Genomic DNA, 144,179 nt, shown 5'->3' with positions numbered 1-144,179 from the left:
CTTGTTCTACATGGGTTCCATGCGAGTCATAACCAGGATAGTGTTGAACCAAAGCTTAGAGATTGCATTGCAGATTCCAATAGAGTACCTGAGTAACTTTGGACATGTGACATAAAATTCTATTGACTGTAGGTAAGTGAGGTCTCTGTGGCATTAAGGCAAGAATCAGAGAAGCAGTACTTTCTTATTGGGAAGATCTGCCTTTTCTGTGGCACCTTGAGTAGGATCATGAAGGGGAGTGGATTGCTTAGAGCTTCATCTTCTACTACAGTGAGAAACCTAGAGGTGGCTTGATGAGAGGACATGAGTCATCTCATTGTGGTGGATTGCTATAGTGGAGGAGGTTAACTTGATGAGAGGATATAAGCTAATCACTTACGGCTGCCATTGAAAGAATCAGAAGGTTATTGAAGTACACAGTAAGAAAAGTTAATCTGGAAAGACAAAGTATCTCCGAAGCCTCAATCGTTCTCATACCATTGAATTATTTATTTATTTATTTTGTTTTATGCATTTTCCGTGACAAACTATAATTTCTAGTCGCCTAACTAAGATCTGCAAGGTAACCACTGCTTGCTCAAACCAGCAATCTTCGTAGGATAGACCTTCACTCACCTGAGGTATTACTTGGACGACCCGGTATACTTGTCGGTCTATCTGTGCAAATTCTGCGGAGCCAGTTTCGTGCACCAATTTTTAACGCCGTTGCCAGGGATTGTTCGGATTTGACAAACAACCGGATTATCTTGTTGCTTAGATTAGGTACTTTTTACTATTTTGTTTGAGTCTTTTTTTTTCTTTTCAAAAAATTTTCAAAACCTTTTGTTTTCTTTGTTGATCTTTATCTTTTGTTTGAGTTTTTTTGTTCTTATTCTTGTTAAAGTTTCGAACTTTCTTGCTTTCTTTTCAAAAAAAAAATTTCAAAAATAGTGTCTTTTGTTTGAGTCTAGTTAGGGATGGCAACACCATCCGAACCCGCGTGTACCCACCCCGCACCGGGGTGAATTTTTAGCGGGGTGGATTCTTGTGCAAGGAGGGACAGGACCGGGTTTAAGTACTACCCGCCCCTATCCCCCGGTATATATATAATATATAATTTTAACATATAATATGTGTAATATATATAAAATAATTAGTAAAATAATTGATAATATTGTATCATATTTAAAATTTTACTTTAATTTATGTTATGTATGTGATGATGGTTATATAAATTTTAAAATTTTATTTTATTTATTAGATTTTAATAATTATAGGGACGGGTAGGGGCGGGGTGGGTATCCGCGGGGGCAGATTAGGGTTCAACCATTTACTACCCACGGGTAGGAGTGGGGCGGGTTTTATGCGGGTTATTGTAAGGTGGGACAGGGTCGGATAGAGCAAAAATCCGCCCCGTTGCCACCCCTAAGTCTAGTGTCAATTCTCAAGTTTGGTGTCCCTTGTGTGTTTATCTTTTCTTTAAAATTTTCGAATTGTTCTTAGTGTTCTTTTCTTGTTTTGATCTAAAAAGTTTTAAGTTTGGTGTCTTTTGGTGTTTGTTATCTTACTTTTTGAAAATTAGTGTCTTTTGATATAAAAATTTTAAGTTTGGTATCTTTTGGTTGTTTTTCTCTTTCTTCATTAATTCAAAAAATCAAAAATATCTTTTCTTATCTTTATTCAAAAAGATTTTTCGAACATTCCAACAAAATTTTCAAATTTTAATTTCAAATCAAAATCTTATCTTATCTTAATTTCAAATTTCAAATTCCAAATCTTATTTTTTTAAAATCTTTTCAAATCTTTTCTTTTAATTTGATTCTTTCTTATCTTATCTTTCTTTTAAAATTTAAAACTTAAAACTTTTTCAAATCTTTATCTTATCTTTTGATTAAATTTCAAATCATTATCTTATCTTCTCTTAATTTTAAATTTCAAAATCAAATCTTTTCAAAAAAATTAAATCTTTTTTAAAATCTTTATCTTATCTTGTTTCGAATTCAATTTTCAAAATTCAAATTTTAAAATTCAAAATTGAAATTTCAAATTTCAAATTTCAAATTTTAAAATTAAATATTTTTCAAATCTTATCTTATTTTCAAATTTTTCTTAATTAACTACTTGTTCTCTTTCTCCTTTTTCAAAACTTCCTAACTAATTCCTCTCTCTTCTATTTTTGAAAACACCTCACCTCTTTCTCTCTTTTTTTTTTCAAAAATCATCCATTTAATTTTTAAATCTTTTTAATTAATTAGCTTTTAATCCCCTTCTTATTTTTGAATTTAATTAATAAATAAAATAAAAATAAAAATATTTTAATTCTAGTTTTCCTTTTTACTTCTTAACATCCAATCTCTCCTACCTTTTTTCACCATGAACCCAAAAAGAAATGAATAGTTCAGAAGAACTTTAGGGTCCTACATGGCCCCCACTCTTGACTTCTATGGGAGAAGTATCAGTATACCTCCCATTGTAGCAAGTAGTTTTGAGCTAAATCCTCAACTCATTATTCTGGTGCAGCAAAACTGCCAGTATTCTGGACTTTCACAGGAAGAACCTACTGAGTTTCTGGCAAACTTTTTACAAATTGTTGAAACAATACACACTGATGGAGTAGATTAGGATGTCTATAGACTGCTACTCTTTCGCTTTGCTGTAAGAGATCAAGCAAAGAGGTGGTTAGATAATCAACCCAAATCTAGCTTGAAAACATGAAAACAGCTAGTAGACAAGTTTATGAATCAATACTTTCCCCCAAGAAAGTTAACTCAGTTAAGGCCAGACATCCAAGGCTTCAAGCAAGAGAATAATAAATCTCTTCATGATGCCTGGGGGAGGTATAGGAGAATGCTCCCAAAATGCTCCACTGAAATGTTTTCAGAATGGGAGCAATTAGACATCTTCTATTATGGCCTCACAGACATGGCTAGGATGTCTTTAAACCACTCTGCTGGTGGTTCTATACATATGAGGAAAATAATTGAAGAGGCTCACGAACTTATTGAGACAGTTGCCATGAACCAGCATCTGTACTCGGTTGATGAGACTTCCCTAAAAGGAGAGGTTAAGGCAGTATCTACTGAATCTAACCCTCCAAAACAAGATGGCCCATTGACTCAGTAGCTACACGCTCTTGCACAGCAGCTGCTGGAGTTGCAAAAGGCTTTGCGAGAAACTCAGGCTTCCAACAAGAATGTAGAAGCCCAGCTGAGTCAAACCAGACAGCAATTATCTAAGCAGATAAAAGATGAATGTCAGGCGATCCAACTGAGGAGTGGGAAAACATTGAACACCCAACCTCAGAACAACAAGAGACCAGAGGAAGAAAAACTGACAGAGGATAGTCAGACTATTGTCCAAGACACCTCTGAGGACGTTGCACGGCCACAGAGGAATGTCATTGGCGTTCAACGCCAAGAAGGGGTGCTCACTCCTAGCGTTGAACGCCCAAAAAAGGGCAGCAATCTTGGCGTTGAATGCCCAAAAGAGGACAGTGTTCCTGGCGTTGAACGCCAGGAAAGGAGCAGTACTCCTGGAGTTGAACACCCAATCATGGATGGTCAGACACATGCAAGTGCTGCTAAGACCCTTCCTAAGCAAGCTACTAAACCCCCTTCCATTTCAGTAGGCATTCAACCTGCATCAACTAAAGTTGATGAATACAGGGCCAAGATTCCATATCCTCAGAAACTCCGCCAAGCGGAAAAGAATAAACAGTTTGCCCACTTTACAGATTATCTCAAGACACTTGAGATCAATATTCCTTTTGCAGAGGCTTTTGAGCAAATACCTTCTTATGCTAAGTTCATGAAAGACATCTTAAATCATAAGAAGGATTGGAGAGAGGCAGAAATAGTCTTCCTCACTGAAGAATGCAGCGCAGTAATCCAAAAGAGCTTACCAGAGAAACTCAAAGATCCTGGGAGCGTTATGATATCCTGCACCTTAGGGGATGCCTGCACAAAGACAGCCCTATGTGACCTCAGAGCAAGTATTAACCTAATACCTGCATCATTAATAAAGAGGCTCTGTTTAACTCACAAAGTTAAAATGTCCCGCATATGCCTTCAACTTGCTGATAGTTCCATTAAGCTCCCATCAGGCGTGATTGAAGATATGATTGTCAGGGTTGGACCCTTTGCTTTTCCCACAGATTTGGGTGCTGGAAATGGATGAGCACAAGAGTGTAACCCTCATTCTAGAAAAACCCTTCCTAGCTACAAGACAGATTCTCATTGACATTCAGAAAGGAAAAGTGACCCTGAGAGTCAATGAGGATGAATTCGTACTAAATGCTGTTAAAGCCATGCAGCCTCCAGACACTCCAGAGGAATGCATGAGTGTTCATATCATTGATTTCCTGGTGGAAGAAGTGAATATGGCTGAGGGACTCGAAGAAGAGCTGAATGACATCTTTTATGATGATCAGCCTGAGTTAGAGGAGCCAGAGGAAATAAAGGAACCTCTGAAAACTCCTAAGGAGGAAGACACGCTTCCTAAACTCGAGTTCAAGCCATTACCATCCTCCTTGAAATATGCATTTCTCGAAGATGGGGATACTTATCCTGTGATTATAAGCTTTTCCTTAGAGCCACAGGAAGAAAAAGCACTAATCCAAATACTAAAGACACACAAGATAGCTCTTGGGTGGACAATAAGTGACCTTAAGGGCATTAACCCAACCTGATGCATGCACAAGATCCTGCTAGACGATGACGCCAAACCTGTGGTACAACCACAAAGGCGACTGAATTCAGCCACGAAGGAAGTAGTGCAGAAGAAAGTCACAAAATTATGGGAGGTTGGGATTATTTATCCCATCTCTGACAGCCCCTGGGTGAGTCATGTCTAAGTTGTTCCCAAGAAAGGAAGCATGACAGTGGTTCATAATGAAAAGAATAAACTGATTCCTATAAGGATAGTTACAAGGTGGCGTATCTGCATTGACTATAGAAGGCTCAATAACGCCACCAGAAAGGATCATTTTTCTTTACCATTTACAGACCAAATGCTGGAGAGACTAGCAAGTTATGCATTCTACTGCTTTTTGGATGGCTATTCAGGCTATAACCAAATTGCAGCAGACCCTCAGGACGAAGAAAAGACAGCATTTACATGCCCATATGGCGTGTTTGCTTATAGGTGGATGCCATTTGGCTTGTGCAATGCACCTGCCACCTTTCAGAGATGTATGCTCTCCATCTTCTCTGACATGGTGGAAAAGTTCCTTGAGGTATTCATGGATGAATTCTCCGTCTTTGGAGACTCATTTGACTCCTGTCTTGACCATCTAGCCCTAGTTCTCAAACGATGCCAAGAGACAAACCTGGTTTTAAACTGAGAAAAATGTCACTTCATAGTGACTGACGGGATTGTTCTTGGTTATCGGATTTCGAACAAAAGAATAGAGGTGGATCATGCTAAGGTGGAGCTAATTGAGCGATTACCACCACCCGCTAATGTCAAAGGAATCAGAAGCTTCCTAGGACATGCAGGATTCTACAGGAGCTTTATTAAATATTTTTCTAAAATCGCTAAACCCCTGTGCAACTTACTGTGTGCCGACACTCCATTTGTCTTTGACCAAGAGTGTCTACAGGCCTTTGAGACTCTGAAAGCTAAGCTTATCACTGTGCCTGTCATCTCTGCACCCAACTGGGACCTGCCATTCGAACTGATGTGTGACGCTAGTGACCATGCCATTGGCGCAGTTCTGGGGCAGAGGCATGACAAACTTCTGCATGTCATTTATTATGCCAGTCGTGTTCTAAATGACGCACAGAAGAATTACACTACCACAGAGAAGGAATTACTTGCAGTGATTTATGCCATTGACAAGTTTAGATCCTATTTAACAAGATCTAAGGTCATTATCTATACTGACCATGATGCTCTCAAATATCTACTCGCCAAGCAAGATTCCAAGCCCAGGCTGATAAGATGGGTACTACTCCTGCAAGAGTTTGATATAGAAATCAGAGACAGAAAAGGGTCAGAAAATCAAGTAGCTGACCACCTATCTTGGATTGAATCAGTAGAAGGGATATCTCCCCCCTCTACTGAGGTATCTGAAACCTTCCCAGATGAGCAAATCTTTGCCATTCGGACAACACCTTAGTTTGCAGACATTGCAAATTACAAGGCTATAAGATTCATCCCCAAGGAATATAGTAGGCAGCAAGCCCGAGAGCTCATTTATGATGCAAGATACTACTTGTGGGATGAACCATATCTCTTGAAGAGATGCTCGGATGGGATAATCCGCCGCTGTGTATCTGAAGAAGAGGCACAGAAAATCCTATGGCATTGTCATGGCTCCGATTATGGAGGACACTTTGGAGGAGAGCGCACAGCCACTAAAGTCCTCCAAAGTGGTTTCTACTAGCCACACTCTTCAAGGATTTTCGAGAGATTGTCCGTCGTTGTGACAGTTGCCAAAGGGCTGGAAATCTCCCTCATGGTCATGACATGCCTCAGCAAGGAATCCTAGAGATTGAGATGTTTGATGTATGGGAAATAGAGTCCATGGGTCCTTTCCCTCCTTCATACTCAAACACCTACATCCTTGTGGCCGTAGATTATGTGTCTAAATGGGTTGAGGCAGTTGCATCACCCACAAATGATACTAGAATAGTAATGAAGTTCCTTCAAAAGAACATCTTCAGTAGGTTTGGTGTCCCTTGGACACTGATCAGTGATGGAGGAACTCATTTCTATAATAAACAGCTTGACTCCTTGCTGAGTCGATATAGAGTTCGCCATAAAGTGGCCACCCCATATCATCTACAGACAAATGGGCAAGCTGAAGTCTCAAATAGAGAACTAAAAAGAATCCTGGAAAGAACGGTGAATACCTCTAGAAAGGATTGGGCAAGAAAGCTTGATGATGCTCTCCGGGCATACAGAACAGCTTTCAAGACTCCTATAGGAACATCACCATATCAATTGGTGTATGGGAAGGCATGCCACCTGCCAGTAGAGCTGGAACACACGGCCTACTGGGCAACCAAACTCCTGAACCTTGATGCAAAGGCAGCAGGAGAGAAACGGTTGCTCCAGCTAAATAAGTTGGATGAATTCTGACTTACTACATTTGAGAATGCAAAGATTTATAAAGAAAGGGCCAAGAAGTGGCATGACAGAAAGATTTTCTCCAGATTCTTTGAACCTGGACAGAAAGTTCTGCTCTTCAATTCTAGACTAAAACTCTTCCCTGGAAAGCTTAAGTCACGTTTGACAGGACTTTTCCTAATCACTAATGTATCACCCTATGGTCATATAGAACTCCAGTGTAATTATTCTAATAAACGATTTACTGTTAATGGCCAAAGAGTGAAACATTACTTGGGTAGTGAGATTGAGCAAGACAAATCCACCCTATTGCTGACATGAGCACAGTACCGTCAAGCTAGTGACGTTAAAGAAGCGCTTGTTGGGAGGAAACCCAACCATAATTAAAGTCATTTCTGTTTTCATTAAGTATATTTTAATTATATTAGTTTCATTTTCTTATTTGTTTCCTTAGGTTTGTGATCATGTGAAGTAGGCAAAATAGAAGCAGAAGCAGTCAGAGCAGAAAACAGAGCACCTTGGGAGAAGCCTCTTGCTGGCGTTGAACGCCAGACAAGAGGGAAAGAGGGGAGTTGAACGCGCCCAAGAGGCAGCAAGACTGGCGTTCAACGCCAGCCAGGAGGTACTGGTTGGGCGTTGAACGCCCCCAAGGTGCAACAATTCTAGCATTGAACGCTAGCCAGGGAGCACTGCTAGGCGTTCAACGCCATGAAGGGAGGAAGCAAGGCTGGCGTTCAGCACTGGCTGAGCGCTCAACGCCCAGAGAAAAGTAGCAGGCTGGCGTTGAACACCATCCAGGAGGCACTGGCTGGGCGTTCAATGCCCAGAAGGAGCATCGGCATGGCATTGAACGCCAGAATCAAAGCATTCTGGGCGTTCAAACGCCCAAAACAGGTTAGGAAAGTTGTTGACTTTTTCAAAACTTATCTTTTCCAATTTTTATCTTTTTAATCATCTCTTCTAAACAAGATTCTTTTAACCATCATCTTTAATCTCAAATTCCCTTCAAATCTAAAATCTTTTCAAATCTTTTTCAATTCTTTTTCAATCTTTTTCAAAATCTCATATCTTTTTCAAATCTTTTTCAAAATTTCATATCTTTTTCAATTCCTTTTCAAATCTTTTATTTAACTTTAAAATCTTTTTTATACATTCTATCTTATCTTTTTATCTTTTTCATATCTTTTGATTTTAAAACTTATCTTTTTCTATCTTTTACTAAAGTGTGAATCATATATTATTTATCTTTTTATCTAATTGAATTTCGAATTCTTCTTCTCCTCTTCGTCTTCTTTCCTCTCTTTTGCTCGAGGACGAGCAAACCTTTTAAATTTGGTGTGGAAAGAGCCTTTCCTTCTCACTCCATTCGAATTCCATGGCTCCAAAAAGTAGAAATTCCACTTCAAGAAGCTAGAAAGAAGACAACCAAACAGTTGTTTTCAAACCTTCCAGATTCTACACAAAGAAGCATGAAGAAAATTATTACATAATAATGTGCAAGAGGATAGTGATCCCAGAAGCCAAATTTGAATTAAAGGAAGATGAGTACCTGAAGATCCAAGAGCAAATTCAAAAGAGAGGCTGGGAGATCCTGGTTGATCCTGAGATCAATGTTGGAATAACAATGATCCATGAATTCCATGCAAATCTGTGGATGACAGATAAGTGGTGCACGAATTATGAATCACACTTTTCACAACTTGTACCACTAACCAGCAAGTGCACTGGGTCGTCCAAGTAATACCTTACGTGAGTAAGGGTCGAATCCCACGGAGATTGTTGGTTTGAAGCAATCTATGGTTATCTTGTAAACCTTAGTCAGGAAGTCAATTATGTTTATCAGTTGAATTGCGAATAACCAAGAGAGCATAAATTAAAGGTTACTTGTTATGCAGTAATGGAGAATATGTTGGAGTTTTGGAGATGCTTTGTCTTCTGAATCTCTGCTTTCCTCTGTCTTCTAATTCACGCACGCACGTCCTCCTATGGCAAGCTGTATGTAGGGGATCACCGTCGTCAATGGCTACATCCCATCCTCTCAGTGAAGAATATGCTCACATGCTCTGTCACAGCACGGCTAATCATCTGTCGGTTCTCGATCATACTGGAATAGGATTCTTCATCCTTTTGCGTCTGTCACTAATGCCCAGCACTCGCGAGTTTGAAGCTCGTCACAGTCATTCGATCATTGAATCCTACTTGGAATACCACAGACAAGGTTTAGACTTTCCGGATTCTCATGAATGCCGCCATCAGTTCTAGCTTATTCCACGGAGATTCTGATTAAGGAATCTAAGAGACACTCATTCAATCGGATATAGAACGGAGGTGGTTGTCAGGCACACGTTCATGGTTTGAGGAAGGTGATGAATGTCACGGATCATCACCTTCATCACAGTTAAGCGCGAATGAACATCTTAGATAGGAACAAGCGTGTTTGAATGGAAAACAGAATTTCTTGCATTAATTCATCGAGACATAGCAGAGCTCCTCACCCCCAACAATGGAGTTTAGAGACTCATGCCGTCAAAGAGTACAAAGTTTAGATCTAAAATGTCATGAGATACAAAATAAGTCTCTAAAAGTTGTTTAAATACTAAACTCGTAGCCTAGGTTTACAACAAATGAGTAAACTATGATTGATGATGCAGAGATCCACTTCTGGGGCCCACTTGGTGTGTGCTGGGGCTGAGAATTAAGCAATCCACGTGCAGAGGCCATTTGTGGAGTTGAACGCCAGTTTTTGTGCCAGTTTGGGCGTTCAACTCCAGCTTTTGATCCTTTTCTGGCGCTGGACGCCAGAATTGGGCAGAAAATTGGCGTTGAACGCCAGTTTACGTCGTCTATCCTTGTGCAAAGTATAGATTATTATATATTTCTGGAAATCCCTGGATGTCTACTTTTCAACGCAATTGGAAGCATGCCATTTCGAGTTCTGTAGCTCCAGAAAATCCACTTTGAGTGCAGGGAGGTCAGAATCCAACAGCATCAGCAATCCTTTTTCAGCCTGAATCAGATTTTTGCTCAGTTCCTTCAATTTCAGCCAGAAAAATACCTGAAATTACAGAAAAACACACAACTCATAGTAAAGTCCAGAAATATGAATTTTTCCTAAAAACTAATGAAAATAGACTAAAAACTAACTAAAACATACTCAAAACTATATGAAATTAACCCCAAAAAGCGTATAAAATATCCGCTCATCACAACACCAAACTTAAACTGTTGCTTGTCCTCAAGCAACTAGACAAATAAAATAGAAGACTAATAGGTTGAGAAGCAATAATATTTCAGAGTTTTTTATTGAAGCTCAGATTCTAATTAGATGAGCGGGACTAGTAGCTTTTTGCTTCTGAACAGTTTTGGCATCTCACTTTATCCATTGAAGCTCAGAGTGATTGGTATCTATAGGAACCTAGAATTCAGATAGTGTTATTGATTCTCCTATTTCAGTGTGATGATTCTTGAACACAGCTATTTTATGAGTCTTGGCCGTGGCCCTAAGCACTTTGTTTTCCAGTATTACCACCGGATACATAAATGCCACAGACACATAATTGGGTGAACCTTTTCAGATTGTGGCTCAGCTTTGCTAAAGCCCCCAATTAGAGGTGTCCAGAGTTCTTAAGCACACTCTTCTTTTTGCCTTGGACCTTGACTTTAACCGCTCAGTCTCAAGTTTTCACTTGACACCTTCACGCCACAAGCACATGGTTAGGGACAACTTGGTTTAGCCGCTTAGACCAGGATTTTAGTCCTTTAGGCCCTCCTATCCACTGATGCTCAAAGCCTTGGGATCCTTTTTATTTGCCCTTGCCTTTTGGTTTTAAGAGCTTTTGGCTTTTTCTGCTTGCTTTTTCTCTCTTTTTTTTTTTCTGCAAGCTTTGTTCTTCGCTGCTTTTTCTTGCTTCAAGAATCATTTTTATGATTTTTCAGATTATCAATAACATGTCTCATGTTCATCATTCTTTCAAGAGCCAACATATTTAACAGTCTTAAACAACAAATTCAAAAGACATATGCACTGTTCAAGCATTCATTCAGAAGACAGAAAGCATTGCCACCACATTTAACTAATTAGAATTTCTCTTATTAAAACTCGAAATTTTATTGCCTCTTATTCAAAAGATCTACTACTTTATTCATGTTTGCTGATGATGAGAAAAAATAAACTATAGCTTAATTGGAGATAAAATCAAAATAGATACTAATTACTATTATATGACTCCTAAGGTAAACTTCTATAAGGACACTGTCACAGAATTAAGGCAGAAATTGGAAATTAACAACCTTTATTCTGGGGAAACGGGGGTTCCTCTGAACCTTGGGGTGCTTGGTCCTACAAGAGAAGACTTTTGGCGCTTCAATTCCCTTAAGTCACGCCCTTGCTCCTCTTGTTCTTTAAACATATAGGTCAGCATTTGACTGTGTTCCTTCTGTTCTTTTATTATTTGCTCCATAGCTTCACGAATCTTGGTAACAGACGTCTCAAGATACTCCCAGTATTCAGATTGAGGGATCTCTGGGAGGAATTCCTGTGCTCTCTTCTTGATGGGATCATCATGTGCTTGTTGTTTTTCCATTGATGCTTTGGTGATTGGCTTCTCAATTGAGATATACTCAGTTATTCCCATCCTTACTCCAGCGTCCTTGCAGAGCAGAGAAATCACACTTGGATAAGCCAACCTGGCCTCTTTAGAATTTTTGTTAGCAATTTTGTAGAGTTCAGCTGAAATCAGCTGATGAACCTCCACTTCCTTTCCCATCATGATGCAATGGATCATCACTGCTCTTTTAACTGTGACTTCAGAACGGTTGCTAGTAGGCAACAGAGAATGCCCAATGAAGTCTAGCCATCCTCTGGCGACTGGTTTGAGATTCTCTCTCTTGAGTTGATTTGGGACACCCTTTGTGTTGGTGGTCCACCTGGCTCCAGGGATACATATGTCCTCTAGAATCTTATCCAGGCCAATGTCTGCTCTCATCATCCTCCTGTTGAAGGAATCTGGATCATCCTTTAGCTGAGGTAGCTTTAAGATCTCCCTGATTCTGTCAGGGTGGGTATGAACAATCTTTCCTCTGACCACGGTCCGATAGTCATAGAAGGCAGTTCCAGATAGTTTCTGCTTGTCAGTTTGCCACATATTAGCATAGAACTCCTGAACCATGTTCCTTCCCACTTTCGTTTCAGGATTAGCTAGGACTTTCCAGTTCCTGATTCGAATTTGCTCCTGGATCTCCGGATATTCATCTTCTTTCAGATCGAATCTAACTTCCGGGATCACTGATCTCAGACCCATTATTTTAAGATAATGGTCTGAATGTTCTTTAGATAAGAACTTCCCCTGATTCCAAAGTGATTTTGGAACGCTCTCTTTCTTGCCTCTTGGAGTGGGTTGTTTTCCTTTAGGAGCCATGATCTTAGAGATCTCGGATAAACACACCAAACTTAGAGGTTTGCTTGTCTTCAAGCAAAAGAAAAGAAAGGAGAGGGATAGAAGGAGAGCTAGGTGCAATTGTTGATGGAGGAGGAGGGAGGCCGAACCCAAATTTAAAGGGATGGGGGGTGGGTTTTCGAAAAATTGGAAAAGATAAGATAAAAAGATTGAGTTGAAAAAGATAAGATAGAAGATATAGTTTAATTTTGAAGAGATATGATAGATTTTTGAAAAAGATAAATCTGAATTTTGAAAAAGATAATATGGAGATTTGAAAAAGATATGGATTAGTTGAAAAGATTTTAGAGTGAAAAAGATAGATTTGTTTTCAGAAAAGATTTGAAAAGAGTTGGATTGAATTTGGAAAGAGGGATTTTTAGAAATTAAGGATTTTAGAAATCAGGGTTCTTAACATGTTCATGTAAAAATCATGCATTGAAACATAAAATTTGAAATTAGAATGGAAATACGTGTGGAAAAATGAATTTGGCTCCTCCTTGCTATCCTGGCGTTTGAACGCCCAAACACTGCCTGTTTTGGGCGTTCAGCGCCCAAATGCTGCTCTCCTGGGCGTTCAACGCCCAGCTGCTGCCATTACTGGCGTTCAATGCCCAGTGGGTGCCCATTTCTGGCGTTGAATACCCATATTGCTACCATTACTGGCGTTTTCTTGCCAGTGAGCTCTTTTCTCTGTTTTGTGTGCCGAGGTCTTCTGTAAATGATTCCTCACCTTAGTGTCAGTGAACTTTATATAAAAAAAATAAAAATAAAAAAAATAGGGCAAAATGCTTAGAGGATTGTTGCCCCATGGCTGGGTTGCCTCCCAGCAAGCGCTTCTTTATTGTCTTTAGCTGGACCTTGCTGAGCTTTTAATCTAGCTTCAGCCTTGAGCATTCTTGCTCAATGTTGCCTTCAAGAAAATGCTTGATTCTCTGTCCATTGACAATGAACTTCTTATCAGAATCAATATCTTGAAGCTCCACATAACCATATGGTGATACACTTGTAATCACGTATGGTCCCCTCCACCGGGATTTCAGTTTCCCGGGGAATAGCCTGAGTCTAGAGTTAAACAACAGAACCTTCTGTCCTGGTTCAAAGATTCTAGATGACAGCTTTCTGTCATGCCACTTTTTTTATTTTTCTTTATAAAGCTTGGCGTTTTCGAAAGCTGTGAATCTGAATTCCTCTAGCTCATTTAGCTGGAGTAATTGTTTTTCTCCTGCTAGTTTGGCATCAAAGTTTAGGAATCTGGTTGCCCAGTAGGCCTTATGTTCCAGTTCCACGGGCAGGTGACATGCCTTACCATACACGAGTTGGTATGGAGAGGTCCCTATAGGGGTCTTGAATGCTGTCCTGTAAGCCCACAGAGCATCATCCAAGCTCCGTACCCAATCCTTTCTACGGGTATTTACTGTCCGTTCCAGGATTCTCTTTAATTCTCTATTAGAGACTTCAGCTTGCCCATTGGTTTGTGGATGATATGGAGTGGCCACCTTGTGGCGAATTCCATACCGAACCATGGCAGAGTAAAGCTGTTTATTGCATAAGTGAGTGCCCCTATCACTGATTAGTACTCTAGGGACACCAAATCTGCTAAAGATATGTTTCTGGAGGAACTTCAGCACTGTTTTAGTATCATTGTTGGGTGTGGCGATAGCCTCAACCCATTTTGATACATAGTCAACTGCCACCAGAATATAAGTGTTTGAGTATGATGGTGGGAAAGGTCCCATGAAGTCAATTCCCCATACGTCGAACAACTCAATTTCCAAGATTCCTTGTTGAGGCATGGCGTAACCATGAGGCAGATTGCCAGCTCTTTGGCAGCTGTCACAGTTACGTACAAACTCTCGGGAATCTTTATAGAGTGTGGGCCAATAGAAGCTACATTGGAGGACCTTGGTGGCTGTTCGCTCACCTCCGAAATGGCCTCCATATTGAGATCCGTGGCAATGCCACAGGATCCTCTGTGCTTCTTCTCTAGGCACACACCTACGGATAATTCTGTCTGCACATCTCTTAAAGAGATAAGGTTCATCCCACAAGTGGTACTTTGCATCAGTAATTAATTTTTTCTTCTGTATCCTGTTGTACTCCTTGGGTATGAACCTTCCAGCTTTATATTTTGCAATATCGGCAAACCATGGTGTTTCCTGAATGGCAAACAAATGCTCATCTGGAAACGTCTCAGAGATCTCAAGAGAGGGGAAGGGCATCCCTTCTACTGGCTCTATCCATGATAGATGATCAGCCACTTGGTTCTCTGTCCCTTTTTTGTCTCTTATTTCTATATCAAACTCTTGCAGAAGCAATACCATCTGATGAGCCTGGGTTTTGAATCATGCTTTGTGAGTAGATATTTAAGAGCAGCATGGTCAGTATACACAATCACTTTTGATCCTACTAAGTATGATCTGAACTTGTCAATGGCGTAAACCACTGCAAGTAATTCTTTTTCTGTGGTTGTGTAGTTTTTCTGGGCATCATTTAGAACGCGACTAGCATAATAAATGACGTGCAGAAGCTTGTCATGCCTCTGTCCCAATACTGCACCAATGGCGTGATCACTGGCATCACATATTAGCTCAAATGGTAACGTCCAGTCTGGTGCAGAAATGACTGGTGCTGTGACCAGCTTAGCTTTCAGCGTTTCAAACGCCTGCAGGCACTCTGTGTCAAACACAAATGGCGTGTCAGCAGCTAGCAGATTGCTTAGAGGTTTTGCAATTTTTGAAAAATCCTTTATAAACCTCCTATAGAATCCTGCATGCCCCAGAAAGCTTCTGATTGCCTTAACATTGGCAGGTGGTGGTAATTTTTCAATTACCTCTATTTTTGCTTGATCCACCTCTATTCCCTTGTTTGAGATTTTATGCCCAAGAACAATTCCTTCAGTCACCATGAAGTGACACTTTTCCCAATTTAAAACTAGGTTGGTCTCTTGGCATCTTTTCAGAACAAGTTTCAGGAGATCAAGGCAGGAGCTGAATGAGTCTCCATATACTGAGAAGTCATCCATGAAGACTTCCAGAAATATTTCCACCATATCAGAGAAAATAGAGAGCATGCATCTCTGGAAGGTTGCAGGCGCATTACATAGCCCAAATGGCATCCTTCTATAAGCAAACACTCCGGATGGACATGTGAATGCTGTTTTCTCTTGATCCTGGGGATCTACTGCAATCTGGTTATAGCCTGAGTAGCCATCCAAAAAGCAGTAATAATCATGACCTGCTAGTCTTTCTAGCATCTGGTCTATGAATGGTAAAGGAAAATGATCCTTTCTGGTGGCTGTATTGAGCCTTCTGTAGTCAATACACATGCGCCACCCTGTAACTGTTCTTGTAGGAACCAGTTCATTTTTTTCATTATGAATCACTGTCATGCCTCCCTTTTTTGGGACGACTTGAACAGGGCTCACCCAGGGGCTATCAGAAATAGGATAAATAATCCCAGCCTCCAGTAATTTGGTGACCTCTTTCTGCACCACTTCTTTCATGGCTGGATTTAGCCGCCTCTGTGGTTGCACCACTGGTTTGGCATTATCCTCCAATAAGATTTTGTGCATGCATCTAGCTAGGCTTATGCCCTTAAGGTCACCTATGGACCACCCAAGAGCTGTCTTGTGTGTCCTTAGCACTTGAATAAGTGCCTCCTCTTCCTGTGAATTTAAAGCAGAGCTTATGATCACTGGAAAAGTGTCACCTTCTCCTAGAAACGCATATTTCAAGGATGGTGGTAATAGCTTGAGCTCGGGTTTAGGAGGTTTTTCCTCTTTCAGAAGAAAGTTCAGAGGCTCTTTCATGTCCTCTGAATCCTCCAAATCAGGCTGAACATCTTTAAAGATGTCTTCCAACTCTGATTCCTGACTCTCAGCCATGTTGATCTCTTCTACCAAAGAGTCAATAAGATCAACTTTCATGCAGTCTGTTGATGTGTCTGGATGCTGCATGGCTTTGACAGCGTTCAACTTGAACTCATCATCATTGACTCTCAGGGTTATTTCCCCCTGTTGGACGTCAATGAGGGATCGTCCAGTTGCTAGGAAGGGTCTTCCTAGAATGAGAGTAGCACTCTTCTGCTCCTCCATTTCCAGCACAACAAAGTCAGTGGGAAAGGCGAATGGCCCAACTCTGACAATCATGTCCTCAATCACGCCTGATGGGTATTTAGTGGAACCATCAGCAAGTTGGAGACATATCCGGGTTGGTTTAACTTCTTCAGTTAAGCCAAGCTTCCTGATAGTGGATGCAGGTATTAGGTTGATGCTTGCCCCAAGATCGCATAAAGCTGTCTTGGTGCAATTACCTTCTAATATGCATGGTATCAGAAAACTCCCAGGGTCTTTAAGCTTTTCAGGAAAGCTCTTCAGAATGACTGCACTGCATTCTTCAGTGAGGAGAACTCTTTCTGTTTATCTCCAATCCTTTTTAGACTCAAGATCTCTTTCATGAACTTGGCATAAGAAGGTATTTGCTCAAGTGCTTCTGCAAATGGAATCTTTATTTCAAGAGTCCTGAGATAATCTGCAAAGCGAGCAAATTGCTTATCCTGCTCCTCTTTCCGGAGTTTTTGAGGATAAGGTATCTTGGCTTTATATTCTTCAACCTTAGTTGCTGCAGGTTTATTGCCTACAGAAGTGGTTGAAGAAGCCTTTTTAGAGGGGTTGTTATCAGCATTTGTGTGTGTCTGATCCCTCACTGGCAATTGAGTGCCAGAGTTAGAAGCTGGAGTGAAACTGGATGCCAGCTCCTTGTCTGCTCCTGGCGTCTGAACGCCAGAACTGTGCCCATTTTGGGCGTTCAGCGCCAGATCTTGCCCATTTTGGGCGTTCAACGCCAGATCCTTGCCCATTTCTGGCGTTGAACGCCAGTCCTGCCTTGTTTCTGGCGTTGAACGCCAGTCCTGAGCATGGTCTGGGCGTTCAGCGCCAGCCTTCCACCAATTTTCTGGCGTTTCAGTTCCAGAATTACTTTTTCCTGGGCTCTTACTGTCCTCAGGTGAATTTTGGTTGGTTTGCTCATTTCTTAGCTTTTTGCTGCCTTGAGGTGGGGTATTTAATGTTTTCCCACTTCTTAGTTGAACTGCTTGGCATTCTTCTGCTATTTGCCTTGACAGCTGCTGCTTTGTTTGCTTAAACTATTTGTCCATATGTATATTAGCCATCCTTGTCTCTTGTAACCGGTCTTTAAATTCGGCTAGCTGCTTTGTTAGAAAGTCCAATTGCTGATTGAATTCAGCAGCTTGTTTTACAGGACTGAGTTCAGCAGTTACTGTTTTAACCTCTTCATTCATGGAAGGGTTGCTGCTTAGGTACAGATGCTGATTCCTGGCAACTATATCAATGAGCTCTTGAGCCTCTTCAATTGTCTTTCTCATGTGGATAGATCCACCAACTGAGTAATCTAGAGACATCTGAGCTCCTTCTGCAAGCCCATAGTAGAAGATGTCTAACTGAACCCACTCTGAAAACATTTCAGAGGGACATTTTCGTAGCATCTCTCTGTATCTCTCCCAGGCATCATAAAGAGATTCATTATCTCCTTGTTTAAAGCCTTGGATGTCCAGCCTTAGCTGTGCCATCCTTTTTGGAGGGAAATATTGATTCAGGAATTTTTCTGTCAGCTGTTTCCATGTCTTTATGCTGGCCTTAGGTTGGTTATTTAACCACCTCTTAGCTTGATCTTTTACAGCAAATAGAAACAGTAATAGTCTGTAGACATCCTGATCTATTTCCTTATCATGTACTGTGTCAGCAATTTATAAAAATTGTGCCAGAAACTCTGTAGGTTCTTCCTGTGGAAGACCGAAATACTGGCAGCTTTGCTGCACCATGATAATGAGCTGAGGATTCAACTCAAAGCTACTGACTCCAATGGAGGGTATGCAGATACTACTCACATATGAAGCAGTAGAAGGGTTAGAATATGACCCCAGAGTCCTCCTGGGCTGTTCATTTCCACTTAGGTCCATGATGGAGAAAGGGGAGATGATGTAAAATAGAGAAAATATTTTTATTTATTTATTTATTAATTTATTTCGAAAATAAAATAAATCAAAATAAAATAAATAAAAATGAGTAAAAGATTTTCGAAAAAGTGAGGAGAGAGAAAGTGGTTAGGAGATTTTGAAAAAGATATGATGATTTTTGAAAAAGATTTTAAATTTTGAAATAAAAATCTGAATTTTTAAAGGAGAGAGAAAAACAATAAGACAACACAGGATTTAAAATTTTTAGATCTGAGGTTTCTTATTTTCGAAAATTTTGGGGGGGGGGGAACACCAAGAAACACCAAACTTAAAAATTTTAAGATCAAGACACAAGGAAAACTTAAGAACACTTTGAAGATTCACAAGAACACGAGAACACAAAGGAAGAACACCAAACTTAAAATTTTTAGAAAACCAAAATAAATTTTCAAAAAACACAGAAAATTCAACAAGAAAACACCAAACTTAAAGTTTGGCACAGGATTTAATAGAAAAATTATTTTTTTGAAAAAGATTTTTAAAAAGAAAATAAGGATTCTAAGATTCTAACACAACAATAAAAAGAGACTCTAAACAAAAAGAGAATTTTTTCCTAATCTAAGCAACAAAATAAACCGTTAGTTGTCCAAACTCGAACAATCCCCGGCAACGGCGCCAAAAACTTGGTGCACGAATTATGAATCACACTTTTCACAACTCGTACCACTAACCAGCAAGTGCACTGGGTCGTCCAAGTAATACCTTACGTGAGTAAGGGTCGAATCCCACGGAGATTGTTGGTTTGAAGCAATCTATGGTTATCTTGTAAACCTTAGTCAGGAAGTCAATTATGTTTATCAGTTGAATTGCGAATAACCAAGAGAGCATAAATTAAAGGTTACTTGTTATGCAGTAATGGAGAATATGTTGGAGTTTTGGAGATGCTTTGTCTTCTGAATCTCTGCTTTCCTCTGTCTTCTAATTCACGCACGCACGTCCTCCTATGGCAAGCTGTATGTAGGGGATCACCGTCGTCAATGGCTACATCCCATCCTCTCAGTGAAGAATATGCTCACATGCTCTGTCACAGCACGGCTAATCATCTGTCGGTTCTCGATCATACTGGAATAGGATTCTTCATCCTTTTGCGTCTGTCACTAACGCCCAGCACTCGCGAGTTTGAAGCTCGTCACAGTCATTCGATCATTGAATCCTACTCGGAATACCACAGACAAGGTTTAGACTTTCCGGATTCTCATGAATGCCGCCATCAGTTCTAGCTTATTCCACGGAGATTCTGATTAAGGAATCTAAGAGACACTCATTCAATCGGATATAGAATGGAGGTGGTTGTCAGGCACACGTTCATGGTTTGAGGAAGGTGATGAATGTCACGGATCATCACCTTCATCACAGTTAAGCGCGAATGAACACCTTAGATAGGAACAAGCGTGTTTGAATGGAAAACAGAATTTCTTGCATTAATTCATCGAGACATAGCAGAGCTCCTCACCCTCAACAATGGAGTTTAGAGACTCATGTCGTCAAAGAGTACAAAGTTTAGATCTAAAATGTCATGAGATACAAAATAAGTCTCTAAAATTTGTTTAAATACTAAACTCGTAGCCTAGGTTTACAACAAATGAGTAAACTATGATGGATGATGCAGAGATCCACTTCTGGGGCCCACTTGGTATGTGCTGGGGCTGAGAATTAAGCAATCCACGTGCAGAGGCTATTTGTGGAGTTGAACGCCAGTTTTTGTGCCAGTTTGGGCGTTCAACTCCAGCTTTTGATCCTTTTCTGGCGCTGGACGCCAGAATTGGACAGAGAACTGGCGTTGAACGCCAGTTTACATCATCTATCCTTGTGCAAAGTATGGACTATTATATATTTCTGGAAAGCCCTGGATATCTACTTTCCAATACAATTGGAAGCATGCCATTTTGAGTTCTGTAGCTCCAGAAAATCCACTTTGAGTGCAGGGAGGTCAGAATCCAACAGCATCAGCAATCCTTTTTCAGCCTGAATCAGATTTTTGCTCAGCTCCTTCAATTTCAGCCAGAAAAATACCTGAAATTACAGAAAAACACACAACTCATAGTAAAGTCCAAAAATATGAATTTTTCCTAAAAACTAATGAAAATAGACTAAAAACTAACTAAAACATACTCAAAACTATATGAAATTAACCCCAAAAAGCGTATAAAATATCCGCTCATCAATAAGCAAAAGAAAGATGGACAAGGATTCCATACTTTTGGCACCATAGTGTGAGGGAAGACTCTCTATTTTCATCTTGATAAGATGAGAGAGATCTTCAAGTTACCTTCCCAAAAGGGTGATCCAGAATCCTTTAATAGGAGGGTGGTGGCTAATCCAAAGTTGGATCAGATTCTAGAAAATATATGTCTGCCTAGAACTAAGTGGATTAACAACACAAAAGGTAATCCAAACCAACTGAGAAGAGTAGATCTCAAACCAGTTGCTAGGGGTTGGTTGGATTTCATTGGGCGTTCCATACTCCCTACTAGCAACCGTTCTGAAGTAACCATCAGAAGGGCTGTGATGATTCACTGCATCATGATGGGGAATGAGGTAAAAGTCCACCAACTGATTCCCTTTAGCTGTACAAGGTTGCAAACAGGATGTCAACTCAAGCCATATTGGCCTATCCAAATCTTATCTTTCGCTTGTGTAAAGAAGCTGGAGTCATGATTAATAGAGACTCATTTATCCCAGCAGAAAGCCCAGTCACCAAGCAAAGGATGGAAAGTGCCCAAGTACCAGCTGATCAACCCAAAAGGAAGGTGCCTGAGCCTCTTCAGGTGCAAGAGATCCCTCTAATTGAATATTGGACCCAGGTAGAAGCATTTGTTGCACAATTGCAAACCACCTTGGATCAGTTAAGAGAGGAGCAAAAGGATCATACTAGCATGCTTTGCAAACTGGTCAGGGAACAAGAGAAGCAGGGGCGTGAGCTAGAAGAACTGAAGCGTCAGAAATTATCCCCTGAAGAGCCTAACGCCTCCCATGATTAAGGTGGTTGAGTTCCACCTCCCTATCTCTGGACATCACTGGCTGGGGATTCTAGCAAAGCTGAATCACAATCTTAAGGGGTTCACCCAATTAAGTATCTGTGGCATTTATGTATCTGGTGGTAGTACTAGAAAATAAAGTGTTTAGGGTCACGGCCAAGACTCTAAAGAAGCTGTGTTCAAGAATAAAAAAGAACTGAACTAGGATAATCAATAGTATCATCTGGAATCTGAGTTCCTAAAGATGCCAATCATTCTGAGCTTCAATGAAAAGTGAGATGCCAAAACTATTCAAAAGCAAAAAGCTACTAGTCCCGTTCATCTAATTGAAACTGAGTTTCATTGAGAATTGAGATTTATAGTATCCTTCTCTTCCTTTTGATCCTACTCTGTTTTTGGTTTCTTGAGGACAAGCAACAGTTTAAGTTTGGTGTTCTGATGAGTAGATATTTTATACGCTTTTTGGCATCATTTTCATATAGTTTTCATTATATTTTGTTTAAGTTTTATTAAGTTTTCATAGGTTTTAGTGCAAAATTCATATTTTTGGATTCTAATTTGAGTTTTTGTGTTCTATAGTGATTTCAGGTATTTTCTGGCTGAAATTGAGGAGCTTGAGCAGAAGTCTGATTCAAAGACAGAGAAAGGACTGCAGATGCTGTCAGGATCTGATCTCTGTGAACTCAAAGGAGCTTTTCTAGATCTACAGAGGTTCAAATTGCGTGCTATCAATGGCTATGGAAAGCTAACATCCAGGGCTTTTCAGAAATATATAATATTCCATATTTTGCTTTGGAAATGAAGGCCCACAACTGGCATATTCCTGGCGTCCAGCGCCCACAGGGGAGCAGCTGGCATCCAATGCCCAGAAGAGAATCCTTAGCCAGTGTTCAATACCCCTAAGGGGTACTAGCTCGTGAGAGACACTCAAGCTCACCCCCAAACACTCACCAAGTAGGCCCCAGAAGTGGATATTTGCACTACAAGACTAGTTTATCTTATTTCTATAATTCTGAGTTAGCAGATTAGTATATATACAAGAGTTCACCCTTGTTAGAGAACTCTTTCCCACCCTTTATGTTTTCCATTGTATTTTCGAACAGCATGAGTCACTAACCTCCTAAGGTTTAGGTTAGGAGCTCTGCTGAGTTTCATGGATCAATAATATTCCTATTCTAGTTCAATATGTCTGATTCTATTCTCTTATGCGTTCTCGTTCTTCATCTCATGAATTGAGGGTGACCCGTGATAATCATCCTTGTTCTACATGGGTTCCATGTGAGTCCTAACCCGGATAGTGTTGAACCAAAGCTAGAGATTACATTGCAGATTCCAATAGAGTACCTGAGTAACTTTGGACATGTGACATAAAATTCTATTGACTGTAGGTAAGTGAGGTCTCTATGGCGTTAAGGCTAGAATCAGAGAAGCAGTACTTTCTTATTCGGAAGATCTGCCTTTTCTGTGGCACCTTGAGTAGGATCATGAAGGGGAGTGGATTGCTTAGAGCTTCATCTTCTGCTACAGTGAGAAACCTAGAGGTGGCTTGATGAGAGGACATGAGTCATCTCAACGTGGTGGATTGCTATAGTGGAGGAGGTTAACTTGATGAGAGGATATGAGTTAATCACTTACGGCTGCCATTGAAGGAATCAGAAGGTTATTGAAGTACACAGTAAGAAAAGTTAATCTGGAAAGACAAAGCATCTCCGAAGCCTTAACCGTTCTCATACCATTGATTTCTCATCTATCTAGTAACGTTTTATTTATTTATTTTGTTTTATGTGTTTTCCGTGACAAACTATAATTTCTAGCCCCCTAACTAAGATCTGCAAGGTAACCACTGCTTGCTCAAACCAACAATCTTTGTGAGATCGACCCTCACTCACCTGAGGTATTACTTGGACGACCCGGTATACTTGCCAGTCTATCTGTGCGAATTCTACAGAGTCAGTTTTGTGCACCAACTAACTGTGTAATTTAACCAATAGAGAATGAAATCAACAACTGATAACATCAATTTTTCCAAATCATATAAGCCAACAGATTTTGTCAATCAGATTAGAGAAAGATGAAGATACAATTCAATAGTTCTTTCACAGATTAAAGAAGTATGAAGTATCTACTGGGTATCGGGTAGCTTACCAATTTTTCCATCCTCTTATAGAGCTCTGCCCAAGATGCAATAATAGCTTAGAAACAATCATTCACTATTTGTTCACTTGCTCAAATGCGCAGGAAGTTTGGCACAGAACCGTCTTTTAGAGTATTCCCATAGATGAAGAAGGGGATAAGTTTTACCTAAGTTGTTTGATGAAGAAAGCTCAACTCCAACAGTTGGGTCTGAACCCAGATTTACAAGAACTTGGCATACTCCCCAACTCCTTCTTGTTATAACTTTTAGTTCTTTTTTCCAGCTTCTATGTCTCTGGTCCCAATGCTTTCCTAACTAAATAGATATAGGATGCTAGCTCCAATCGTGAATGTATTAGACTAAATCATAGTACTAGCTCAGGTTTTAACTTCACTGTATATATAAAAGGAAGCCAAGAAGGAAATAAGATTTGTTTGTAGCTTTCTAACCACACTCTTAGTAGAAGGCCCGACTTTATTAGTTAGGCTGTGATTCTTTCAGGCTTATGCCTATACTTCAAGACTTTACTTGCTTTCTGAATTTAGACTTCTAAGTACGGGCTTTGGTAACTACAACAATAAAAAGATATCTCTTCTCTGTCTAACTAAATGGAATTACTTCTCCAGACTTGATTGCAAGAATGGAATCACCAGCTTATCAATATCTGGAACGAAAGAAGACTTCTTTCTTTTGCCTTCCTTACTAGAATACTTAGATGAGACGAAGGAAATACCTAACTTACCAGTGTAGATAGCTAACTGAGTAAACGAGATTGCTGCTTAGGCTTCTTTCTTTTAGGCAGACAGGAGAAAAGGAACGGATTCCCTGGGTTTAGTAAGTTCCGAGCCCCATTTTTCTTGCATAGCATAGCCTAAAGATCAGTTAGCTTCTAAAGGTCCTATCTGTATACTTCCAACATACGGCATTTAGCCTGTGAAAGCCAAATCTGAAACAGATTCATTCTTGACTGCTTACTTGACTTTTTTCATGCAAAGATAGGATCCCGCTGGGAAAGGATAAGATTCTATTCAATCTTTGCCTACCTTTGAAGAGGAACTAGGCCTTAGCCGATATGCCTTTTTCGCACTTCCACTTTGAATCTGATATTGAATTCCTTGTACACCAAAGAAAGTAAACATCAACTAGAGCGACTGGAGAAGCCTTCCTTCCCTTCAAGTCCAAGTTTTGCATTCGAGACCCTGGCATTACTATGTGCACTAACTGCATACTCCTCTTACATCCCTATTATCATATTTAGTACGGGGCCTCGCAGCTAAGACTATCCCTCACCTCGTGCCTTCAATGTAAACCGGAACTCACTCTCTCACTACGAAAGACTCCTTTCAAGCTCTTTTTGGACCCTTTCATTTAACTAAAAGTCTCACAGATGATGAAAAGAAACTACTGGGCGCAGCGGATGATTGGAACAAAAGCCATTCTTTCACAACCAATTCTGGGCATTCTATAGAATGCAAAACCTGACTTTCTTTTTAAAGTTACTAAGTGAAGGGATCCCGATTCCTCATTTCGACAAAGAAGCTGTCGACTTAGTGCACACTGCGGCAGGAGGGGCTACGAAACGAAACCAATAAGCATTCCTTTCATCCTCTTTCTCACGACAAGTGAAATCTGGCCTATTCAAGAAGCCAAAGTCTTTTCCAAGAAAGATCAGATATTGATTAGAATTCTCTTCCGAATCTACTAAGCCTCATCCACCCCTTCTCCCCTTAGTCGAATGATCGGAAAGACAAAACTGTGGAATAAAGCTCGGAAGGAGCGATGCTTCTTTACCCAATAGATGCATATAATATAATACGGGTTACCTAAACCAATTGCCTGGAAAAGAAAAGTAGTCTAAAGTAGAGCGTGAAGCTGCTTTTTCCGCACCTTTTGGCAAGATCATATCTAGCCCCTCGAGAAAGCACTATAGGGAAGGTTTACTTTTCCTTTCCGTGAAGCCGTTTTCGGCTAGAGCAAGATCGATTGAGTACCAGTACTGCCTTGCCCGCACATGGATCCAATTAAGCCGGATTGCTTTGCTGAGAAATGGAGTGAGCACACAGAGAAGGATAAGTGCAAGTTCATTTTTCAACAGAAAATTTGTTCTCCTCAAGAAATAGTGGATCAAGCACGCAATATGCTTCAAAAATCTCCATTCTGGCACATTTTCCCCTCAAGTTCAGTTCCAATTCTAGAGATTTAATTTTCCCTTCTCTTTTTTTTTTTTTTTTGTAGCTCGTTTAGTGAGCACTGGTTTTTTACCATTTTTTTTATTTTGTCCTATTTGAACACATGTATTTGTTTCTTTTTACAATGAAATAATTATAACTTTATCTTTGGGGAGAAAAAAGTAATTTATGATAGTGCATTATAAGTATTGTATTGTACATAATTTCTTGAAGTAGAGCAACTTCAGCATGCACAACTCAAGCCACAAAACACCAAAAATAGTATATAAAGGAAGCTTTTCAGTTTCACCCACTTGCAGCAGACTCCTTCCTTCACCAACTTTTACTTCACTTACCTCTTAGCTATCTCTAGGCTCACTTACAAAAATATGTTTTGGAAAAAGAGAGAAATTTATTCTTTCCTTGAAACAACTTTTAAAACGATTTATATACTTTCAAAATAGAACATAATAGCCATGTAGATCATCAAACAATTTATCATATGTTTAGGCTACATAGAATTAATATCTCTGATGTTTCTTCAAAAAACATAAGGTTCACATTGACTCATCATCTCATTGAATCTTATCTTCATATTAGAACTCTTGTACTTAACATACCTGCTAATAGATATCTAAGGCTACATATAGTTTTGAAATAGAACAAACAAAACATGAAAATATGACATAAAAAACCCAGATACAAAAAGTAATGTTTTTGTATTTTATTTATCAATAAACTAAATATAAAATAGAACAAAGTATAAAAAATCTAATTTATTCTATTTTTTAATCTTTTTCTCTTCATACAAAATTTAAATATATATATATATATATATATATATAAAAGATTCATAAAGATAATAAACAAAAAAATAAAAGATAAACTATATCTCCTATTAGTGTCTCTATCATTTCTGTCAAGAAAAATACTATACTAATTCAAGGTCTCAAAACACAATGTTTGTGTCTACATCAAACATGATTTTTTATCTGTGTATCTTTATTTCGACGTTCCGTACTTATATAAAACTCAACCTAAAAACCATGCAAGGGAAAAAGATGTGCTTAGGTATAACAATTTATATATCATAATTAGACAAATCCACCAATTCACTACTACATATGAAAGTGATACTTGCCAACATAATATATAGTTCAATTCCATACTCCTAATTTAATTCAAACATGTCTTAAATATATTATAATACATCACAAACACAATTTAGCTAACTACTCACTAGCTCAAGGACTATACTCTCTTTCTGAAAAGCTTTGGAGCTCGCATTTTTCTAGGTTTTGAAACACTTTTGCTGTTTTCTTCAACTGGTCCACCATCCTGAACAATCCCATCTTCATTGCTTAGGCTCGCACCTTTTGGTCCGACAGGGTTATTTTTGGAAAGAACCTGTTGAGTATTGTCCGAGTTATCGATTTTATGATCAACACTTTCTTTTGACTTTTTTGTCTTGTTTCCTTGAGATTTAGGCTTCATGGCCTCCTTTGATTCTCCATTTTCAACTTGTGTTCCCCCTTTAGATTTATCTTGCACTTTCTTCCGAGTAAACCTAGTTCTATAACTTAGCTTCACCTCCTGTGGTTTAACTTCAGTATCAATGTTACGTTCTGGCAGGTTATCCTTAGAACTCTCTACTTCATTAGTTTTATCTGCAATGGCTTTTTTTGGGTTTTTTGTCTTGTCAAATTCTGATTCGGAGTTACTATTAGCTTTCAGTGCTTTCTTTGCACGTTTGTTTCCTTCTTCCTTCAAAATCTGTTTTTCATATTCTTCAGCTGAATCTGGAAATGCTTTAATTCTATAAATCTGCAGCAACAGTGTTAGGGTAGTATATTATTAAAAAAAAATCAAATATAAGCTCTTATCATATCCTGGAGTAAAATTCATTTGATTAATAATTTTTTATGCCAATAAATTAATTAGTCATTTCAACTACAAAATAAACAAAGGACTGAAAACTAGCACAAAAGACAAAGCTAGGCATGACAATATGGATAATTTTTCCATGGATGAACTACACATAAAGCCCATACATGGAAAGAGATCAAACTCCTCTAAAGTGAAAAAGTTGGTCAAACAAGAAAATAAGAGTCAAATCACTCTTAAATCAAGGTTGTGCGGCTCATACATGTCACAAGATACAAATTTAATGGTGATTAACTCCTTACTTTATCACGTTACAAATCTCCTCGCTTTAGGGGATCTTTTACCCATGGGAAGATATTTCCCATTTTTACCCGTGACCAATCCACAATTATCCATAAAAAAAAATTGAGCATATTTGAGTAAACTTGCCAGATTAATTTTATCCTTCAATGATGACAGGGAAAACCTAAAAATCATAATAGTCAAAAAGTGTTACAAGAGAATTAGTAAACACAAATTACCTTAAATCTTGTTTTTTCAGTCAATTCAAAAACAAGTGCATCACCATCATCCAACTTATGCTCCAATGCAAATCCTCTCCAGCCACCACTAAGTCCACTTCTATTGCCAATGAAAACAGCCTCAAATTCTTTACCAGTTTCATCCTCTAAAATCATGTTACATACAGTTTTTGGGAGATGTTTTGCACAAAATCTCAAAGGAAGACCCTGCCAGAGATGTTACATTCATTAATTAACTAAGATGTTTTAATAGTTTCTACTATTATTTCCCTTAAACTAAATGAATCTTCTCCTGTTGTGTATGATCCTCATCCAAATCATTATCAAAGTGAGTGTTCAAAGTGAATATAAAGAAAAACAGCATTTATATATCTAGTTCCCCAATTAATGTTTAATAATGAAAACATAGAAACTGAAAATAGAACAGAGAAAAACACCACTTGAACAAATCACAAATGACAAGCATAGTTTAAGCATGTGCAAGCCATAAATAAATCATCTTAACTGCAACTTACCAACCAAAAGCAGCTATAAACATGAGACCGGACCATTGACTTAATAAATGATGGATTCTCAGACTGCAAATTGCTTTGGAGTTTTTCCGCAGCCTCCAAAGCTCGAGCTCTTTGTTCAACTGTAGCTTCCTTGATTTCATCTAGTGGCCTTGCAATATAACTGCGAGTACCACAACCTTGTTATAAAGATTTCAGTAGTAACACGGAAAAGTTGTAACGTAGGAAATTAACCACCTTCCCCATGATGAACTTGACCTTGACCTTTTCCGAAAAGTTGGAAGTTCTATGTCACCCTGCAAGTGAAAGAAACGTATGTAGTCAACAAATTTCTTCTAGACTAAAACACTGGAAATCAAGTCAATGATACTGAATGTAATAAGATGCTAACTAGAAATAAATCAAACGAGCCAAACTTGAATTCTTCACTGTCATATCTTGTTATTAAGTTTTAGTTATACATTTCAATTGATGTAACAATACATAATTACATGTTGATATAATTTCTTTTTGCAGTATAAATCATCAAAACTAAATTTTTTAACATTAATCAGAGTAGTTAGTTAAGTAGTTACATTAACTTAAGTTTAATTACAGCCATTAACAGGAGCAAATTAGAGTAGTTTGCTTCAAGTTACTTTTTGTGTACAAACAATGTTTTATTATATGTTAGACTTCATCAATATTACATCATTACATCAGGCAACCTATTAATGTATATTTATATTTTTGAATATGCGCCTCAATATGGACCAAATAAAACACTCATTTTAACAATTTTTTCTATTATGCTAAATCCTTCTAGGTTTGGATCTTACGTTACCCACACCACATGTTCGAATCTTTCTAATGCAACAAGGGTGTTAATTCAAAATTCAATGATGTGAAAAAAAAGGTGCAAATAAACAATAAAGGGATAAGATTGAAACCGAAACAGAGGACTTATTCTACCTCTATTCAATTTCATTATGTAAGAAGTGATAAGCAACACTCAACCTTCCCTGACTCAAAGATATAGATGTTCTACATCTCATTGAACAAAAATGAGAATTTCAACTCTCCTTTTTATTAACTCATGTAAACTGGGTAGTTTGTGATGATTGCATTACTCATCATAAAATATACCCCAATTAATGTATAATGTTGCCTAATAATATAATGATTTAGTCTAAAGTATAGGCAAATCATAAAAAATTAGTTAAAATATATTTTTTTCAAGTTAAATTTTGAATCGATATCTATTATCATTTACTTTGAATAATTTCATATGTAATTCAATTTATTTTGAATGGTGGAAGATTTAGATCAATTATCTCATGAAGATTGAAGATAAAGGACTTTTATGAAACTTTGTGGAGATTCAAAATTCATTTAGAAGATAAGGTCTAAAAAAATAAGATTGGAAGTGTTAAATTCATGGAATAACTAACAACTTTGATGATGACAAACATTTGACGAGCCTATGAAATTAGTCAATATGCTTGTGTGCTCTTACTTTCTATTCTAAGTGTTGCAGGTCATAATGATATCCAAATTGGAAAGCATATACAAGACCTACAATTCAGCAGCATACACACCACATATTTGAAGAATATATCAGCATTCATTGTGGCCTATCCTACCAAAACAGAAAGGTATCAAAAAGCAAAGATTCTATGATATCAAATTATCAAGTCAAGCAAAACAAGAAAAAATTTCCATTCAATACTGTTGAGTTTAGAAAACAATAAACTTTATTTTGGTAATAACAAACATATATTTGGCTGGGTTGAGAGTCCAAAAGAATTGTTTGATGCATGTGTTAATAGTGCAGGCCCATGTTGGCTTGAGCAGCCCAATAAGAAAAATAATTTGCCTATGCTGTTGTTACTTAGACAAAAACAAATGAGGCTGGTATATGGATCAATAATGCAATCATATATCACCAACCAAGCCCAGCCCATTGGTTTAATGAAGAGACAAGCTTGCTGTTGCAGCTGGAGCTTCATCAATTCAGGTAAAACCAAAATCAAAGAAAAAGTGGTTCACTATTATTTAGCATCAAAGAGGAAAGGAGGTAAAAGTCAAAAATGAAGGCAAAGTTAAATCAAAATCTGAATTGATTCAGAAATAAAGTGTAGCAGCTGTGTTACCATTCTTGTGCATACAAAATAGCTACTTTGAAGATGATGCACAAATTCGGGAAAGAAGAAAGATAAAGGGTTCAGTTTCCTCTGATCAAAATAAAGGGTAAAGGATTAAACTTGGGGTCAAAGCTTAAAATTAAGGGTGTTGATCTTGCAAGCACTTTGAAAGCATCATGATGTTGACCCTGTTACTGCTGTCCATCTCCTCTGCACCTCGGCGCATACTCTACTCTGATTTTCTGCTCTGATTTCTTAGGAGAAGAAGAAAAGCTCAGTTGTACCAATGTTCAGAGGTTGACTCTACACAAGCTCAAGTTTTGGAGGCATTATCCTTATACAAAAGGGAGTAATTAGCCAGAATTGAAGTAAGGAGAGTGAACCAAAGTAGTTTTCATAGCATCTCTTTCATTCAAAGCTTGAAGTTTTGGAAGTAATACACCTACACCAAAAGGAGCATTCCACCAAGATGGAAGACAAATAGAGAAAGGCTTAAATCTGGTTTTTTCATAGCTTTCAAGCTATCATATTCTTCTCCTTCATGAGGTTATATTGAATATCTTACTTTCTCAGTTTATCTTTCTTTGATTTCTCATGGCAAAAAGACAATTTGTGAGAAATATGAAAGTCATTTCAGAGAAAAGACAAAGAGAGTTAACTTGGAGAGAAAAACCATTATTATGTCAAACTCTTTTGATGTATTTCTGTTTTGTGTCATGAGCCTGAGAAGTTTTTCTTGCTAAGTCGGGTGAGCACTTAGTGCTGAGAGTCTAAGGAGTGAACTTAGCCAAAACAAACTTGGTTAGAAGCTTGGGTCATCCCAAATATGATTAGGAAGAATTCTTGGGAATTGGTGTTTGTTATCTTCGATAAAGATAGTGAAAATTCTACCATAATTGTAGTAGAGACTGGATGTAGGCCACATTGCACAAGATGGTTGAACCAGGATACATGTATATGTTCTATTCTCTTCCCTGCTCTGTTTTTATTTTATTCATTATAAGACAAAAATATATTATCTCCTGCATAATCGATATCACAGATTTAGCAGAAACAAAGTTGCAGAAATTATTTTGGAGTTAAAGTTCAAAAGAAAAAAAAAACGGATCATAGATTTAACCCTCACCCTTCTCTAGACCATTAAAAACATTTAATTGGTATCAAGAGCCAACGTCTCAAACATCAAGTCTAATAACTTGGAAGAAAAATCCAAATGGCCAACATGGGAGCAAATGTGGTAGTTACACTCTTATCGAAGGACAATCCAATAACAGACCATCATTCTTCAATGATAAAAACTACACCTACTGGAGGAAAAGGATGAGGATCTTTGTACAATCCATGGACTACAACATATGGAAGATAATCATGAATGGACCGCATGTTCCAACAAAGACTAATACCGAAGGTGAAGTTGTTCCAAAAGAAGAAGTTGAATGGAATGATGACAACAAGAAAGTGGAGCTCAATGCCAAGGCTATCAACATGATGCACTGTGCTATTAGCTTTGAGGAATTTTGAAAAGTGCGAAGATACAAAACAACAAAAGAGATTTGGGATAAACTCCAAGTCACACATGAAAGAACACAACAAGTGAAAGAGACAAGGATAGATATGCTTCGAAAGGAGTATGAAATATTCTCCATGAAGGGAGGAGAAATCATTGATGAAATGTTTGAGAGATTCCCAATCATTATCAATAGCTTGAATGCTATGGGAATCACTCATACCGAATCAATTCTTGTGAGGAAAATACTTAGGAGTTTAACAAAAGAGTGGAAAACCAAAAGCACTATCATAGCCAAAAGTAACAACTTGGATAAGATGACATATGATGAGTTAAAAGGAAAATTACTAGCCTATGAAACCACACACTTCACTCGTGCTTAAAAAAAAGGAGTAGCTTTAAAATAAAAAATAGAATCATTGGAAGATGATTCAAATAACAGCTTTTCAGATGACGAATGTGTATTTTTTGCTAGGAAATTGAGCAAAGGCAAAAATAGAAGTTCAAGCTTGAAAGACTACAAGAAGAACCTTAGCAAAGTCATTTGTCATCATTGCAAGAAAGTTAGCCACTACAAATATGATTGTCCTAAACTCAAAAAGAAGGACAAGGTAAAGAGAGAAAAGAAGAAAGTATTGATGGCCTCATGGGAGGACCTTGAGAATGATTCGGATGAAGAAGAGGAATCTGAACAAGAAGCTCAAGTGTGTTTTATGATTGGACATGACCAACTAGATGAGGTAGATTACTTTGACTTGTCTAAAGAGAATTTACATATTATCATAGATGATTTAACTGCTCGTGCTAATAAACTTCTAGTTAAGTATGATAAATGCAAGCTGAAAATGTTTTTCTCAAAGAAAAATTGATGGAAACCGAAAGTGTTGTGGATTTAATTGAAGAAAATAAATTTTTAAAATCTGAAATCGAGAAATTTAAAAGAAAGCACACGGTTAATGTCTCATTGGATCTCATTGCTGAAAATAATAGGTTGCATAAAGTGATTAGAGATTTGAATCAAGATTTAGCAGAATTCGCTCAAAATGCTAGCAACTTAGACAAATTGTTAACTTGTCAAAAATCCTTGTTTGAAAACTCTGGTTTAGGTTATGTCGATAAAAGTGAAGCTGTTTTTGAAAAACAATTTGTTAAAACCGAATTTTCAACTTTAAAAACCAAAAACCACCAAATCTCGTATCACTCTCAAAAATCAACAAAGAGGAATCATTGCCAAAATTGTAAAAGAAATGGTAACACTTCTCAATATTTTGTTGATGAAAGAAAAATTAGTAACAAAGTGTACAAAGTTGTTAATGATTTCAATACTCTTGGACAACGAAAATGGATTAACATTAAAGGATCCAAATTAACTTTGATACGTAAGATTACTTAAAGTTTTGTGCAGATTTTCCTTACATCCAAAAAGAAGAAAGACATGTGGTACTTAGATAGTGGATACTCAAGGCATATGACCGAAAAATCAACTTTCTTCATCAAATTCAACAAGTATGACGGAGGATTTGTGACATTCGACAATGATGAAAAGGGCAAAATCATTGCTATTGGAAAAATTGATAAAAAAAATTTCTACGTTTATTAATAATGTATTTTTCGTTGATGGTTTGAAGCATAATCTTCCTTCACTCATCTAATATTTTCTTGGCTGATTTTTGGTTGAAGAAAAGTTCATTCCCCAGCTAAATCGTTGATAACTACTTTTTTTTTTTTTTTTTTGCATCACATTCACATTATGCTAATTTGAAAGATTATATTACTTACATCTTCACGGTATGTACGAACTGGGTTCCGTACACGAGAAGAACGCCTTGGTTCCACTACAACATCCCTCTTTGATTTCGGTTTAGGAGAACGATACTGCAAAGGACAAGGAAGAGGTTGAGGGATAAAAATTTGCTAATCCTTTTCATAAACAAATCATCAAAATATAAGCATACCGGAGACTTCTTAACAGAACTCGCAATTTCAGACAAATTCTTTGAAATTGTTGAAATTCCCAAATCCTTGCAAACACAAAGAGAAATCACATAAATCCATGAACTGAAGCAACAATAAAATTTAAAAAAAAAAGTAGAAAAAAAATAGAACATCATAACATACCAACATTTTCATAAGACAAAAACCTAAATGATTTCGTAGAACAACAAAGTCTTTATACTTGAATACATACTTGATAGACATGCAGGAACAGCAACCAAGTTTTGTTCCACTAAATGGGATCAACTAGGATTAGATGATGCAATTATTATGTTTGGTTATGATTCATGTTTATCTACATGTATAGGAAAAACAAAAATGCTTGTGCACTCAAAAAATCAGCCACTATATATTTGTGTATAAATATATTAGTAGTTTAACCCATTTGTAATATATATTTTGTATTTCAATTGGTGGCTGATTTTTTATGTACATATAGTACGGTTGCACAAAAAAATACAATCTAGCCCATTTGGTTTGCAGTTTTGGTAGCTAGATTTACTTGAGTGGCTAGAGAAATAAATTGAAAACTTATATTTACCTCAACCTCTTTACCTCAACCTACTTGGATTGGATTCAAGCACCTGCACCCAATCCGAGCTCCAGAGCCCGGGAATCCACCACCACTTCACAACCCCGTCAGACATACCCCAACCCCATGATCCTCACACAATCTCACACCTTTGCCCTTCAAAAATCTACCCCTATGGAGGTCCATTTATTTTAAATCCAGCTTGAACTAACACCGGTTGAGGACAAACTAACCGAAACATCGAAATCCAAAACCCTAAACCCTAAATACTGAAAACCTACCCCTCAGATAATACAACAAATTCTTTCAGAAACCAACTCTTCTAACTGTGAAACCAAACATATAGACTCTAAAAATAAACCAGAAACCCTAAACCCTAAATCCTAACTACTGAAACCTACCTCTCAGATACAAGGAAAATTTATTTTGAAACCAACTCTCCAAATAGTGAAACCAAACATACAGAAATCTAAAAACCATGTGATAATAGATGCTGATTACCTCAAACCGCTTCTTGTTTTCTTCTAGCCTTTGTTTCCTAGCCTCCTCATAATCGTTGTTTGTGCAACCCTTTGCCATTTGCTGGTGATACTAATGTATTCAACAAAAATATAAATCACTGGTTATTTCTCAAACACAAAAAGTTTAAATCTTTTTTCCCGGAATGAACAGGTCATTGCTGACTATGATGTTGGAACAAAACAAAGGAGGCTCTAACACTAATTACAAAAGAGAATAAAATAAGAATAAAGAATAAGAATTTTACCGGTGACAAGGAGGAGAAGGAAGAGGCGTTTGCTTTTGCTTGCAATGAAGAGTAAAGAGCTGCGTCGAGTCGTCGACTTTTCAAATCCAAGAAAAGGTGTAGGGCTGTCTGAATGAAGCAACTCTGCCACCCTCCAGTGAAAGGTGGGAACTTTTTTAGATTCAAAATAAAAAAAGGCACCTCTATATTAATATAGTATAATTTAGTATTTACTTTTTTATTATTATTATATTCCTATTTTAAATTAATACCAATTTAATTTACATTTATGTTAGTTAAAAATATGTTCGTGGAAATAGCAGCAACGGTAAAAAGTTTAGAAATAAAGGCAAAGAAATCACCCCATTTCAGGGACTAGAACTTGGCATGTCCATGTCCGGACATAAAAAACAACATCGAAATTCCAATTTCGTCCTCATGAAAATCTATAATTCCAATACTGCCCTCAAAAGATTAAAAGTTTAAAACAACATCAGGGAGGATGGCTCTATGCTAGTGTCTTTTACCTCACAACAACGACAAAAGATGGAAGGACGGTTGGGGTTGGGGTTATGAAGAGGGAAAAGAGGGAATCAAAAATGTGATGGTGTTCAGATCTGCGTCGGTGGCATTGGTAGCATTGACAGCTTCCGGTTAAAAGGGGTTTCTTAACGATCATGATTTTGGTGCTAATGGAAAAGACGACAATATTTTTGACTTTGTTTGGTTTGGCATTAGAAAGAAAAGAAGCACCATGTAAGTGCATTGAATCTTTTTTTTAATGTTTGGATTTTTTTCCTCTAAACGCCAACGTAATTTTAAATTTTTAACGTGTATTTATAGAAAGTTAAAAATTATAACTTCTGCGTTTAGAAAATCACGTTAGCATTGAATTTATTTTTTTCTTATCAATTTTATCTTTTATCTTTTTATTTGTAGTCTCCTTAGTATTTAAATATTTTAAATAAATAATGATATTTTTTAATTAAATTTTTACTTTTGATTTTGTATAAAAATTTATTTTTTATTTAGTCTATTAAAATTTGTAAGTATAATTCTTGTATATTAATTTATTATTATAATTTTGTTATAATATAAATTATTGATCGCATTAAAAAGAACAAAATAAATAAAAAACTAACTAATTATAACTAAGAATAAAGTTATAAATAATTAAAATTTATAGTTTAAAATAATATTAAATAAAAGAGTATCGAGAGTACTTAAAAAAATTATAAGTAATATAATTTAATAAAGTATATTTTGATATATTTTTCATATATTATTTTTGCTTTTGATATAAAAATATATTTTATCAATTTTTATATATTATTTTTATTTTAGTAAATAAATATTAATTTTATTATAAATTTAATTAATAATATCTATTTAAATATCTAAATTAAAATAATAGAATAATATAAAAAATTTATTTAAGTTGATGTCTATTTTAGTAATTTTTTTAATTCAAACAATATTTACTTTATTATAATCTATTTTGATATAAAAATTACTAAATATAAATCACTTTAACACAAACTTACTTTTTATCAAAATCAAATTTACAAAATTAATTTTATATAAACTTTCATTTACAAACTGAAAACATACAGCTCCGGATCTCATCATTAATGAACTTTGCCGCTTCTATCATGGATCCTAATAATCTGTGTTTCTGTTTTTTTTTTTATTTTTTAAAAAAAAATTTGTTTGATGGTGGATGATGAATTATTTTTTTGAGAAGTTTTATTATTTTCTATTATATGCAAAATTCTCATTTTAGATTGGATTACGGGATTTTTTTTATTTAAATTAAATAAATATAAAATTTATGAATTTTTATTTTAATAAATAAATTAATTATAATAATTATTGAAATAAATAATTTAAAAAATATTTATCGAAATAAATACTTCTCTTTTAACAAGATATATGTATTTATAAATAATTAAATATAAATTTTAAAAATAATAAAAAATATTAATAATTTAAAATTAGACCAAATTATTAAAAATAGAATGTTTCAAATAATAGAAAGATGTACGATTTTAAATAATAGAAAAGATAAACTGTCCATTTTAAATAATATAAATTAACACGTTTACTTGGAAAGCACATAAGTGCACTGCCCACTATGAACACAGTTATCTTTTTTTCTAAGAGAAAGTATAGGGAGCCAATGACCTAAGCGCACAATGAAGGTTTAAAAAGTATTAGAGATATGATTATTAGTGTTACATTATCCTGTCAAGTTATGTTTTTGGGATGAGTGGTTTCAGGACATGGTATTAGAGTTCTAGATCCGGAAGGTCAAGAATTCGAACCTTGGTGAACCCAAAATTAGCTTTTTATAACATGAGATGTTTATTATCTCTGGTATCCAGATGGTTATTCTGGATAGTATAGGTGATGTTCATTACCAAAGATTGTATTAGACCATTGGCTCCTTAGCACTACTCTTTTTCTAACTACCCACTCCTCTATTGGCATAAAATATATCCAGATGGTTATTCTGGATAGTATAGGTGATGTTCATTACCAAAGATTGTATTAGACCATTGGCTCCTTAGCACTACTCTTTTTCTAACTACCCACTCCTCTATTGGCATAAAATATAGAATTTTTTCTACTTAAATTATATTTTAAATTTTTACGTACTCCCATGCAACAAATAACATTTTTATGTATCCTCGTACAACAAATGAAAGAAATAAGTGAGTATGGAAGAAGCAAATGTGCTATCCATTATTAACAGGTTACTATTTTTTTTTTCCTAACTATTCATTATTTAAAAATTTTTAAAAATTTTAAATATAATTTAAATATACGTGATTTATTTGATAATCCAATTAATGCATATCACTATTCTATTGGCATAGAATATAAAATCTTTTCTACTTAAATTATATTTCAAATTTTTATGTATTCCTATACAACAAACGAAAAAAGTAAGTGAATATAGAAGAAGCAAATATATTAATAATGGATAGTTAAAAAAAAATATGCATTTCCAAATAAACGTGTTAAGGTACTTATTTTTTTTTACTATAACGTGTTTATCTTAAATGGATAAAAATTTAACATATTTTAGATACACTCGAGATACGTTTTATTGTGAAAAAATGGATATGAGATACGTTTAAAAGTTGAGTAGAGTCTCAATATCCGAGAAATGCTTAAACACAAAAATTGAGTCACAACGATATAGTTAAAATTGTATCGCAAATATTCTTAATAAGCAATAATTCTTATTTTATTTTTTTGTAAATATATTAGTTACAAAAATTATTGGTTACTGTATCATTTAATTATCTCATGTGATTAATTAAATCAAAGTTAACCAATGCTGATGAACAAAAAAAATAATTAAGTAACGTTTATTGTGAAATGAAGCACGCAAAATTGTTTATTTTTCCAGTCAAACATGATATTGACAATATTTGAATTTTTATTTTTACGCAAAGATAACTTTAGATATTTTTATATGAAGTTCATTGTATATATATATGATTCATGAATAAAATTTTTTTTCTTTAGTTGTATACCAAAATTGATGAACAAACTTGAAAGAGAAATAGTTATTAGAAGTGGTTATTAATTTTATTTTAATTCGAGGTGTCAACGGTTTAAAGTAGAATTAGATTAATACTAAACTGATTCAAATTTTAATTGTTTATTAATTGTAATATTTTTAAAATTACTATAATTTATTACGATTTAAATAGTATTTATTTAATTTTTATTTATCAATTTAATTAATTTATTTAAAAATATCAATTTAAAATTATTTTTGAATTTGGTCTAATTTAAATTTTAAGTGAAATTGTATTTGCACGTATCTCGATTGTTGTGATCATAATTTCTGTTTTTGATCTATCTCGAGTGTTGTGACACAAATTAGTTTTTGAACGCATCTCGGGTGCTCAGTATCTATTTCTCGGCCTATAACGTATCTCGAGTGCACCCTAGATACGTCAAATTCTTCATGTGTCATATCCCGGGGTTTTAGTATCCAGAATACACCCATATTTATGTTAGGCTCACAGTACCCGAAATGTGGTACATTGTTTATTTAAATAATTATTCTGCAGTTTATATATATCGGTAAATTATATAATTATTTAATTTAAATTAAAAAACCAACCATTTTTATTCCAAATAGATTACTATTTTTTCATAAATCCATTTTTAAATAATTTTTTAGTTAGTGTACTTCACAAAAATATACATCAACAAAGTCTTGTCTCATTAGGTGGGGTCGGCTACATGAATCAAACGACGTCATTGAGCTCTATCATGTATCATATCTATAGAGAGACCGTTTATATGTAGATCTCATTTAACCACATCATGGATGGTCTTCCTAGGTCTTTCTCTACCTTTCACCCCTTATCCATCTTCTATCTCATCCACCCTTCTGACTGGGTGCTCTGTTGGTTTTCTGCTCACATGTACAAACTACCTAATACGCGATTCTACTATCTTTTCCACAATAGGTGCTACTCCAACTCTCTCTTATATCTTCGTTCCTTATTCTATCCAATCGCGTATGACCAATCATCCATCTCAACATCTTCATATCTGTCACACTTAATTTATGTTCATGCTCCCCTTTGGCCACTCAACACTCTGTATTATAAAGTATAGTCGGTCTGATAGCAGTGCGATAGAATTTACCTTTAAGTTTTAAAGGCACTTTTTTGTCACATATAAAACCAAACGCACTCTGTCATGTTGACCAACCTGCTTGGATCCTATGATTTATATCCTGTTTAATCTCTCCATTATCTTGTATGATACACCCAAGATACTTAAAACTTTTAACTTTTCGTAGGATGTTTTCTCCAATCTTCACTTATATATTAGGATTTTCCCTTCGACGGCCAAACTTACATTCCATATATTCTGCCTTGTTACGACCTATGCGTAGACCATACACTTCTAGAGATTCTCTCCATAAATCCAACTTCTTATTTAGGTCTTCTCTTGACTCTCCCATAAGGACGATATCATCGGCAAAAAACATGCACCATGGCACAGGCCCTTCGATATGCTCTGTGAATATTTCCAAGACCAATGTGAAAAGGTATGAACTTAATGATGATCCATGGTGTAATCGTATATACCAATAGAAAATTTCTTTGTTATGTAAGACCCAGAACTTTTGAAAAGTCTTATTATGATCAAGTCTCAATTCATATAGTTATTTATAGCCTTAATTTCAGAGATTATTTTATTAAGGATAATTAAGGCAAGTTTTGATTTATTGAACTTGAGATAAGTTATGATTATTATTCAATTTTATAATTTTTGGAATATTTTCTATATTCAAATTATAAAGTTGGTAGTTGTGAAATAATAAGGATTTTATATGATTTGGATTAGATAAGTAATATTTTAAATATTAATACTGCTACTTTGGAAAAATAAAGGGGTTTAATTATATTATTTCTAATTATTTTGATTTGGGCATTTTATGGAAAATAATTTGTGAAATTGATGAGCAAATAATATTTTCTATATATAATTAGTGTTGGATTTAATTATGAGTTTCAATTATTATATTATTCCTAATTTTATTTGAAATTACCAAATTATCCCTAACCCTAATTTTCAAAATGAGGAAACCCTAACCCAGGGACCCGTACCCGACCCGGTTCCCTTCACCCACACACACACACACAGCCGCAGCAGCTGACCATTACCCCTTTCATCCCCTTTTCCCTAACTCAGCAGCAGCGTTTCTTTCCCGTGAAAGAAAGAAAGGAGAAACAGAAGGTGAGAGGAGAGAAGCAGGGAGGAGAGGAGAGGGGGAGGACGGCGCCGGCGGGTGTCACTGCCGCCACGCCGTCACGTTGCGCAGGGACGAGAGGAGTGAGATCCGAGACTGAGGCAAGGATCTGCGCCGGTGGCACTGGCGTTTGCCGTCGCTGCTTGATGCCGCCGAGGGGAGGAGGGTCACAACCACCACAAGGAGCCGTCGATGTCACCCTCGCGAGTCACCATCCCCGAAATGCAGTACCATGGAGCCAGTCTCTTCGCGCCGCCGCGGCTGTCTGCGCTATCGTCGTCGCTACTGGTCCATCGGGGGTCGCCGTCGAGGCTGAAACACGGAGAGAGAGGGTACGCGAGTGAGAAGGGGCTGAGAGTCTGAAACCGCCGTGCCTGGTCTCGTCTGTGAAGCCATTGCCTCCGTCACTGTCGCTGGTGAGGAGAGAGCAGTGCGGAAAGAACAGAACGTGGTGGAGGGGAAGCCGGTCTGCCATTGAGCTGCCGCGTCAGAAAAGGGGTTCATGCCGCCGGAATTCCTCTGCCGCCGCTAGAATTTCTGGTCACTGCCGTTCTGGTGAGCTTGCCCTGTTTCTGGTTCCTCCTAGTGCTGCCAATTCAATTTTACTTGAAGCTGTCACTGAAACTGTTGTGTTTAATGAAGTGGCTGTCATAAGTTACGTTGTCGCTGTCGGAGAAGCTACGTCCCTGCGTTTCCGACCGCCGGTTGTGGCGCGGGTGTAGTTGGAAATACCATCGGAGCTGTCGCCACTCGGTGTAGTTGTTCTTCCCTTGTTGCGGTAAGCATGTTCATTTCGGAAAGCCCTTTTAGTCAGTATCCTGTTATGCCTGGTTAAAGACTCTGAGGTTTGGTAACATAGGTCCGAGTTCTGATTGCTGCCATTCTGGTCATCGGGTGTAGCGCGATTGTTGCCAGAACCACCGCCGGGACTACCCTTGCTTGATTTGACCGTTCTTTCTTAGTTTCGGTAAGCGTTTTCGATTTGAAAGTCCTCTAGTTACTGTTCTATTATACGTTGAGGAGTTGTAGCATTTGTTGTTATGAGAGTTAATCTCGGTTATTATATATTGTGATTAGAGTCGTTGTGGTTGCTGAGAAAATGGTTTGGAGCTGAGGTTTTGGTAGCCGGGATTTTGATTGTTGATTTTGGGTCGAGGCGGAAAGGACTCGGTGACGCGTTTGAGTTATGGAATTTGCGTTTTGAGGTAGGGGCGCTTTCCGAAAACTACAGTTTATTATTGGAATTATTACATATGGATACTGATGTGAGATATGGTGTAATTAGTGATTGTATCTGCCTTATGTGTTATTTGATTGACTCGAGTGATTATGGATGTTGGTTTGGTTGAATGGTTGTGCGGCTTTGTGAAATGTAATGTTTTGAAGTGATTCTTTAAAGATTTGAAATCTGAGTTTAATCCGTTGAGGATTGATTTGATTTGAGTCAATTATTTGATGATGTGAAAAGTTGAATGCACTGTTGAATTCAGCCTGGTTTACTTTAATTGACTTGATCTTGGACAAATGATTTGTTACTGAACTGTTTCTTTAAAGCTTTGGAAATGAGTTAAATCGGTTGATATTGAGTTGATCTTGAAATGGTTTTCTTGAGATATGCCACTGAGGCGACTGTTGGATTTAGCTTGTTTTGAATTGATTTCTGGTTTTGAGCTGTTGAAAAGGAATGAGAAACGGTTTAGTTGGGACCCGAACCGGGTGGCAAAAGTCCAAGTTTTAGGGGAGGTGCTGCCGAAATTTCTACAAAATCCTACTCTTGTTTGTAAAGTTATTTAAAAAGGGTTGGATTTGAGAAGTTGTATTAATTGATTTATTAAGAGAATATTTATGTTTTCAAGCTTAATCTATTTAATGAACTTTATGCGTTGAGTTCAACTTATTTAGAAACGAACTATTTGTACAGTTTGAATCACTGAAGGAAAGAATGATGCTCTAATATTGATTTCAATATAAAAAGGAGCTTTTAGTGATTTCAAAGGAATTTAGACTTTTGATTGAGTAATCAAGTTTGAGGCATTTTGGAAGAGTTAGAAAAATGGGTTCCAAAAAGAAACCTGAAAGTGGTTTGATTCAAATGAACCGGTTCCGTTTCAAATGAGTTGATTTTTGGACCGAGTTGGAACTTGTGATTTTGTATGAACGGTTTCATAATAAATTCAGTTTTATTTACTTGAACCGGGAATCTATGATTTTAAAAGTTTCAATGAATTTTAAGGAATTTATATAAGTTGACCTTCCCTAAAGACTTGGGACTCTGGCAAGAAACTTTTGTTATAAAATCCCATTGTTGGATGGGTGATTTTGAATGTTCCCAAAAAGAATCTTTAACTTTCCATGGTTTTGGAAGTTTTGGAAAGAGAATGCCGAGAGTGGCTTTGCTTTAAAAAGGAAACTCACTTTGAGTAAATTTGGCTTATGAGCCTGAGATGATTTGAAAATGAGATCTTCAAAGTCAAGGCTAAAAAGAGTTGAAACTCTATTTCAAGTGAAATGATTTGGGAAAAAGTGATTTATGGCTTAAATGCCGATTTTATGAATTTATGATGTTGAATGTGGAAGTGCTGTTTTGTTGTGAGCCGGAATGGCTATGTATGATTATAAATATTGGCTGGTTCTGGATTGAACCGTGAGCCGGAATGGCTTTGTGTGATTATCAATATTGGCTGGTTCTGGACTGAACCGTAAGCCGGATGGCTGAGATGGGTGTTGATCCATGGATGAGAATGAATGCATGTATATGCTGAATTATTGATAATTGTGATTTTTGCACTTCCACTATTGGAGATGAGGGTTTCCCTGGGTAGTAGCAGTGGCTAGCCACCACGTGCTCCAGGTTGAGACTTGATACTCTGTTGACCCTATGTCGTAAGTGTGGCCGGGCACTGTGAAAGTCCCGGATGAGCTCGCCCCCATAAATATTCACCAGTGATGGTGATGGATAAATATTCACCAGTGAGGGTGATGGATATGGATCATGACTATGATCAAGTTTATGATGAGTATAACTCGAGTTGGGGATGCGCGACAGAGGGACAGTCCAATGGTTAGCTACCAGGACTTGTCGGGTTGGCTCTATAACCGACAGATGATATCATCAGCCACTAGGGACAGGCATGCATCATATGCATTTGTGTGACATTGGTTGGGTGTGCATATTATACTTGGTTTGCCTATGTGATTAATTGCTAACTGTTCTACTTGTAATAACTGTTTGTTTGTGCTTGAACTTCCTTCCTGTGTTTGCATCTGGGACTCTGTTGGATTGTGGTGATTGATTGTTGGTTGGATTGTTTGGGCCTAGGGCCGTGGTTGAATTGAGATGGACCGATGGTTGGTTTCGGTATTGTGGTTATGATTTGGAAATGCGTGAAAGGCTAATTTGGTTCAGCATAGATAAACCTTCTGAAATGCTTTTGAATATTGTTTTAAATGAACAGTTTCTTCTTTCAGAAAAAGGATTTCAGATTTCTCTTTTATTGTAAACGGTTGTTTTTGAAAAGAGGCATAAGGTGGTTATTAATCATTGGTACGGTTTATCTTCATGTATCCTATTACAGTAATTCCCAAAAACCATCTACTGAGAACCCTTTCGAGGATGATGTTCTCACCCCCCCTACATTTTTCCCCTTTCAGGATATGAGCGCAGAAGTTATGAAGAGCTTATTTAATTGTTGTTGTGATGCTCTGTATTGTTTTAGTTATGGTTTATTGTACCCTCGCCTTTATCTTGATATATATTCTGTAAGAGGGATAGGAATTGTATTGGTTAATGTTTGTAATATTATTTATATATATTTATGTATATATATGGATGTACTCTTTTCAAGTTGTTGTAAGTTGAATGGTATTTATGGATGTACGTTATCGAGCGAAAGTATCTTTGGGAGCGGTATTGCGGTTTAAAGTTTTAAACAGGCTCATATTTTAGTATTAATTAATATAAGTGTCGTCGTAATGTCCGAACTATCATAGTCGCGCAGCCGGAAGTGCGAGCTTTGGTAGTTAGGGTATTACATTATGGTATCAGAGCAGTTCTTCCTGTAGAGCCTGAGGAATGGACTGACTATGCTTCAATTGCATACTCTGAGTGTTTGTCATGTATTAGGTCTTGTCGAATGACGAGGATTAGAGCTTTATGCACATGACGGTCTATTGATTAACACTATTAGTCTTGCATTGCATAATTCCTGGTATTAAGTTTGGCCGGCTTAATACTAGTGAATTATGTATATGAAAGCACTGATGGGTTATCATAGATGAAATACGAGTTTTGAGTAAAGCGAATCGCGGGTTTTGGGAACGTTAGAAACTATTTCTCGAGGCTATTCAGTTGTGTGTCTTGAATTCTGTTCGAGTTGACCTGTTCTTTCATATCCTAATTTGAAGTTCTTGTTTGCTAATCCTTTTAAAAAGTAGTTTGATTCTTCAATTCTATTCCTCTATCCATATGCATTCTTGTTTGACCTTAGGTGCATATGCTGGTTTAAGACCCTTGTTGCATCTGTCTTCATCTGTTTGAGTTCTTCCTGATCCCTGTATTCTTTGACATGGCTTTGAATTGGTCCTAATGCACTGTGCATTTTATCTCCTGATTTTGAGTCCATTCTTTGAGAAATTGTTGATTTAGTTTTTCTCTTATTTGACAGTGAGCACAGCTAATTTTGAGATTTTATGAAGATTGCTGTTGAATAGATATATACTTATCTATACATGAAATTTTGAAGATTTCTCATACCGCTTAGCAACTATCTATTTTTAATATCTCGCCTGTATTTTTACTGGTTTGCGGAACGGCATTTACTTTAAATACAAATTGACTTTCTAGTAATTTTACTACGGTTCCAATGCACATCTTTATTTGATTATGTATTTGGATATTTTTCAAAATTTTGAAAAGAAAGGATTTATCACTTTTGTCTCGGTTGAGTTTCATTTGATAAACTTTACTTAATTTATTTTGATTTGAGCCTGATCTAGCATACTACATGGTTTATGCCATTGTGGTTCTTTTGGAAATGTTGGACTCATAACTTTCTTCTTATGAACGGACTCTTTCCTTCATAAGCTTTTCACCTCTATGAATGTCATACGTGATTCTATTATTAACTAATCTTTTACGTCTTGTGAACATTACCACTGATCTTGGTTCGTCCTCTCTTGTGAATCTCATCCTTATGTGAGTCAGTTTGATTCGTTTCAAAAATTTGTGCATTGTTTATTCTCTCATTATCTCTATAAGAGTTTAGTCAAAAATTTATCATTGAGAAATTACAAATGATTGAGTTGTCTTTTTCTATGACTTTTGTATTCTTTTGGATCAATTTAAAACTTGTTTGATGTTTTATGTCTAGTGACTCTTGTTTGAACTACTTTGATTTAAGATCCTTTCTTGCAAGGCTTGACTCCTTTTTAGTACATCTTAAACTTCTTGAATGTTCTTCTGAGATAGTGATTTCAAGAACACTCTTGGAGTCTTGTTTTGAACCTTTTAAAGAAGTTTTGAATTCTCTTTTAAGAAGTTTTAAACGGAATTTATTTTCTGTTGCTTGATTGAGATTGAAACCATTGTTCAATCTTGACGAAGTTAATTTAAAGTTGCCATGCGCTATTTTAAATAGGGTTTTGGAAAGCTTCCTTGTTTAGTGAAAATCGGTTCGTTTGTAACGCACCACTTATTTCCCTTACCAAATTGTAAGCAAATTTTTATCTCAGAGTTTCTTTTCTAAAAAGAGTTTAACTTCCTCTTTCGTACTTGCCATAAATATTATACATGCTTGTTTGAATATGAGCTTTGGGAATTTTTGAACAAGCATTTGATTTCTTTTCTGAGTTTTATGATTGCCTTTGGTTAAGCTGTGCACCTAATTATCTTTCTAAAATATTTGAGGAAATATTTTAGCTTTTAGCCAAACTTGTGTGCACCTTGTTTTTAAAACTCTACAAAATCTACTTCAACATGAACTTGTATTGAAGTAAATCCACGTTTATGCTTTTGTTACTCTCTTGAAGGATAATTGTTGCTTAACTTTTCTTTTAGACCGCGAGGTGATTTTCTTGCAAGTTTTCGATTCTTTTATGACCAATGTATTCGGAAGTGTTTTTAATCGTACTCTTGAAGTTCTGTGAGCTTTGTCTTGGGTTTGAGAGATTCTTCTCTATAAACTTCGTACTTCCTCGACTCAATTTGAATTTGTTTCGAACTAAGGCGCTGGTTCTCTTCTTATTGGTCCTATTGAATTTCTTGGATCCAAGGGTTATCTTTGAAGTTGTCAATTGATTTATTTCTAGCAAACTTCATTGCTTCAACATCCTTGTTTACTTGGAATTGGATATATTCTTTCAAATCTATGAGTATTGTCCTTGACAATTGTCTCTCCGTTCTAAATCTGGTATCCTTCTGAGTAGACTCGAGAATTGTTTTGATATCACATGCGACTTGTAGACGTAGTAGCGCGATGCGTTAGTTCTTTAATACGTGATATGTGTATACGGAAGTCGAAGCGGTAGGTGTACAACGTTATGAGTTGCGAGTGTTTTGTTCCTTGCGAACGGGTTTGCGGTTGTTAGGCTTATGATTGGCTATGAGGTTGTAAAGTGCTTGATGGAGTTGGAAAGTTGAAGTTTGGAGGTTGATATGAGATTAGTGTGCGGATGTTGAGCATGTCATTGTAACCTCATCCTGTTTTATAACCTTCAATGCCTTGCTTTACCATCACATGTTTGACCCATGCCATCTTTTGTATTGAGCCTGTCTTGTAATGTTTGCTTTGCAACCATACTCCTACCTTTGTATCCCTATGCATAAGATAATCCAAGTATTTGAAAACCGTATATATGTTTATACGTTGAGATATTTTTACTTCTTCCTTAAATGTGTTCAAGGGTGAACTGTTATGGAATTTCTTTCGTTTTGTATCAATTTTCGAGGGCGAAAATTTTTATAAGGTGGGTAGGATGTAAGACCCAGAACTTTTGAAAAGTCTTATTATGATCAAGTCTCAATTCATATAGTTATTTATAGCCTTAATTTCAGAGATTATTTTATTAAGGATAATTAAGGCAAGTTTTGATTTATTGAACTTGAGATAAGTTATGATTATTATTCAATTTTATAATTTTTGGAATATTTTCTATATTCAAATTATAAAGTTGGTAGTTGTGAAATAATAAGGATTTTATATGATTTGGATTAGATAAGTAATATTTTAAATATTAATACTGCTACTTTGGAAAAATAAAGGGGTTTAATTATATTATTTCTAATTATTTTGATTTGGGCATTTTATGGAAAATAATTTGTGAAATTGATGAGCAAATAATATTTTCTATATATAATTAGTGTTGGATTTAATTATGAGTTTCAATTATTATATTATTCCTAATTTTATTTGAAATTACCAAATTATCCCTAACCCTAATTTTCAAAATGAGGAAACCCTAACCCAGTGACCTGTACCCGACCCGGTTCCCTTCACCCACACACACACACAGCCGCAGCAGCTGACCATTACCCCTTTCATCCCCTTTTCCCTAACTCAGCAGCAGCGTTTCTTTCCCGTGAAAGAAAGAAAGGAGAAACGGAAGGTGAGAGGAGAGAAGCAGGGAGGAGAGGAGAGGGGGAGGACGGCGCCGGCGGGTGTCACTGCCGCCACGCCGTCACGTTGCGCAGGGACGAGAGGAGTGAGATCCGAGACTGAGGCAAGGATCTGCGCCGGTGGCACTGGCGTTTGCCGTCGCTGCTTGATGCCGCCGAGGGGAGGAGGGTCACAACCACCACAAGGAGCCGTCGATGTCACCCTCGCGAGTCACCATCCCCGAAATGCAGTACCATGGAGCCAGTCTCTTCGCGCCGCCGCCGCTGTCTGCGCTATCGTCGTCGCTACTGGTCCACCGGGGGTCGCCGTCGAGGCTGAAACACGGAGAGAGAGGGTACGCGAGTGAGAAGGGGCTGAGAGTCTGAAACCGCCGTGCCTGGTCTCGTCTGTGAAGCCATTGCCTCCGTCACTGTCGCTGGTGAGGAGAGAGCAGTGCGGAAAGAACAGAACGTGGTGGAGGGGAAGCCGGTCTGCCATTGAGCTGCCGCGTCAGAAAAGGGGTTCATGCCGCCGGAATTCCTCTGCCGCCGCTAGAATTTCTGGTCACTGCCGTTCTGGTGAGCTTGCCCTGTTTCTGGTTCCTCCTAGTGCTGCCAATTCAATTTTACTTGAAGCTGTCACTGAAACTGTTGTGTTTAATGAAGTGGCTGTCATAAGTTACGTTGTCGCTGTCGGAGAAGCTACGTCCCTGCGTTTCCGACCGCCGGTTGTGGCGCGGGTGTAGCTGGAAATACCATCGGAGCTGTCGCCACTCGGTGTAGTTGTTCTTCCCTTGTTGCGGTAAGCATGTTCATTTCGGAAAGCCCTTTTAGTCAGTATCCTGTTATGCCTGGTTAAAGACTCTGAGGTTTGGTAACATAGGTCCGAGTTCTGATTGCTGCCATTCTGGTCATCGGGTGTAGCGCGATTGTTGCCAGAACCACCGCCGGGACTACCCTTGCTTGATTTGACCGTTCTTTCTTAGTTTCGGTAAGTGTTTTCGATTTGAAAGTCCTCTAGTTACTGTTCTATTATACGTTGAGGAGTTGTAGCATTTGTTGTTATGAGAGTTAATCTCGGTTATTATATATTGTGATTAGAGTCGTTGTGGTTGCTGAGAAAATGGTTTGGAGCTGAGGTTTTGGTAGCCGGGATTTTGATTGTTGATTTTGGGTCGAGGCGGAAAGGACTCGGTGACGCGTTTGAGTTATGGAATTTGCGTTTTGAGGTAGGGGCGCTTTCCGAAAACTACAGTTTATTATTGGAATTATTACATATGGATACTGATGTGAGATATGGTGTAATTAGTGATTGTATCTGCCTTATGTGTTATTTGATTGACTCGAGTGATTATGGATGTTGGTTTGGTTGAATGGTTGTGCGGCTTTGTGAAATGTAATGTTTTGAAGTGATTCTTTAAAGATTTGAAATCTGAGTTTAATCCGTTGAGGATTGATTTGATTTGAGTCAATTATTTGATGATGTGAAAAGTCGAATGCACTGTTGAATTCAGCCTGGTTTACTTTAATTGACTTGATCTTGGACAAATGATTTGTTACTGAACTGTTTCTTTAAAGCTTTGGAAATGAGTTAAATCGGTTGATATTGAGTTGATCTTGAAATGGTTTTCTTGAGATATGCCACTGAGGCGACTATTGGATTTAGCTTGTTTTGAATTGATTTCTGGTTTTGAGCTGTTGAAAAGGAATGAGAAACGGTTTAGTTGGGACCCGAACCGGGTGGCAAAAGTCCAAGTTTTAGGGGAGGTGCTGCCGAAATTTCTACAAAATCCTACTCTTGTTTGTAAAGTTATTTAAAAAGGGTTGGATTTGAGAAGTTGTATTAATTGATTTATTAAGAGAATATTTATGTTTTCAAGCTTAATCTATTTAATGAACTTTATGCGTTGAGTTCAACTTATTTAGAAACGAACTATTTGTACAGTTTGAATCACTGAAGGAAAGAATGATGCTCTAATATTGATTTCAATATAAAAAGGAGCTTTTAGTGATTTCAAAGGAATTTAGACTTTTGATTGAGTAATCAAGTTTGAGGTATTTTGGAAGAGTTAGAAAAATGGGTTCCAAAAAGAAACCTGAAAGTGGTTTGATTCAAATGAACCGGTTCCGTTTCAAATGAGTTGATTTTTGGACCGAGTTGGAACTTGTGATTTTGTATGAACGGTTTCATAATAAATTCAGTTTTATTTACTTGAACCGGGAATCTATGATTTTAAAAGTTTCAATGAATTTTAAGGAATTTATATAAGTTGACCTTCCCTAAAGACTTGGGACTCTGGCAAGAAACTTTTGTTATAAAATCCCATTGTTGGATGGGTGATTTTGAATGTTCCCAAAAAGAATCTTTAACTTTTCATGGTTTTGGAAGTTTTGGAAAGAGAATGCCGAGAGTAGCTTTGCTTTAAAAAGGAAACTCACTTTGAGTAAATTTGGCTTATGAGCCTGAGATGATTTGAAAATGAGATCTTCAAAGTCAAGGCTAAAAAGAGTTGAAACTCTATTTCAAGTGAAATGATTTGGGAAAAAGTGATTTATGGCTTAAATGCCGATTTTATGAATTTATGATGTTGAATGTGGAAGTGCTGTTTTGTTGTGAGCCGGAATGGCTATGTATGATTATAAATATTGGCTGGTTCTGGATTGAACCGTGAGCCGGAATGGCTTTGTGTGATTATCAATATTGGCTGGTTCTGGACTGAACCGTAAGCCGGATGGCTGAGATTGGTGTTGATCCATGGATGAGAATGAATGCATGTATATGCTGAATTATTGATAATTGTGATTTTTGCACTTCCACTATTGGAGATGAGGGTTTCCCTGGGTAGTAGCAGTGGCTAGCCACCACGTGCTCCAGGTTGAGACTTGATACTCTGTTGACCCTATGTCGTAAGTGTGGCCGGGCACTGTGAAAGTCCCGGATGAGCTCGCCCCCATAAATATTCACCAGTGATGGTGATGGATAAATATTCACCAGTGAGGGTGATGGATATGGATCATGACTATGATCAAGTTTATGATGAGTATAACTCGAGTTGGGGATGCGCGACAGAGGGACAGTCCAATGGTTAGCTACCAGGACTTGTCGGGTTGGCTCTATAACCGACAGATGATATCATCAGCCACTAGGGACAGGCATGCATCATATGCATTTGTGTGACATTGGTTGGGTGTGCATATTATACTTGGTTTGCCTATGTGATTAATTGCTAACTGTTCTACTTGTAATAACTGTTTGTTTGTGCTTGAACTTCCTTCCTGTGTTTGCATCTGGGACTCTGTTGGATTGTGGTGATTGATTGTTGGTTGGATTGTTTGGGCCTAGGGCCGTGGTTGAATTGAGATGGACTGATGGTTGGTTTCGGTATTGTGGTTATGATTTGGAAATGCGTGAAAGGCTAATTTGGTTCAGCATAGATAAACCTTCTGAAATGCTTTTGAATATTGTTTTAAATGAACAGTTTCTTCTTTCAGAAAAAGGATTTCAGATTTCTCTTTTATTGTAAACGGTTGTTTTTGAAAAGAGGCATAAGGTGGTTATTAATCATTGGTACGGTTTATCTTCATGTATCCTATTACAGTAATTCCCAAAAACCATCTACTGAGAACCCTTTCGAGGATGATGTTCTCACCCCCCCTACATTTTTCCCCTTTCAGGATATGAGCGCAGAAGTTATGAAGAGCTTATTTAATTGTTGTTGTGATGCTCTGTATTGTTTTAGTTATGGTTTATTGTACCCTCGCCTTTATCTTGATATATATTCTGTAAGAGGGATAGGAATTGTATTGGTTAATGTTTGTAATATTATTTATATATATTTATGTATATATATGGATGTACTCTTTTCGAGTTGTTGTAAGTTGAATGGTATTTATGGATGTACGTTATCGAGCGAAAGTATCTTTGGGAGCGGTATTGCGGTTTAAAGTTTTAAACAGGCTCATATTTTAGTATTAATTAATATAAGTGTCGTCGTAATGTCCGAACTATCATAGTCGCACAGCCGGAAGTGCGAGCTTTGGTAGTTAGGGTATTACATGTTACACCACCTTGAGTCTTCACACTAGTTGTAGTCTCATCATACATGTCTTTAATATAGACACACACAAAAAAGTTTAATTACTTTGTTGATCTTCATAATTTTACTAAATTTGTAATTAGATTTCTATACTTTTTTTTATAATTATATACTTACACTATTTTTAATTTTATAATTTTATTTTTATCAGTGTAAAAAATATTATATTTAGTGAAATATTTCTCTCCAAATTAAAAGTATTTATAATTAAAAAATTAATTAAATCTTTGACTACATATTTTTTGAGAAAAATATTTTATTAATTTTAATATTTTTAACACAAAAAGAATTTAATTATAAAATTAAAAACAGTATAGAGACCTAATTGAAAAAAGAAAAGTATAAGAAGATAATTACAAATTTGGTAAAACTATAAGGACTAATAGAGTAATTAAACAAAAGAAAAAGTGACTAAAATATGTGACTAAAGTGTTTTACAAGGATATGAATTAGTATGTTTTTGCAACTTTCAAATTGCATCAAAGGAAAAAAAGGAAAAATATCATTTCCAGCCCCTGACTTTTTTTTTTGTGAGACATAATGCACCCTAGTCATTCTTAAACTTCATCCAGACCCCATCCACTAAAAAAATAAACAAAAGACCACTACAACCGGATAGCAAACAGTTACCAGTAAGTACTAGGTGTTAGTTCCTTAGGTTGGAAGGACTAAAAACCCACTCTTAACATCTTCCTCTTCTTCTTCATCCTCATCTTCTTCTCCTCCATTTTCTTCCTCTTCTCCTCTATTTTTTCCCTTTCTTGTGTGTGCTGAACAATCCTCTTTTAGTTCTCCAGATTCTACCAGTATATAGGTAACTGCTATATCGATTCACCAAAAAAGTTACCGCTTATAGAATTTCAAATGATGCAAAATTCGAATACCAAAATCCCCAACTAAACTCTATCAATGGACAACAAGAAGAAGAAGATGAGGAAGACACAAATTCCAGGGGCCAAGTTCTAATTCAAGCTCAACTCATGCTCCAAATCCAAGGACCTAAGTGCTGCAATCTCCATATACGACGACGTTGTTTCGACCAACACTCGCATCAACCACTTCAATGCCTTAATCTACCTCTGTTCCAATTCTGTCAACGACGCCTTGCTCAAAGACACCATATTGCACCATAGATTTCGATCACATAACCAGCCTCGGAATAAACCCAACAAAGTCACCCTCACCACGGTCGTCAGGCTTCCCGCTGCGAAAGGCAATGCCAACCGTCTATTTGAGCTCGCGAAGGTCGTTCAGAATTATGGCTTTGTCCTTAGGCTGAGGACTTTTGACCCTGCTTTATTTGGATTCTACGAGCTTGAAAATTCCGATAAGGCTTATGAAGTGGAGGAGCATGTGAATGTTCTAGTGTGACGCTCGAGGAACCACAACTCACGGCGCTGCTGAAGGTGAATGCGAAGAACGGGAATGCAGACAAGTTGTATGAGTATTTGTACAAGATAAGGAGCTCAGTGAGGTGTATTAGTGACATCACAGCATCTGTGATCGAAGAGTAGTTTTACAGTGAAAAGGGTTCTGAGGTTGGTTTGGAGGACTTGAGGCATATGAAAGAAGGGATTTTGTGAAATAGGAGAAGGTGGCATGGTCAAGGTGGGTTGGGAAAGGAGACTGGCATGGTCAAGGTGTGCACGTGGTTGCTATTGGATATGTTCGTGGTAGTTTTAGGGCTGATCCAATGGAAGGTAGTTTAGGGTGGTGGTGGTGGTGGTTTAGGGCAAGCAAGAGAAGAGGAGGAGGAAGAGAGAACCATGATGGTAGTGGTGAAGGTGAAGCTCAATGATGATGATGATGGAGATGGAAATGCGAAGAGAAAGGAGAAGAAGAAAAAGAGGAAGAAATGGAGGAGAAGAGGAGGAGGATGAAGAAAAAGAGTAAGATGTTAAGAGAGGGTTTTTTAGTCCCTCCAACTAAAGAAACTGACACTTGGCACTGGTAATCGTTCGTTATCCGGTTGCAATGGTCATTTTATCTATGTTTTTTAGTGGATGAGGGCTTGGATGAGGTTTAATTATGATTAGGATGCGCTATGTCTTACGGAAAAAAGGTCAAGGACCGGAAAGAGTATTTACCCGGACAAAAAGATTATTTTTATCAATATACGAAAAGCTCAAGCACGACATGTGTATTGGGTTGGCGAAATGCCTCGTGCCAATAAGAAATTTTCGCAACATATGAAATGGTGTAACCCATATTTGTGTAATATATTTTGTAGACCCATTTTGATAGATTACCAATTTTAAATCAGTATTCAAATTTTTGAGCCACTATTTTTATCAGGTTTATCTACAAAAAATTGAATTCATTCTACATTTATAAAAACATAGATTATGATTGACAAAAATATTTAAATATTAAATCTATGTTAATTTTGATTAAAAAAATGTTAAATTTACCTTAGTTTTATCACACACAAAAAATAGGAGTATTTACAGATTAAATTGAAACGAATATAACTAGAACAAATTTTCGATCCAATCCACACTTAAATCTGTGAATTCAATTAAATCGTATATTGAGATTTTTATTGTAAAATCCGATCCAACCTTATCCAACAATTTTTCATATCAGATTGGATTATCAGATTTGGCTTAAAATAAAATAAAAAAAAATGAAAAACAAATCAACAAAATTAAAAGAAAAATTGGAGTCTTAATTCAAAATTATAGTTTGGTCTCTCACTTGAATAAGGATGGTCCAAAAAGAAAAATAAGATATAAAAAAATGTAACATCATCTTTTTTTTTCTTTTACAGATTAGGACTAATCGATCCCTACCCAAAGCAAAAGTGCCTTGTGTTAGTCCTAACCGATTCGAGAATGACAAAAAGACACTTAACAGTCAGCGCACCAACTTAACATTTTATGTAGACAGATTCCAGTAGGCGTTAACAAAAATAAGATGGAAAGACTTTGTTATCACATAGTATTTAAAGATAGAAATCAATTTGATTATTTTTTATGACAAGAAATTGTTTTATAATATCCTACATGTAGACAAGGGCTCATATAAGTGTTCATTCTATTTTGAATATGGTTTGGTAAAGAGTAAATACCCTTTCTAGTCCTCTGACCTTTTCTCTGTGAGACATAGCGCACTCTAATCATCCTTAAACCTCATCCAGACCCCCATCCACTAAGAAAAATAGACAAAACGACTCCTACAATCGGATGACAAACGGTTGCCCATGCCAGATATCAGGTCCTTTAGTTAGAGGGACTAAAAATCCCCTCTCAACAACTTCCTCTTCTTCTTCATCCTCCTCCTCTTTTCCTCCATTTTCTTCCTCTTCTTCTTCTCCTTTTTCTTCGCAACTCTAGCTCCATCTTCATTACCATCATCATCGAGTTTCACTTTTACCACTACCACCGTAGTTCCCTCTTCCTCCTCCTCTTCTCCTTCTCGCCCACCACCACCACCACCACTACCCTAAACCACTTTTCACTGGATTAGCCCGAAACTGCCACGAACATTCCTAATTGTAACCACGTGCACACCCTCCTCTCCGCCATGATGTCGTGGCCAATCCAAATCGCTTCCGTTCCAAATCTCTCCTTCGTCATGGATGTAAAATCTGAATAATTAATAAATAATTAACTCATAAATTAATATTTATTCTAGAAACCAAAAAATTGAATTTTATAGTTTAATGTGATAGAACTAATTAAAACAAGAATTTTGACACTAATTTTAAAGAATTTGGCTAAAAATTAAGTTGAACGGGCCAAACCGGACAAACCAGGCCCGTATTGGGCCCAAGGCCCAATCCAACCATTAAAATAACAAAGAGCTCAGCTCTTCTCCCCTTCCCTATATGAAGAACACGCTGGGAAAGATTGGGGATGAAGGAGAAAGAACAAAACCCTCACTTGATCTTCAAATTCAAATAACTTTTGTTCCGGAACTCCGATTGTCACACCGTTTACGGCCATGCGACCGCGGCGGCAAGCTCTTCAAAGCTCAATCATTGATTAGGTATGAAAACTACTTTTTAATTTCAGTTTTCTTCTCCCTAAATTTCGAATTTGATGAATAATTATGTTAAAAATTGTTTAATTTCAGTGTTTAGGTTCGAATTAGCTTGCGAGTTTTGTTGGATTTGGCTCACTTAAGTTGTAGACAAGGTAAGAACCCTAACCCTCTTGTGGAATTGTTGAGATTTTGAGTTTATGGATTAATTATAGTGATATATGTGGTTTAGATTGGATGTTGTTGGTGAAAAATCAAATTGGAGGTCAAACTTATGAAATTGGAACTTAATTGAGGAAATTGAAGTTTGGGATAAATTTTGAAAGCTAAGATTAATAGCTTGTAGTGCGGGAAACGCTTGAGATGTTCCGAGTTTATCGGGAAATCGGACAATGTATGGTTTTGGTTTCTCATAACTAGAATATAATGTGTCGTGAAAACTTAGGCTAGATAACCGTAAGATAGGATTGAAATGTTGATGTTGTTGAGATTGATATTTGTTGGTATTCATGGGGATGTTGTTGGTAAAATAATGGTTTGTGTTTTGGGTGATTGGTGATACATGTTGATGATTGATTAGTGATATGAATGAGGATGGCGTTAGTGAAATAAAGATTGTTTGAATGATTAATGATACATGTTGATAATTATGTATGTAGTTGTTTTAGATATGAATTATTGTATAAATTGATTATAATTGTGAATTTGGAGCGTTGTGGATTGCTTCAGTATGTTGGAGGCATAGATTGGCTGGTTTGGTGTTGTTGTGGTAAGGTTGGGTAAGTTAAAAGTGTTTTGGGTTGGAAAAGTTTAGGAAAAATTGAGAAGTTATCTTTTGGTAAAAATGTGATTTTTAACAAACTTCAATGGTCCATAACTTGAGCCTCGAATTTTGGATTTGCATGAAATCTATTTCAAATTAAAGATATTTTCAATAGCTTTAAACGATATAAAATTTGAGGAAAATAAAATTTTGTAGAGGAAGTTATAGGCGCCGAAAAATAGGTGCAGAAAACTGATTTTTGTTGAGTTGCAAAATTTTGAATATACTGGTGCGTGTGCGCACACACCGGGCAGGGTGTGAGTTTCGGCTCGTGCTCATGCACGAGGGGTGTGCGCATGCACACCCTGGGAATTTGGCAAGTGTGCGCACGCACACTACGGTGCGCATGCACACACATGGGAATGCTTGTTGTTGCCTGTGTACGCATACCCTTGTGCGTACGTACACTTTTAAAAGATTGAGTGGAGTGTGCACACGCACACATGTGTACGCACGCACACTGCCCTGTTTTTCAAAATATCCTGTTTTCCACTAATTGACTTCCCGACAAGCTTGTTACCCTCCAAAACTACTATTTTGAATAAAATTCACTAATTCTACACTATTAACCATTATCCTGATTTTTTCCAAACTCCTGAAAAACTTTGTTTAGGAACCAGATAGGTGGTTATTGAGTAGTGGAGTGTGGATATGATTATGGAAAGAAGTATCTTGTTGATGAAGAAAGAGGTAAAGTAGATGATGATGAATAAGAAAGTGCTGTAATGTTATATATGCTGTGAGCGGTGGCTAAATTCATGATGTATAGTGATATGATGATTATTGAATAAATGTATGTTTGCGATACCTGGGCAGTAGCAAGGATGGTGGTTCGTCCCACTTGCTCCAGATCAAGGTTTGAGATTTGATAATAATGATGATTGTTTTAGACTGAATGAATGTATGTTTGAGATACCTGAACAGTAGCAAGGATTGTGGTTCGTTCCGCTTGCTCCAGGTCAGTGATTGTGACGCCTGGGTACTAGCAGCAGTAGTGGATTATTCCACTTGCTCTAAGTTGAGCTTTTAAATACCTGCCTAGGTAATAGCAGTAGTAGTGATTCTTCCACTCGCTATGTGTTAAGCGGGTAGTAGCAAGGGGTTGTAGCTCAAACTCACTTACTCCGCAATGAGTGTTTCTGTCCATGGTTAGCTACCAGGACGTGTCGCGTTGGCTATATAACCGACAGATGATATCATCAACCACAGGACAGGCATGCATCATATGCATTTGTGTGTCTTGTTTGGTTCTGCATTAATTGGGCTTGCCTATATGATTAATATGTCTACTTGCTAAATTTGTTACCTGCTGTAATTGTATTCTACTTGTGCTTAATTTTTCTGTATTTTGTTTGTCTGTGCTATGGAGTTCTGGAGGAACGGAGGAAGGTGAGAGGCTAAAGGATCAAGTTAGGTTGAGTTAGAATTTTGAACCTTTAGCTACGACACTTTGTTTATGGCTTATTTATGGTTGTAATGAATAGTCTTAAGTTTGAATCCGTTGTCGGAGTTCTAGGATCGCCTTCGGCTTTTCCGGAATATTATATGTTGGTTATGTAGGAATTGTTACCATGCTGAGAACCTCTGGTTCTCACCCTATACATATTCTGTGATTTTCAGATGTAGGACATGTGGCATCTCGCTGAGGCATTATGGGAGCTTCTCACAGCGGAGATCTTTTGCGTTTTGGGACTCTATTTTGGTTATGTTGTTTATAACTAGATACTTTTATCTCCACTACTTTTGTATATGATATTTTATCCCTCTTAGAGGTGATTTTGGAGAAACATGTTCTGTAAACTCTGTATTTTGGGCTTATTTTGGGTTATCTTATATATATGTATATATGTTGATGTGCTCTGGCCAGTTTCTCTTCGCGAGCCGCGCCATGAGTTTAGTTATTTGTATCTTGGAACTCTCTCTCTTATATATCTATATATACCTAGGCTTAGTTTATCTTATTCCTTCTCGATTTACGTTTTCTGCTAACGTTGACGTGAGTGTTGCGCTTTTCGATTTTACGCTTTTGCTTTAACTTTTCTTCAAAATCTCCTAGTTAACACTTCTTTTCAACTATATTATATATATATATGATCTTACTTTTAGAGGTCGTAATACCTCACCACCTTAGTTTTATGACTTAAGCATAAGACTCTGTGTGGTAGGGTGTTACAACGGACACCACCAACCCCAGGCTCAGCACCGCTATCAGGTAAATCTCTAGGAACAAGACCATGGCTAGCACGAGAAACACTAGGGCAGGGGAGGGGCGGCGAGGGCGGTAAGAACGTAAAGGAAGGGGGAGAACACGAAGAGGAGAGCGTAGACGAAAATGAAGGAGAGGAAGGGGCAGTGAAAGGAGGCAATAGCGGCAGAACAGAGATAGGAGGGAAAGGAGAAGACAAGCTTAATGCGGAGGAGAGAGCGTCTCTTGTTCGAACTCCTTGAAGACGTGATGTGCCTCGAAGCGGGTGGGTACATTCTACTTGTGAATCTTCATCATTGTTGTTGTTCCCTCTCTGATGCTTCTTTTATTGGTTACTTCTTCTTCTTTATCACAGATTCTTCTTCTAACACTGGTGGTGGCCGCTATGGAGGAGTGGTGCAATTAGAAAAAAAGTGGTACCGAATAAAGGTGTGAATTTTTTGTGAGGTTTTATGGAATTCTTTTCTGGTTTGTGGGTAGCCATTGATGATGGCTCTGAAGAAGAGAAAGAAAATAGAAGAGAAGAGAAAGAAAATGAAGAAGATGAAGATGTTAAAAGAGGTTTTTAGTCCCTCCAAGACTCCAACCAAAGGACCTGACACTTAGCACTGACATTTTGACACCTTAGTCTTAATCTGACACGTCAGACTAACAACTGTTTGTCATTTGGTTGTAGGAGTCGTTTTGTCCTATTTTTTTAGTGGATGGAGGCCTGAATGAAATTTAAAGATGATTAAGATGTACTATGTCTCACAGAAAAAAAGTTAAGAGCCGAAAAAAACATTTATCCTTTGATAAATAATGCAAAAAGATAATTCATATTGCAAGCACTTGATATTTTTGGTGTAGTGCAATAAAATAGAAAGTCAATATGAAAAAGAAAATAACACAACTATTTATCAAAAAGGAATTATTATACATCTATGTTAGAGAGAATTTCGCAAGTACCTATTGTTTGATATTGAATTTTTTTTTTTAATGTTTTTAAGGTTTTGGATTTAAGTTACCTTGATGAGTATATATAGTGTTGGCACTAAATAAAGTTCGATAGTTACTGATTTAATTTTTGTTGTCTATATTATCATACTCCACTCAAATAAGATTATTTCCAATTGAACAATACATAAAATTTATATGTAAGAAAAATTAAAAAACCTAATTACTTCTGAAGTCCTTGAAAATTGCCAAAATTGCACTTCAAAAATAGAGTGCGCCCCTATAACTCATTACTCACAAAAACTCATATGCCAATTACAATGTTCCTTGATTGGATATGTTTCATGTCGTAATATGATGTCATTGTCAAGAACAACTAAAAGAACAGTATATATAATGATAATATAAACATGAGCTCATCTCAATTATTGTGAATGAATCTAGTTATAAAGCAGATGTTAAGCTCATCATGATTATGGTGAAAATGGGGTTTGGCAATTAGGATAGGGATCTTGGTTTGCAATTGGTGACATACAATACTGGCCCCATTGTGGACAAAAGGGATCTAGAATAGTCACACTTTACACACACAATCATTAAAAAGTCAAGCCCCAAAAGATGATTATCTTGGCTAAGTAAAGTTGGGGACAAAATATTCAACATCTATGTTAACCTCTATGCCCTACCCATTAGATATTAATATGTTACATGCTACTAAAAATATAATCAATTTAAGATTGTCGAGTGTCAATTCACTCGTTCGCTTAAGTAAATGTTGGATATTCAAATCTCGCATTGTGCATGTAGGCGCAACAACCCATTGACTAACGACAAACCCTTAAATGAAGTTCAGATCCGTGATATATTAGTTCTTAGTTTGTCGATTAGAAAATACTGTGTGCAACCAAAAAAAATATACTACTAAAAATATTGCAATGATAATGAAGTTTTGCCCAATAAAGTACACATGAACCTCTTCTTTCCCATGCTATCATCCAATATAACATTTTACATGATCCCAAATTTCATATTTATTATACACATTACATATTTGAATTGTTCAAAATAGATAGTACTTAATTAAAACTATGCTAGAGTTGCAAGGCTAATGATGCAATTAACTATGACAATGAATAAAATAGACACAATTTAATTACCCATATTCTACATACACAAAATATAAATTGCAGATTCATAAAAAGCCGAGACCCATTTTCTTTTAATATATAAGTAACTAACTATGAGGTAATATAATTGTGTTCATAGGGCACCTTCTGGTTCCATCTCTAGACTTTTTCCTTTTTTCTTTTTTTTTTCTTTTTAATTTTGATCCACCAAATGAGCTTAAGCAAGGCCTTCTACACATTTTTAACATACCCTTTTACACAATTTTTTTGGCTCAAAATGCAGCAATAATTTTGCTTTTTAGATATAACCAGAAGCCATTATTGGTCAAGTTTGGCCCTTTTAATTTCATTAGAAGTGAATGGAGAAACACTACCACTCAGTTGAGGGCTATCTTCTCTAAAATTGGAATTGAGCATAGCAAGTTCTCTTAGTTGTTGCCTCTTGTACAAGTCTTGTGACTCATCCTGCATGTGAAAATAAAAGAGAATAAGCAATAATTCCAAACATCACAAGAATTCACCTCAACTGAATGTACTTGCAATAGTACTACTACATAGAATATTTTACTCAAAACAAAACTCACTTTCTAGTTACATGCAGAAAAGAATAATAAAGACATAACAGAAGAGTGCAAAGTAAAAAAGTTAAAAAGATTTTTAACTTTCCAACTTTCTTACTATTGGATTCAGTTTGGTATTTATAGACATTAGGGGTGAACGTGGATTGGATATGGCCAAAATTTGGATCTGATCTCCACTAACATCATCGGATCGGATTGGATCCAATATCCGCAGCTTTTAAGCTTGGATTCGATCCGATCTACACATTTGCGGATCGGATCGGATCGGATCGGATATCGGATATATCCGCAAAACACAAAAATATTTTTAAACATTTATTTTTATTAAAAAAATATCAATAAAATTCATTTTTTTTCTATTCTTTTAAATATGTTTACTCTTAAAATAATATTAAACATACTTTTCTTAAATAATAAATTAAAATAATACAACATATATGATAATTATTAGTTGAAATAAAATATAAAAAGAATATTTACTTATTTATTTTATTTTTTTTGAGGATACCTACACAAAATCTGTAATTTTCGGATCGGATTCGGATAAATACTGCGGATATGGGGATTGAATTCGATCCATGAACACCCCTAACAGACATCTTATTTTTAAGTGTCAAAATATCATATTTAATAAATTAAATACAAAACTAATAATTTTTTAAAGAATTTAACATCTAAATTATCATGCTATTATGTGTTTACACATACTCATTTACTTTTAGACTTTATACAACAATGCTATAATGCCAACACAGTTTATTGTTTTTGGTTGGTAGTTAGCCAACAATATTTAAAAATGTTGTCTAAAAGTATAATACTGAGCTACTAGATTAAAAGATATTAGACTGTTGACTAAAAATATTGACCAATATAAATTAAAACAACTGACACTTAAATTTTTTTTTCTTAATATAATTTGCATGCTAATACCTAAACTCTTATTTGTTATACAGTTAGATTTTCTTAAAAAGTTAATTTTTTGGCTAATCAATTGTAATAACGTTAGAACAAAGTGCCCAAAGAAAAAACATAAAAATGAAAACCCTTAGCAGAGAGGGCATGTAAATGTAGAGAATATATCAAGGTAAATAAATAAACAACAACAAAAAAAAAAAAAAAAAAGAAGAAGAGAGAGAGAGATGACATACAACAGGTTTAAGTAGCTCTTGTAAGATTTCTTGTGCTTGCCTGAGCCTTAGATCAACAATGTTGGGAGGTAGTTCTGCTTCAATCAAAACGTGTAGAGGTTCATTCAGGTGCTCATACCCTGGCCTACCCCTTAACAACTCTTCCTTCAAATTCAGTTCAAATTAACACTTACAAAATAGTACTAATAAATATTAAAACATATTTTCTTCAACAAACAAAAACAACTTTATCTCTTAACATATCATTTCTCCTAACATGAATAGTTATTACCCTGAGAGTCTTTTTCAGATTTGCGAGAATTTTGCATAAGTTTTCTTTTATTTTTTATTTGTCATATACTAGAGTTTTTTCTTTTGGAAATCAACCATGATCGAATTCTAGATTTTTTTTATCATAGAAGTTTTAGTAGCAAGATGGAATATATGGAATGTAAGTTCAATTTGAGAAGGAAAAACTCTAATATAGAGGTGAAGATTGGAAAAAACATACTACGAAAAGTTAAAAGTTTTAAGTATCTTGGGTGCATCATACGGGATAATGGAAAGATTGAACAGTATGTAAATCATAGGATCCAAGCAGGTTGGTCAAAATGGCGGAGTGCATCTGGTTTTATATGCAACAAAAAAGTGCCTTTAAAACTTAAAGGTAAATTCTATCGCATCGCTATAAGACCGGCTATGCTTTATGGTACGGAGTGTTGGGCGGCCAAAAGGGAGCACGAACATAAGTTAAGTATGGCAGAGATAAAGATGTTGAGATGGATGAGTGGTCATACGCGATTAGATAAAATAAGGAACGAAGATATAAGAGAGAGAGTTAGAGTAGCACCCATTGTGGAAAAGATGGTTGAATCGCGTTTCAGGTGGTTTGAACATGTGAGAAGAAGACCGATAGAATACCCAGTCAGGAGGGTGGATGAGATGGAAGATGGATAAGGGGTGAAAGACAGAGGAAGATCTAAGAAGACTATCCATAAGGTGGTCAAACGAGATCTACATGTAAACAGTCTTTCTGTAAACATGATTTTATTGTTGTTGTTGTAATAAAAAAAATGTATAACTGATTATATCTCTAACGGTATCAACAGAATACGAGATCATCATAACGAGATTAATACCTTGTCTAGATCTTTGATTGAACCTTTCCCTCTGATATATACACGGCAACCTGTGGTAGCTTCCACTCTCTTGAGTGAATTGCCCCTCGGACCAAGCAGTCTCCCAACAAAATTGAACTGAAACACATTGATAATGATACATCAACAAAACAAGTTATATGATGACACACCACATTAACATTCCTTCCTTTGTAAAATCATAAACAAAAAATCTTACATTTGGATAGCTATCACTAGGAATATCTAAGCGTAAAATCTTCTTCACAATGTGAGGACTTGAGACAAGTGGTGCTGTTTGCCAATCAACATTATTATTTAGTCCTTGTCCTCCACCTAACATCTGATTTAACATTTTCAAAAGAAAAATAAATTGTACAGAATGGTCCAATAATGAATAATAATAATAATAGAACAAAAATAAAAGTGGTTATTACTTCATGTGACAGGCTGTTCCAACCAGTGAAGTTTGGTGACATGTCTGAAGAAGCCACAAGAGTTGTTGGTTTGTGGCTTCCAAACTGCATTATTCTGTTTTCATATTCACTACTAATTCCTTGGTTCTGCATCAATAATCCATTATTCTTTCCAGAAACCTTTAGAATCTCTGCTAATTAATAACATAATATTCGAATTAGCACTCACAATAAGTTGAAATGAATCATAGAACAATAATAAGAGAGACCTTTAATATATCAAAATTTTCTCATTAATCAACAACCTTCGTAATAATAAGAGTTTAATTTTGATTCGTTCATCATGTAAAACATTTTACATAGTTACTCAATCATATTTATTCTTTTAGAAAATGCAGTCAACTTAAAAAATAGTTATTTTTACTGAAATGTTTATGATTAGATGTATGTATAAAATTATAAAATTAAATTTTAACAATAATAATAATAATAATAATAACCGACCTTGATTTAAGAGTCTGCTACAGAAGGGAAGGACTTGCACAAAGGGTCCAAGCTTCTGGTGTTCTGCTAGCAACTCAGCTAAGTATTGACTATAACAAACAATTAATAAATAAATAAAAGCTTTAATTTGATTATAAATATCTGAAGAAGAATAGAATGATCTAAGATGTATGTAAGTACCTGCTATCAAGATCAAAATTGTTCCTCATGTTTATATTTGGTGAATTGGCTCTTATTGATGAATGAGATGAAATCTGATTATTATACAAACCAGACATCAGTTCTAATATGATTGCTTCTGATAAAATTCAAAGAAGAAAGAAGATAGAAGATAGAAGAAAAGGGGTGCTTGAGACTGATGCGTCTGGTCTAAAAAATCATCATGTAATCATTCATCACCTCAGATTTTTATATTTAATGAAAGAAAAAAGAGGAAAAAAAAATAATGGTAATTAAGTGGAAGAAGGAAATGTACAAATCTAGAAATATATATATAAAACGGAGGGCCACCTTTCAAATAGCTAAGTAGTAAATGCATATATAAAAGCCTTAAAAGGGTCTCTCTCTTTCTCTTTATTATCTATCTCTCAATCTTAGCCTTTTAATTCTTGTTTTGTTGACTTTATGTTTGCATATGCAAGGTTGTAATCATTGTTTGTGTGTATATGTAATCAAATCAGATACTCCTAAGTCCTATCCATACATGTTGGCTAAGGCGGTTAACCTTCTCTCATAACTTCACCAATTCCATACTTATTAACTTCTTTTTTTTGGCTGTAATTCGTTAGAAAATTTTTCAACTATACTCATATAGTGTTTCAGTGATTTTTAATCGTTGATCTTAATTATATATTATATATTTTTTATAATTAAAATCTTATTGAAATACTAATATGTCGGTACACATAAAAATTTTTCAATTTGTTATACTCAATATATTTATGGGATAATTCCAAATTAGTTAGTAAAAGATCATGCATCAATTAATGAGTGAATATCTAAATTAATTTTAAAAAAAATTTAGATAAATATTTCGATCTTTAATAAAATTTTATTTTTTAGAAATTTTCAAAAATCATTCCTATCGAGTAAATTAGTCTTTTTATCGTTTTAAAAAATAATTAATTTATTTTAAAATAATATCTTTTAGAAATTTAATTTTTTTTATCATAAAAATTAGATTGAAAGGGGCAAGAAAACTAATTTATTTAATAAGAATAAATTTTGAGAATTTTTAAAAAACTAAAATTTTTATTAGTGACTAAAATATTTAATTTAAATTTTTTAGTGATTAATTTAAGTGTTTATTCACATTAATTTGATTCATAAAAATTTAATATTTTAATTTAATTTTAAAAATATACTAATGTGAGTTAAGTTAATCATTTTATTAATAAGATATTAAAGGGTAACTTTTTATTGATATTAGCCATCTAATATTTTATTTTTATATATTTAAATTTAAAATTTAATATTTAAAATATAAATTAAATATTAATTAAAAATAATAAATAAATTTTATTAGTCATATAATATTAGTATATTACTCTCTTATTAAATTTTTTGTTAAGAACGGGACCTGTAATATATTTTGTCTCACATATCAACCGTTATCTATAATACATTAACACAACATGTTCTTTTGAAAAAGACTAATTAAAACATTAAATTTTTCAGAGATTAAATTAACTTACACGTGTTTTTCTTATGACCATTATATACTTCTTTATGTATTAATCCATGTATATTTTGGTGAATCACATTTAATTAAAAGAAAATTTTTTTTCCAGTTTTTGTCATATCAAACCTTTTATTATTGGACCAAAACGTATTTATTAGTAAGACGCAATTTCATTATGTTAGAATTCTTTTCAATCGCATTTAACATAAGTAGTTACATTTTTTAATGATTTTTTTAACGATATTTTTTATTCTAATAGATTAATGATTAATTTATTATATATCAAAAATTTATTTAAAATTTTATCGGTAACCAACAAACTATTACATACCCAATATAATTAGGTGGGTACTCCTATGAAGATATTATAATTGTCTTCATGTGATAATTTTTCTTTTTGACCCTTAGATGATGGATTGTAGGGTTAGATTTTGATATGTTATAAAAGTGTTGTTTTTATTTGAAGTGTGGTCAAATTAATAAATCACACTTTTATACAAAACATCTTCATAAAAAGATATTTTTTGCATCTTCATTTGAGTAGCTCCCATATAATTAACCCCATCAATTGATGGTGTACATATATATTATGGTAGTCAAAGAGTGAGGTGTTCAAAATTTTCATTTCAACTTGTAAAAATCGCGATTAATTAGTGGCTTAATTAAATTAAATTAATTGCTTGAAATAGGATCCAAAAATTTAGAATGTTAATTAGAAATTTTAAATATAATTTTTAGATTTAGTACATTTTTTTAGTTGAAAAATATAATTTTCTGCAAAAAATTTGCATAAAAATATATACCGGTAAATTAGTCGGCAGTACCTGCTTAAATTTGTCTGGTACTGTGTGAGAGCAATAAAAATAGTAGAAAAACTTAAAAAAATAATTAAAATTGAAAATCGGGTGCTAATTTTAAAAGTTTGGCCCAATTTTGGGCTAAACGGGACAAAAACGCTAACGGGTTGGACCGAGCCCAAGTTGGACCTAAGCCCAACATATATATATAACCTTAAGTGAGGCCATTTCAGCCTCACCACACTTCATAATAACACAAACACAGCAGCTAGTAGGGTTAGAGAAGACGGAAGAGAACACTATTCACATTCTCACTCTTTTGATCATAACTCGAGTTATGGTGCTCCAATTTGTGTGTCGTTTGTGGCTACGTGAAGCTCTCGCCGAGCCCATTAATTTCATATAACTTGTGTTGGTAAGATTTTGAAATTTTCTCTCCTTTCTGCAGTCCTAAGAAATTCGAAAATGTAGGTGTTGGTTTTGAGTGAATTTTTGTGTTTTGATTGATTAGGTCGTATCTAAGGTTGGGTTATTGGTGGTTTGTGCCCCAAATACCATCGGAAAAGATAAGAAAACTCTTTACCCTTGTGAAATTGTGTATTTAGGAACTCTAGTTGTTGATTTGTGGTAAATTAATGTGTATAGCTTAGAAAAATTAAATTGTTGATGCTTGTTGGAGTTGATTGGTGGATTGGTTGGTGATCGGAGGCTCGGTTTGGACTCAAATTATTGTTTTGTGCATATTGAAAATCGGCCAAGATATGGTTTCGGTTTTCTCTATGTAATATGTAATATTTCTGAACACTTAGGCTAGTGGACCTTATGATAGGATTAGATTGATTGTTGATAATTGTTGAAATGAGGTTGTTGTTTATAAATGGTGTTGATTTTGAGTTAATATTGTATGATGATGAATTATTGATGTTGAGTTATGATTCGTAGTGGATAACTATTATGATAGTGATGGGTGGTAAGTGATGAATTTATGTATAAGAAATTATTGATGTGGATGTTGTTGCATATTGTTTGAAAGATTATAGATTTAATGATGATTAGGTGTGGAAAGGATGAAAATGTGAATTGCAGGTTGTGAAATGAATTGGAATATGTATGAATATGATTTAGATAAATGAGGACTGGTTTGGACGTAGAGCAATTGGTTTTGAATTGAGAGATTTAGTGAAATTGAGTTTTTAAGGTTTTTGGTAGAAATGAATTTTTGGTCCAACTTTGGCAGATCATATTTTGAGCTACAATTTTTGAAATTGGTTGCATTTGATATCAAATTAAAGATAATTCAAAGAGCTTTAAAACGCTATAGATTTAGTGGAAATCAGAATTTTGTAGAAAAAGATATGATCGTTGGAAGTTGGTGTCAAAAATCTGAAATTCTGTGATGTTACAGAATTTGTGATTTCTGGTATGTGTGCCCACGTACACTGTTGTGCGCGTGCTCTGAACAGGGACAATGTTTTCACTTGTGCGTACACACACCATTGTGTGCACGCACACCCTGTAAATTTTGAAAACGTGCATACTGCATACGCACACTCTGGTGCGCACGCACACACAGAGATATGCCTACTGTTGAGAGCGTTCGCACACTTTAGTGCGCACACACGCACCTTGTGAAATTTGCAAGTTGTGCATATGCACAACATCATGCGTATGCATACGCTGGGAAGTGCATTCTGTTGAGGGCGTTCGCGCGTATCCATACGTACACACAAAATGGAAAATTTTACTTTGTGTGCGTACGCACAACCCTATGCGTATGCACACTATCCTGTTTTTCAATGAAAACCTTGTTTTTAACTGTTTTACCTTTCCGGCAAGCTTGTAAACTTTCGTAACGCTTATCTAGGGTGTCTTAACTTGTTTTTAGGCTTGAAACATAGAGAATACCCTAAGTGAGTCTAACTAGACATTTTCTGGTAAAAAGTTTAGAAGACGGAGATTTAAGTTTCTGAAGTTTGTGAGTGGACTGTCGGAGTACTATGTTGATGATGAGTATGATGAGTTGTGGAGATGAGAAAATTGAAAATGTTTGTGACGAGTCTGGGACTCGAAGATAAATGAGAAAGATTAAATACTGAAAGTGATCACTGATGAAATATATAATGTTTGATACTAGAATTATTGAGACGTTATGCGCCTGGCAGGGACGGTAGGTTAATCCCGCTTGTCGAGGTCACGGTGGCGGCATAAGGGTGGTGGTTAGTCCCGCTTACGTTGAGATGTGAGGTCTGTGGCTGAGTATCCCGCTCGCATCCTTTCGGAATCACAAGAGTCTATGCGGGCACTACATCCCTGGACTGTGTGCCGGGCACGATATCCCTGGGGTACCCATTTTATTCGTGACTGAAAGGCAACATCTCCATGGAGATGTGTCATGTTGGCAATTGAACCGACAATGTGATATCACAGCTAATAGGGCAGACATTCATCATGTGCATCTTCTATATGGTTGCTTGCTTTGTTTACTTGCATAATATGCCTAATTGTATAACATGCTTAAGTGCTTCTTGATTTACCTGCTATACTTGAAAATTACTTGTGTTTTCTACTGGAATTGAAGAGGATCAGTAGGCGGTGGCGATGGGATCTCGTGGCAGTTAGGCTGGCGAAAGCTGTGGGACAGCGGTGTGAATGTTAGTCTAAAAATTCCTTAGGATTGAATACCCTGTTTCATTATGGTTTTAAAGTTATGGTTTTAGATTTATTTATGTTTTAAGTTTGAATCTTATGCTGGATATAAAGTTTTAGGATTGTCTTTGGCATCCCGGAATCTTATATCTTACATTACTGGTACTGTTACCATATTGAGAACCTCTGGTTCTCATACCATATTTTGTTGTTATTTTTCAGATGCAGGTCATAATCCACCTCGATGAATTACGTGATGGTGACAGAGCGGAGGATCCTTATCATCTTTTGGAGTCATTTTGGATATTTTGTTATAGTTCTCTCTATTTTTAGTACCTTTATTACTTTGTTGCCTTAGAGGCTTGACTATGAGAGATAAGTTGTATAAGTTGTTTTAACTCAAAACTCTGTTATGTCTATATGTAACTAGCTGGCTTAAACTCCGCAGGCTATGACTAGTACTTTATGACTATTATACTCATATATCTACATATATCTTGTGCTTTATTGCTTTTAGCTTCGTGTGAATGCTTCGCGCTTTTGTAACTCTATTTTTGAGTTTATTTCTTTATTGGGCTTCTAAAATTACTATTTCTTTCTATATATATTATTGTATAAGCCTTAGAATTGTTGTGACCTTTAATTATCCTTTGTTTTACGACATAAAATAAGGTTTAGGGTAATTAGGATGTTACACAACTCAAGAAAGAAAGGAAGCAAAAAAGGCCTGCCTCCTTTATGTAGTTAGAGACATGTCAACTAAAGCATGCATGGTAATTATGATACTAAACCTAAATCAATCATGCACCCTCCAATAATAGCGTGTGTTTGGATATGCATTTGCTCCAATTAGTTAGAAAAAAAAATTATTATTATTATTATTATTTGTATCATTGAATTGTCATTTGATCATAAGCTCTAATAATGTACATGAATTGGGTAAAATTGGATTTGTCCTAACCTAAATCTGACCTTAAATATATATTAGGTCTATTGTTTAGACTCTAACCCGACTCTAAACCTAATAAAATCTAAACACTCTTAGGTCATAATTATACCGAGTGAAAATCAAGTCTTATTCTCCTCAGTGATTTGTGGAGGAATATAATTATCTCCTCCCTCCATTGTTCGTTGTCTAAATAAACAAAATAAAAAAAATCAACAATAATCAACAACGCATCAAAAGTTTAGCGATAATCAGAACAAAATAAGAACAAAACACTGAAATAGGAAGAACAATAAACACCTAATTAGAATTTTCAATAATCAATAGAGTCAGAACAATAATCAAAATTCTGATTAGAACAATAAATACCTAGTCAGAACAATAATCAAATACTGAAACAGGAAGAACAATAAACACCTAATCAAAATTTTCAATAATCAAGATTCAGAACAGTAATAAAAATTTTAATTAGAACAATAAACACGCCTAATCAGAACATTAATTATTTACTTGAGCTTGAGTAGAGGTCAGAGAAGAGAAGAAGAAAAAGACCAGCGGCAGAGAAGAAGAGGACGACCGGGGGCAACACTGTCGTGACCGAGAGGAGAGAAGCAGTCGTCGTCGTTGAGGGTCATCGTCACCAAGAGGCGAGAAGCAGTGCAGCACCATCGTGACTTTGAGGCTGGTGAGTGGTGACGCCGTGACAGGAGCCATGACGGTGGCTAATGAGAGACAGAGAGAGGGCTGAGAGGGAAAAGGTGACAGTAGTTAGTGAGAGATAGAGAGAAGACTGAGCGGAAAAGGGTGACGGCAGTTGGTGAGAGATAAAGAGAGGGCTGAGGGGAAGGGTGGCAGCGCCGTTCGTGATCCATGAAGGGACTGAGTTCTGAGGGTGTGTGGCTGCGTCGAGTGCGTGCTGAGAGAAGAAGGCTGTGTGCCTTCGCTGTCTTGTGCGCTATGTGTGTGCGTGTCCTAGAATTTGAAGAACACGAGAAATTTGGAGAAATATGAACTTCATTATGCCGGAATCAGGTGATTCGAGCTATGACCCGATCCTAATTTAGTTACTCTCCCAAATTTTGTTTTCTTTCTCCGGATCAATCCCAAACCACTTTAAATTAGAATTAGAGAAAAGAACAAATAGGTCCTTGACCTTTTGTCCCGCAGACATTTTTGTCTCTGACCATTGAAAAATACTTTTAAGTCCCTGACCTTCACAAAACTTGGACAGATCAGTCCCTGACGGAGACATTTGGACGGATCAGTCCCTAACAGAGGCATTTGGACGGAGGACTGATCAGTCCAAATTTTATGAAGGTCAGGGACTTAAAAGTATTTTTCAATGGTCAGAGACGAAAATGTTCGCATGACAAAAGGTTAGGAACTTTTTTGTCATTTTCTCTTAGAATTAACTTGTTCCAAAATATTTCAGACCGAAATCGGATCGAACCATGTACACCTCTAATATTAAACTCGTTGATTGAATATATCAATCACATATGTAACATGCTATTAAATTACCATATGATATACTTATAATCAAATCTACCTACTGCTCTTTCATTCCTTTAACAATGTTTTACTTTGTTGTTTAACTCCTTCATCATGCGATGCTAATGTTTTATCGATCTGTTTAACTGTGTCAAATAAAAAAAAAACCTGGAATAATATAGACCTGTTTTACAAAAAGACAAAGATAAAAAGGTAAAATATTTTTATCAATAAATTTTATTTTATTTTATGTTCACTTAAAAATTATAAATAACAAAAAAAAAATACTTTTTTATATTTTATTTTTATCTTTTATCTTTGTGTTTTATATTCTAAAACAATTATTTCATAAGAAAAAGGGTTGGAATTTATTACTGTTAAAAAAATGATAAATACATAAATTATACATGTGAATGGTATATTATTCTTTTTCAATCAATTTTTCCAAACCTAAAAAAAATTATTGCATAAAAAATACATTAAAGATATAATTATTTATATATATCTTCTTATTAATTTAAATTTACGAAAAAAGTAATTTTATACATATGATAATTACTTACCACATTAATAACAATGGAAAATTCTGTGGTGCCTTACAAATACTTGGTGGAAACATAAACAATTTTTAGTGTTGAAAACATATATTGATGTGAGACCCACTCCTTTATATTAAATTTAGGCACCTTAGCAAATCAGCCAAAGATTTATTTTTCTTTTCTAGAGATTTTTAGTGGTTTCATTTTTTTTTTGTATATAATAATAACGTGACAAAGATATGTATTTCTTAAATCCATGGCATATCAAAATGTTTTTATGTTTAATTTTGACATCTACAAAGTAGATATATTTCTTAAACTCTTAAGACCTTAACATTTTCTTCTCCACCTAGTGGTGGCACTAGAGCATAGTTGGAGATTCATTGATTCCCAACCTTGAAAATTAAACAACTCAATTTAAGGTATTATATATGGTGATTTGGTGACACAAAATATGCCGTTGTTGATGATCTATAATATAATAGTCAACAAAAACATTTTACTCAAGTTGTTATTATTAACTATAATTATACCACAAGTAAAGGCATTTTACATGCTATTATTTTTATCAGAGATTGAAGCATTTTTGTTGACGTTGGTTGGATTTTAATAATTATTTGTGATTTTTATTTGTTTTAGAAATTAAAAAATTTAATCATTTTATTTTGAAAAAAAAAAAAAAGCCGCATGAATGGCCAATGGTTAATTTGTAAGTTTTAGTACCCAACATAATCTTTGTACTAACTTATATGAATATGCAAAATTCAAATATCCATTAAGGCATTAACAATGATAATATCAGTATATAAAAGACTTGTCTATGTGAAACTATGAACACTCCTTTTAGATTCCTTGCTTTGGCTTTATTCCGATATACTACTTGTCGTCATATATGTATGAATAAATTAATATTAAAATTTCGTGTCAGCAAAGAGAAGACAGAAAAAATATCTTTTCTGCTTTATGATATTTTAATTGAATTGGCCATTATCAAAGTTTTAACAATGTATGCAGCATGCATGTACAAGATATAAACGTAATAATAATGTTTATACCAAATATGAACAAATTATTATAGAACGCAGCAGTTGGAGTAATTTAGAAGTGAAGCATAGGATTCCTAGAACAATGAGGTGTTTTAATTGAAGAAAATAAATTAACTGGGAATGTGCATGTTGGGCCAAGGACAAGGACTTCTGTCTCTGTGTCTGTCTCTGTGGCTGTGTGGAGCAAATAAGCCACAAGATATACAGGTCACAATTATCATAGTCATCCCACAATGTTTATTTATTAACTTTTGGGTTAATCACAAAAAATAGCCTGAATTATTTAAATGCTTATATATGAATTTTATTATTGATAAAAATGTCTTTAAATAATTTAAAAACGCGATAAAAATATCCAATATTAAATATATATTTTTAAAAAATGTCTTAAAAATTGAATTTTAATGTGATTTTTTGAAAGTATAATTAAAAAAATAAGATATTATTATTCTTAAAATTTGGTATTTTTTTAAGTATATATTTTTTTGTGATTTTTTAAAATTATTATTAATTGTTAACAAAAAACTTACAAAAAAAAATATACCTAACGAAAAATTATCAAATTTTAAAAATAATAATATCTAATTTTTTTATTCATGCTTGTAAAAAATGATATTAAAATTTAATCTCTAATGTATTTTTTAAAAAATACATATTTGATGTTAGATAATCTTGCAAAAAAAACTAACATTAAATATATATTTCTCAAAAAATATACTAGAGATTGATTTTTAATGCGATTTTTTGTAAGCATGCTTAGAAAAATGAGATATTATTATTTTTAAAATTGAGTGATTTTTTGTTAAGTATATATTGTTTTGTGATTTTTTAAAAGTATTATTGGTTGTTAACAAAAAAAATTATAAAAAAAATATATTTAACGAAAAATCACTAAATTTTAAGTATAATAATATTTTATTTTTATAATCATGCTTGCAAAAAAATACATTAAAATTCATTGTCTAAGGTATTTTTTGAAAATACATATATTTATTATTAGATATTTTTGTTATGTTTTTAAATTATTTAAATACATTTTTGTCGATAGTAAAATTCGAGTATATTTTATCAATGTTTAAATAATTCGGAGGCATTTTTGGTGGTTAACTCTTAACTTTTTCTTTTAAAACAAAATTATCTTTTGAGTCTCATTAATGTATTATATTTTAATTCTATGGAGCTTTTAAGGGAGTTGCACCCCGCCTTAGGGGTATTCACGATTTCAGATAAATTGGTTACCCCTTTGAATTTGAATTGAATTAATTAAATTGTTATAGAACCAATAAATAATCGAGTATAATAAGGTCAGATCTAATGATATTTAATTTTATAGGTAAATTCTACTCAATTCTCTTTAAAATAAAAATAAATTATCTTTTATAATAATTAATCATAATTTTCCTTATTCATATATTGGTGTTGGTGGTAATTATGATCAATATTATTATAGTGACAAAAAAATTATAAATAATACCTTTCACATTAAAAAATTGAATGATAATAATTTTGGGTTATAAATTAAACTACTATTAATGTGAATTTCTCATTATTATATTACATGATAAATTAACTAAAATATATAAGAGATACTTAATTAATAAAAATAATAGTGAGAAGGGAGAGAATATCAATTTGTATGGGACATGAAAAGAGAGAAACTTAAAAAGTTTTCTAGAAGAAATAGAAAAGATTTTTGAAAAAATTAAAAAACAAAAAGAATTGTCACAAAAAGAGTTTTTAAATTTTTAAATTTTTATATCTCTTGAATTTTCTTTTTATTTGTTTTCTTATTTTTTGAATTTTTTATTTTGTAGTTGGAACTAATTAATAGGTGTATAATATGAAAAAAATAGTAAAAAAATATGAAATTTTTATAGTGATTTTATAATTTGTAAAAAAAATTATATCTAGTATGATTAATTGGTTAGGTTATCAAAATTTAGATTAAATTAAAAATTAAAGTTAATTATGATAAACTAATCAATTTCATTCAATAATTATTAAACGTATAATTTATCCTTTATTTCAGAGACAGTTGAAAAGAATTCACCTAATAATTAATCTGAGTATTGATTTTGAAAAAAGTTGATTAATGTAGCTTGAAATTAACTTCTAAAATCTAGTTATATCGACCAATCAAGATAATAGGACACCAATGTATCAGTCTATCATTTGATCTACTCTCTGTTATACTACTACTACTATTAGATGATAAGTTCTATAGACAATATTCTTTAGGCTTTTGTCTTTATATATGTCCAGAAGAGAAGAGCTTGAGAAGGTGCATTAAAGATATTCTGCCTCCAAGTTTTGGAACTCAAGGATGATTTGTCCATGCTTATCTTCAATTAAAAATTAAAAAATAAAATTTGTTATGTTTCTCCTTTGATTATTTGATTTCATGTGTGTGCCTGATATATAAATTTATTTTTTTAAAGTTTTTTTAATGTTCAGGTTGGTGCAATTCTCTAGTGTTTCTGTATGCTTAATTAGGGCACCTACTCCTAATGGTAGTGCCATACCTAAGGACTACTATAAGGCTAAGAAGTTGGTGCAAAGGCTTAAATTGAAGGCGATCAAAATAGATTGTTACTCAAATATAGTTAAGTTTGTATTGAACTTGTTATAAGAGTTGCAGTAGTTATATATATAGAACTTGTGGGGAGGCCTTGACTTTGCTAGTTAATTTTGTTGTTGTTTTAACTGGTTTCTAATTCTCAATCATTACTTGCCTGTTGTCTCTCAAACTGATTTTGGGTAAGTTATATTTTTTATTTCTTTTGTCAAAATTACTTTACAGAAATTAATAAACATAAATTACTTTATATCAAAATTCATTTTATTTCACTAAATTCTAATTCTATTTCGGTTTTAGAGACATGTCATATAGAGAGAGAGATATAAGAAAGTAATAAATAATAACAACAAAAAAACCAATATACATGCATATTAAAGTAAGGAAAAGTATAGGTAGACAATGAAAATATTAAACAATGTGAACAATAGATATATTGGATGTTCATTTCATTAGGTATACGGATGGTTATTTTAATATTAAGATTTAGGTGAGTAATTTAGAAGTGTAGTGTGTTTTTATTTGATTGGTAGTTGTTCATGTTGTTCAAAAAAGTCATTGTTTACCTAGCATTCCCCAGTAAGTAAATCTAACCCTTACGCCACGATGTCCTCTTTATTGCTAGAGTTGGAAGTGAATCAAGTCAGTTCAAGTTCGACTCGTTAATAACTTGATAAGTTAAATTCGTGAGCTGGTGAGTCAAGTTTGAGTTTGAAATTAAGTTCATAAATTAAATAAGCTGAGGTTGACTTTAGATAAGTTCAGCTCGTTAACTCGTGAGCTCGTTTGATTATATATATATTAATACACATATATTAATGATCTTAATTATTTTAAATTTTATATTATTTTTTATATATAATTTTAATGTAGAACACAAATAAAAAAATTTATAATTTATTGATAGATAAATAATATATAAAATTGATTTTTTTAAATATTTTTTAAAATATATAAATTATAATTTATTGATATAGAATTATAGATTATGTTCTTATTATTTGAGCCAACTCATGAGCTTTTAGTGAGTCGAGTTTGAATTTAAAAAATAAATTCGATTGTTAATGAGTCGAGTCGTGAGTCAAGCTCAACTTTTATTAGCCGAGCTTGAGCTTCCAGCCTATTTATTGCTTTCCAAAATTTGATATTTGATACTTTCTGAAATTTGTTGTTTCCTTTTCTGTTAATTCCCAAGCATTTTTTTTGATGGATTAATTCCCAAGCATTTTCCATATCACACATATACCCTTTTGATTTTCTTATGTCTCCTTGAATTTCAAACTCAACTAATTAGCTAAGTATTTATTTGCTATCTGAACTCAACACACCAAAAACAAGTGGCGCAAATCAGATGCCTCTGTTTTTCTTAACGTGGTTTTCCTCTCAATGTTAACATTGTTTATGTTGTGAAAAACGAACGAAAAAAAATCTTTTTAAAAATTACAATTAGCACCTATACATTTATAAGTAACACATAACAATGAACGATCTATATATGTACACATAAAAATTGGCCTATGAGGCCTACCTTATTTCTCTCTCTTTATTTTGTTCACATACTCTTGATGATGTTCACAATTGTCTTTGTTCTGCTCTCATCATTCCCATTTCTTCTTTCTTTGCCACTTCCAAATGATACTGTTGTCTCAGCAAGGTTGTTAGATGCACAACTTCAAAATTTGGGTTTTAACACATTTTCAAGGCCTATAACATCTGGGGTACCCTATGATGCCAAAGTGCCCAAAACCCTAAATGGGGTTAAGGTCTCAGCAATGAGGCTTAGGAGTGATAGTTTGTGGCATAGAGGTGTTCAATTCTACAAAGAATTTGAGATCCCAAAAAGGGTTATTGAGCACCCTTTTGTTGAGAGGCTTGTATTGGTATACCAAAACTTAGGCAATTTGTCTAATAAATATTACCCTTTACATGGTTACACATATTTGGCTCCAGTTTTGGGTCTATTGGCCTATAATGGTACCAATTTGTCTCATTCAATGGTACCTGAATTATTGCACATTAGAGCTTATAAAAATCCAATTTTGATAAAGTTTTCTAATGTCAATTTACCACAATCAGGTTCATTGTCTAAGTGTGTGTACTTTGGTTTAAATGGTTCAGTACAATTTGACAGACTATTACCCAATAATGTATGTTCAAGTTTCCAACAAGGGCATTTTTCAATAGTGGTGGAATCAAAATCAGTTCCCCCATCACCACATGACCCTAACAAGAAGTATGATTTTTGTATACTAATTCCTTGTTTGGTTGGTGGGTTTTTGTTGTTGGTCATATTGGGTGTAGTTGTTGGTGCTGTGAGAAGAGCCAAACAAGGTGCAAGGATACAACATTTAGAATATGTAGCTGATAATAGTGAAGCTTTGGAGATAAAATATATTGGGGGCACAAAGTTGCCATCAGCAGGAAGGATTCGAACAAGACCAGAGATAGAACACACTTACATTTTTTAGAACAATATTACATTTTTGTAAGGCTCAAACTGCCTCTGACAGATGAGATATAAAATAAATACAGAAATTGAAAGATATAAAATTTTCTTGCATTTTATCTCAACAAAATCTAGAATAGTTTAAAAATTATATAAAATTTGGGTTTTGGAATACACCATGCGAGTTAGCTTCACGGAAATTGGTTGAGTCTGGACGAATTTTACCAGAAAAATTGAAGTTTTGAATAATGAAAAATTATCTTAAGTGAATGAATTGAATTATAAATTTGGCCAAGTTTTGAGAAATTTTGGTTTAATCTTTTAAAAATAAATTCTTCCAGATTGCACTACTTTTGCCATGTATGATTCAGTTTGCCACCTACTGATTTGTGACTACGAGATCAAGTTAAGGAGCAAAAATTAAAACAAAAATATTTGAGAAATAATAAAAAATCGGCTAAAAAAATATAAAATTACTTTACTTTATATTTTTTAATTATTATTTAAATATTTGAATAATATTATATATAATAAATACATAATTTTTTATATTACTTGTATGAAACATTAAATATTAAGTTAAATAAAATAATTTTAAATTATTATCTTCTTAATACCACAAAATTTAAAATAGTTATTCAAATTTGACTTAAAACTAAATTTAATTATTGAATTTTCAACTACAAGATGTATCAACATCTACATCAACACATGAGACGGACTAATACCAAAAACTTTGGACACACACACAACCTTTTTTGATAAATTATAATTAAAATTTAATTTTAATGTACTGTTAGTGAAAAATAGTTTTATACGTGTATCTAATCACATAACATCACATAAGTAAAAATAATTGTTTTTCACATTGACTACAATAATTATACGACTGTATAAAATATTTTATATTGTTAATGCATCAAATTAAATTCTTATAATAATATGTTGATATTTTATTAATATTAATGTAGACATTACTTTTTTATTGTTTTTAACGTCTTTTTTAATTATATAAATCATTTTAGATCATTTTTTATATTAATAATTAATAATACATATTATTTTTAAACTCAATTTTGGGTTGGTTTTGAACGAGAGAATTGTTTCGTACAAATGGATGTTGTAGAACTTGTTAGAAGTAATATGTGATAAAATTCCTTCTGTTATTGTGACTGACGGGGATGAGTCAATGATTACAACCGTTAGGGAAGTTTTACCTAAGGCCACCGCCACCCATCGGTTGTGTGCATGGCATTTGCAGAAGAATGTGACTCCTAACACAAGATAAGATGTTTTGTGAGGTGTTCTCAAAGTGATTGTATGACTTTATAGCTTTGAGGATGAATGGACACAAGTTGCCGATCATTTTGAGTTGATAAGTACTGGACATTATAGCTTTATGATAAAAGGAATATGTGGGTAAATGCATACTTGCATCGCAAGTTTTGCATAAGGTTTTATACATCTTGGTGTGAGGGTATTAATTCTCACTTGAGGAAATTCTTGAACTCAAGGCACATTATCCTAGAGCTTGTGCAGAACCTTAAGTTACTAGTTCGTGAGTATTGAATAATGAGTCAGTGGCCCAATTCAATTCAATGTACGACATTCTTGTTATGATGACATGTCTTTATTCTTTGAAGAAATTTGCTACATTTGTGTACACAAAAGTCATATTCACACAAGTGAAGAAGGATATTGAGTTTGTTTTGGTTGTTAACTTTGGGAGAAAGAAGGTTTTCTATGTAGGCATATGTTTTTTTGTCATGAAACATGAACATTTAAAGAGCATTCATGACAGGTTGATTCTCAATAGGTGGAGAAAGGACGTCAAGGCAGTGGATGACTACAATGGAAATACCAAAGATATTGGAGGACATAGTTTCTTGCCGAGGCATGGTACGCTACATGCAGCTATCCAGTGGATGTTGTTTGTTGGTGCAAAGAACAAAGTATTGTTTGACAAGGCCATGAGGTATAAGATTTCTGTGTTGTTATCTTGAAGCAAGTGACTAAACTGTGGGTCCAACAAAAGGGAAGGGAGAAGGAGATGCACAAGATGCAGTTATGGTTCGCACTAAAGGAGAACCAAGCACAAGGTCATAGAAGAGTCAAAAAAGAAAGTGCACCAATTGTAGGAAAACTGGGCACACGAAGAGAATATGCACCGAGTTACAATGGAAGTCTTCATCGAAAAAAGAGCAGCGAAATCAGACAAAGGAAAATATATTCAGCGATGACAAGGTTAGATTTTAGTCATGTGTCTTTTATGTTCATGTAACTTGGTAGGGTTGCTGATAGTATGTGTTAGATCACAAGTTTTCGCATGATACATGACACGTATATTTCGTTTGAATTAGGGTGGGTTGCCGCAATTTTCTTTGCATCATGGTCTTGACAGAGGGTTAGCTAAGGATGGGATCAGTTTTGCAGATGACAACGACGCATGTTGTGAGTGGGACCACATCATAGGAATAATGCAGAGCCAAATAAAGTATTTTCAAATGCTAAGTAGGAGACAAAGGTATCAATGTGTATGGAATTCACTTTTTTGCACATTCATTGTATGTGTTTTGTTAGTTTATGTTGGACTGGTTGTGAACTTGGCTGCTGTTTACAACATTGTAGGTGTTATGGTAGTTGTACAATCACACACACAATCAGGAAATGACACATCATGGTTTAACCACTTACCTTGGTTGCATTTGAGTTACTTCATGGATATATAACATAACCAATGTCATTGACATTACATCATCAATAACTTCTTCCCCTGGGTGCAATGTCCACAAAGCTTGCCTGTCACCATGGTAGTGTTCGTTAGCGATCAACATCTCCCTGTTGCAGTTTAAACCAACTGATTTCAACGCTACATAACACTGCAATAGTTTTTTAATTTTATGTAGAACACAACACATGTAAATGTAATAATAAGTTTAGACATTCATTAGTTTAGACCCTATGTAACCTTTTACGTACATTAGATGAACACGATTATAATTCACATGGGGACTTCTGTAGCTGTTTTTCGTAGCATTTACTCTTCTTAAAATCTTTGATAATGAACTAATGCATGTAAGATGTTTATACATTATCCCAACATACAATACATCTTATCATTTTCTTAAAATCCCACCAAATATTATTGATTAAACTAAATGCATTTTATTTAACAAAATATTTTTTTCATCCTTTACACTACAATATTTAGAGTTACACAAAATGCTATAGTTGGACCAAAGTTGACCATTTATGCGTCACTATTTTTTGGGTATTGCCATTCAATGACATTCTAATTGTCTTTAAAGTTGATTCACTTGCTCCGCCCAATGAAAATCACATTATACTTGAAAATAAAAGAAAATCACATACTTCATGTTGAGCTTCTGGGTAAATACTATGTCAATACATTGAAAAAAAGAAGTCATCATACAACTCCTTTTGGTGCATTACTAGTCACATCAAATAAAAATAATATAAACTTGAAGGCAACAAAGCCCCTTGACAAACAGAAACAAAGCATTGGAGCATATATATGATATGTGCCTTAGGCAAATCTCCACCTTCCATGAAGGCTGGGCATCTACTCCATAAAAGAGAGGGACCTTTCTCTTAGACTGTGGTGCAAGCATGCATTGAAGGGACTTGTCTCCGAAGTTGTACTCCAACCTCCTTTGCCAAGTTTTTCACAACCGATAAAAAAATAAAAACATATAACCGGTCACTCAAAAACAAATTTGCAAGTTCGAAGAAATAACAACATAGTGATTGTTTTGTACCTTCAATGGTTGTTTCTTTCCATTGGTAGGTTTTGATGGAGGCATCAAAACATCTTTGGCATGGCACTTGGCAATCTGGTCATCAGTTGTCTTCAGATCATCATTTTTCACATAGATCTTCTTTATGATGGCATCAACTTGTTGGTAACGGCATCAACATCAACAACATTAGCACCGAAATTCTTTGTTCCCTTTTGAGCTTTCGTTCATTTTTTCAAGTCACCAAACAGAGCTCCTTTTTTAGACCCCCACTCCTCTTGGTACGTAAGTGGTCTTTAATGTCCCTTCTTATATTCCGACCAAAATATCTCCAACAGGGTACTTTGTCCATCGACCACATGCTTCAGTTTCTTAATCTCCCCGCCTAAGATTCAACAATGGATCTTGTTGCTCCATCAGTGCCAAGCAAGATCTGTCCGAAAAATAAAAAAACAATAGGGTTAACATGAAGTGCAATGCTTGAACTGTGCTATCAATTTCACATTAAATTCAACAAAATACTTAAACCCATTACCTCCCATACTTTTTTAAAGACAACATCCGTGGTGGAATCTTCTAATGCTGATAACTCCTCCTCCGTAGCATTTGCTTTGTCTTTGCACTCCTCCACAACTGAGTCATTTGCCAAGGTCACATGAGGAGGCAGCATTTTCAAGTCATCACCCTTATTATCCTTCTTCATCTCTGCCATGAATGCTACCAGTGAGAAAGTGCTTAACCAAATAAGTTGGCACCAACATGTTTATAGAGCATAAAACTATTGTATGAAATTCCAAGTCTGAATGCCACACGAAGATGTTACTTCTCCAATAAAGTAATATGGATGTGGGCTTCAAACTGTGAGGTCCAATAACAACATAAAATCTCCCACCAAATAAGAGGCTTCTCTACAGGAAGAAAAGCTTATCATAGAAGCCACTACCAAATAAAAGAAAATAAAAAGTAAGCTGAGAAAGAGACCAACATCTCTCTCACACAAATTTCAATGTCCTACTAGTCTTTTCTTGCTTTTCACAGACGCTTTCCTTTTAAGTAATGATTAATTAGATAGGAATCACTATTCACACATAGTACACAATACTACTACTTAATAACAAGTTTAAAGGACAACTTATGTTTGACATAATTTTTTAATGGCAAAACTTCACGTTAGTTACAAGTCCTGCCTAGATACTATGACCTCCATTTTCAAAAGTTCGCTTAGTTTATTTCACAACTCATTAAATATGTGTTGGTTATATTTATTCAATTTAATAGCAATACTGAATATAACAGATAATGAAATTATGTTAACAAAAAATTACCATTGCTGAGACCTAATGGAGTTAATATTTATGGTATATTCCTCTTTTTTCACCTCTAATATCTTTATAAAAATAGCGGACATACACATATTTTTTCAAATTTAACAATCAAGTATTTATCTAACGACTTAAAGAACCCTCGACTTTAATGCCAATAAATTATCATTAACACCATCCCAAATTAATGGTCCTAATATTATTTAATGCAAGCAATTTCGTTAACAAAATCCAATTTGTTTCCTTGCTTTCATTAAAAGAAATGCAACAATACGACATCGAATTAGATTAGTAAAAATGCTATTTAATTTTTGTTATTATTAGGACAAGAACCTAATTAATGTTTTAACTCTTGTCATTAAAAGAAAAACGTATTCCTAATCTTAAAGGACCTAAACCCTAAACCCTAATAATTTATATTCAATAAACAATTTGTATCTAGATAAATCAACGCTATACCAAAATCATTCACATTAATAATTTGATAACTAAAGAGTTTCTCTTTTGTGATACGCTATCATATTATTCACAATATTACCAATTATTGTCTACCTCAACAAAAGTCTTGTTGAGAACAAAGTATCAGTACGTTAGACTGCGTTTGTTTACAGGTACGGGACACTGAGACAGTGACATAGAGACAAAATTATATTTGATAGATAAGACATGGACCGAGATATTGTGTCTAGAGACACTAAATTAGTGTATTTTGTGTCCTTTCTAACAGGAAGGATACAAAGACACTAATAAGAGACATAACTTATTTTTCATTTTTTTCTTTCATTATTTTTACCAAATTTTCATAATTATATTTTTTTATTCTTTCTATTTTTTTATGAAAAAAATGAGAGTAAATTAGATTTTCATAATTTGTTCTAGTTTATCACAAAACAAAATATAAGAACATTAATTTTTATGTTTCTATCTTTTGTGTCTTGTTCTTAGTATCCTATCTTATCTTGTTCTCAGAACCAAACGCAGTCCTAAAGAACGATTACCCTAACAATGTCTCTCCTTTTACATTACATAAGTTGTAATACTAGGCACCTCAGACCTATTTTCAATTTAATAACACCAACAGAACTTAGACCACTAAAACCTTTGACACAAACAAAAAAAATTATTAAATATCTTTGGTTAAATTATATAGTTGATCCCTACATTTTTAGTGAAATTACAAATTGGTCCCTACACTTTAAAAGTTTATAATTAGGTCCCTAAAGAGAATTAAAATTTGTAATTTAGTCCCTGCCGTTCAAAAAGTGTTAGATTTAACAGAACATTGTTAGCATATTCTCTATTTTAAACATGTGAGCTGCACATGTTTAACAATAGGGACCAATCTACAATTTTAGTGAAAGTATGGGGACCAACCGTGTAATTTAACTATTTGAAAATGACCAAAAGCTTCCTAGGCTATCTGAACCCACCTCACCCCTCCCTAGCTCTCTCACTCTCACTTTTTCACTTTCCAAATAGACACCCCAACCCCAGCGCTCTCTGTCTCTCACCTTGGTTCACTGTCGCCACGCCGGATCCACCGAATTTGTGCTCATGGATCGGGTCTCGCCTCCTTCCTCCATCTCACCTCTCTCATCCGACGATTTTCTCTTTTCCAATCCCAATACTGAACACCGATAAATGAAAGAGAACAATTTCAATTCCAAACATGCTCAAAGCAAACAATTCAATGTCTAAGAAAAAATAGCAACAAATCAACATAAAAATAGTAACTCAATTTATTGGTGGATCCGGCGCGGTGACAGAGGCGAGAGGCACTGCGATGATGAGTCGAGGTGAGAGACAAAGAGCGCTGGAGTTGGGGTGCCATTTTGGAATGTGAGAAAGTGAGAGTGAGAGAGCTGGGGAGGGGCGGGGTGAGTTCAAATAGCCTATGGAGTTTTTGGTCATTTTCAAATGGTTAAATTATACGGTTGGTCCGTATACTTTTACTAAAATTATAAATTGGTCCCTATTGTCAAACATGTGCAGCTCACATGTTTAAAATAGAGAATATGCTGAGAATATTTTGTTAAATCAAATACTTTTTGAACAGTGGGACTAAATTGCAAATTTTAATTTTTTTTAGGGGCCCAATTATAAATTTTTAAAGTGTAAGGACCAATTTGTAATTTCACTAAAAGTGTAGGGACCAACTGTGTAATTTAACCAATATCTTTCTAGACCAACTCAAAGTAACCTAAGTTCAAACAAAAACTAAATTCTCCAAATTTTTTAGGCCAATTGGATTATTTAATAGTTTAGAAAAGTAAAATTAAAGAATTAAATTCTGGTAATAATTTTATTAATTGAATTAACAAAAAAAGTTCAGCATGAATAAAATGAAACCTAAACCATATCGCACACTGTTGAACTTTGTAATGCTAAAGCCACATGAAACAACTAAGAAATAATTTAACGCCGCAATCAACCCTAAACAATTTGGATTTAAACAACTTCTAATGCGCATCAAAGAGACAATTCATTAACCTTATTGTAAGTCATTACATGCAAATATAACCAGCAAAATACAATACGAAAATACAATATACCGGATGTTGATTTTTTTTTTCACCTAAACCTTGAATAAAAAACCCCTTAACTAAGCACTTCAAACCCATAACTTTCCATTGCTCCCTTAAACCATAACACAAATCAAAACACCACATAGCCACCTCTTCCAACGTAAAAAACACAAGACCAAAAAGAAAAGCCCTAAACTCTCACACCTTTACTAACAAACCTTCAAAATGACTCTTGAAGCTCCCTATTAATCGAACATCTCCCCAAATATTTCCACTTGTCCCCTTAGCTTCTCGTTTTCAACTTCTAGCCTATAAATGCGCTCGTTCAATAATCCAACTTCCTCCTCTCTATTCTAACTCAATTGCTCTTTGACACGCCCAAGAATGCAATAGTTGTAATCACGGATGGTATGCCTGTAGTCGATAGAATCTTCTCAAACATGGTGAACGCCACTTCCTAACGAGTGAAGCGTTCCTTGTAGCACAAGGGACTGTGAGCAACAATATCTAAATCCCTGCCATTATAGGGAAGCACCATCGTGAAGCCAAACATGACACAGTCATCACTTGAATTGATATCTTGAGGAACAAATATAGGAAAATCGATTTGAAAGAAAGAGCAAGCTCACATCAGCATGAGTTCCATGTCTTCCACATGCATAATCGTTGCGTCTGGGACGGACTCCACCACCACACGACCAGGATCTACATGATTTCACAATATTTCACATCAACAACATTCACATACCTTCCACTAACAGGTGATTGTTTTTTTTTTTAACTCCTAAAAATGTAAAGTATATAAAATAAATAAAAGTTACATGACCATGGTCAACTAGGTTGCTACTGCTACTGCCATCTCCATTGTGTTGGTTGTTGGCTGTCACTTGAACTACAGAAACTTGTTAGGATGAAGGACTTGAGGATAAGGCTTCTTCTAATAATCGTGATAATCTTCTTTTCACTGGTTGCACCGAGGATGTTGACAGGGCAGTAGAGGAGGGGCAGCGCTATGCAGCTAAGCCAAAGCTTCATTTAGATATAAATATTTTTTTTCGATTGTTAGTACTCTCGACCATTAAAACAATGGGAGATAAATTCAGACCAATTACATTATAGAACTTAATAAAAATACTACTATTACACCTAAACACCAGAATACCCCTAAATTAGTCACTCCCCTTCGGCATTGCCATCAAGGAATCACTAATTTAGACACATACACGTATTACATCATTATCAATTGACCAGCGTCACACCTAAATAACTCTGTTACAATGTTCACTATTAATTATATTTCTCCAATTGTTGATGTATTTGAATTCCTTCACATAAGTGTATTGGATTATCACCCAGCCAAATTTTTGTATAAAGTTCTTAAATCTATTTCTTTCAAAATTCAATCTCCAATAACTATTACCATCACCGTATGTCCAGTTAACCAAGCATGGTTCGTTTGTGCTAAAGATTATTTGTTCTAGTGATGCATTGTAATCTTCTAACATGAATTGGACAACTACCTCAAAGCCTTCTACCATAGAATTTGTATTATATCCTGCATGGATAAACTCACATAATATTACAACTAGATTATTTTTAGCATTTAACAAGTATCCACCCACTGCTATACATTGTTTTGTAGGCACATAGTCCACACATAACCACCATGACAATACGTTACGCTACAAGATTTTTAGGACCTCACCAATGGCATGTCCCATTTCAAAAGTGCTCCTCAATTTCCTCTCTTTTTTGTTAATTAGCTCCCAATCTTTCAAATTATACAATATGATCTTTCATGCCTCCTCTAACGTAGTCTTTTTGTTTTGAAAATTTGTTTGATTTCTAACTCTTCATATAACCCAAATTATTGCAAACCACAAATTTAACTATCTTTTATCTCCTCTCACACCCTTTTGATCACACCATGATTCAAAAAAATCTCTCACTCCCTTTGGTCTAACCCAACTAACTCCTTCCCCTTGAAAGGCATTGTACCACAGATATGATGCAAAGTTACAATGAATAAAAAGGTGATCCTTGTCTTCATTTTCTAAACTGCACAAAATACAAGTTACCTCATTGGCCGCTAATACATTGATCCGAGCTAATCTCTTCATGGTATTGAGTTTGCCTAGCAATACAAACCTTCCCATCATCTCTACCCTTGGTGGTACAACTCCTTTTCATATGTTGTTAAAAGTATGATTTGATTCTACAATTCCGCACATTTTTGCGGTCACTGAATTTGTAAAAGACTTGACAGAGAAACTGCCATCTTTCGAATAGCACCAAATAAGCTTGTCTTGAGTACCCGCATTCAAAGATACATTAAGTAATAATAGGTGTAGATCCTCATAGTGTTTGCACTCCCACTCAAACAAGCGTCTCCTCCATCTCAGGTTCCAAACCCAACCTAAAAAATCAAAACACCGAAACCCCCCTTTTTTGGAACCCTAATCCCCTCCCTCCCCCTGCACTCTCTCAACCATGAGTTGTCTCAAACCTAGAAAATCTACCCTAAACCTTAATCCAACAAAGGATCTCCCCTCCCTAATGCACTAAGTTTATCCTAATTTTTCCAAATTCTCTCCCCAACGCACTCTTTCAGAACCATACTGATAAACACAAGCATAACAATATCAAAATTCATATTCAAATATAAATCCAACCAAGCAATAAATTTTAATATTAAAACCACAACATTCATAAAAAAATCAAAGAAAGAGAATCGAGAAGGCATATTGATTTAGTGAGAGAGACGGAGTCACGGAGATAAATCAATAATGCCAGAGAGACAGACTTGAAAAAATAAACACAAGGCGGCAGAGAGACGGCACTCAGAAGCAGAGGTGGTGGTAGAGAAGACGAGCCACAACAGAGCCAAGACAGTAGCTTCAACAGAGACAGAAGAGGTGCAGGGATGACCGACGCAAGAGCTGGAGAACCCGGCGACGAGACGGCTGGCGAACGCAGAAGACCCGATGACCGTGCGGTGTCGACGATAGAGAATGAGAATGTTGAGGCACCGTTTCAGAGTAAGAGAGCCAGAAAGTGCATTGGGAAAAAACGGGGAGATTAGGGTTAAGGGGGATTTTTCAGGGTAGATTGGATTAATTAATTAAAAATTCCACCTCAGCATCGTTCTCATTGGAGATATGCTCCGGCGAGCTCATGGACACACTTATTAAATTTTAAAATCGTTTAGGGATTATTTTATCAATAACAAAGTTAGGTACTATTTTGTCAGCACCAAAATCTTTCGGATACCGATTTGATATTTACCACTTTCATAATTTGTCGTGTTTCCCATGTGAAATTAAACCAAAAGAGCAGCCTATGTATTTTAAACCATCTCTATTCAACGTTCAATGAACTACCAACTCGGTCTTTCATTATTTTTTTGAATGACAATGCGATCTTTTAAAAATAAAAAGAATTTTTAGACTCTAAATCCTAAACCTTAAATCATTATCTTCTACTTTCGTGACATAATACGGTCTCTCTGAATATTTTTCTGTTAAGTCTAAATGAAAAATAGACTTATCACATTATATAGCTTAGTTGTCATGTGAACTTCCTGAAGTGGGTGTTTAATGCCAGGTTGGACACCTAGAATGGACAAAGGTTAGTTGTCCACCTCCACGTAGTACAAAAAAGACGCTTTTTTTAGGCTTTTTTTTTTCTTTTGCATTTTGCAGCGGTTTTTGCAAATTGTGTTGCGGCGATTTAAAAAATTCCTGCAGCTACGTATCATGCAATTTGTTTGCATCAGTTTTTGAAAAACCACTAGTACTTCAAACAGATTGTGGCGATTTTGTGCCCCCTGTAAATTGCGGCCATTTTTATTTGTCGTGTTTTAAAATTCCTGTAATTCTATAAGACAAAATTGAAAAAAAATTTGTGGGAGTTTGAAACTCCTTAATTTTATGAGCAAATATTAAAAAAATAAATTAAAACCATCAAATCCAATCCAAACCTATATTATATCTATCAAGTCAATTCTGAATTTGAGATAAAAAAAATTACAAAAAAAATATACTTAAAATTAATTGTAGATAATATCTCACTACAATAAAATAATTAAATTTTAATATAACACAATAAATAAAATTAAAATAACATGCATATTGAAACTTGAACTCATTGTTCAGCTTTTATGAGAACTATCATAAAATATATCAACACCCACCCTTTTAAACTTCTCAGCATGTCATTCTTCTTCCTCTTCTTTGCATCAATCACACAACATATGTTCTTACTGGTCGTCTCTCCCAATGTGTCTAATTTGTTAAGCTCTAAGATGCCATGAGTAGCAGCTGAGACCATGGTTCAATGTTCATTTGTGGGAGTGGAAGAGAAAGAGTCAATGATGGAGGCAGGAATGCTACTCTCGACTTTGCTGGAAGTGTTGAAGTGAGGAAGAAGAAGAGGTTCATTGCTCTACAATGCCATTGTGGGAGTAATGCAATTTTGTTCCTATCCTCCACAGATTTAAACTCTAATAGACTGTTTTATAGATGTCTAAACTTTAAGGTAATAAGAAATTTTTTATTTTAATTTGACTCCTTATGGCATGTTCTTACCATCATAAATGTTGCACAGAGTTCAAGATCTCACTGAAAATACTTTGTATAGCTTGATGATTATATTACATCATTTGAAGAAGAAGCCACAAAATTTCTTGATTTTGATGGTTGGAAGCAAAATGAAAATCAATTTGTTAGTGCAATTGTTACATGGGAATGTTAGGGAACTAGAGTAGAGAGTAGTTGGCTTAGAATGGCAAGCTAAGAATTATATATATATATATATATATATATATATATTAAGAATGGTAATAGGTGCCTTAGTGTTTCAGCATGATTGTTGCTTTTGTTTTTGAAATTGTAATTGCAAAAGTCTTTATGGCATTTGGTTAGAGTCAAATGATGTGAGTGTTTGGTTAAGACAAAGCTATTAAGTTATAATGAATTAATTAGTTGTTGAAAACATTATCACATTGTTTTGAGGCAACGAAGATGATATGTTTTTATTATGATGCTTGTTAGTATGTATTTATGCAAAATTCACAGCAGCCATATAACAGAAGATAGTTACATACAAATATCATATAACACCAAACACACAGAAGAATATTTAAATCAAGTTACTAATGGATCCATGGCCATTGCAGTAGCCTTGGTAGTATCATTGTTTTCCTCCAGTGCTTGACCATATTCACATGAACAACCAAACACAAGTAGGACATATCAAACCTTGATCTTTTATCATATAAATCCTTGATCATTAAAATTTAAGACACTTTAACCCTTACTAACATGCTAAGTATGATATGAAATTGGACAATTCAATCCTGTCTATTCTTGTTGTCCACGTTGACATATAACAATCACTTCAACAACCAGACGTGTCAGGTCAAAAAGTTAAAGTGATAGGTAAGTGTTTTTCATTCGGGCTTGATGTGTCAGGCCAGAATGAACTCTTTTTCTCTTGAAAGATCATATTGTCATTCGAAAAATAGTCATGGATCAGACTAATAGTTCATTCTTCAAAAGTTTCTTGTACTGTGGTCCAAACTGATGAATCATAATGTTTAATTGTTTATAGTTTAGGAAGCATTTCAGGTGTGGCATTGTACTTTGTTGGAGTTTCAGGACTTCCACTCTTTTTTACCATTCATATTTAATATAAAATATATGAAGGGTTCAGATTAAGGAAAACAAGCTTGATATGGACATGATCCAAGAGAGTGCACGGAAGAAATGCAACCGATTCATTCGTTGTGAGGTATTTAAACACTAAAAATGTCGATTTTGTCCAAGTGAACACAAAATAGGCTATCTTCCTAATGAATCCATATTTCATGGTATTTATTTGCTTTGATTAGGTAGATTTTATTGACTTTTCTTGCATTTATTCATTGAAATAGCATGCTTTTGTGAATTCTTTCCTAATTGTGCTTAATTGTGAAAAACATGCTTTTTATGCTTAAAATTGCCAATTTTTAATTCACTTTTCTTCCATTCGATGCCTTGATATATTTGTTTGAGTGATTTAAGATTTTGAAGGCAAGAATGACTTGAATAATTGGAAGTAAAGCATGCAAAGTGGAAGAATTCAAGAAATGAAGGATTTGTAAAGATGTCAATCCTGACCTGATACTAAATTGATCATAACTTGAGTTACAGAGGTCCAAATGAGGCGGTTCCAGCGACATTGGAAAGCTAACGTCTGGGGCTTTAAAATGATATACAATTTGCTATAGTGGACATAAGTTTAAGTGTGTGTACGCATAATTCGGAATTTAGCAAGTGTGTGTACGCACACACTTGTGTGTACGCACAAGTCCTGGCATGTGAGCTCATTAATTGCAAATCGCTGGGGGCAAATTCTGGGCCTCCAAAACCCAGTCCAACTCATTTCTGAAGCTATTTCAACCCAAAGTGAAGAAGGATGAAGGGGAAGAGCACTTAGATTAGTTATGATGAGCCTTTAGTTAGTTTTCTAGAGAGAGAAGCTCCCTCTTCTCTCTAGAATTAGGTTAGGATTAGGTTAAATTCTCTTAGAAGGGTTAATTTCTTGTCTTCATCTTGTTTTCTTTACAATTTCTTGTTGTAGTGTCTTGATTTTCCTATGTCTTCTTCTTAATTTCTCATTTTGGCCATTTTTATGTTGTGAACACTCTTGTCAATTTAAATTTTCTTTAATGCAATTTGAGATATTTCATGTTAATTTTGCTTCCTTTAGTTGTTGTTGTTGATTTCTTGTATTGGGTAGTCGTAGATTTCATTAATTCTTGCAATTTATAATGCTTTTCTTTTATGCCTTCCAAGTGTTTGACAAAATGCTTGGTTGGATGTTAGAGTAGCTTTTTGAGCATTCTTGGCTTGGAAGGAGAGAAACTAGGCAATCTTAAGTCATTCATACCCAATTTAGATTTTTGATCTAAGGTTCTTAGTTAATATTGTTTCCATTGACTCTAATCTCTTGCTAATTCAATTAGTAGGTTGATTAGGACTTTTGGATTGAGATTAACTAGTCTTATTTGACTTTCTCTCATGTGAAGATAATTTTGTACCTTCTTCCATTGTAAGAGATGACTAAATAAGATAAGCTCTTGATAAATATTATATGATCATTAATGACTAGGATAGAAAGCTTAACTCTCAACCCTCGCCATGAATGTCTCTCTTTAGTAATTGTTTCTTTTATTGTTTGATTTATATTTCTTGCACTTTTACCACCCCACCCCTTTTGATACCATAACCAATAATACACATACCTCACTGCAACTCCTTGAGAAGACGACCCGAGGTTTAAATACTTCGGTTACTTTTATATTGGGGTTGGACTTGTGACAACCAAAACACTTATTAAACGTTGATGTGAGGATCGATTATCGGTGTGGACTATGCTCACAACGAAATTATTTTGCTAAAATTCTGAACCGGTACCAATCCTCTCTCATCAAGTGTTTGGCGTCGTTGCCGAGGAGTTGCAATGTGTGCTTGTTATTGGTTATTGTACATATGTTGATATTGTAAATATCTTGATTTTTGGTTGGTTTGTTAGTTTTGCTAGTCATAGGACTTTGTCTCTCTTTGTTTCTTATTAGTTTTATTTGTAGTTTCTCTTTTCACTATGAATTCTCTCCCTTTTGGCTATGAGTTTGGTTCAAGTTATGTTGTAGGAAATGGAAACTACAATGACAACATGCATCAAGGATGGAACAATCAAAGATGGGAGGAGCCTCAAGCAATTGATCACTCTTCATGGTAACAACCTCCGATTTCTTATGGGTATAATTCCACCCCTAATGCATATCAATCTAATGAATGTGGTGACCTTCATTGTGGTTGTCAACAACCACTACCATATGCCTATGAACCACCTTCTCAACCTAGTTTTGAACCACTATACTCACAAGCCCCATACCACCAATTAAACACCTCCATATGACTATAATTCTTATCTACCATACCAACCACCTTTTGAGCCATATGAACCACACATAGAACCACCACCATTCCAACGCAATTACTTCCAAGAACCACCTCAATATACAACACCTTCTAACTATGAATCCTTTCTCACAAACAGTGAACCCTCTCTTTCCACACCACCTCCAACGGATGAATCTCTCCATGCCTTCATGCTAGAACAACAAAGAGATATTAGTTCTTACATTCAAAGGCAAGAAGAGATACAAAAGGAGTTTAAGAAGTTAGAAGCCGTGATTTCTACCGTGGCAGAAGCCGTTAGCAACATGGTCGCATCCCGCCTAAGCCTACACGATCAAGGCACTCCCATTATCAAATGTGGAGAAGCAATCAAGGAGCATAGTGAGGGAGTGAATTCAAAGCTTTAAGGTGAAGAAGAGGAGCTAAAGCATGGTTTGCATCAAGAGGAGGAAGTTGAAGTTATTGATGTTAAGGAAGTGGATAATGAGTTGAGGGAAATTGATCAAGAAGTGGATTCCATCATTAGTATTTTTTGTCCACATTGATCAATCCCCTTGATGATCTTGTTGAGCCCTCTTCCATTGGACTAGAAAGTGATGTTAAGGAGGATGTGCAACCTCCAAGGCATTTGTTAAGTAATGAATGATTGGAAGAAGTGGAGGAAATGATAAGTCTTGGACTAGAAAGTGATGTTAAGGAGAAAATGATAAGTCTTGTTGAGCCCTCTTCTGTCAACAACCACTATCCACCACTCCGGCGACCTGACTGCCGTCAACCACCTCTCTTCCTTCCCTCCTCTCTTCTTCTTTTTCTTCTTTCCCTTTTTCTCCTTCTCTCTATCCGTTTCCCTTCCTGCCACCACCAGCGACCGCCGCGGTCTTCCATTGCTGCTGGCGAGCCACCAACCACCACTACCAACCCCTTTTCCCCCCATTTCACTTCTTTCTCCCGTCTCCTCGCTAGAATAGAGTCTGGTGCCCTTGCTCTACAACCGTTCTTCTCTGCCGCCACTGGACTATCGTGGCAGCACCGCTACTGAGCCAGCGCACCTCCGTCCTCTCAGTCTCTGTCCCCATCTCTCTTGCCACTTCCATTTTCCTCTGTTCATTCTCATAGGTTCCAGTTCCCCTGTTTACATTCTACTTCTGTTTTTATTTTTTCTTTTAATTAATTTCTGTATTAGTAGCAGTTGTTGATTTGGTTTCTGTTAAGTTTAGTTAGATTAGAATGCATGTGGTTAGAGAATCTGGCGTGGATAGTGGATTTAGGTATGATTGTTTGTTATTCATGCTGTCTGAAATGGCTGGTTTTAAACTTCTTTGTTGAGTGATGATGATGTTGATGTTCTGTGATTGATACATGTTGCTGTTGTTGTTAATTTTGGGATTTACTTGCTGCATTTGATGCCATGATATTGGATGCTGTCTTTGTTCAACTCACCTGAGCTTGCATTGTTTTATTTTGGTTCATTCTATTTGAGGCTCATTTGAGTTGTATATTACTGTTATGCTGATTTGGCTTGATGTTGCCTGAATTATATGGATTCATATGAGTTGTTTTGCTGCTGTTTGTTTATCCGGGAACGTCCAATTCGCTACCGGAATGCTGCCGAAATTTTTTGAAAACCTTATGCTAGTAATTTCCAATTGTGAACTGAATTTGGCACATTTTGACTTAAGCCCTATTTGATTATTGCCAAATTCACTTCATGAATTGGCTGGCCAGCATTTCCGCATTTATTTTGGTTCCCTTTCATGTGCATTGGTGATTGGCAGAATCAAGGAACTATTTGACAGATTTCTGTGTCAAAAAGAACCTTGATTAACTAAGTCAATGTGAACCTTCTTTGTGTTTTTAACATTTCAAGTTCAAGTCAAAACCTTTAGGCCTCTTGGTTCAAGTTCAATTTCCACCTTCTTTAACCAATGAAGCTATTTCCATGATTTCACCATTTGATTTAAACTTGTCTTCTTCTTAATTGAGGTTCTTACATTTGTAATAATTGGTGCTTTCCACTGGTGTAAACTTTTTAAAATAAAAATTATTTTCAACCCTCTTTTGGTTACATCAAGTGCATATTTCATTTCTTTTACGTCAATCTTTACAAATTTAGTGACCAAACACATTGATGATGACTTGCATTTCTCTTTTTGTGCTTTTGTGCATAACATATTTCATCATCAATGACTTGCATCATCTTCATGAATGTGAATATGCTTGTTTCCTAAATTCTTTTGAACTTCTCTTGGTTAAGTCAATAAGTGTCATGCCACTAATCTTTAACCCATTTTTCTTACTTTGACTTGATTGACTTTCTCACTTTTCTTTTTAGTTTTCAAACTAACTCTTTTATTTTTCTTTGGGTATGATAATTGTTGTTGCTTAACAAACAAGCATATGTACTATCATTGCATGAATCCTTGGTTTGTGTACTGATTGATGTTTGAATTCTATTTTTTCTTGCATTCCAAGAATTCATTCCTTTGACTCACTTTATGAATGTGTCTCAATATCTTTTTGTTGCCTGTTTTCTGTCTGTTACTTATATCCTTGCTTTTCACTCCTCTGCTTTGCATAATATATTGTATCCTATAATTTCTGTTTTTTAGGATGTCTGACAGAGGCAAAGGAAAAGCCAAGGTCACCTCCAGAAAAAGGAAGAGATCTCAATCATCCACTGATTCAGCGACCTCCGGTTATTCTGAGATGCACCTTTCTGATAAGGAGAGGCAGATCAGCTCCTGCCTCCTGCCAACTCAGAGAGGTTCGTTAATCTATATTGTGAGCTCCGGTTTTCGCTCTTTCAGCAACGGAATCTCAACATGGATAAGAAGCTAGCTATCCCCTCCGATTTGAGGCGGTTTACTGAGCCTCAGATTGAGGAGAGGGACTGGTCTTTCTTGGATAGAGAGCTAGCAAGAGTGAACGAGTCTAGGGTCCGCGAGTTTTACTGTAACTTCTTCAGAGCGACCTTGACGCAGTTCACCTTAGAGACAGAAAGATTATGGTAACAGAGGCAGATATTGAGGAGGTCCTCCACTGTCAGCCCAAAGTTAGTCACAAGGACGCTTTTCAGAGGGCTAAGGTGAAGATGCATAGCCTGACCTTTGACTATGATGCAGTGAGGAGTGTGGTTGCCCAGCCGGACGCCCCTTGGGAGATGGATGCCTTGAAATTGAAACCCAAGGGGATGAGATTTGACTATTTGACGAAGGAGGCTAAGGTATGGCGGCAGATACTTGCTCACTACGTCATGCCTAGCACTCACTTCACTGAGATCCCAGTTGACATGCTAGTCCTGATTGGGTGCATCATTGAGGGGAAGGAGCTGTACTTTCTCAGACTTATCAGGAAGTTCATGTGGCGAGCCCATATCAGGGGCACCCTCCCTTTTCCTAGTTTGGTCACGGAGCTTGCTCACTGGGCTGGAGTACCCTGGCTTCGAGATGATGAGTCGCCACCAGCAGTCCACGGAAAGGAGAAGGTTATTCTGTGAGGGACTTGGGTGAGTGACAGACCACCAGCCTCCAAAACCCAGTCCAACTCATTTCTGAAGCTATTTCAACCCAAAGTGAAGAAGGATGAAGGGGGGAGCATTTAGATTAGTTATGATGAGCCTTTAGTTAGTTTTCTCGAGAGAGAAGCTCCCTCTTCTCTCTAGAATTAGGTTAGGATTAGGTTAAATTCTCTTAGATCTAGGGTTAATTTCTTGTCTTCATCTTATTTTCTTTACAATTCCTTGTTGTAGTGTCTTGATTTTTCTATGTCTTCTTGTTAATTTCTCATTTTGGTAATTTTTATGTTGTGAACACTCTTGTCAATTTAATTTTTTTTTAATGCAATTTGAGATATTTCATGTTAATTTTGCTTCCTTTAGTTATTGTTGTTGATTTCTTGTATTGGGTAGTAGTAGATTTCATTAATTCTTGCAATTTATAATGCTTTCCTTTTATGCCTTCCAAGTGTTTGACAAAATGTTTAGTTGGATGTTAGAGTAGCTTTTTGAGCATTCTTGGCTTGGAAGGAGAGAAATTAGGCAATTTTGAGTCATTAATACCCAATTTAGATTGGTGATTTAGGGTTGTTAGTTAATATTGTTTCCATTGACTCTAATCTCTTGGTAATTCAATTAGTAGGTTGATTAGGACTTTTGGATTGAGATTAACTAGTCTTATTTGACTTTCTCTCATGTGAAGATAATTTTGTACCTTCTTCCATTGTTAGAGATGACTAAATAAGATAAGCTCTTGATAAATATTGTATGATCATTAATGACTAGGATAGAAAGCTTAATTCTCAACCCTTGCCATGAATGTCTCTCTTTAGTAATTGTTTCTTTAATTATTTGATTTACATTTCTTGCACTTTTACCACCCCACCCCTTTTGATACCATAACCAATAATACGCATACCTCACTGCAATACCTCACTCCAACTCCTTGAGAAGATGACCCGAGATTTAAATACTTCGATTACTTTTATATTGGGGTTGGACTTGTGATAACCAAAACACTTATTAAACTTTGATGTGAAGATCGATTATCGGTGTGGACTATGCTCACAACGAAATTATTTTACTAAAATTTCGAACCGGTACCAATTCTCTCTCATCATTTCCCAGGGTATGAATTTTATTTGAGCGCTCTCTCTCTACAACACTAGTGCCCCATTTCTCTCCTTTGCTGTGATGTAGTGTCCTCAATCAGAATTTCATTTGTCTATTTATGTTACAGGGATATTATTATTATTATTATTATTATTATTATTATTATAATATGAGATAATCTATTTGCAATTTAGTTTTGTTTCTCTTGTACATATATAGAACGAACTTATTAATCCATTTTTTTCACTATATTGGAAATATGTTATTTTACTAAATGCATATTATTTTCTAAAATTTTAAATATTAATTATTTTAAATATTAAATCTATTTTTGTTTAAGTTATTTAAAAAAGAGATAAAATTAAAAAAGAATAAAAAAATAAAAAGAAACTTTATTTTCAATCATAGAAGATGTATTTAACACTCATGACCATTTTTTTATTTCTGTTTTCTTTTTTATATTTAAAATAATCTAGGGAGAGACAAATTTCAATAATAGATTATAAAAATATTTTAAACGTGATATATTATGCTATATTTAAGTACTATAATATAAGAAAGAAATTAAATCACATCACATATAGTGTAAGTATGATTTCTTTTAGTTTATTTATAATTATTAAAGAGAAATAATATTAGTATTAAAGATTAATATTAGCTAAAATAAAAAAATTAATAAAAAAAATTGAAAGTCTAATAATTCTTGAATAAAGATAATGAAATTCACACATGATAAAAATTATATAATTAATAGTGATTACTTTTTTACTTTTATCACTTTACAATTCTCCTTATTTTAAAAGATATTTTTTCTAGCAGTTAATACATTGAATAACTTAAAAAATAAGTGTTTGGTTAGATTAACTTTAAAAAAAATATTTTTTTAAAATTATAAAATAATTTTATTAAATTTTAAACATAATTAAATGATATGATTGTATTAAAATTCAGAGTTCATAATTTATAAAACTAATCTCGATGAAATATATTTAAAATAAAAGGATTAATTATCTTTTTTATAAGTATAGTTTTTTTTATGTTTCTATAAGTGCAATTTTTATTCGACTATTTATCTATTATTATATAGAGAAAAAGGCTATTTTCACACCTCAATTAATAAAATTTTACTTAATTATCTTAAATTATTTTTTTTCTATTTTATAGCTAAATTAATAATTTATTAAGTAAAAATTTAATATTACCCAAACTTATTATCCCTAATACTATAAAATTAAATTAATGTTATTTTTTAATAATGTAATAATAGTCATGTGCATCTATAAGACATGGCATATAGTATATATTACATGATAATAAAAAAATAATTAACAGATGAATTATAAGGTACAATATATATATTCTGAATTTTCATCTAACATTATTTTATTATCTTTATGCAATTTAAACTAATACCGAATAAACTAAAATTATAAGAAATTTTTATGTCAATTTCACAGATTTTATACAAATTTAGTTATTTTACTTGATAATTATATACAGTAGGAAAGAATTTTATTCTAATACTTAAATAAAATAAAAATTATTTTTAAATAAAAGAAAGAATTATATTGATATTGATTTTTAATTATATTTAGAAATTATTATTATTAAAAAATTTATTTGAATCAAATTTTTATGTATAAAAGAAAATTTATTTAATTTTTTGTTTAATTTTTTTAACTATTTCTTGACTTAATCAATTTTAAACTCTTCTATTCACCTTCATCATGTCCGTCCCAACTCCCAACATAGCTGCTAGGTCACAGCTGTGCATTTTCCATTTCTTTAGCGGTCCATTATAGTCTTTTTTTTTATTATTTCGGGCTACAAATATCAGGGAGTGGATCATTTTCAATGAAAAAAAAATTAAATAGTGTTTAGATCTCACATTTTATTATTCTCTCTCTTATTAATTTTTGGTCCCACATATAGAATTAAATGTGAGAGATCACACTTTATTCTCTCCAATAAAAAAAATAGAAAGAATCCATTTCTCAAGTGTCATTGTGAGCTACACTCCATGACAAATTCAAACTTTGCTGTTGGATTGTACATGACATACCAGACTTCCAATAAAATATACTGGAGCACCCGAAACGTTTTCTATAGTTTATACTTTTTGAATTTAGATCTTTGAATTTAGATCTTTTAAATTTTAAATTTGTACTTTAAAGGGTAAAGTGTGATCTTCTACCTTTGAATGGTTTCTCTCTCATATTTATTCTTAGTCTCACCTATAAAATAAATGGTAAGAGATTATACTTTATTCTTTAAAGTGAAATTCAAACTTTAGAGAATCCAAATCAATACTTTTTTTTATACAATTTAGTAGCTGGATTCCTCAGAAGGAGAAACCATAAGAAAAATATTGGATGGTTGTGCTCCAAGAAACGTTATCTGACAAATGTTGAAATCGAAAGAAAACCCTATCAACAAAAATAAAAATAAAAATAAAATAAAATATTACTTTGTGTATTTCATTTATGACATGAAAAATGTTGAATTCTTCTATGGGTATAGTGGTAAATTCTACAGTGAATATGATTATAATAACTACAGTAGTTATATAATTTGGATAACATTTTAAAAATATAACAAAAATTAATGGCATAAATTTTTTATTATTTAACAACGCTATATAATTTAATTGTACTTTAAAAAAATATAAATGATAAAAAAATGGCATTAATCTTTACTAAAATTTTCAAGTATCGTCAAAATTTCATGATAACCATAATCACAATAACCACCATGAAAAGTATGTTAAAATATTTGGCATTAAGCAAACAAAATGAAAAAATTGTGAATAGAAATGGGCTATGTCGGTTTTCAGACAGAAAAATCAAGTTAAAATGTCAATTGTACAAACACTTTGTTATGTTGGTTTTTACTTTTTAGACAAAGAAAATTAATTAAATTTAATATCAATTATACAAACTCTTAACTTTTGAGATTGCCTTTGAGCATCAAAACCTAGCGTAAATGTTGCATTATGCAATCAAATCCACACTCAAAATTGATGTTCACTTTCTGAATGACCCCCACAATCTATTATGTGCAATATTTTATTTGGCCTAGCTGAATGTAATAATACCCTAGGCTAAATTGGGTTTATTAACAGGCTAACTATTAGTAAACATCAAAATTGTCATTAAATTACATGCATATATATATATGCTCTAAGCTCTATTAACATTTTTCTTTTCCCTTCTGAAGCTTCATTTTGTTTAAGTTTGAACACCAAGTTTGATAGCTGTATCGATTGCATCAATTGTGTTATTTTGTTGTCCCCAGAGCTGTGCATATCTTCCTCCATTTGATAAGAGAACTTCATGGGGTCCTTGTTCAATCACCTTTCCATTTTCCAAAACTATGATCTGTAGCATTTCCATATAAAGATTTTCAACATAAGTCTTGGCTTGTAATACAGTTCTTCAACATATAAAATTACAAGTATGTTTTATTTTGTTAAATTAACGATCATAAAAAACAGCTAGACATTAACATGAAATATAGCAGACTCCAGATGGTTTAACGACATAAATTAGGCTTACCTCGTCACACTGCATTGCGGTAGTAAGCCTGTGAGCAATGAATATGGAAGTTCGGTTATTCGATAGCGACTTCAATGCACTTAAAATCTCTGCTTCTGTTGTGCTGTCAAGAGCACTTGTAGCTTCATCACACAACCTAAGAACAAGAAAAAGGACAAGAAGTTTTTCAAAAAATTGCATAGGTGTACAATAAAGCATGCAAATGGGTAACAAGTTTGAAAAAGTGAAAATAGGGCCTTTTCTTTTACTTAGTATTTTAACTTTAGAGTATTGGTATAGTAAATATGGTTAAATTCAATAGTCGAGAACCTATTCCACATATCGATTACAGTTGTGATGAGTTCAATGTTCCTTTACGGGATAACTAGAAAACTCACAGTATCGCAGGTGCTTTTAAGAAAGCACGAGCTAGGGCAACACGTTGCTTCTCGCCACCACTTAGCTGTAGGGTAAAAGAAGTCACTCGGTCATTTTAGAATTTGTCATTGTAAAGATGCAAAGAATTTCACAAGGTTTGAATATCACCTTGAGCCCTCGCTCTCCCACAACAGTCGAATATTTCTGAGGAAAATTCATGATAGTGTCATGAATTGCCGCTTGCCGAGCAGCATTGTAGACCTGTATGCATATATGACATAGCTAAGAAATAGCTTGGAAAAGAAGGGAATTCACAATGCAAAGAAGTTACCTCTTCTTCTGTAGCTGAAAGTCGACCATAGTGAATATTATGAAATATGGTATCATTGAAAAGTACCTGAAACATAAACATTCAGGTTTTCAAAACCTCATGAATCTGGCACAGGCAACGAAGCGAGGTTAAAGACATAGATGCTTTGTTCAACTTACAGTGTCTTGAGGAACAACACCGATGAGCTTCCGCAAACTCTCAAGGGTTACCTGCTGAATATCTTGACCATCTATCCTTATCTGTAAGATACAAGTTGCAAATGAGAAATTGAGAATGTGGGAGAAAAGTAACGAGCATCCTAATGATTAAAAAAGACAACAAAAATCAATGCTAACTGGATAGGATATGTTACATATATATAGATCAATAGAATAAATTTACTTAATCTTTTCTCACATTTCCAGAATGAGGATCAAAAAACCTGAATATCAATCTAAGAATCGTTGATTTTCCTGCCAAGTATAGACAAATTTGAAACATGTCAGATATGCAACTTTATAATAGAGCATAGAATATTAAAGAACCAGATAGTATTGCAGGGTGGACCAAAAAAAATATCATATCTAAAAACAAGTCAGCAGAGCATACATGATCGAAAAGGTACTTACCATAGCTTTTCTTCAAACTAGCCGTTGCCTAAGATTACGATAAAGTATAATTCCAATATGATGGGAGATACGACAGATATGACTAAATTATGCACAAATAGATGCACCAGCACATGGCTAAGCGCAACTCATCATATGTATTACCTTTAAGAAAACAAAATTAATTAATCATGCTGGACCTTACCACTTCCGCTTGTTCCGACAATTGCCACGCTTTTACCAGCTGGCACAACAAGTGATACCCCATCTAGTATCTTTCTTTCTGTGAGGTAACTGCAGTAACAGCAGGCATCAACAAGAAACCACACAAAATAAATGTTAGTCATATACTCAAATGTTGGCAGTGTAAGCAATATGTCATAGAACATTTATTTAATTGGTCACTGAACACAAAAACACATTTGCAAATTGTACAGGAATGGCAGAACAGCTACCAACCTAAAATGTACATTGTCAAATTCGATTCTTCCTCCATCAAATCTTAGAGGCTTTGCATCTTCTTTATCCTTAATGTCTGCTGTTTCCTGTAAAAGAATAATTATAAAATAAAAAACATAAAGTATCATGCACTCAGGCAAGTAAATAAAATTGCCGGCAAACATGATCACATACACACATATATAGCATATCTTTGAATAAACCTAGTTACAAGAAAAAAAACTCCTTTTGCAAATATCTAATAAATCCCACAACAATGTAAATATTTTATGAAAAATGATTGAGAGTCCTAACTCATCCTCCTAATTTATAAGTAATGAACGTTTCAAAATTTTTCATCTTTTTTGTTTTCAAAAAATAACATATACATTTGAATTTTTACTCATTTTAAGAATTAGGAAAATGAAATAAGACTCTCAGTCATTACTCATATTTTATAAACAAAACCACCAAGAACAAACGTAGAAAAAATAATAAAAAAGATATTATTAACTCAAGTATGAATATTACAAAATTATTGATGTCACCAAAATCTCCTGTAATCCAAAGACTCATATCATATAGTATTTTGTCTATTATCCTCACACATATAAGTACATATTTTTGGTGAAAGAAGGAAATTTAATGCTCAACACCTATCTAGAATTTAATTACAAAATAATTTTTAAAAGTTTAATGGGGAACATACCTCAAGTAACTGAAACATGGACTTCATGTCAACTAGACTCTGTATAGTCTCGCGATAAACACTACCTAGGAAGTTGAGTGGAAGAGACAGTTGGAAGAGAAGGCCATTGACCATAACCTGCATATTGAATTTAAATTATATATAATTCAGACCATAAAACTTCAATAAGGATTCAATTTATTAGCTAAATAAAGACTTCATTAACATAAAAAAAAAAAGATAACTGCAAAGAACTTTTTTTTTAACTAAAGAACGGATTACATACAGAAGAACAATGGTAGGAGATACCACCACAAATTATATATGTAGAAAAAAGAAAGACATAAAATTTGATTTGACGAGAACATTACCAAATCACCAACTGTCAACCTGCCGTCCATAATCCCATAGGAACACAGAACCATTGCTGTTGATAGAGCTGTACTAAATATAATATTTTGACCGAAGTTTAACAAAGCAAGACTGCGTTGTGTTTTCAGAGCAGCACCCTCATACTCTGGATTACAACAATAAAAACCACAGCAGCATAAATGATGTCAATTATAATTAAAAGAAAATCAGAAATAATTGGGGCAAGAAGCATAAATGAAATTTAAGAAGCAACACAGGTGGTTGCTTCAGCTATAAAATATTTGTTGAAGATAAACAATGTAGTACAGAATCTACATATTAGTATCTGGTTACTGCTGATATAACAAGATATCTTCATTTAAAGTGTAATACACATGTAGCTAGAGTAGTATCATTATCTCACTAAAGCTTTTGAAGTGCATGAGTTACTAAAGAACAAAAACAATTTTCGACAAGTAAAACTAACTTACTCTTTAGGTACTCATCATATTTATCAGCTTCATAATCTTCATTATTGAAATATTTGACAGTCTATAAAACAAAAAGAGAGGGAAGAAAAAAAATCATCAACCCCACACTGGCGACACAAATGCTTAGATGAAAATCAAACTATAATTATCAATCAAAATATTTCTATCAATAACGAAAAAGCTCACCTCATAATTAATCAGCGAATCAATAGCCTTTGTACTAGCATCATTATCAGCCTTATTCATGGCTTTCCTGAACTTAGTCCTCCACTGAAAATACAAGAAACATGACAGTAAAAATTAGTCAATATTGACAATTTGAACCATTAAAACTTAATAACTTATGTTTAAAAAGAACAAAAAGTGAAATAATGCAACAGGTTGAAACAACACCAGCAAAATATATACTATAAAGCACCAAACCTCAATATATTAGATATTCAGATCAGCTCAAAGGATGATACCTGTGTGATAGTCAGTGTAAACATAACATAAGCAGCAACCGATAGAGAAGTAATCCATGCAAAAGGAGCTCCAAATTTGTAGGCCAATATACCTGATACCATAGATATCTGGATGGAGACATGTTAAATCTGCCGAAGTTGTTCAAGGAAAAAGAAGCAAGAGTTGGGATGCAAAAATAATTGTAAAAATCATTCATGTAAAATCAAAGATGTCAGGAAGTCATGTGCAAAATCCAAGTCCTCATTAATATCTTCAATTTTTAGTAGTAACCAATATTTATAAAATACATTATTGACGGAATAACTAAGGCGTACCTCTAATATAGTGGGGACTACATTAAACACCATAGACGAGAGTATGAAATTTATTGCACGGCTTCCACGATCAATTATTCTACTTAGGCCACCAGTTTCTCGGCTGCAAATATAATGTCAAGGTGAGAAGCATACACAATGAAAAAATAAAAAAGCACACTCTAAAGACATAGGCAAAGAATCATAAATAGATGTGAATATCTTGTAGTTTGATAGTTTAGTCAATAAAAGGTCACATTTAAATAATTTTTCAGAGCCCTCAGCAATGACTGGTTAAGAATGTCCAAGTGCAGGACTAAGCACAAACTAGCAGTTTGGATACATGATTTCACTTTTAATCATCAACAAATACAGGTAGGCCTTCTTCAGTGGAGAAATTAACCATGATGAATAGAGATTACAGGAGGATCTGTTTAACACACAAACCATATAGGCCCATTTCCACTTCCACCAAAAATTTCATGGAGAATTCCAGAGACATTTTGTAAGTTCTCCATTTGGTTTTATAAAAGCATATTAGCAGCTGATAAATGTAAACATATAAGAATTATTATTCCTCATACCAAGCAAAAAGCCATACCTTAGATGATACCGGAGGTCAAGGTCATGCAAATGTGAGAAGACCTGAGATAGTAAATTGACTTAAATTGAGTATTTAAAATAAAATTTTGCATAATTTGGCAAGGGGAAAAATCTATTTAAAAATGGAATCTAATTCAAATCTGTTAACCTATTAATACAAGAAGGTGTACTTGGAAAAAGTTTCTTCTCAGGATCCCTAAAGGAATGATGAATATTGAATGACAAACTGAAACCATTGAAGCAACATACCTTCCTAGATACTAGGCGAATTGTTCGTAGTGCTACCTTAGAAAATACCGCAGTCCGCAATTCTGCCACAAAAGTAGCATCCAGCTTATAAAAAAAATCATGCAAAGTCACAAAACATGGATAAAATGTAACCAGACCAAAAGTGTAAAGCAAACTGCCTTCATAGAGACACTAGCAGCAGTGTATATGTCTAATGAGCATATAAAAGCCAATTCTAGCTATATATATATTCACTTTATGTGCATTTAAGTAATTTTCTCAATGTTTTTATTGTCTGTTTGGAAGAACATGGCTTGGGAAATTATTGGGCTGGGATGGATTCTGTTTTCTTTTCAGGTTTTAAAATCAAAATTTGATGTTTCGAAAGAAACCAGATTGGGACCTTTATAATTAGTCATAGCAGATGAGGGCTTTATTATTTATGCTTGAGGGATAGTCATAGGGTGCCCATCAAATTTAGTCGGGAGAGAGTTATAATTTTAACTTCTCTCTGGTGTTCTACCAATGTCTGTTTCAAATTCAAGGGTGTTACCATCTCCAATATGCAGAGTGTACCGGCAGCCTGTTCGACTCAAACTTTCCTCTCTTTCTTTTATTGTTATTTTTTTTTCCTTCAGAGGATGCACCTCATCTTCACCTTCAGGCCTAGTCTACCTAATTCTCTCCTCTAGCAATGCTCATTTCTCTGTTATATTTAGATAAGTTAAAAAAAGAAAGAAAGTAAAATCAATAACATTTTTATGGTAGATAAATTATTAATATAAATACAAGTCCAACGAGCCTAAAATATAACTCCAACCCAAATTCTTTTGAGAAGGCAAGGGATTATAATTTAACATGCTAAGCCAGCCAATTCCACCCCCAACCCCCGGGATTATGGGAAACCGAATAATAACAATATGAGTATTACTAACACCTATTTTACTATAACTGAATCCAGGTTTAGCTTCAAAGAGAAATAACAGGTAGACATTTAACTTCAAATGACACATTCAACAAGTACACAAGTAGCACATCAACTGAGTTGTAAATACCGTTGAACGCTGAAGCTCCGGTACGAGCAATTCCATATCCAACCAACACAGCCACTGGTGTCGCAAAAAGAGCCACTGCAGTTGAATTCGCAGCCGTAAAAGAAGCAAGAGAATCAGCATTGCCTGTGGCAGTTGTCAACCAATCAACAGCCAGCTTGAAAAAGAAAGGTACTTGAACATTCAAAACCTGAAGAAACAAAAAACAGCACATCAATCAACCATTAGACACAGCAGCAAAGACCAAAATGCCAATTGAGTGAATTTGACAGACAGAAATGTTTAGCATCACAAAATTAATCAAAACACAACAAACAACAAATCAATCAGGTAACCTGACCTTAGCCCCAACAAGGAAACCCAAAGCAGCCACAACCCGAAACCGAAATTCAGGATTCTCTTTCATCCACAGGTAACTGGCAAGCGTCCGAAGGATCTTCATATCAGCAACTTGATCCCCTGAAGCTGACTTAACAATGCTGGAAACATTCTTTTTGTTACTGGTACTCTCATTCTGCTTAGGTGCAGCTGCATCATCATTTTTAGTTGAAGTTGAGAACAATGCTCTTCCATCTACCGTTGAACTCTGCTTCATACACAATTCCACAAAGTCATCATCAAATCCATTGAATTTCAACTAATCAAACAAAAGTTCCTTCAAAGAAAAAGTAAGAGGCATTTTAACGAACAGTTTGTAGTATATAAGGCCTGGTTACTCTGCCATGTAGTGAAGGAGATGAATTTGACGAGGAAGAGGAAGGTGATGAATCCGAGAGGAACCCCTTTACAGAGAAAAGCAAACTTGGGCATGTTGTGTGTTGTTGCGGATGGTTTCCAAAACCAAAATTTTTGCTTCCTATGCTTCTGTGAATTGAGTTTCTGCTTATGCCAGAAGCAGTTAAGAGCAACCGAACATGATTTCCACTTACACTGTGAGAGGCAAAAATAGTGGTGGGTCTAACATCGCGTTGAAGAAGATGCTTAGATGCAGAAGCAGCAGCAGCAAGCATAATTGTTATTCTGAAAACCGCAAAATCTGAAACTTTTGTGTTATGAAAATGGGTTGGAGCCAAAACGAAGAAACATGAGAAGAAGAAAAGGAATTTTCTGAGGTTTTTAATGGATTTTGGAAACCCTAAATGGAATTGAATATTCAGAAGTGAAGAAGTTTTCTTTGTCGGTCTAGTGTGTATTGTGCAGAAATGTTACTGGTTCAAAGGGAGAATTTCTTATACATTTTCTTGTGTACATTCAAAAAGGAGAATATGGAATTGAAATGTGTGAGAGAGAGAAAGAGAAAGAGAATATTGTTAGCGTGGTTGCGGTTTTTCTTTCTAGTTTGGTGGGGGTATTTGATTTCTTACTCGAGTTCAGTTTAGTAGTTACTAGTTAGTGTTAACAAAAATGGCAAATGATGATGTTTCCCCCCTTTTCCCCTTTATCTGAGCCAAGTTCATTCTTCATTTTCTATCTGGCAAATGTATGAGTATGACAAGAATGAAAGATCTAATAGGCAATTAAAATATTAGATCACGTTTTCGTCTAACTTCTGGAGATGTTTATGACTTTCTTTTAAATAGCAGTATAATTATATTCAAATTAAAATAGTAAGTGTAATTTTTTTAAGTTTAATCATGTATTTTAATAACTCTGAATTTTTAAGTATTTTTATTTGGACTTGTAAAACCCATTTCCTAGTGACTTGAGTTTATACCAATCATTCATCTTGCTTCACCTTCGCGTGTCTCACACCTCATGGTCTAGTATAAGACATGATACAAATATAAAATAAAGACACACATCTAATATTTAGTAATAAAAATAAGTATACAAGACAACATATTTCACAATCCAATATTTTGTCCTAAAAGAATGGATGAAGGATCAGAAGCTTTTGTATCTCTATTTCTATAACTAAATGGTGTAGCCACATTTAGTAGCAGCTTTTAAATATGCTCATTTTGCTGTCTATCATTTCTTCTTACTCAAGTTTACAAGAGGATTTTGTCAACAAATCAATCATTCTTGGATAATTGGAAGCATTTTCATCAACTGCCATGCAGCTTGTATAATTGAAGCCAAGCTGTAGAGGCTTGACACGAATAACAAACACTAACTATTTCAAAGAAAAAAAAAAACAAACACACACTTTGCAATTGATTTCCAATTCACATCTCAAGAACGCACATTGACTTGAGTGAATTTAAAAGAATAAATACTATGAACAGCTGAATCAAGCACAATAACTCCTAATCAGGTTACCTTATGAAACCTTACTCCACATTCCCTTGATATAATTACAGAAAATCCCCTATCTTAGGTCAGGGTTACTACACATTCTATTGTACATCTTAATAATAATCATCCTAGTTAACTGTACAGCCTCTTTAAGAGTAATGCACGTGATTGAAAGCCTTCCTGGTAAATTGAAAGCCTTCCTGGTAAGTAGTATGCCATATTACATCCTATCTATCAAAATATGTGAAGCTGCTGCAATTGACTGCAATCTATCCACAAGTACACTAAATTCTCCACTTTCCACGTCTTCTGCTGTTTGTATCAACTAGCCTCGTTGATGATGTAGCAGGTAAAGGTGCTGACAAACCAATAGATTCTGGAATATCAAGATTGACTCCCATAGCTGGCCCTGCCATTGCGCGCTTCATGTCCGTCTCATGTAATTGGCGAACCTCGAACCTCACTTTGGCAATCTAACAATCAAAAGGCAACACAAACATTAATTAACTGAAAGTTCAAACACGTATAGCAAACTGCTGATCAGTCAAGAAGACCATACTATTTCGAGATGAAGAATGGACGCATGTGCATCGGCAAGCCTCTCTTGCAATTCTTCTATCTTTTTTGTCTGATACTCAGCATTCTCCATTTCATTCCCTCTTTCCCCTAATTCTTTATATAAAGCTGCAGGAGCCAAGTGGAGAGTACAACTTGAGGAAGAATAACATTTTAAAAAAGAAAATAACGGAAAAAAGTTACATCTACAATGGTTCAGAGCACCCTTTTGAACATGCTTTTCATAGTAGTCTACTAAGGTATGCATCCTTTCAACCATATCCAAATAATAATGGCAACAGTTTCTCACAAGGTAGGGATGCTTACATTGTCAAATGGCCAATGATTGTAAGCACGCCATTTAATTCTAAATCCTTCTTAATGATTTCGTCCACAGTTGTGTTGCACTTAAATATCGAACTGCCTCCCATATGACCTACTAATCTTTAACCTGGGACGCTGGGACTTCTACAATATACAGGTATTCTCCAATAATAAAACTACCTAGGTTGAGATTATAAAATAATTTTTAACAATAAGTGCTACCCCATCTTTCTCTTTAATAGTTTTGTTTCTAGTTCCGAAATGTCTAATGTTTATTGATCTAAAAAAAATTGCATCTGTGCAGGATAGAGTTTCTTCTCTGAATCCATATCCAAAGTAAAAAGGCTGAAGAGGATTGAGAAGAGGGTATACCGGAGGATTACCTTTCACAACAACAACGACAATAATAATAATAAATCCAATGGACAACAGATTATTTATATCCTATAGATAAAACCTAACAGAAGGAACACCGAAAAAGGAACAGAATTGTAAATTAGACAATCAGTCAAAGCAGTTCACAGAGGGCCGAAATATACACACAAGCCACTCTCTTTCAAAGAAAACATAAACCCAACTACTCTGGAACAACTGCAGAAGCCAGAACATTCTAGAGGCTCTCTGAATATAAGAATAAAAAAGCTTCACTTGATTACTGTAGCTATAGACATGTTGCATTCACAAACTAAGTAGTGTTAGAAAGTACCTGTCAAAATAGATAGCACCCATATCTGAGTTGGAGTATCAGAAAGCTTCTTTGCCAAGGTCAATGATGATCTCAATATCTCCCTGGCTTGTACAGTATCATGCAATGCAAGAGCCAAACTGCCAAGGATCGTCAAATATTGGGAAACAAGTTGAAGGTTACCCAAATAAGTATGCGTCAGCTGCAATCCCCTTGCCAGGCGATTTCTGCAAAATAAAAGTTAACTTAAAAGGAAGGAAGAAAAAGAAAATAGCATGCTAAGGGTGATTATTGAGATTGCTTAGAGGCGATTTGACTGGTTAGAAGTCTTATTGGTATAACCAAAGTTTTCAACTAAAACAAGTTACTAGTGTCAAACTATTGATTGGTTGGATAGAATGTCCCTTCAAATAGTTGTCTAGTTGAATTGGTCGGTTGGGTCTAAAGGTGGTTTTCTAAACAATGGTGTTTGTATATCCCTCCCGATTCTCTGGACATTTTATTCCTCTCTTCTTTACAATGATGCAAATTGATAAATCATAAGATATACCTAAGGCGATTAATTTATCTAACAGTACTTTGATCTACTGCACTTGTGAATATCAACTAGTTACTTCTACCTCAATAAATCAAAAAAGAAAGATAGTTCTGATGCAGATCTATCAAGTATTACATATTTTATACCCAAGTAATTTGTATAACTGCAAATCAACTCCTAGTTCTTGGAAAGATCCTTTGCATACATTCAAAACAATTTTTATGGACAGACAATCCTGGTTGAACAAAACCTGGCTAAAATACTTGCCTTGCTTCTTGAAGATCCTGTCGCTTCATTAATAAAAGACCATAAGCAAAAAGAACACCAGTTTTCTCTCTGACTCCTACAAAGGAATCCATAACACCGTAAACTGGAGTAATCAAATCGAGAGCCTGCAGGAAAATTATGATTTGCTTAAAACATACAGTTGATGGAATTAAATTACTAGACGAAAATATGTAGCAAAAATTCAATTTGGGATTGTAGAAGCTGTTGAACCTGCGAAGAAGATTCAGCATCACCAATGCAGATATACGAGACAGCTGCATAAACTTGACACATAGCTTGCATTGATTTGCTCTCTGTAAGCTGCACAAAAATTTGTTAGTTTCAATATCTTTCAACAATTTATAGTAGTCACCAGTTAGAAAACTACAAAATATGGGCCTATAGCACAACAAATCATCATGTCAATTTGCCACAATCACTAAAGCTGCATACACATCTTGATCACTACTAAAATATGACATCTATCGTTATGTTACAGACACACCTTTACTGCTTCAACAAAGTGAAAAGCAGCTTCGTTATAACAGCCAACAGAATGAGCATATTGGCCTCTAAGCATCTCAATGATGCTCTCACATGCCTGTAATATAGTTGGAAACCGTGTGAACCAATTTTTCATCTGTATCAAAGCCTGCAAAATTGCATAAAATACCATAAATTATTTCAGCTCTGGAGCATAGTAGGACACAATTTCACTGCCAACTTTTTTAAATCACTAGTACAAGAAAATTATCATCATAACAAGCCAGCTAACAAGGTGACATGTTTCAATTGATCCTGAAATATCAACGAAATAAAATACAAATTATCATGTCTTCTCATCTATAGAACTGACAAAATATACCAAAAGCATCTAAACAACCTCTTGGGCTTCTACAAATTCTGCCCGAGTGAGCTCTACGGCCACCTTGTTTTCAAGAAATTGAATTAGTAGCATTAAGTACACACCAGCCATCCAGATAGAAGAGTGTTTCAATTCCACTTCTGCTAAAAATGAAATTTCAATAAGGTTGCATAAGGAAACCTTGTAAATAAACAGCATGAGCACTTTGAAGTTTGAAGACAATATAATGCTAATGAATCTCACCTGTGACACCATCAGTGATTCCAAGCTTCAATAACTCATCTGCAAAGAAGAAACATTACTTCAATAGAGAATTGGTAGTACTTGCAATTCCTGCATAATGACTTTGCCCGTATTCCGTTTAAAAAACAAAACAGTTGCCCACAAACCTTGAATGATTTGCATTCCAGACTCAAAGCGCTTTGTACACTCCTTAAAAAGTCCTTTCGGTCGCCCAAATATAACAACTATTAGATCAACCAATGCATAGACAGCACTTTTAGGAAGCCATTCACCATCAATCGGAGGAGGTGCCAGTGGAAGCTTATCACCTAGTGTCCTTCTGACATTACCAAAATATACAGGTTCCAGAGTTTCGCACCCAGTCGAGTTCAATCCATTCATGTTTTTTAGCTGCTCCTGAATCGATGATTGCTTTTCAGATAATGCTGCTCTATCCCTGTAGTGAAGGTCAGACCGAGAAAGGCTTTGATCCAAAGCATTCAGCTCCTTCATTAGCTCTTGCATTTGTTGTGTTTGCTGCATGTCAGCCTTCATGGCAGCATCCAGATTGTCTACATGGGGTGCAGCATTCTTGTAATCGCAGAGCCGCAGTCGATAGAATATGTGCAGTAATTCATTATAAAAGAGTAAGCCAGGGCATTGTTGTCTCTGATGAGACGAGACCATGGAAGAAACAAAAGAAAAGGTTAAGTCTAGCGAGTTCAGTTGAAAACATGCATCTATCTGAGTGTTCTTTGCAAGAACAAAAAACAGAAAAGCAAAAAGTTAAAGAATCTGCACTCACTTTATCAGGCTCAATTGACTGCCAAATCTCACTGCATCTTTTAACAGCTTGCTCAACCAAATTATCATCATCCCATTGCATGAGGTGGACATGTAATATTGAGGTAGCAAAAAACATCTGGTCCATTATATAAAACAAAAAAGTATTGTCATCCTTTTGGATATATTTGGATGGGGGATAAAAATGGGATGAAATTTTTCATGGATAAGCTCCATGTTTAATTACAAATCAAACTCATCTATGACAATTTCTAGCCCATTCTAGGGAATGTTTGTTGGAGGATAAAAGTGCTCTAGAAATTTTCATAGATGAATGATGTGTAAATTTATGCATGAAACTTATCCATGATACTTTCAGCTCATTTTTACCCCCCTTCCAAACATAGCATTAGTGGTAGAAATTCACTGTCAAATTACAGGTGAAGTGCAGCGAAGGAAGCAAACAACATGTCACTTCTTGTAGCCACTGACAACATACCTGCAACTCTGGGTTGCATATTTCAGTAGCAGTGGTATATCCACATTCTAAGGAAGATATTGAACCCCGGTAGTCACCCTCAATTGACAAAGCATTCGCAAGCTGCGAATTGAAGTTGCAGGACCACAACTTCATTGAAATCCTTCATAAAATTAAACTAAAAACTAAGAATATGTAATTCACAAACCATTAGTTATTACTGAACATAATATAAAATGGACAATTTATAATAACTTTCCAGTTGCATGCCTATACATCATAATCAAATATCAAACAACTTTGTTGTATCAAATGCAATTTCCAGACCAAAAATAAAGTAAATGTAATCATTATTATTGTTATTATTATTATTATATGTAGTACTACTATACACTTCACCATCCAGGTAACACGTATTAATCATATATACAAAGATTCTCACAAAATAAGCATATAATTCCAATATGCAAGTTATAGCTATTATTTTCTTTTGGTCATGGTAAAATGATTACAAGATAACGAATATTATCATTTTCTGCACAAACTACAACTTAATAGACCTTGGGATTTGAAGGTCCATAACAAAACCTGAGTCATAAAGGTTATATTTCACACTAACTAGTAAAAAAAAAGCAAAACTAAGTAAATCAAATAAAATAAAAAAATGAAGCTATGCATACTCATGTCCAGCCGATGCCGTAAGCTCTAGGCCTTTCTGCAATATCTGTTTCTGAGATGGAATAGATCCAACAAGATGGTAGCATTGGCTAAGTAAGCTATATGCTCTGCACTTCAATTCAAAGCATGATGGTATTGACTTTAAAAGCAATTGCTGAAATAACAAAGAGAGAAAAAAAAAAGAAAAAGGAAAAAAGAAAAAACAGTCAGCACTTGTATAAGATCAGCTCCATTATCAAATATCTCTAGAGTTCTATTAAAAATGTCAAAAATACTCTGATAAATTGATAATAAGCTATGAGTTAGCCTCATGATCGCATGACTTAAAGCTAGCACCTCCATTAGGAAAGAACCTGGTGAAAGCATGAGAGTCCATTTTAACTATGTAAAACTAAGTAAACATTTATCAATAACACTATAATATGTGGCGATTGGCACTTTCAATACTCATAATTTTCACCTTACAATTTTCAGTCGGATTTTTTAAACCAAAAAATTTATTCCACAATAATTAGAAATTAGGTCAATAATAGTAGTTGATTGTCTCTAATGACCAAGGTTAACTTTTTGAACTTTGATGTAGCAGGGTTTGAATTGCCTTGATAACACTAGAATCTGTGGCGATTGGCACTTTCAATACTCATAATTTTCACCTTACAATTTTCAGTCGGATTTTTTAAACCAAAAAATTTATTCCACAATAATTAGAAATTAGGTCAATAATAGTAGTTGATTGTCTCTAATGACCAAGGTTAACTTTTTGAAGCTTGATGTAGCAGGGTTTGAATTGCCTTGTTAATTTATATCAATTCTACACTTGTACCTATCTGGTTTAGAATTTTGCAACCTCCATATCAGGTTGGGCATTGTATCATTCCTAAGTCATCCCTCTTATTGTGGTTTTTTTAGCTAAAATGGTGAGTTTAAGTATATAGTTACAACATAGAAATCACTAAAAATATGCAAATTTAGTCATAAAATTAGTGTATGAATTTTTCTTTTCGATGTCCATTTCTGGAAGCATGCCGCTTTATACACCAATATATTACCTAGCCAAAGTACAATTCAAAGTATCAGCTAAAGGTTCCAAACAAGGCATATTTAGGAATTTAGTAAGTTAACCTAATTTCCATAGCATTCCAGCTGCAGATCAAGCAACATGCAAAGCAATCCGTATCCAGGTATCCAACCCAATTCTTTCTCTACACCACGAAGAAGAGAGATTCTACAGCAAAACACATCTCTTTAACTAACACCAGCACTAGTTTTCTCCTTCATAATTCTAGCAATTAGTTTTGAACCTCCCCTCTATTGCTAAATGCTATACTATCCAACTAAACTAGTAGGAGAGAACTCCGAATTCAAAAACCTACAGCAGAAACTACTTCTACTCCAAGTAAATCAAATTAAGAAACTTAATAAGTGCATTAGTGCGAGAAATCATAAAGCAAGATAAGAGAGGGAAAAGAAATGGTACTTAACAGAGCGTTCAAGATGGGACTTGGCGTGAGAGATGTTGTGAGAATGGTGGAGGAGCAAAGTGGCGATGCGGAGGCGCGTCTTGACTTCAACGATCGGAAAGAATGAAACCTGGCTCTGGCATATGGCTTCAAGGCACTTCACCGCTTTCCCTATCTCGCCTCTTCTCTCGTGAAACTCCGCCAAACCCCACAGCCCTTCCGCCACCGCCTCCATTATTTTCAGATTCAACACCACCCCCACCACCAACCTCCTCTTCTTCACCACAACCAAAATTTCTGCTTTATTTTTTTATTATTTGCTTAGTTTTGCTTTTTCTGGATAACAAATTGAAAAAAAAAAAAGTAAAAGGATAATTAGTTAATTACTCCTCTTGTTAGACAGTGAAGTCAAGGACGGGTGAAAACGAGAAGAAAAGAGAAGAAACTGAAACAAGTGAGAAAAGAAAATGCTAAGATTATTTATTTATTTGGTAGGTCTCGAGAGAAGGAACAAAAAAACAAACAAACAACCCTTGATGGGTTTCAACTTTCAAGTTTCAACTTCGACTATTTAGTATTTATCTCCTAGGCCTTTCTTGTGAGCGTTCATGATACTGTTTTGGTCCAAAAATTTTTCCACTGTATACAATATATCAACTCACCAAAAAAAATATATCTCAATATTTTCATGACATGTGAACAAGTTTGGATGCATTTTATAATTGTATAGGTATCACATTTTACAAAAGAACATGTATAGACTATAGAGAACTAATCTTTTAATTAATTAATTAATATTATATTTTTTTAAAAAAAATCATATATTTTGGTAAATTTAGGTTACGAATATTAGAATTTAAAATTTAAAATAAAAAATATAATTTAAAATATTAACTGATTTTGGCTAAAATATTAATTTCTTTTTACAAAAATGGTAAAATGAGAAGTATTTTATAACAAAAATGTTATTCGTACACCAAAATCAGCCACTAATATATTTGGGTATAAATATATGTGTGATTTATTTATTTTCAATGTATATTTATATTTCAGCATGTATTTTATACTGGTGACTGATTTTGGTAGCTGATTTTAGTGTACACGTAGCATAACTTATTTTATAAATCATGAGTTAACTATATTGATTCTCGGTCATATTAATATTAATATAAAGTCATATATATTTAATATTTTTATCATTATTCTTAATAAAATTAAAATTTACACCTCCAAACAAGCTTAAATAGACATATATCATCCACAACCACGAGGGAATATATATACCCCTTACATGATTAATTATCTTAATATTTTTTTTATATATCAAATGTAATTATAAAAAAAAAAAAAAAGAAAAAAACTATCTTAAGATATATTAATACTCGTTTGCCCTTACTCACCTACTTAAATTTTTTAAGCAGAAAATTCATATAAAATATATGAGTAGCTAGCTTCTTGCAAGGAATTGGCCTTTTTCTAGTGAATCTAAATAGTGTGAAGGAAAAGAACAACTAATGTAATACGGAAGTTATTTTTTCAACTAACCACAACCCTAAATTTTGAGTGTGTTTGGAATAAAATAATTTTGGAATTATTTGATTTTATTTAAAATAATTGAATTGAAAATAAATTATTGTATACAAGACCATTCATGTAAATAATGACTCACGTAATTTAACAAGAATTTATTGTACAATTATATGTTTGGATTGGATTACAATTTAACAAGAATTTATTTTATTTGAATTTATAATTTTATATTTTTATCTTTGATTTATTATACAATTATCTACTACCACTAGCTTTGGTAATCCGACTCTGAAAATTCAATCTAACAACTAAAAAAAATATTATTTATTTAAAGTTTTTGTCTTAAAAATAATCTTTTTTATCAAAATATTTTTAAAACTTAAAATAAAAGAATAAAAGGCCCATCTCATTTAATTTACTGAGTTGATCATAAACCTTACAAACTGAAAAATTATGGCATGATGTGAATATATTGTTGGGTGTGTAACAAGTGAGTGAACAATTAACTAATGTGTGTGTGTAAGTGAAGGTGCAACAACTACAAAAGCAAGTGAATGTGTAACGTGCATTGTCGGAGAGAGTAAAAGAGTGCAACAAAAGGGTGTTATAATTTCTTTTTTTTTTTGAAATTGAGAGCTGGTAAATTTGTTACTTAGTCATAATATTCTTAAAATTGTTTAAAGATAAAATTATTGTGTTTAGTTCTATTCTTTTTCTCATCTTAAAATTTTAATTGTGTTAGTCTATTTCATTACTCTAATACCTAAAATATTTGCTTATTTTTATTATTGAATTAACTATCAATTCAGTATTTAAAAAATTCAGCCGCAGACAAAAAGTTCTTAAAAAATATTATCGATAATGATTTGAAAATATGATAAAAAGAACCAGTAAATATTATACTTTTTGTAAATAACAAAAAAAAACTTTCATATTTAGTAAACTACTTATTTAATTGATCTAAATTTTTGTGGTAATATTTAAATAAATATTTAAAAGGTCTATAAAAAAATCAGAACAAAATTTGATCTCTAGATTTTTCTTTTCATTTTTTAAAACAATATGATCATTTACAATATTTTTTTTTTTTAAAATCATTTAACAAAAAAATATCAAATTTTGAGGATAAAAATATTTTATTTTTTTAATAATGATTGCAAAAACTTGTATCAAAATTTGATCTCTAAAATCATTATTTTGAATATAAGCATTTTTTGTGGTTCTTTTTGTCAACCATATAAACTTTTGGCACCATTTTAATAGTTTACTCTTTACCGTTCATGCAATTCATGCAAGTTGTGTGAGTTTAGTACCTTATAAAATTATTATTATTATTATTATTTTAATTCTTTTTCCCCTACCAGTAACATATCCATCCTTAGTGAGCCATTTAAAGAAGAAATTCACTTCTCTCGTGGGAAAATGACCTTAGAAATAAGATAGTAAGTTAGATTTTCATACTACAAATCCTTTAACCATGCAGCTCTTATTTGATTCCGAGATTTTCACATGTATTGTATTATCGGTAGGCTCTTTTGTGTTGTTTCTCTTGTTAGTTTTGTACAATACCCTAGTTGGGAAGCCAAAGAGACTTAGATCTAAGTTAATTAGGCAAGGTATAAATGGTCCACCTACAACTTTTATACTTGGAAATATTAGGGAAATAAAGAAGGCCAAGCAGCTTACAACTACTCCAAAATCTCATTCTCTAGAACCCATTGATGTCCATGATTGTGCTTCACTTAACTTCCCTTTCATTGAGAAATGGAGGCAAAAATATGGTACTACACACTACTATACCTCAATTTATATTATTTGAATTATTATTTATTTCCTCTTATTATTTATGTTTTCATCTCTGTTTTTAGTTTCTGGGTCCTTGCCTCTATTATGTCATAGAACAGCTTCTAAATTAAACACTAGCTAAATTATTTGAGAAAACAGGTAAATTGTTCATGTTTTCTCTTGGGAACACACAAATATTGTTTGTGGACAAACCTGAGATAATAAGAGACATTATTACATGTACATCCTTGGACTTGGGAAAGCCTTCATATCAGAGGAGAGAGTTAGGACCATTGCTTGGAAAGGGAATCATAACATCAAATGGAACCATATGGGCAAACCAAAGAAAGATCCTAGCTCCAGAGCTATACATGGAAAAGGTTAAGGTATATTAATAAACCACGAATTGATCTCCATCTCTACAGCGTGTTTAGTTTGCGTTTTTATTTTTAAAATTTTACGAGAAAAATAAGTGAAAATAAAATATAAAAATAAAAATATAATTTTATTATTTTTACTATTTTTTCTTTTTTCCTCCACAAAATTCTAAAGAAAGAATATTGAAAATGAAAACGCAAACGAAACTTAGCCTAAGTTTTTAAGTTTGATTTGTGTTGGTACATATTTTTATTAATTAATTTGGCCTCTTAGCTTGCAATATGTTTTCAAATGTTCTCCAAAGGGAATGATGACTATAATCGGGGAGTCTGCTATTTCTTTGGTAAACTCATGGAGTAATAGAATAGAGGCAAAGGGTGGAAGTGCAAATATAAAAGTTGATAAGTACTTTAGAAAATTTTCTGGGGATGTTATTTCAAGAGCATGCTTTGGTAGCAATTTTTCCAAGGGAGAAGAAATTTTCTCAAAACTTGGAGCTCTCCAAGAGGTCATGTCCAAGAATGCTATGGCTACATGGATTCCAGGAATGAGGTAAGAAATAGTTTATTTGATAATCATATTCATATAATAGATGCAAAAATTAATTATTTTTACCAAGATTATGAAAATTGAACCAATAATTAAACAAGTAAAATCAAATGTTCAAAGGTTTAAAGTTTAATTAAGATATAAATAGAGTTGAATCAAATATAATAAAATTATTTATTTTGAAACGGATAACGACTAAAAAATTAGACAGATTGATCAATTTACCAGGTTTTGAGTGATTTTTCTGATTTTTTATTCATTTATTGAGAACTGATTTTTATTTCGAAACCAAATCGATCTTGTGGTAAGTTTCTGGTTAATCCGATAGAACCGCCCAATTTTATCTAATTCTTAAAACCATAATTTTTACTTATACGATAATATATAATTGAATATTCATGTAAAAAAATTATTCTACTAATATTTTCATTATCACTAATTGATGATGATTTGTATGTTATAGATACCTTCCAACAAAGAACAACAGAGAAGCAAAAGCACTAGAAAAGGATGTGAGAAACTGTATACTCCAAGTGGTGAAGAAGAGAAAGGAATCAGGTGATGATGAGAAAGACATGTTGCAAATGGTTCTTGAAGCTACCAAAGACAGTAAACTGACTGAAGAGGCCATTGAAAACTTCATTGTTGATAACTGCAAAAATATATACTTGGCAGGTTATGAGACCACTGCAGTCTCTGCTGCATGGTGCCTCCTTTTATTGGCCTCAAATCAAAAGTGGCAAGATCTTGTTCGAGCCGAGGCACTCCAAATTTGCAAGGGTAAAGTCCCAGATTCTAACATGCTAAGTAAGATGAAACAGGTATATGTGAATCACTAAGCAGTTTGTTTTTTATTTATGTTTTTGTTTTCTAATTTTTTAATATTTTTGTTTTTTAAATTTTGTAAAAAAATTATATAAAAGGAGTAAAAAAGTAAATAAATAAAACTTTGTTTTTAATACATTCAAGTTTTTAAATTAATTATAACAATTTAATTTTGATGTATAAAAAATTTATATATATATTTAATTATATATCAACATATTAGCAAAAATAATTATTTTTACTATATTTAATGTGTGAATGTTCATTTAAAGAAATAGACATAATTAAACGACTATGTAAAACAATTTACACTACTGTCAAGTTATCGAAATTAAACTTAATTTTAAAAGTCAAAAGAATCAAATTTTTAATTAACAAAGATTTCAGACATAATTTTAGTTGACCAAATATTAGTTTCAAAAAATAATTAAGTTGGTTTTCTAAAATTCTAAAAAGTAAAAATATTGAAAATGGATAAAAAAAATTGTATCCTTAATGTTTTCTCATGGATTTTGAATTCTCTAAATTTTAAATTTCTACTAAAGAGGATAAAGTGTAATCTCTTACCCTTAAATAATTTTTTTCTCATAATTTCTCTTAGTTCCACCTATAAAATAAATGGTAAGAAATTACATTTTACCTTCTAAAATGAAATTCAAAATTTATAAGATTTAAATCCTTTCTCATGACATCAAGGAATTTAATTCGTCACTAGTTGTAACTTACATTTGTTTTTGTTGGCAGTTAACAATGGTTATTCATGAAACATTACGCCTTTACTCCCCAATACCTGTTATTTCAAGGGAAGCCTTAAAGGATATGAAATTTGGTAATCTTAATGTTCCAAAAGGTGTAATAATTTGGGCAATGACACTAACCTCACATACAGATACAGATATATGGGGACTCGATGCCTACAAATTCAAGCCAGAAAGGTTTGCAAATGGAGTTAGTGGTGCATGCAAATTGCCACACATGTATATGCCCTTTGGAATGGGACCAAGAGTTTGTCTTGGAAGAGATTTGGCCATCACTGAACTCAAGATATTGTTAAGTCTCATTTTGTGTAATTTTTCTTTTTCCCTTTCCCCTAAATACATCCATTCACCTTCTCTTAAGTTGGTTGTGGAGCCTGAATTTGGAGTAGACTTATTAGTTAAAAAGCTTTGAATTGTTCCTTAATTAGTTTGTTGATTAAAGGAACTAATAAAATATATAGAGTTAGTGCAACTTGGAGATGGTAATGTATGTTATTAGGTAAAATATTGAATTTCATTCTTGTTTATATATATAGTTACATACATGATAGGCTTAATTAATTATGTCTATCTATATAATTTTAATAATTTTTTTATAATTCAAAATTTTATAATTTAATTTATATATTAAATAAAAATTTTCATTATTTATGCTTTTTCTAACCATTTTATAATGAATTATTGTAGAATAGTCTAAAAAAATATTTTAGGATTATTATATTTACCAAAAGATAATTATTAGTAAGGGCCAATTAACAAATTTTATATACTATAAGGATTTAATTATAAATTTAAAATTATAAATATATTAGAAATTAATATAAAATTTAGTAAAATTATAAACATCAATAAAAAGAATTAAATTTAAATTATATAAGCATTTTTTGTAAAATATTTTTTTTTATCTTCAATCTCTTTGCTACTAAAAATAAATAAAGATCAACCAAAATTAACTCGATATTTAAATGAAATAATAGATGCTCGCCAGATGTGTGGTCTACGACGATGCAACTCTTGCAGGAGACATAGGCGCGTCCTTATCGTAACGGGTCAAGTTCAGATCCTATTACATAGTTAGTTATGTAATTATGTTATGGTTTTCTAAAAATCAATATGTTTGTCATGATTAATTCAAATGTTTTTCTATAAGATGTATTATCGTGGTTGGTGCTGTGTAGCATCTTAATTATTCAATAATTATTGTTATAACATTACTACTAGAAAAATTATTTTTAGTAGTCATTTATTTTGCTTTTAGCATCAATAAAATTAAACTTTAATACATCTATTAATAATTAGACATTAGCCGTCTTATACTTTATCGCTAAAAGGTTTTAGCAGTTATTATAACATTTGTCGATAAAGACCTTTTTAATAGCAGCAAAAAGTATATAATTTTTAGCGGCTATTTTCTTGGCAATTTATATGGCTGCTAAAAATACTTCTAAAATTATAACATTAGTCACTTTTAGATGTCATTACTATTGTCGCTAAACTTTATTTTATTGGCAATTTATATGGCCACTAAAAATAATTTTAAAATTGTAACATTATTCGCTTTTAGTTACCGCTAAAACTTTAAGACTTTTTTTTTAAATATATTATACTTATTCTTTTAGAGGTAATAACCTTCATTTTTTTCTAAAATTTTAAAATTATTTTTGCCAACAATTATTATTATTATTGTACAGAATATAAATATATCAAAATTAATTACTAAAAAATAAAATTTCATTAAATTCGAAATTCACAAAATAAAATCTCTATAGCCTTTTTCATTTATTATTTTACAAATGATACAAATAAGACAGATAAGATATGAGAAAAGAAAAAAAATGAAAAAATATAGAGAAACAATGAATTTAAAAAAAGGTCAATTAAAAATTAAAAATCAGATTCTTAATTAATTATTTAATTTTAAATTTTAAAATTTAAAAAATTAGGATTAACAATTAAATATATTTACACTACGTATATTTATTTCTAATTTTACCATAATCTTCCAATTAAAAAAGAAAAGTTAATTTCAATTTTAAAAATAAGATTTTTAATTAATGATATATAATCTAATTTTTTTTTCAATTTTTTGAACACTTATCCTAATTATGATTCTCTCTCAGCGACATTCTTCTTTTTCTTCTCTCTCAGCGCCGGCGTCGCTTCTTCCTCCCTCGCGTTGCCGTCCTTCATTGTGCCGCCCCTCCTCGCATCGCCCTCCTCAATTGCGTCTCAGTGGGTGCGTCCTCCCTCATGTCGTACTCAACCACGCCGTCTTTTATAGCAATTAATTTTTTTTCTTTACAAAATTAGTTTATTATGTTTTAACATTATTCATATATTAGTAACATTATTTTTTAATTCACACAAACATATAGAATAAAATAAAATAAAAATAAAACCAAACAAAATTCGATAGAATACATATATGCTAGATAACACTCATATTTTTTTGTTATTTTGAAGAACATTATTTTTCTCCCAATTTATCCTTTTCTTTTTTTGGTTATATTTAATCATATTTATGAGATTTTTTTTATTCTTTTATTTTTGTTATATTTAATATTGAATTTCTAATACAAATTGTTATATACCATGTTATATTTAATTTTTATTTTTTTAGTTACCTCATATTATTTTTTAATTTATTCTTTTAATTATTTACGTTATAATAATTCAAAATTTAATTTTATAACAAATTTAAGATAAAATGTATCTAAAAGAATCACATATATAAAAATTTAAAAATAAATTATATCCAATCTTCTAAAAAAATAGTAAAAATAAAATATAATAAAAAATTACGTAAAACAAAAAAGTCATATACTTTTTTATAAGATTAAGGTATATTGAAAAAAAAAATACAAATGAATACATTTTATAGTGCACTTTTTTATACTATTCATTTTGATCTTCGTCCTCATTGTTTTTGTCCTCGTCCTCGTCCTCGTCCTCAAGTGTCTCATCATCATCATCATCTTCATATATTGTACTAGTAGTATCCAATAAATCAACAATAATGTCAATATCATTTGAGATATGATTATTAGATTAATTTATGGCATCTTCTTGATATGTAGAATCCTCTGTTGTTTCAATCTTAATCTCACCTCTTGCTGATTCTCTCTCAGCGACATTCGTCGATTCTTTCAAATCTATATGTTTCCATACTCTTTGTTTATCTTTGTTCCTTTGCCAATCGTGGGATCAAACTATTCACATTTAAATAGTACAACTCTTTTTAGTGGTAACCCAGTATACTCAACTTAAATAATTTCATTAAGCTGGCCATAGAAATCATTTTCATATTCGCCATAACCCGTGCCTTTGACACATATTCCATAATTTTGAGTTGACTTTCCACTTGAGTGAGATCTTGTGTGAAACTTAAACCTATTGACTTTGTAAATAGGCCAATATTTAACAATTCTTAAAGGACCCCATGTCAAGGAATGAATATTCAAATCTGTCACATTATTTAAAGGATCATGAACCTATATTAAATAAGAACCAATAAGTTAAAATACAATATGTCATCTACCAAAAAATGTGTGTACAATAAGATTACCATATCATGTTGACTTACATAATTTTTAAACCACTTTGCAAAATCCGCTTCAATAAATTGATCAAGTTATTTATCACTTAAAGCAATATGATCTTGGCGTATGAAGTCCACAAAGATCCTATAGTACATCAATTTCAAAGAAATTAAAATTATTAATATAAGAAAATATTATTAGCATGTAAGAATATATATAGAAAGATAAATACTCACTCAATATATGGCTTAATTTCATCACAATTTATTAGTATATGATTCATGACTGTACTGAATTCTTTGTGAAGGTTGTAGAAGGCTTAGAGAAGAGGGCTTGAATTTATTACCTTCTTTGACTTTAATAAAATAACCCTTTAAAACAAACTTTCATCTGAATCTGTTTGAACTCAGTAGTAGAAATTTATGAGACAATTTCATTCTGTCTCATGAATATCAGAAAACAGAACAGAGAAGGGAAGAGAGAAGCTGATACTATCATGTATCCTGGTTCAGTTGCCTTGTGCAATGCAACCTACATCCAGTCTCCACCACAACAGTGGTGGAATTTCCACTATAGTTAGAGTATTACATACACCAATTCCATAGGATTGACACAATCCTTTCACTCTCAAGTTCTAACCTAACTTGACTTAGTTATGCTAATACTTAACTCTTCACTCTTAGTGCTAACCCAACTAAGAAAAGGGTACCAGTACAAGATACAAGACACAAGAAACAACCTAAAGAAATCTGAAATCACTCTAGGCTTTTCACTCAAGTGTATCACTCAGCATTTTATCACTCTTTGGCTTTTTCATAAGCTCTCTCTTTCAGCCTTTTACCACTCAAGAAATTACAGAAAGATATACATTGAAAAATAAAATTACAATCTATAAAACATGAAGGAGATTAATGCTTCAACGGCCTCTTTGCTATGTGATGAACCAGATTTGCTTGCCTCTAATTTAGTTTCTCATTCTGGCGGAATGCTCATTTGATTAGGAAACACTGTCCAAGTTGATGAACTTCTTCAGAGAGCTCTTCTCAGAACATAAACTTCAAAAACTGGTTTTCTCTCTTTGCCTCAGCAGAAACAAAATTTTTCTTTTTGTATCTCCTTGCATGTTGCTGAGATCCTCTTTTCCAAGTTAACTCCTCGAGCTGTGTGCTACCAACTTACCTTTTCACTTTCTTCCATTAATTCTCAAATTAGACATTTTGATCTGACTTTCTCTTGCTTGACCGAAAGCCTCAGGGAAGCAAAGAAGAAAAAGTTTTCAATGGCAATCCCACATCTGAACCCTTAAGTTGTTACTTTGTCTCCAAGAAACAAATTTGACCATTGATTTACAGCAGTGGTTAACAGAAGTCACTTTCTCCATTTATCCCAAATTGGAGTGGCAGAGAGTTGGGAAAGAGGAAAAGAAAGCACGATGCATGCAAGAGGAAATAAGTTACCTTTAACTTTTGTCTTAGCCTAAGATGGGTGGATTTGGGTGATTAGACCTCAACTTTTTTTTCTTAGCCTTTCTCTTTCTTTTCTTCTTTGATGAAAGACTTAAAAAACGAAGCTTTCTCTCTCTTCTCTGAGTTCTGACTGAAAAAGAAAAAGTAAACGTTGCTTTGGAGGCAACAACTTGGAGGAATGAGCTTGAGTGAACTTCCATTCGGACTTGGGTTGGCTTTCATCCTGATCATCCCAAGTGATTTTTTTGCTCAATCAATTTGGGCTTTAAGTGATTTATAGCCCATTTTTGTTTCTAGTTTGATCTCCTTCCTATTGGGCTGCTGTAGTATTATTTCTTTGGCCTGCATCACTTAAACAAAGTGAACAAATCTTATTGGATAATTAGCCCAATAAACTAATGTTTGTCATCATCAATTATGTTAGTTAATTTCTTAACTCAACAATCTCCCCCTTAATGACAAACATAATTATAGAATTTGATCAAAGGAATTGAAATTGGATAAAGTTGAGAGACTTCCCTTTGAGTGACATCACTTGGTTTTGTGTTGCTCCCCCTTTCCTTTTCAATGGTTGCTCCCCCTAGATTTATGCTCTTCTCTTCCTTCCTGTTTACATTATTCTTATAGAGAGCACAATGAAGCATTACACATTATTTAACTTGATGAGGGATTGTACATAACTAGCAGCTTAAAAATTCAGCCCAATACTAAACAAGACATAGTAGCATATCATGTAGGGCAGATTCATAAACTGAAATTCACATTCAGAATTTATATGACAATGATAAACCACTATTTTATGGTTTATATTGTGTTTAATTGTGAGGTTTTATCATGATCCTTACCCACTTATTCATTAATTTAGCATGCATTTATATTTCCTTCCTGAAATTATTACATATTGAAAACTGCTTCCTAGAGACTTTTAATTATGCATTTTTAATTCTCCTTTATTCCATTCGATGCCGTGATCTGTGTGTTAAGCGTTTCAGGCTTTATAGGGTATGAATGAGTTGGAGATTGGAAAGGAAGCTAGCAAAAATGGAAGGAACACAAGAAATTGAGGAAGATAACCAGCGAGAAGTGACGCGGCCGCATGGCTCACGCGACCGCGCGAAAGAGGAGAAATCGCAGTGATGCGGCCGCATGGCTCACGCGACCGCGCGGATTGGAAAAGCACAAGCGACGCGGAGGCGGGACGACGCGACCGCGTGGTAGGGAAAAACGCGAATGACGCGTCCGCATGGATGAAGCGATCGCGTGACATGTGCGATCTGCATAATCTGCAGAATTTGCTGGGGGCGATTTTGGTCCCTATTTTGACCCAGTTTTCAGCCCAGAACAGCAGACTAGAGCCAGAGAACATGCAGAAACCAGAGACATCAATCATTCTACACAGTTTTAGTTTTAGATCTAGTTTTGACTCCTCCTCTAGGTTTTTCTCTCTAGACATTCATAGTTCTTAGGATTTTAACTTTCTCTTGCTTTTTGCATTGGGATATTGAGAAGAGCTATTACCTCATCAAGACTTCGTCATTCTAGTTCGTTTTCTTTACTTGGCTTTACTCTTCCATGTCCTTTGCTTTGTTTAATTTTACCATTGGAATATTTTTAGGATTATTTAATACAAGGATCACTTTTATTTTTAATTGACTATTTTGATTTTTATTTACAATGTCTTTCTTTAATTCCTTTTTATATGCTATGAATTTTACATTCACAATGAGCGAGTAGTTTCCTAACTTGATGGGGAGTTGATTGAAAGGAACCCTTGAGTTGGAAAGCTTAAAATAAAGATTGTAATTGGGTTTATGGTTGGATTGCCTTCTAGTCACTAATACCAATCTCTTTTAAATAAGTGGATTGCAACTTGTGAACAGACGTAGCATTCCAACTTGTTTGACTTTCCCTTACCTAGTAAAGGATGACTAAATAGGACAACCTTTAATTGTCAATCAATCTTGAGAGTATTCCAACAATAATAGGGATTTCAACTAATCAACTCCCAGTCAAGGCTTTTATTTACATTATTCAAATTCTCCAATTTAATTCCCTGTTTACTCAAGTCAAACATTTTTGAAAACATCTGATTAATAAAATAGCACACTTTTCTGCAACTCGTTGGGAGACGACCTGGGATTCATACTCCCAGTATTTTAATTTCAATTTTCTGTGACACCTTTTTAAATTGATAAGCGGATTTCTGGCGAATTAAGAACTATACTTGCAACGTATATATTTTAACAATTTTTAATTCGCTAATTTCTGCTCGCATCAATTTTTGGTGCCGTTGCCGGGGAGTTGCAATAGAGTGCTAAGGTTATTAATTAGAATTTATTTATTTGCATTTTATTTTATTTTGCTACTATGAGCTGCATGTTTCTTTCGTCAAATGACACGTTCACTTCCTGATCCAAGCTTGCCAATATTCGATCCTGAAATTGAAAGGACTATTTCACGAATAAGGTGAGCTCGGCGTCGGTTAGTCCTCTCTGAGGGTGGATCTGAAACGTCAGTTGAAGAAGAAACCAGCCCCCGTTATACTGATTCGGTTGATTCACGTGCAGATGACATGGCAGAACCTAGGAGAATTACTATCCAGGAGGAAGGAGCCCCTGATTTTACAATGCAACCGTTTCAAGCGCATCACCCAGCGGTGGCTACAGATTTTGAAATAAAGACCGCACTGCTCAATTTGATGCCCAAGTTTCATGGTTTACCTGCTCAAGAGCCTATCAAGCACCTGAGAGATTTCCAAGCAGCCTGTTCTACTGTCAGGCGTGATGGTGTAGATGAAACTTCAATTTTGCTGAAAGCTTTTCCGTTTTCTCTTGAGGAAAAAGCAAGAGAGTGGTACTACACTCAACCCCTAGCAAATGTATCCAACTGGGATACACTCAGAAAAGAATTTTTGGAAAAATTCTTTCCATCTGAAGTTACTGATAAACTGAGGAAAGACATTTCCACGATTGTTCAAGATGACAACGAGACTCTCTTTGAATACTGGGAATGCTTCAATAATCTTCTGGAAGCATGCCCCCACCACATGATTGACAAGATAGTGTTACTCAGCTATATCACACAGGGCATGAGGCCCCAAGATAAGACCACATTGGAAAGTGCTAGCAATGGGTCTATGAAGAAGTACAAGACCACTGATGAGGCATCGCAATTGATCAGCAACTTAGCTGAATTTACTAGGAACCACAGGCAGAAACAAGGCCGTTCAAAAGCCGTTGCAGAAGTATGCTCTAGCAGAGAGACTGCTGCACTAGCTCAGAGTATCTGTGAAATGACCAACTTGTTGAAGCAGATGCAATTGAATCAACAACAAGTCCAGCAAGCTCAACCTCCTCCACCATAGCAAAGCCAATAGTTAGTCCCACAGAGAGTTTGCGGAATTTGTGCTGATTATAGCCATTATACTGATGAATGCCCGCAGCTCCAACAGGAAGACAACATGGTGGCATCCATTCATAACTTCTATGACCGCCCCAACCAGGGGTACAATCAAGGTGGAAATCATAACCATAGATGGCAGGACAATTCTAACCAGAATTGGAAGGACAACAATAACAGAGGAGGCAGAGACAATCAGGGAAATTAGAGGTGGAATAATAACAACAACAGGCAGCAGAACCAACCTTATAGAGCACCTCACCTGAGGCAATCCCAAGGACCACAGAATACCCAACAGCAGACCTCTCAAATTACTTATCCTTCTTCATCTCCTAATGATGAGTTACTACAATCTATTGATAGGAGACAACAGGCCATGGAAAACAACCTTAGTGCCACTCTAAATGGTCTGACCTCTGCTGTACAAGCTCTCGCCTCACAGATTGGATCAATGAATAACTCCAGTAACCAACCTTTGAGCTCCACTAGAATTCCCTCTCAAACATTACCCAATTCAAAGGGAGGCATTAATGCCATCACCCTAAGGTCCGGAACCACACTGCAGGAGAGGAATCAGGAGGAGCCAAGCCCACCAGAACACGCCTCAGCTGAAGAGGTAGTAGAAATAGAAGATGTTGAAGAGGAAGAGGACATACAGGACATAGCTGAAAAAGAAGAAGCCCAACCACAGGAGGAAGCACCAAAAGGCGCAGACACTGCAGAAAACACCACTCCCATTCCATTTTCACAACTTGCAAGGAAGCCCAGGAAGCAGCTGGAACCTGATCCCAAAATGGTAGAAATATTCAAAAAGGTTGAGGTAACTGTTCCTCTTTTTGATGTTATTCAACAGGTACCTAAATATGCAAAGTTTCTAAAAGATTTATGTATACATAAAGACAAAATTAATGAATTAGAAACTATTCCTTTAGGTAGTTCCATATCTGCTTTAATGGGAGGATTACCTGAAAAGTGTAGTGACCCAGGTCCTTGTATAGTTAGTTGTACTATTGGTGGAGTAGTAATTTATGATTGCATCTGTGATTTAGGAGCATGTGTTAGTATAATGCCTTTGTCTATATATGATATTTTGAGGCTCCCTCCCTTAAAAAGGTCGGCAGCTCATTTTGTGTTAGCAGATAAAAGCATTATTACAGTGGCTGGAGTTGCTGAAGATGTTTTAGTGAACATTAAAGGGCTTACATTTCCCAATGATTTTTATATCTTGGAGATGCCCCATAATGACTCAGATAAGCCATCATCAATCCTACTTGGAAGACCATTCCTGAAGACATCAAAATTCAAATTGGATGCTTTTTCAGGAACATACTCTTTTGAAATAGATGGCCGAATAGTAATCTTCAATCTGAATGGAGTCATAAACAACCCTCCAGAAGATCATTCTATCTTCCAGTGTGATGTCATAGATGAAACTGTAGCTGAAGTTCACAAGGAAGAATTAGAAGAGAGGCACACTGGACAAGGTCCAAGTGTGGGGACCCTCTTGACTGACAATGAGGGTACTTCGGCATTTTCACAAGCTCCAGACAATCCAGAGCCTGCCCATGATCAGAAGTTAGAGTTGAAACCTCTTCCTCCACATCTCAAATATGCTTATCTTGAAGATGAGCAGAAGTTTCCAGTTATCATTGCAAGGGAACTCACTTCTCAACAAGAAGAGCAGTTACTTGATGTGCTGAGGAGGCACAAGAAGGCAATTGAGTGGAGTTTGGCAGACATAGTAGGCATCAACCCTCAAGTATGTGAGCACAGAATATTTTTAGAAGAGGGAGCAAGACCTGCCCGTCAACCCCAAAGAAGATTGAATCCCACTATCTTGGAAGTTGTCAAAAAGGAAGTGACCAGACTATTGGAAGCAGGTATCATCTATCCCATTTCAGATAGTGAATGGGTTAGCCCAGTACAAGTGGTGCCCAAGAAGTCTGGAGTCACTACAGTGAAGAATGAGCATGGAGAGCTCATAGCAACTAGAGTTCAGAATGCTTGGAGAGTCTGCATTGATTACAGGCGTCTCAACCAAGCCACCCGTAAGGATCACTACCCATTTCCATTCATTGATCAAATGCTGGATCGCCTGTCAGATAAATCATATTATTGTTTTTTAGATGGTTATACAGGTTATTTCCAGATTCATATAGCTCCTGAGGATCAGGAAAAGACCACTTTTACATGTCCTTTTGGGACTTATGCTTACAAGAGAATGCCCTTTGGCTTGTGCAATGCACCAGCCACTTTCCAAAGGTGCATGATGAGTCTTTTCTCTGATCTTATTGAGGACTGTATGGAGGTTTTTATGGACGATTTTAGCGTTTATGGTGATTCTTTTAGCCTTTGCTTAGATTGATTGTCTAGAGTATTAGATAGATGTGTTAATACAAACCTTGTATTAAATTTTGAAAAATGTCACTTTATGGTAAAACAAGGGATTGTACTAGGACATGTGGTATCTAATAATGGAATTTCTGTAGACCCAGCAAAGGTGAATGTTATTTCTAGTTTACCTTACCCCTCCTTTGTGAGGGAGGTCCGTTCGTTCCTTGGCCATGCAGGTTTTTACAGGAGATTCATAAAGGACTTCAGTAAGGTAGCACTTTCCTTGTCCAGATTACTGCAGAAAGATATTGAGTTCGAGTTCAGTGAGGATTGCAAACAAGCGTTTGATAAGCTGAAAACCGCCCTGACTCAAGCTCCAATTGTGAGAGGACCAGACTGGAGCCAGCCGTTTGAAATCATGTGCGATGCTTCCAACCATGCAGTAGGAGCAGCGCTGGCTCAGCGTGAAGGTAAGGATCCTTTTGTTATAGCTTATGCGTCTAAGACTTTAGACGCTGCCCAGTCCAATTATACTACTACTGAGAAAGAGCTTCTTGCTATTGTTTTTGCTCTGGATAAATTCCGAGCTTATTTACTTGGTACTAGAGTAGTAGTGTATTCGGACCATGCAGCTTTAAAGTATCTATTAGCTAAAAAGGAGTCCAAACCAAGGCTTATACGTTGGATACTGCTATTACAAGAATTTGATTTAGAAATAAAGGATAGGAGTGGTAACCAGAATTTAGTGGCAAACAACTTGAGTCGCCTTGAGCACATTAAGGATGATTCTACTCCTATAGATGATAATTTTCCATTTGATAACCTGCAAGCAGTATCTGAGGTATTCCCTTGGTATGCACCTGTAGCTAATTATCTAGTTAGCCGCACATTTCCTCCAAACTTTTCTAAGCATCAAAGAGACAAGCTGAAAAGCGAGTCTAAATATTATATATGGGATGACCCATATTTATGGAGATGTGGCGCTGATCAGGTAATTAGACGTTGTGTGTCTCAATCAGAATTCCAGTCTATTTTAGAGGCCTGTCACTCATCTGAGAGTGGAGGACATTTTGGCCCTCAGAGAACAGCTAGAAAGATCTTAGACTGTGGGTTCTGGTGGCCTACTCTTTTTAGAGATGCTGCTGAGTTTTGTAAATCTTGTCTCCCATGCCAAAAATTTGGTAATATATCCAGGAGGGATGAAATGCCTCAACAAATTATGCTTTTCTGTGAAATTTTTGATGTTTGGGGCATTGACTTCATGGGTCCATTTCCAAATTCTAATGGTTATTTTTATATATTGTTAGCTATGGATTGCATTTCCAAATGGGTGGAAGCAATTCCTACCCGCACTGATGATGCTAACACTGTTGTTTCCTTTGTGAGAAACCATATTATTTGTCGCTTTGGATCACCACGAGCAATCGTGAGCGATCAAGGCACCCATTTTTGTAACAGGAGACTAACAGGATTAATGAAGAAGCATGGGATAATTCATAAGGTTGCGACAGCATACCATCCTCAGACCAATGGGCAAGCCGAGGTTTCAAACAGAGAGATAAAGCGTATCTTGCAGAAGATAGTCAAACCTCATAGAAAAGACTGGAGCACCAGGCTACAAGATGCACTCTGGGCATATAGGACAGCATACAAAACACCCATTGGGATGAGTCCTTTCCGCTTAGTTTATGGAAAAGCTTGTCATCTCCCAGTTGAAGTAGAGCACAGAGCCTTTTGGGCAGTCAAGGAGTGCAATATGGGAATTGAGAAAGCCGGAGCTGAAAGGAAGTTGCAACTGCAAGAACTGGAGAGCCTTCGCCTAGAAGCTTATGAGAACTCAAGACTATACAAGGAAAAGATGAAGGCTGTACATGATCAGCACATCAAGAAAAAAGAGTTCCAACCTCGGGATTTAGTCCTCCTTTAACAAATCTCGACTGAGGCTCATGCCAGGTAAGTTGAGATCAAGATGGGAAGGTCCATACAGAGTAGAGAAGGCCGAACCGTACGGAGTTTATCACCTAAGTCATCCTTCAAGTTCTGAACTTATCAAAGTTAATGGACAACGCCTGAAGCTATACCATAGCGAGAAGACGTAGAAAAACAAGGAGCTTGAGATCTTCCTCTTGGAAGATCCCCACATAGCAGAAGATTGAGCTAGTGGAGTGTCCAACTTACGGACGTTAAAGCAAAGTGCTAGGTGGGAGACAACCCACCATGGTATGATCGTTCTTTTCTTTATTTTTAGTTTTTCTATTCAATAACTCTTCTCTTTATCAGTATATTTCGTGCATCTGCATTTGCATATTCTTATTTTTTTTTTTTAAAAAAAAAGGGTGCCGCGCGACGCGACTGCATCAGCGACGCGTCCGCGTCGCAAGGAGAGGGGAGAAAATAAAAACGAATAGAGAATCATGCTGGAGCGTGGTTGGAGGCGTGCCAGTGGCACAAATCGTCCCACGCGATCGTGTTGCCGACGCGTCCGCGTCACATGGGAATAATGGTCTCCCACGCGACTGCGTGACCCACGCGGCCGCGTGCCTTGATTTTCGACGTAAAAAGGGTGCACAACGAATTATTGTGCGCGAGTGGTGCTGGATTGGTGCTGAACGCACAATTCTATCCACGCAGACGCATGGCTCACGCGTCCGCGTCGTTCCCCTCTGAAGCCCACTCATGCGATCGCATGCCCCACGCGATCGCGTCACCCCAAAATTGGCAAATATATCAATTCGAACAGAGAGTTGTGCAGGCGCGAAGCTGCACTCGCGCCAGAAGCACAACATGGGTCACGCGACCGCGTGACCGATGCGACCGCGTCACCTTACTTGAAGCGCAATCGCACGATCGCGTGCCCACGCGGCCACGTCGCCTGCGCCGCACAGCTCAAACTTAATTGCCAAAATATCTTTTCTTCTTCTTCTCCAAATCCTAATTTTTCTTTTCCCTCCTTATTTCTTCCTTCTCCCTTCTTCCTTCTATCTCCCCTTTCTCTCTCTCTCTTTCACCTCCATTAACAAGGTTTTATTTACTTCTTCCCTCTTTCCTTTTCTATCATTCTTCTTATTTTATATGTTATTTTCTTTTCTTTCCTTTTTCTTTTCATTATCCATATTTTCTTTCTTCTTCTTTCCTTTTTACATGGTGTTAGAATTTTATTTGAGTCATTATTCCTCATTATATGCTTGTGGATTGTTGCACTTGTTTGACAATTATATATTAATTTTTTAAAGGATTGCTTGCATGTTCACTTTAATACTTTCTATACCTTATCTACCATGCATGCTATGTATTTGTGAAAAAGTCCATATGGCATTATGCACTTCTCTATGTTATTCTACTATTCAATGCTGCTTTTCATAAACTCCCTTTACTATTGTATTAATTGAAAACAATTGTCAATACAAATGTGATGGTTTGTTACGAGTGATGCTTGATCTATGCTACTCATGCCCTTTTCCGGCATGCCAATAAACACCTTGCTTTCACTTGTCATTATATGCACTAGCTATTTTCCACTGATGACTTTTCACATGTACTCATGAGCGTGTGTTAATGTCAGTTACCTCCTAATGTGCATCCATCACCACCTTTTCCGTTCTCTTCCTTGCTATATATCTCTTTGAATTTAATTTACTTTCTCTTCCCTTTTTCAGGATGGCCACCAAGAAAGGAAAAGATAAAGCTACTCCCAAACCCCCAGCAAGAAGAGGAACTAAAAGAGCACTAGTGGCAGAGCCTTCTTCAACTACAGTCAAGCCCTCAACAAAAAGAGTTAAAAGGATCATCAAGGTTGATGAAAAGGAGAAAGCCTTTCCAGCAAAAGACACTGCGCGATTTCCAAATCGCTACTGTGAGCAGATGTTCCCTATTCTGGCTGAAAGGAGCTACAACAACGAACACCTTCTTATCCTCCCGCCCAATATTGCTACTTTTGTTGAGCCGCAAATTGAACGAAGACAATGGGGTTTCCTACAGAGACAGCCAAGGCAGGTCAATCTTTCTTGGGTAGTTGAGTTCTACTCTAACTTCTACCTGCCTACCCTGCAGTCTGTCTTTGTCCGTCAGAAGCAAGTCCCCATTACAGAAGAGGCCATTCAAAAAGCTTTAGGTCTTCCCCCTATTCCAGAAGGATTGGACGCCTTTCAAGAAGCCGCACTCAAGCGCCAGATGTACCAATTTGACTGGGAAGCTGTTCTCAGAGTTATCGCACTATCTGGCAGCCGTTGGATCTACGGATACCATCGTACTCGCCCTAAGGGAATATCGGCTTCAGCACTTACCTTGGAGGCTCGCGTATGGGCACAGATCATGTCCCATTACATCTTTCCGAGCACTCACGAGTCCTCCTTCACTGCGGACATGGCCGTTCTACTATGGTGCATCCTTATAGACCAACCTCTGAGTCTACCAAGACATATCCAGAGTGCCATGGGACACGTACAAATTGCGGGCAACTTACCTTTTCTCGCCTTGGTCTCAGATCTTGTCTCAGCAGCCGGAGTCTCCTACAGAGCTGGGGACACCAAAGCCATGCTTCCACGGGATGATCAGTATGTCCCTAACGGGAAATACCTCAGACTTCCAGCAGCCACTACAAGCCTTCCTACTGCACCGGTTGAAGATATTCCTTCTTCAACACCACAAGCACCTACAACAGATGAACTGCTCCAGCAGATAATCGAAAGGTTGGATCGGCAAGAACACAAAGCTAAGATAGGAGAACGCCGTAACGAGTGCCGATTCAAACACCTCAAGGAGCTACTCAAGGGACACTTCAAGGACTCAGACACCTCAGACTCCACTTCCTTTACCAGCACAGGGAGCCATGATGGTCCCGACTGTGGAGATACTGCTACCAGCCCACCCCTGTTCCTGACAGATGGCACCGAGGACGGTGCAAAGCCTTAAGTGTGGGGAGGTCGGTCAGTACCTGACTTCCGGAGGTAAATTCTCTTCCCTAGCACCAATAAACTAGGATATTTTAGTTAGATTTTCTTTCTTTTATAGAATAGGATAAATTGCATAGTAATAGGTTAGTTGCATGCATGCTCTACTTGATTGAAAAGACAATAAGTTCTTCTAAGACTCTATCTTTGGAACAAAATTTCACTAAAAATTTTTTTTTATGATAAATCTGCTTGAAGTTGTATTTGGAACATGATTTTTGAGCTAAAGAACACACAACCTGTGAAGATTTGAGCCTTTATGCATGGTTACATTATTTAACCATAATTATTTTATTCTTGTGTGTTTACTTCTCTATGATTGTAATCTATATTTTGTTTCATCCTATATGTCCAATATTTATTATATTTGTATGCTTGCATATGATTGAGGCCATTATTTGTTTAAACTCACTTATCCAAATTAAGCTTACCCTTTTCAATTACCTTTGTTAACCACTTTGAGCCTTTAAATCCCATTTGTTCTATATTTCACCATATTACTAGCCTTAAGCGGAAAAACAATTGTATATCCCAAATTGAATCTTTGGTTAGCTTAAGATAGAATTGTGTGTGCTAGTTAAATATGGGAAATTGTGGGAACAAAAGTTATTAAGGGAATGTATCATGATAATGCAATGGGAATTTGGATACCTACTCATGTGAAACTATAAGAATTAAAAATCTATGTGCATTGATAAGTCATGTTTATTTTTTTATGTCTATATATAAAAAAAATCAATAAATAAATAAGGGGACAAAATTACCCCAATGCTGAATTAAGAATTCAAAGATCAACACATATGATAAAATTAATAAAAAGTTGATACATGAGTATGGAATGTAAAAGGGAATTCTGGGTAGCTAGGTATGAATTCTAAGGTTACACTAAATATATATAGGTTGGGTTAAAGCTTGGGTTAATTAAAGATTCAATTTATAAGCTCACTTAACCATATATGTATCCCTACCCCTACCTTGGCCCCATTACAACCTTGAAAAGACCTCATGATGTTTGCATTGGTATATTAACTGTTGTTGATTGGTTAGGAAAAAAACAAAAGTTAGAGAGCATGATTAGAGAAGGATAGAGTGATTACCCTATACACTAGAGAGATTAGAGCGTACATACATCATCAGTGAGGGTTCAATGCTTGAATTTCCATGTTCCCTGTTTTCATGAGCTATCTTGTTGCACTTTTATCTGTCTCACTGTATAATGATAGAATTAGTGGAATTTGATTTGCAATTATTTTGAAGAGCCTATTTACTTTTGATCAAGTGGGCAAGAATCATATAGTTGCATTCATATATATAGGATTGCATCGCATTGCATGAGTTTCTACATGTTTATACTTATTTATTTCATCTCTTTCAATTAAGCATGAGGACATGCTAATATTTAAGTGTGGGGAGGTTGATAAACCACTATTTTATGGTTTATATTGTGTTTAATTGTGTGGTTTTATCATGATCCTTACCCACTTATTCATTAATTTAGCATGCATTTATATTTCCTTCCTGAAATTATTACATGATTGAAAACTGCTTCCTAGAGACTTTTAATTATGCATTTTTAATTCTTCTTTATTCCATTTGATGCCGTGATCTGTGTGTTAAGCGTTTCAGGCTTTATAGGGCATGAATGAGTTGGAGATTGGAAAGAAAGCTAGCAAAAATGGAAGGAACACAAGAAATTGAGGAAGATAACCAGCGAGAAGTGACGCGACCGCGTGGCTCACGCGACCGCGCGAAAGAGGAAAAATCGCAGTGACGCGGCCGCATGGCTCACGCGACTGCGTGGATTGGAAAAGCACAAGCGACGCAGAGGCGTGGACGACGCGAACGCGTGGCAGGGAAAAACGTGAATGACGCGTCTGCATGGATGACGCGATCGCGTGACATGTGCGATCTGCATAATCTGCAGAATTCGCTGGGGGCGATTTTGGACCCTATTTTGACCCAGTTTTCGGCCCAGAACAGCAGACTAGAGCCAGAGAACATGCAGAAACCAGAGACATCAATCATTCTACACAGTTTTAGTTTTAGATCTAGTTTTGACTCCTCCTCTAGGTTTTTCTCTCTAGACATTCATAGTTCTTAGGATTTTAACTTTCTCTTGCTTTTTGCATTGGGATATTGAGAAGAGCTATTACTTCATCAAGACTTCGTCATTCTAGTTCGTTTTCTTTACTTGGCTTTACTCTTCCATGTCCTTTGCTTTGTTTAATTTTACCATTGGAATATTTTTAGGATTATTTAATACAAGGATCACTTTTATTTTTAATTGACTATTTTGATTTTTATTTACAATGTCTTTCTTTAATTCCTTTTTATATGCTATGAATTTTACATTCACAATGAGCGAGTAGTTCCCTAACTTGATGGGGAGTTGATTGAAAGGAACCCTTGAGTTGGAAAGCTTAAAAGAAAGATTATAATTGGGTTTATGGTTGGATTGTCTTCTAGTCACTAATACCAATCTCTTTTAAATAAGTGGATTGCAACTTGTGAACAGACATAGCATTCCAACTTGTTTGACTTTCCCTTACCTAGTAAAGGATGACTAAACAGGACAACCTTTAATTGTCAATCAATCTTGAGAGTATTCCAACAATAATAGGGATTTCAACTAATCAACTCCCAGTCAAGGCTTTTATTTACATTATTCAAATTCTCCAATTTAATTCCCTGTTTACTCAACTCAAACCTTTTTGAAAACATCTGATTAATAAAATAGCACACTTTTCTGCAACTCGTTGGGAGACGACCTGGGATTCATACTCCCAGTATTTTAATTTCAATTTTCTGTGACACCTTTTTAAATTGATAAGCGGATTTCTGGAGAATTAAGAACTATACTTGCAACGTATATATTTTAACAATTTTTAATTCGCTAATTTCTGCTCGCATCAGACAACACATTCAGAATTCACATAACAGCAGCTAAATTTAAAAAATATCACAGTAGCAGCAATCAAAATCCAGCAATCAAAATTCACAATATCATGCTACTCATGCTACTACTCCCCCTTTTATCATCAAGGATGGAACAAAAGTGAGCTAAAGCCTACAACAAAGTGTTAGTACAAAGTCCAAAAACAAGTAGGTAATTGGCTAAGTGCAACAGTAGTTAAACATATTACAGTCATCCAAAATAAAACCTAAAGTAGTTCAAAAGTAAATGACAACAGTTTTCATGAGACAAAAGTAAACACAAGGCAGCAGCAATCATGAGACAATTTCAGGCATCCGAACAGTCCTCCTCAGAATCAGCTTCTTCTTTAGCATCAGTGGGAGCATCTTCATCTTGTTGGAGATTATCAATGAACTCATAAAGACAGCCACTCTATCTCTGGATTTTCTGAGAAAATTCTCATGCTTGCTAGCTAGCTTCCTATGTTCTCTGCTCATAGCAATCATGTGGTTGGATTGGGAGACAAATTCCTGTATCACGTCCTTAACAACCCCAAATAAAACAGATTTTTCTCCAGTGGAGACTGAGGTACCCTCGGTAGAAGGTGAGGGAGAATCCTCAAGAGCGGATTCATCATTATCATCATCATCATCATCTAGAACTACCCTTTCAGAGCGAGTGGGTCCCTTTTTCTGCTGTTTCAATGAACCATATCCTTTTAGATATGAGTGTCTATTTTCATATGACTCATTGGATAAATCAACACCAAAATGTTCAAAAATACAAGTTAAGAACATGCCATAAGGAAGGGCTTTATCTTTCTCACTTTGAACAGAATCAAACATATATCTAACCATTAAATAAGCAAAAGATATTTCTGTTTTTGTGAGAAGAGCATACAAAACAAGAGTGTCAGTGTAAGATACCCTTTGATATGAGCC

General features: G+C 34.8%; 6 protein-coding genes and 2 long non-coding RNA genes across 12 annotated transcripts; 3 read left to right on the top strand and 5 right to left on the bottom strand.

The window, feature by feature from the left end:
• Window positions 1–26,868: 26,868 nt before the first annotated feature.
• Window positions 26,869–36,168, bottom strand: LOC112764944 (B3 domain-containing protein Os05g0481400). The gene is made up of 8 exons (XM_025810789.3): window positions 35,642–36,168; window positions 35,377–35,466; window positions 34,304–34,369; window positions 34,128–34,223; window positions 28,956–29,014; window positions 28,722–28,881; window positions 28,207–28,413; window positions 26,869–27,625 (listed from the first exon to the last, which is right to left on the bottom strand). The coding sequence occupies exons 2-8, from the start codon at window positions 35,452–35,454 to the stop codon at window positions 27,053–27,055; spliced, it is 1,239 nt and encodes a 412-aa protein (XP_025666574.1). The 5' UTR covers window positions 35,455–35,466; window positions 35,642–36,168; the 3' UTR covers window positions 26,869–27,052.
• Window positions 36,169–61,995: 25,827 nt separating this feature from the next.
• Window positions 61,996–66,694, bottom strand: LOC112765854 (KH domain-containing protein At3g08620). 2 transcript variants are annotated; one of them, XR_011875046.1, is made up of 7 exons: window positions 66,120–66,577; window positions 65,940–66,028; window positions 65,457–65,626; window positions 65,240–65,362; window positions 65,023–65,139; window positions 63,905–64,897; window positions 61,996–62,640 (listed from the first exon to the last, which is right to left on the bottom strand). XR_011875046.1 is itself a non-coding variant. In XM_025811713.3 (7 exons), exons 1-7 carry the CDS (start codon window positions 66,215–66,217, stop codon window positions 62,494–62,496), a joined length of 888 nt encoding a protein of 295 aa, XP_025667498.1. In that variant the 5' UTR covers window positions 66,218–66,694; the 3' UTR covers window positions 61,996–62,493. The 2 variants fall into 2 exon arrangements, 1 of the variants encoding a protein (XP_025667498.1); XM_025811713.3 differs by having other exon boundaries at window positions 63,905–64,048; window positions 66,120–66,694.
• Window positions 66,695–68,654: 1,960 nt separating this feature from the next.
• LOC140181109 (uncharacterized) lies at window positions 68,655–71,554 on the top strand. The gene is made up of 2 exons (XR_011875770.1): window positions 68,655–68,832; window positions 71,286–71,554. It is a non-coding gene; the product is annotated as an uncharacterized lncRNA (long non-coding RNA).
• Window positions 71,555–79,118: 7,564 nt separating this feature from the next.
• Window positions 79,119–80,128, top strand: LOC112766716 (uncharacterized). Its single transcript, XM_025812609.3, has one exon. The coding sequence runs from the start codon at window positions 79,178–79,180 to the stop codon at window positions 80,126–80,128; it is 951 nt and encodes a 316-aa protein (XP_025668394.2). The 5' UTR covers window positions 79,119–79,177.
• A 7,521-nt stretch (window positions 80,129–87,649) lies between these two features.
• On the bottom strand, window positions 87,650–90,860 carry LOC112764324 (uncharacterized). Of its 3 annotated transcripts, none has more exons than XR_011875045.1 (4): window positions 90,515–90,860; window positions 88,533–88,740; window positions 88,341–88,416; window positions 87,650–88,226 (listed from the first exon to the last, which is right to left on the bottom strand). It is a non-coding gene; the product is annotated as an uncharacterized lncRNA (long non-coding RNA). The 3 variants fall into 3 exon arrangements; XR_003183111.3 differs by having other exon boundaries at window positions 88,538–88,740; XR_003815102.2 differs by lacking the exon at window positions 90,515–90,860 and having other exon boundaries at window positions 88,538–89,650.
• A 12,292-nt stretch (window positions 90,861–103,152) lies between these two features.
• On the bottom strand, window positions 103,153–111,299 carry LOC112764477 (ABC transporter B family member 25, mitochondrial). Its single transcript, XM_025810113.3, has 20 exons — window positions 110,409–111,299; window positions 110,060–110,305; window positions 109,723–109,909; window positions 108,689–108,750; window positions 108,438–108,481; window positions 107,858–107,960; window positions 107,543–107,650; window positions 107,265–107,348; window positions 107,079–107,139; window positions 106,608–106,753; window positions 106,258–106,374; window positions 105,570–105,655; window positions 105,316–105,404; window positions 104,920–104,975; window positions 104,682–104,762; window positions 104,524–104,589; window positions 104,361–104,453; window positions 104,213–104,277; window positions 103,836–103,971; window positions 103,153–103,658 (listed from the first exon to the last, which is right to left on the bottom strand). Exons 1-20 carry the CDS (start codon window positions 110,727–110,729, stop codon window positions 103,509–103,511), a joined length of 2,301 nt encoding a protein of 766 aa, XP_025665898.1. The 5' UTR covers window positions 110,730–111,299; the 3' UTR covers window positions 103,153–103,508.
• Window positions 111,300–111,868: 569 nt separating this feature from the next.
• LOC112764481 (sister chromatid cohesion protein SCC4) lies at window positions 111,869–119,381 on the bottom strand. 2 transcript variants are annotated; one of them, XM_025810118.3, is made up of 13 exons: window positions 118,835–119,381; window positions 117,355–117,506; window positions 116,696–116,837; window positions 116,219–116,335; window positions 115,581–116,082; window positions 115,435–115,473; window positions 115,210–115,331; window positions 114,832–114,978; window positions 114,558–114,647; window positions 114,327–114,451; window positions 113,543–113,748; window positions 112,517–112,641; window positions 111,869–112,430 (listed from the first exon to the last, which is right to left on the bottom strand). In XM_025810118.3, the coding sequence occupies exons 1-13, from the start codon at window positions 119,045–119,047 to the stop codon at window positions 112,242–112,244; spliced, it is 2,169 nt and encodes a 722-aa protein (XP_025665903.1). In that variant the 5' UTR covers window positions 119,048–119,381; the 3' UTR covers window positions 111,869–112,241. The 2 variants fall into 2 exon arrangements, with proteins under 2 accessions (XP_025665903.1, XP_072078687.1); XM_072222586.1 differs by lacking the exons at window positions 111,869–112,430; window positions 112,517–112,641 and adding an exon at window positions 112,831–112,980 and having other exon boundaries at window positions 118,835–119,364.
• Window positions 119,382–121,819: 2,438 nt separating this feature from the next.
• Window positions 121,820–125,154, top strand: LOC112765560 (cytochrome P450 714C2). Its single transcript, XM_025811456.2, has 5 exons — window positions 121,820–122,123; window positions 122,287–122,513; window positions 122,810–123,057; window positions 123,518–123,875; window positions 124,624–125,154. Exons 1-5 carry the CDS (start codon window positions 121,820–121,822, stop codon window positions 125,047–125,049), a joined length of 1,563 nt encoding a protein of 520 aa, XP_025667241.1. The 3' UTR covers window positions 125,050–125,154.
• The last annotated feature ends 19,025 nt before the right edge of the window (window positions 125,155–144,179 follow it).

This window comes from Arachis hypogaea, chromosome 17, assembly GCF_003086295.3.
Source record: "Arachis hypogaea cultivar Tifrunner chromosome 17, arahy.Tifrunner.gnm2.J5K5, whole genome shotgun sequence".
In the NCBI taxonomy this organism is placed as follows: Eukaryota; Viridiplantae; Streptophyta; class Magnoliopsida; order Fabales; family Fabaceae; genus Arachis; species Arachis hypogaea.
This window is presented reverse-complemented; position numbering and strand designations above follow the sequence as displayed.

Coding starts and splice junctions, on each gene's coding strand:
- LOC112764944 (XM_025810789.3), bottom strand. CDS start 35,454: ATGGCAAAGGGTTGCACAAACAACGATTATGAGGAGGCTAGGAAACAA. Junction 34,224..34,303: donor GTTCTGTTAAGAAGTCTCCG/GTATGCTTATAT, acceptor TGTCCTTTGCAG/TATCGTTCTCCTAAACCGAA. Junction 29,015..34,127: donor TTCGTACATACCGTGAAGAT/GTAAGTAATATA, acceptor TTTCACTTGCAG/GGTGACATAGAACTTCCAAC.
- LOC112765854 (XM_025811713.3), bottom strand. CDS start 66,217: ATGTCTGGTTTGTATAATAATCAGATTTCATCTCATTCATCAATAAGA. Junction 65,627..65,939: donor TAGCAGACTCTTAAATCAAG/GTCGGTTATTAT, acceptor ATTAATTAGCAG/AGATTCTAAAGGTTTCTGGA. Junction 62,641..63,904: donor AAGAGCTACTTAAACCTGTT/GTATGTCATCTC, acceptor TTTCACATGCAG/GATGAGTCACAAGACTTGTA.
- LOC112766716 (XM_025812609.3), top strand. CDS start 79,178: ATGAGGCCTACCTTATTTCTCTCTCTTTATTTTGTTCACATACTCTTG.
- LOC112764477 (XM_025810113.3), bottom strand. CDS start 110,729: ATGCTTGCTGCTGCTGCTTCTGCATCTAAGCATCTTCTTCAACGCGAT. Junction 110,306..110,408: donor GGCCTTATATACTACAAACT/GTTCGTTAAAAT, acceptor TGTATGAAGCAG/AGTTCAACGGTAGATGGAAG. Junction 108,751..109,722: donor CGGAGCTTCAGCGTTCAACG/GTATTTACAACT, acceptor CTTTTGTGGCAG/AATTGCGGACTGCGGTATTT.
- LOC112764481 (XM_025810118.3), bottom strand. CDS start 119,047: ATGGAGGCGGTGGCGGAAGGGCTGTGGGGTTTGGCGGAGTTTCACGAG. Junction 116,336..116,695: donor TATGCAACCCAGAGTTGCAG/GTATGTTGTCAG, acceptor ATAATGGACCAG/ATGTTTTTTGCTACCTCAAT. Junction 114,648..114,831: donor ACTTTGTTGAAGCAGTAAAG/GTGTGTCTGTAA, acceptor ATTTTTGTGCAG/CTTACAGAGAGCAAATCAAT.
- LOC112765560 (XM_025811456.2), top strand. CDS start 121,820: ATGCAGCTCTTATTTGATTCCGAGATTTTCACATGTATTGTATTATCG. Junction 122,124..122,286: donor GAAATGGAGGCAAAAATATG/GTACTACACACT, acceptor TTGAGAAAACAG/GTAAATTGTTCATGTTTTCT. Junction 122,514..122,809: donor TATACATGGAAAAGGTTAAG/GTATATTAATAA, acceptor TGTTCTCCAAAG/GGAATGATGACTATAATCGG.